General features: G+C 38.7%; 7 protein-coding genes across 17 annotated transcripts in view; 3 read left to right on the top strand and 4 right to left on the bottom strand.

Moving 5' to 3' along the window:
• The window catches only part of LOC121906404, a 20,678-nt gene extending 12,821 nt beyond the window's left edge, over window positions 1-7,857 (top strand). For 2 of the 3 annotated variants that reach the window (XM_042425266.1, XM_042425265.1), the window contains 3 exons: window positions 6,012-6,017; window positions 6,345-6,704; window positions 6,838-7,857. In XM_042425266.1, coding sequence (XP_042281200.1) covers window positions 6,012-6,017; window positions 6,345-6,704; window positions 6,838-7,049 — 578 coding nt within the window. In that variant the 3' untranslated portion in view covers window positions 7,050-7,857. Of the gene's footprint in view, window positions 1-5,961; window positions 6,018-6,344; window positions 6,705-6,837 lie in introns of all 3 variants that reach the window. The other variant, XM_042425264.1, reaches the window with a different exon arrangement.
• Window positions 7,858-18,163: 10,306 nt separating this feature from the next.
• Window positions 18,164-24,725, bottom strand: LOC121906399. The gene is made up of 6 exons (XM_042425260.1): window positions 24,089-24,725; window positions 22,378-22,510; window positions 20,935-21,152; window positions 19,747-20,826; window positions 19,475-19,643; window positions 18,164-18,804 (listed from the first exon to the last, which is right to left on the bottom strand). The coding sequence occupies exons 3-6, from the start codon at window positions 21,143-21,145 to the stop codon at window positions 18,678-18,680; spliced, it is 1,587 nt and encodes a 528-aa protein (XP_042281194.1). The 5' UTR covers window positions 21,146-21,152; window positions 22,378-22,510; window positions 24,089-24,725; the 3' UTR covers window positions 18,164-18,677.
• A 4,684-nt stretch (window positions 24,726-29,409) lies between these two features.
• Window positions 29,410-30,689, bottom strand: LOC121906405 (butyrophilin-like protein 8). Its single transcript, XM_042425268.1, has 3 exons — window positions 30,655-30,689; window positions 29,968-30,327; window positions 29,410-29,834 (listed from the first exon to the last, which is right to left on the bottom strand). Exons 2-3 carry the CDS (start codon window positions 30,254-30,256, stop codon window positions 29,722-29,724), a joined length of 402 nt encoding a protein of 133 aa, XP_042281202.1. The 5' UTR covers window positions 30,257-30,327; window positions 30,655-30,689; the 3' UTR covers window positions 29,410-29,721.
• Window positions 30,690-41,547: 10,858 nt separating this feature from the next.
• On the top strand, window positions 41,548-45,300 carry LOC121906402. Its single transcript, XM_042425263.1, has 4 exons — window positions 41,548-41,629; window positions 43,587-43,642; window positions 43,970-44,329; window positions 44,463-45,300. Exons 1-4 carry the CDS (start codon window positions 41,601-41,603, stop codon window positions 44,672-44,674), a joined length of 657 nt encoding a protein of 218 aa, XP_042281197.1. The 5' UTR covers window positions 41,548-41,600; the 3' UTR covers window positions 44,675-45,300.
• A 28,284-nt stretch (window positions 45,301-73,584) lies between these two features.
• mcl1b (MCL1 apoptosis regulator, BCL2 family member b) lies at window positions 73,585-111,515 on the bottom strand. Of its 6 annotated transcripts, XR_006098383.1 has the most exons (7): window positions 110,887-111,515; window positions 110,198-110,445; window positions 109,897-110,009; window positions 100,536-100,716; window positions 79,704-79,811; window positions 79,069-79,171; window positions 73,585-75,755 (listed from the first exon to the last, which is right to left on the bottom strand). XR_006098383.1 is itself a non-coding variant. In XM_042423378.1 (4 exons), exons 1-4 carry the CDS (start codon window positions 111,353-111,355, stop codon window positions 75,737-75,739), a joined length of 849 nt encoding a protein of 282 aa, XP_042279312.1. In that variant the 5' UTR covers window positions 111,356-111,515; the 3' UTR covers window positions 73,585-75,736. The 6 variants fall into 6 exon arrangements, 1 of the variants encoding a protein (XP_042279312.1); XR_006098385.1 differs by lacking the exons at window positions 79,069-79,171; window positions 79,704-79,811 and adding an exon at window positions 99,303-99,381; XR_006098382.1 differs by lacking the exon at window positions 79,069-79,171.
• A 1,565-nt stretch (window positions 111,516-113,080) lies between these two features.
• Window positions 113,081-123,809, bottom strand: ensab (endosulfine alpha b). The gene is made up of 3 exons (XM_042423873.1): window positions 123,549-123,809; window positions 119,578-119,700; window positions 113,081-116,810 (listed from the first exon to the last, which is right to left on the bottom strand). The coding sequence occupies exons 1-3, from the start codon at window positions 123,603-123,605 to the stop codon at window positions 116,640-116,642; spliced, it is 351 nt and encodes a 116-aa protein (XP_042279807.1). The 5' UTR covers window positions 123,606-123,809; the 3' UTR covers window positions 113,081-116,639.
• A 314-nt stretch (window positions 123,810-124,123) lies between these two features.
• Window positions 124,124-134,379, top strand: hormad1 (HORMA domain containing 1). 4 transcript variants are annotated; one of them, XM_042423869.1, is made up of 16 exons: window positions 124,124-124,238; window positions 124,487-124,549; window positions 125,744-125,888; window positions 126,108-126,171; window positions 127,975-128,011; window positions 128,133-128,153; window positions 128,274-128,300; window positions 128,420-128,487; window positions 129,106-129,254; window positions 129,949-130,106; window positions 130,936-131,028; window positions 131,655-131,724; window positions 132,047-132,099; window positions 132,695-132,778; window positions 133,426-133,479; window positions 133,995-134,379. In XM_042423869.1, the coding sequence occupies exons 2-16, from the start codon at window positions 124,517-124,519 to the stop codon at window positions 134,088-134,090; spliced, it is 1,152 nt and encodes a 383-aa protein (XP_042279803.1). In that variant the 5' UTR covers window positions 124,124-124,238; window positions 124,487-124,516; the 3' UTR covers window positions 134,091-134,379. The 4 variants fall into 4 exon arrangements, with proteins under 4 accessions (XP_042279803.1, XP_042279805.1, XP_042279804.1 ...); XM_042423871.1 differs by having other exon boundaries at window positions 124,126-124,238; window positions 130,936-131,004; XM_042423870.1 differs by having other exon boundaries at window positions 124,126-124,238; window positions 131,655-131,715.
• The last annotated feature ends 9,800 nt before the right edge of the window (window positions 134,380-144,179 follow it).

Here is a 144,179-nt window from a genome sequence, read left to right as displayed (position 1 = left end):
CAGTAACTCACCCAACATATACAGTAATGTTCAAAAATTAAAATCAAATGTGACTACTACACCTTGTTTATTAACTACATTATAAACAATGAATGAGCCTATATCAGAAAAATAAACTCTGTCAGGCTCACTTTGATCAACAATAAGCACATAACACCTATATGTTAGCAGCATGGCTGTTATTTATGTGACTCATTTCAGTTGATGTGACTACAGTGAAGGCGGTGAAATCATTTATCCAGGAGCAGCTGCAGTGCGCAGCGACAACCAGCAGGTGGCACATCGAGCGGTCCAGATGCAGTGTTTGTCTCTGGGGAATTGTATTTTTATTTTTTATAAACATGACTGTTTTTCCTACAATTGGAAGTTGTAAATAGTTAATTGAGAGTAAACTGAGGAGTTTAAGGGGACAGTAAACACATGTATGTAATCAGATTTTAAATATCTAATTGATAAATATGTGAAAATTAATTTTAACCATATTTTACCACCTCCCCAGTTGTTGACTCTACTCACATGGTAGCTGAGGTCCAGAGCTCTCGATAACGGTCGGTCTCATGTCTGAAGCCCCTTATGTTGCTGAATTATAAGCCTTCAAACATGCACCAAGGTCAAGGTTCAAAGGTCAATATTTCTTAGCAGGAGCCCTGTAGAACCTTCATACTGACATATGTTACTCTCCAGGTCGAGACCTTTCCAACGATGTGTTTGGTTTAACTCTACGTCAAAGTTTTAATTTTCTCATTTCACAGATACAAACCATCCCAGACCTGGTCTCAGAGACAACTTTGAAGGACTGAGATACAGTGCTGCTTGAGAGTTTGTGAACCCTTTAGAATTTTCTGTATTTCTGCATAAATATGACCTAAAATGTGATCAGACATTTACACAAGTCCTAAAACTAGATAAAGTGAACCCAGTTAAACAAATGAGATAAAAAACAACAACATTTTTTTCATCTTTTTCATTAATTAATTGAGGAAAATGATCCAACGTTACATATGTGTGTGTGGCAAAAGTATGTGAACCTCTAGGATTATCATTTCATTTGAAAGGGAAAATAGAGTCGAGTGTTTAAATCAACAAGACGACAACCAAGTGTGAGTCTGGGAGGCCCTGCCTTATTTAAAGAAGGTTTGTGGAAGTGTGTCATGGCTCAAACAAAGGAGATTTCTGAGAACATTAGAAGAAGAGTTGCTGATGATCACCAGGCTGGAAAGGGTTACAAAACCATTTCTAAAGAGTTTGGACTCCACTAGTCAACTGTCAGACAGACTGTATATAAAGTGAATACATTCAACACCACTGTTACCCTCCCCCGGAGTGGTAAACCAACAAAGATCACACCAAGAGCAGGTGTGTAATAGTCCAGGAGGCCACAACAGACCCCAGGGTAACGTCTAAGAAACTAAAGGCTTCTCTTGCAGTGGCTACAGTCAATGTTCACATACTTTTGCTTCACACAAATATCTTAGATTGGATCATTTTCCTCAATAAATAAACGAAAAAGATTTAAAAAATGATTTTTTTTGTCTCATTTGTTTAATTGGATTCACTTTATCTAGTTTTAGGACTTGTATAAATATCTGATCATGTTTGAGGTCATATTTATACAGAAATACAGAAAATTTTAAAGAGTTCACAAACTTTCAAGCAGCTATGTATAAAATGAAGCTTTTTTTTCTTTTTCTTTTTTTTTTTTTTAGGGGAAATAGTGACCAGAATGAGTCACCTTCAGAGATTATTATACTGCTGACAGTCTAGTACATTACTGTAGGCTTGGGTTAGGGTGAGGGTAGGCTACTACAGGGCCAGCCTGACTATGTTGGTGCTCTAGGTGAGATTTAAATTGGAGCCCCAAAAAGTGCAACAATAGTTCCACACTCGCACTAAAATGAAGTGTAACAATTATATCTCCAGCCCAGACAAATCCTCCCTGTTCTCTGGACAAAAGGCAAGTGGAGGTCAAGGTGCCATTCAATGAGTGTTTGGTGGCTGAACGACAAGTAAGGCTTTGAAAATCAACAGATGAAAACCCATCGACTGCTCAATTTCCAAAGCTGAACAGGAACAAGCAAACCTGTCAGTAACTCACTCAGTGCCCCTTCCCTTATTTGGTGCCCTAGGGGACCGTCTATGTGGCCTAAACCATGGCCGGCCCTGGGCTACTATTCACACAACCCTGATTATGATTCTTGGTTTTGGGATTTTATGTCAGTATGACATACAGCAGCTCATTCAATCAGAATCTGTTTTATTAGCCAATGCAAACATACAGAGAATGAATTGGTGTTTGCTCACAAAAATCTGCAACACACAAGAATGAAAATAGACAAAAGTAAGGTAATACTACTACTACTACTACTACTACTACTAATAATAATAATAATAATAATGATGATGATGATAATAATAATAATAATAATAATAATAATAATAATAATAATAATAATTAAGTCAATAAAGCAATATTAGATTTAAGTTGAAATTTTAAAGTCTATTTATAGAGTGGAAACCTGAAATGAAATATTGACTGTACAGAGCAAATATGGACAAAGAATTGAAGTGAATGAAATATATGAAAGTGACAAGAGAATAAATTATATAAATTAATAACAAATTATTATTAATTTAAATTAAGGGAAATTATTAACATAATTAATAAATAATTAGATTATGTAACAGTAAGAGGTTGAATGCTATACAGAATCTAAAGTCCAGTTTGATGATGGAAGTGAAATATAAAGTCCAGTTTTATAACCTCGTCTTCATCCCGTTTATAAACACACAACGTTGGAGGGTTTTATTGTTTTAAGAAAGATGATTTCATATTAAATATACTCAGCCACATATACTTGGAAATATATCATTAAACGAGCAACTTCACATTTTACAACCACAGGCTATAAAACAGCTTTTTCTAAACAGACATGGTGGTGTTTGGATTCGGGTTGCGGCGGACGGCAGCAGTTTGAAACGGAATGAAGCCAACTGACGGCAGACAGCAAAACCAGGAGTCGAACGCGCCCACAACACAATGCTCTTCCCTAGCCTTCCGCTACCACAACCTGACAGAAACTACTCTATTACTCAGAATCAGAGGAGAAATAATGATGACTGATGGCCTTAACACTAACCTATCTTACTGTTGAGTTACTGAGGACACGTTGGTGTTGTTGTGTTGAGAAATCTTAAAGATATCATTAAGACAAAACTTTAACACGATCACAGTGAGGAAAACACTTCCGGTCGGCGGGAATTCCGGTCAGCCAATCACAGAGCTTCAAATTCTGTTTACTGCGCAGTTTAAGGCTGATCGAGTTTATTATACATACACACATTATTTTCTTTACACTTCAATATACACTACAGTACGTTACCACCAATCTGCAGTATGATATAATGTCATACTGACTATATGTTACGGCTTTAGCTGGCGTCATCATCATAGTAACGGTATGTTGAGAAATGTTAAAGATAGCCTACTAAAATCGACAGTGAGGAAAATACTCATACGCGTCCTCTCCGGCCCCACTGGGCTGGTAATATTAAAATAAATAAAATCAAGGATAATATCTTGTGATTAAATGTTGAGTGACGTAGTTAAAAATTAATAACAAATGAGGAAAAAAAGCCGCTGCAGGTACAAACCTACTTCTAACTGAAATACATCAGTTTGAAAGTCGTGCAGAGTGTCACGGAAAATAACTAGATAGATTAAATTTCATGATTGTTTCATGAATGTCATGAGACAGACTGGCTCACAAACAAGACGCTGCAGGTTTACTGTGAATGATTCACGTCCAGCGCGTTTTGGAGTCAGTTTAACTCTGAATACTGAGGAGAACAATCAGCTTTCTTTCGGCTTCTGATGATCAGTCGGTTACAATTATTGGAGGGGACAAATTTACATGTTTCATATATTGAGGTCTAAACTGTGTTGACGGATGGTTGGTTTAAATATCATAATATAAATGTCCTTTATGAAATTAAGACTGTAATGTGTTAGTTTACTGTACGGGTCCAGCAGACAATATAACTTATAACTAATTCTCAGACAGCTTCACGGGGTTTCTCCGTTCTCTCTGCTTGTCGAGCATGATGAGAGCATAGACTATATTATAAATATTATTAATATATATCTTTATAAACAGTCTATGGATGAGAGACGGACAGAAGCTGCATCTCGACGGCTCGCATCTGCCACCTGCTGGTTGTTGTTCCGCACTGCAGCTAATCCTGGATCAATTATTTCAGCCTCTTCACTGCGGCCGCGGCATTGAAATCTTGAAAGTCTGTGTCGTTATTCCCAAACAGCTTATCTGAAGGGGCAAGCAGAAGTTCCCCCGTGTTACCAAGCAGACGCGGTGGAGGAACAGAGAAAAGACTTTTTAAAATTAATTCTCTGTAGTTGCAAATTTTCTACACATAAAAATATTAATGTTACATTTACTTTGGTTTTCATGTCGTTGTATGTTTAATCTACCAAAATGCATTCAATTGCCATTTCATGTTAATATAAAATAAACTAAATTAACAGGCTTCCTGAAATGAGTGCTGCTAAAACTCAAGTTACTATACAGAGCGGGCACTTTAAGAGGTCCAACACACAGTTTCTACACTGACCAATCAAAATCTTTGTCCCGCCTGCTTCATTTGCATGCAGTCCACTAGTACTACTAGTTGCCCAGTTTCCGTGTTACTAGTACTACTAGTGAAGCTCAAAATGTTCAGTAGTAGTACTAGTGGACATTTTGGCTTCTACTAGTAGTACTAGTAAGCATTTTGAGCTTTAGTAGTCAACTAGTAAGGCGTATTTGCGCTCAAGTAGTCAACATGTTGGCGTTTTTTCGGCGCCATAGTTAACTAGTAGGACTTTGAGCTTTACTAGTTGGGTCCAGTCGTCGACTAGTGCGCAAAAAAGTCAACTAGTTGGGATTTTGGCTCAACTAGTTCGGCCTTGGGCTCAACTAGTACGGCTTTTGTCCGAACTAGTTGGCCAAAAGTGTCACTAGTTGCTGAAAAAGCGTAACTAGTAGGAGTTTTTGTTCAACTAGTACGACAAAGTTGCGAACTAGTTGGACAAAATGTCCAACTAGTACTGCCAAAGTCTGAACTAGTAGATGACACTTAAGTTTGATATCAAGGATATCTAATAGATGCTAAAAGGGCTTTCCATACTGAGGAGAGCTTAGAGGTGTTGCTGTATACTCACCATGCAGTCACAGCATCTTGACCATTTGTGATTTCATCAGGTGGGGAACAATGATGTAGTTTGATTTGGTTTGTTGTAAGATTTCATGTTACATTGTGTTTGAATATGTGTTGCTATAATTCAGCAGATCATGCTGTAAATTATGTTGGTGGTTTGGTGTTTGAGCACCTGCCCCTCTAAAGGTCTCTGTACAGCCCTGTTCATACACAATATAATCAATAGTTGTCCAGGCCCTACTTACCACTGTGGTATGCAAAGGTAAGACTCAGGGAGCACTAGCAAGGAAGCTAAAACAATAATCAACAATCAACAATAATCAGAACCTGAACCTGATTGATAGGAAGGGATGGGCAAGTGAACAGACAAGGGCTGCGTTCAACATCAGTTTGGGGGAAGTGTTTCCTAGTGCTTCCTACCACACGAAGAACCCTGAAATATTAACTGCACCTTCAGATATTGTAATCAACTTAACCTGCAGCATCTTGTAGCACAGTTACATTACTGCACACAGACACCTGAGAAAGGCTTTTAAAAACATGTTACTTGAACTGAATTCATAGAAGAACAAACTGTAGACTGACTGAGATCTGACTAAAAGTCCTTTGCTCAGTCATGTAGAATAAGGAAGATGAACATGAGCACATGTTGTGATGCATGAATGAAACCTGACTTATCTTTTCACAAGTGTGATGACTGAACTTTGACCTCATGTGTTGATGACTCCTCTCCTCTGTCTCCTCTCACAGGGAGAAGATGATCTGCAGGATCCTTCTGCTCATCAGCCTGACCTCCTGTGTCTGTGGTTAGTTTAAACCTTCAGTTTGACATAAAGATGAACAACAGAATAAACCTTCAGCCTCACAAACATATTTTATGACTTCCATTTTAAAATATGTCAGTGAAAACATTAGAACTATTAAAGTTGGTAGATGACAGTTGGGAAGATCCTCTATTTTCAGTTATTGATTAGATTGTATTAATTATTGGCATCATGCATTACCTTTTTATACTCTTGTATCTTTAAACACTTAGCTGTATTTCTAAATATATATAGGTGGAGTTTAAGGGCTCAAATGTTAAAGTTCTTAGTTTGTCTGGTCCTCACTTTCCCTCTCTGTCTCCTCAACAGGAACATTTGTATTGAACGTGACAGAGACCTCCTACCAGGCAGAGGAGAACCACAACATCACACTGGAATTGATGTTTACAACCAAAACTGACAGTTCCTCCACTGTATCTATAATTATTTGTGAACTGTTAACTGATGTTAAACCCTTGGTCCTGTATCATCTATATGAGGGTGTTGAGGTCTCAGAGTCTCAGGATGGACAGTTTGCAGGACGAGTTCAGTGTGACAAAGACGCCCTCAGAGAAGGACGAATCAGACTTCATGTGTCCAGAATCAGGATTGATGACTCGGGTCTGTACCAGTGTGGAGTGAGAACAAATTATGGTTGGAACAGAGGAAAATGCCGGCTCAATGTCACTGGTAAGATGATTCAGTAAAACTCAGCAGAACTATGAAATATGTTCCAACTTAATGTGTTGTGGTTATTTAGTTTTCTTTGGTGAAATGTTGTTTCTTCACATGAATGACACAGATGTGTTTGGTGTCTTTACAGCAGCGAGGGATTGGCCTGAACCTGAGATACCAAACACAGCGAGTCGGGAAAGGATCGGCCTCTACTGTGTACTGGGACTGACAGCAGCAGCTATATCTGTACTGGCTGTTTATTCATTCACTCTCTGCCTGTTAAACAAGATTTATACTCGGTCCAGTGGTGGATTTCAGAAAACTGACAGTTTAGCAGATGGATCAGAGGAAACAGTTTGATTCAATTTTATACCAAAGAAACAGAACATACTAGTTTCCCATTGGCTGGCAGGTAACCATAGCAACAACATTGATGCTTCATGCACTTAAATCACAAACTGTAAAAACTAATAATGGTTAAAACACATCCTGCCTTGATTTTATGATTTCTGTGAGTGTTGGGACATGCTGGACACTTACACATTGATTATGTATGTATAAAGAGGATGAACATAAAGGTAATTATTTAAGTTGTGTATGATGGACACCAGGGTGTTTAGTTGGACTATTCATGTTAAACATTAAGTCATGTTAAGAGATGTAATGTTGATGGTATGTCAATATGACTGTCAACAGATCATTTTCACTGTCTATTTTTGATGAGAAAAGCCTCACACAGGAAAGAATAGGCAACACACCAAATCTCTAGATGATGCACAGCTGCAGTTACGCCTGAGCTGTGCGGCTCAGGTGCTACCAGGTGTGCTCCTGTCAGTTCCCCTGACCACTGGTGCTGGCAAAACAACTGGAGTTGGTTCCTGAGCGCGGCACTGCGGCTGCCCACTGCTCCTAGTGTAGAGGATGGGTCAAATGCAAAGGTCAAATTTCGTTTCAGTGTATGTGAGTGCTGAGACAAAAAAGAAATCTTGATCTTAACACAACCATCTGACAGTCATCCTTAATGAGGACTTATTGTGCTAATTAGGAGTTCCAAGCTCTTGTCAAATAATATTTCTCATCTATTTAGGGTGTAAGGTTTCCAAAATCTAATTTAACAATGCATTGCCTTTCCTCATGTACAGTTTATAATGTGTACATATTGTCAATAAATCCCTATTTTTATGAGAGAAAGTTTGACTCTTTTGCGTGTCCATCCTGATAGGTAATCCAACACAGTGAACAATGAGTTGTGATGTACAAACCTCAAACAAGTCTGAAATGAACCAAACACTCTACAAACTTGTGTTCTCTACTAGCACCTCTGTATGTTTTAACTAAGTTACAACTAATCACATATAATTTTTTGCATGTTGTTACTCTAAGTATGCTTACTGTTATGTATTTGTACATGTTCTATTGTATATATTTCATATATTTAATTACAACACAGAATCTGTAGTAAGAGTTCATGTGAGGCACTGCTCTGAACCAGACTGTCTGAATCTTTATTGGCAAGAAAGGGCCACAACATTTTGTTTTATGATCTTCACACAAAACAGAAACACACAAATAGATGTTACAAGAAAAGATGATACATTGTAAAATATATATATATATATATATATATATGTTACTGTCTGTTATTGATTATCAGTCTTTCACATGTATGTTTGAGAGAAAACCTTTGAACTGGAAACACTGGTATTAAGGATAAAGACCAGCAGAGGGAGCTCTTCACTGGAAGTCAGCTCATCTTGTTTAGAGATCCTCACCTGGCTGCAGGTTACAGCCAGTAAATAAGATATATTTACAGACAGTAAATAAGAGCTCACTGTAACATATATATATATATATATATATATATATATATATATATATAATTAGAGAGAGAGAGAGAGAGAGAGAGAGAGAGAGAGAGAGAGAGAGAGACTGAGAAAGAATATAAGGTGAGCAAAAATAAATTATTTCAAAAAAATCTCAGTCAGCAAATAAAAAAATCCTCAAAAAAAGTTCTAAGCAAATATCACAGATAAAACACATAACAGTAGCAGATCTCTGTGATACATCTGTTATGTTTCAATGAGCCTAAAGGTGTAAATGAGCACACAGCTGTAACCTGCAGCCAGGTGAGGATCTCTAAACAAGATGAGCTGACTTCCAGTGAAGAGCTCCCTCTGCTGGTCTTTATCCTTAATACCAGTGTTTCCAGTTCAAAGGTTTTCTCTCAAACATACATGTGAAAGACTGATAATCAATAACAGACAGTAAATAAGAGCTCACTGTAACAGACAGGATTAAAAACAGCAACAGTAAATCTCAGTTTCAATTACACATTACAATAAAACAACAAAGCTCAATGTTGAGAAGTTAAAGATATAAATTCTGGAAAGAAGGTCAGAACTCAGTTTTACAGTTTTCATGATGTTAGACAATCAACAAACATGATAAAAAGATTGTTGTGATCATTATAAACAAACGCATCACTTCCTGTGTGGCACTAGCTTCACTAATTTCACACTAATTTCATAATATTTTAACAAAAGACAGCGCCAGTTTGCAACTGCTGCAAGCCCCTGATGCAAATATTCAAAAGAAGCAATGAGTGGAAATGTTTTTTAAGACACAGAGACATATTTGTCACATTGTCACGAGGCCACCCACCTTATTTATGTACCACAAAAAGGCAATTTGATCAATTCAGATAAATAAATGTCAGGCACTAATGGGTCTTAGCTGGAGGGGATGTACAGGTAGAGGGCAAACTTAACCCTCCCGGTCTCTAAACTCTACAGCCCACTGAGACAACATCTCCAAATCCTCTGTGACGAATTAACTGCACAACGATGGACAGCTATTTGAAAGCTTAACCCCTCCACATACCATACTGATAGCTTCATTTGAGTGACAGTATTTCGTTCTTTTGGCTGGCCCTTTGCAGAAGCTGCAGCTGGGAAAAAAGAGCCTTCCATAAAGTGACATAAATTGATCATTTCAGCCTGAAAAGTTCACTATCAAGTCACCAAACTTCTGCACAGAAAGACTTGAGTTTTGGACAGCAATTAACTCATATGTCCCACATTCATGCTGCAACTTTGTCCTATTCCACAAACCCAGAATCTCACAAGAAGCTCTGGCTTGAAGAAATGAAGCCCCCCAAACAGGCAAGCCAGAGGGAAAGATTAAAGTGTTGGTCAACCCCGGCGTGCTGGCGAGATCCCCCCAAAACACACACACAGCGATAGAGAAAGAAGGAAGCAGCCTCACACCTACCTTCACAGAAGCGCAGTGCTGAAGCCCCTCGGCAAGGCAGAGCCTACAGTTAGAGACCGGAGAGAGTTGTACCCCCACCCCCCACTCCACCTCCCAACACCCCCCCTCCTCTCTCTCTCTCTCTCTCTCTCTCTCTCTCTCTCTATCTCTCTCTCTCTCTGTCAGGCTTCAGCTCTCAGCTCTGCTGCGCTGAGACAGGCATACAGATGGCACTTTGAGATGTCAGCATTTTATTATTTTGGCTGAGAGAGACTGGAGGGGGGTGGTAGAGAGTCACATAGGGAGAGAGAGAGGGAACGAGAAGTGGAGCATGTGCTCGTCAGTCATTCAATTAAAACTTAGTGAAGACATAAAGAGAAGGGCTGACATCTAGTGGTTTTTAGTTGAGTTGCATCATGAGAATGAGACACTTTTTAACTCCTCTGCACAAGTGTGATTCCCTTCTTTTCAAAGTTTTTAGGCTTCTTTTACTCTAATCTCATGCTAACAGAAGCCTTTTAAGGAACAACATTTTGGGAACACTTTTTTAGAGTTAAATGAGAACAATGCTACCATATTTATGTATTAACTTTTTACATTTTGCTTTATTGGACAGATGAAGCATCAAGATATAATAATGTTAGTCAGCTTTATAGGTGCTGTTAGGCGGATTTACCTTCCATCAGCGCCAGGCTAGCTGTTTCCCCCTGCTTTCAGTTGTTATACTAAGCTAAGCTAAAAGGCTGCTGGCTGTAGCTTCATATTTACAGTACAGACAATCTTGTCATCTCACTCTCAGCAATAAAGTGAATAAGTGTATTTTCCGAAATGTCAAACTATTTCCTTTAAGTAAATGTTGATTTATGTTGCATGTTTCTAGAGTAGATATCACAACATGCTTTACAATAAAAGTAAATAAATTGCAGTAGTTGTAGTATTTTGCACCAGTAAGTTCAAACTTAGCCTAAGTTATAATTTGATTACTAAATGGGGATTTACACATGACTAAATTAAAATAGGTTACAAGACACAGAGGTGCTGAATACTTACATCCAATAACTGCCAGATGTAACTGTCATGTAGATAACTAACAAAAACTAACGTTAGCTTACAATGAAGCATAAAAGAAGTTTACGGTTGACATAGCTGACACTTGATTGAAATGCTGTTTAATAGTGTAATTAGGTTATATTAACTGGGAAGTTTTTAAATTACTTTTTAAACTACTTTGTACAAAAACAACACAGTATACCTCCAATTACAAATGTCAAGTAACATCTGTTGTTAGGTTAGCACATCGTTAGCATATGTCCCTCTCATTCTGGGGATTTGTAATTAATATACTGTTTTGCTCCCCTAAAACTGTTATTTTTGGAAGTGATGTTACAGCCCATGATACGATTTTATATTTATAGTTTATAGTTCATTGCTTTTAATTGGATGGCTACTGATGTTTCCTAGCATTCAATTCACATATTAGCCTACTAAACTCTTTACTAGCTAAGACATTATAGCTACGTTTTAATAGTGCAGTCTGACATCACTAGTTTAAAACTAGTAGTTGAAGGAAGGATTTTACACACAAACTTAGTAAGTAATAAATTTAGGAATAGTTGTCACAACCTAATCCTGTGTCATATTTAAGTTTTATCTTTTCATCCTTTCATTTTTTAACATTCATAATATTTTTGCTCAGTGGTCAACTTTGTAATCTTCCTTTTGTTGATGCTTTCCGAGTTTCTTCTCTTGGAGTTCTTTCACTGTTTCCTCGTTCTTGACACCTTTCTTGTATTTAATGTTTAACAGTCTCAGTCAAAGCTTCCCCACCTAATATCTCCTCTCTTGTCATTTTACTTTTGAATACAATGCTGTGGTTAAGTTGTTGGTTTGACACGTGTATGTCTACTTTCCTCTCTCATAACATCTACAAGTCTTTCATTCACCACTTTACAATTTTATTGAGCCTACTCGTTTTTTGAGCTCAGATATACAACTGTCAAATCTCTTTTATAATTTTACTGAAGCAAAAGTACTTACAGTAATTTACAGGCTTGTCATTTGAGAACTAGCACAAGATGATGAATTCATCTGTGAGAGTAATATGAGAGACTATTTCACTTTACCAAAACTTTGTAACATTGTAATTCCACTGTTTTCCCTGAATAACCCTTTGATAAGAGCATTGTAAGTTGCAGTATCAAAGCTTTGTTTAAGTATATCCTAATTTAAATTTCTGGGTTAGGACATTTGTTTACAATACATCATCTTACATTTCCAAATCACAAATGTTTGAGTCATTTTATATACTTGTAAATGTATGTTGTTTACATCTACACAAACCACTCTCCCCTGCCGCCACTATATGGCAGCATGTAGACACGAACAATGTTAATGCAGAAGCTCTGAAGTTCTTCAAATCATTGCCCTCAAACAGGCAACTGTTAATCTAATGATAAGCTACAAGTGCAAGCTGGCACAAGTAAATGTTGCAGTTGAAGCGGTGGGAACAGTCCACCTCCACTCAAAAATATGTTTTTCTTCTTGGTCTTACAGTTAGATGTTTGAGCTTCACTGTGCAGATCGGTGTACATATATCCAGAGTTTGACACTTGAAGGCTGTTTTCACATTTGTCCACTGAAAGTTTTAGGGGTGGGCCTACGATTGTGATTTGTGACATCACAATTAGTTTGGTAGCCAATCTTGGTCCAATATTCAACTTACAAGTGTGATGTGGAAAGACAGGAATGGACTTTTCAGTAGGAAAAGTAGGAGACATCTTGTGTCCAACAGTTAAACTTCCAAAATGAAATATACATGCATATTCATGTATTCTGGATTTTTAATGAGGGAGAAGGAAGTAGATGGGGTTTTTTTTTTGAACATTTAAAGTGGTAATTATACTTTTTTGTGGAATAACCATATCAGACGCCCATTATTGTCCCAAGCAGAGTATCTGTACATATTGTCTGGAGGGGATCTTTAAGCAAAAGTAGTAAAACTACAATGTATAATTACTAAATTACAAGTAGAAGTTCTGTACGTAAACTTATACTTAAGTAAAAGTGCAAAGTTTTATCAGCAAAATGTACTTCAAGAAACATTTTGGGAGCAGTGACATCCTGAAGTCTTGTTGTCACCATGAGGTTGCCATGCAACCAGCAAAACCTCATTTATGTAAACCTTTGGCTAGCTGTTTCCCTCTGTTTCCAGTCTTTATGCTAAGCTAGGCTAATCTGCTACTGATTCTGGCCTCACATCTTTATGAGAGTGATATGGCTCTTCTTATCTGACTCTGGGCAAGAAAGCAAATAAGAATAGTTCCAAAAAAAAATGTCAAACTACTCCTTTAGGTATAGCTGGATACTCTTTGAACTGACAACTCTTTTGCTTCAGTTTCTCATGGTGCTCTGGCTGAGAATTACCACACCTCGTCCCAACATTGTGATCTGTATGATGACATTCCTTGGCTGTGAATAATTTCTGCACACTAATCTACAAAGTCTCTCTGGTATATCACAAATTTATTGTCCTGAACAAGGCTGGAAGTCCAACTTAACTGCTTTTGAAATATGGAAGCGGCCTTGTGATCAGTTTATCTGTTATGTTATGATTTTATTTGTCAATTTTATGTATTTATTTCAAAAAATGCTAATGTCTGACTTATAATAATAAAAAATTTTCATTGTGACGCTTTGGATAGAAAGTGGCACATTGGCAAATAATTACCCACAAAATATTCTCTGTGTCAAAATAAAATAATAATAATAACTTGACATACTGTTGGGTAGATTAATCTATCATATGTTATTGACTAATCATTTGTGTTTGTAAGTAAAATCCTAATCTGACTAAGTCAATATGCTGTCAAATAAATGTTGTGATGTAAAAACAAAAGCGAATTTCACTGTCAAATAAAATGGAAATACTCAATGAACTACCTCAAAACTGTACATAATACAGTATTGAACATACAAATAGTACATAGCATGGACGCCTGGCCAATCCTAGTGCTTGAATGCTATGCAGAGCGTGTCTTGCAATGTAAATATAACAGCCCTATAATAACATGGGAGGAAGTTTGCATCTGTATGAAAACAGGTGGTGGGTGGCTGCAGGACCGATCCTCAGGGGACTGTGTAGGCTGACTGTCTGCATCCAGTCCAGTAAAGGTGGGCTCTGGAGGTTGGAGGGATGGTGGTAGACATGCTTCTGCAGGTGGGGGCAGGGGTTGTTCAGGAGCATGAAGGAAGGGTGGTGCTGCTGTTGGTGAGAGGGCTGGTGCTGCTGGTGGGAGAGATTCTTCTGCTGTGCCGCTCTCAATCCCAAATGAAATCCCAATTACTGAGAGGGAGTCCTCTCAACAGTGTCCAAAACCAGTGAAGAGTATGGCCCCATATCTCGCTTTGGTCCACCTCCTGTTGGGACATGTCATAGAAATCCTCAACTGCCTGCATTTTAAGGTCGCTCCACTTCTTCCTCACTTCTTTCACATTCTTTGTTTTGTTCATATTTTGAGAGCAGGATGATTATTTCTTCATATGTGAAGTTTTTTTTTTTCTTGGTGTAGGGGGGACTATGATTTGCTCTGTGGTGTGTGTGTGTGTGTGTGTGTGTGTGTGTGTGTGTGTGTGTGTGCTGTTGTCACCTAATAAACATCACACAGCCAAAGGCAACATTCTCTGCAGGCTGGATGATATATATATATGTTCAGACGCAGCGCTAGAGCAGATCAATAGACGGGATATTTGTTCATCCTGTTATTGAACAAGTGGAACACAGCTTTGGACCCCCGGTCCTCTCGCCAGTTAAAAACAACAACGCATTTGGTCTTTGCAAACAGAAATTATGTTCGTGTTTATTTACATATAGAGCGCAGAAGTGAGATCTGATCACAAGCAGTCACTCAAGACGCATGTCAATGTCAGGTGTAAACTGTTTCTCTTTCTTTCAACACCACTACATCCTGCAATTCTTCCTCACTTCTGTCTTCTCTCTCTTGATTCCTTCACTCACTCTGGAAATGTAAAAAATCTTCCATGTAAAAATCGGAGTGAGGATGAAGCAGAACTTTAACACGTATGGTGATAATTACAGTAATTGTGGACAAACAACACACAGTGGGAATGCATAAGCAGTCAAGTTATCCAAACTATCAAACTGCATTAACATTACTGTCATGTAAAGGAACAGCACTAGATAAATGGGACGCTTAAAACAACACTAATGTCAATTTCAAAAACTTTAGCTTTACTGAAGAGTTTTCGCTGCTACTTCGTTGTGTTTTGTCAAACACATTATAATTTGATGCTGCATATTGTCTCTGCATGTGCCAGTGTATAAAGGTGGAGGACCATATTAATGTGTAAAATGTCTCTTGTTGGTCTCCTCTTGCTGCTGTTTTGTCTAATTTTAGGTTTGTTCTAAGTGTCAGTCATATTTAACACTGTTCCACATTTTAGAACCAACTGCTATCCTTACTTTGTTTGGTAAACTGTAGTTTCATTTCTTTACCAGTTTATTGTCTCTTCCCTGTTATAGTTGTAGTTAAACTTATTTTGCTCCGAGGAGCGAGGAGGGATCTCTGAGGAGCGAGGAAACATGAGAGCAGACTTCACGGAAGTCTTTTACCGGCCGACACGCCCCCTTATTGAATATCAGTTATTGATTGGACGCTGCAGCTGATCAGACTGATCAAATACATCACTGCAGTTTCATACCGAAGTGGAGACAGATTACAGATTCAATTTAAGTGTATCATTCCCAAGTTTTATGTTTATTTATATATTCATCATATAATTAAAAATCTGTTAATTGTCGGTCTGATCAACAAAAGCAACATAAACAACTTTCTTCATTTATTAGAAAGATTTTTTTTCATGATGTTATTTCCTCCATTAAACGGTTTCTTGCTGACAGACAGACTCTTCCTGACTTTAATTTCATCCATAATAACAGTTAAACACATTTATATTTTACATCATTATCGTCATTTCCATTCAGTCACGTGAGGCTGAAAATTCCTGAGTGTCGGGTTTGATATGAGTTACATCATTTCCATTTGCCCTGAAACATTTAGCCAAATACATATTTTCCAGTGTTCAGAAGAAATAATCATATTCTGGGTTATTGAATGATGAATTCACTATCAGGATTATCAAAAATACAGATGAAAATGATCAATAAATAGTATAAACGCATTCTGCGAGTAGAAATGGTTTCTACAGCTGTTAAAGCCGACTGACAGTGGATCCAGCTGTGATCAGCTGTCATCAGAAACGGACGTCGCTTCACATGACGTTTCAGAGGAAAGGACATTTCATGTCTCTTAAAACAAATGTCCTCGTTTCCTCTCTCCTCGTTTGGTTTCCTTGCGTCTCTCCTTGCATCCACGGTGGGAGGGACTAAGACGCAAAGAAAAGACGCAAGTGAAGGAAACGTGGATTCAATTTAAGAGACTTGGGATGCACCCATTGTATTTACGGACATAAGTTTAGGTAAATTGTGTTCTAAATCACCACAGATGTTATCTGGTACACAGTGATTAGTGTTACTGTTCTCCACACTAACTCTACGATGTTTCTAGTAGTTAACAGTTTGCTGTTATGGAATAAAGCATCTTACACCATGAGTGAAGTTGTGTGCACGGTCTCTTACTACCCTCCGGACCTGTATAGTCAGTATCGGCTACTGTTCTCTTATTACCATAACTTTTATTAGTGTGTAAACATATCACATTATTTGAACATGTTCGTTTATTACTATACTAAACTGTTGCTTTGGCAGAACAATAAAAGACGCAAGTACCTGTCCAACTACTAATTAACATATGGGGTGTGCTTAAGCTCAATGTCTCGTCCAATAGGGTATCACGTCGCGGAAATGCTTTGAAACCATTGGTTCTTTCACCGATGTGTATTTAAATATGAAAGGGGAGTATAGGAAAACAGCTATGTATTTGTGAGAAAAATTCTGTGCTTCTCACAGCTCACCAACCTTCCTCGTGAAGCTCTGCAGCTGTCTACATCATCACGTCTTCACGTTTTCTGCACTTTACTCTGCTGTTGTCACACTGTAAGTACTTTTTAATTTACTTTTTAAAACATGAAACATGTATTTTACTGGAATGATCGAAATTATATAGCTGACTGTATTTTTATATGATTTCTGTTATTATCATAATACCACAACTGTCTTTCAGGAGGTTCATACCGGTACTTTACCAAATATACAAGAGTAGAGTAGAGAATATCCCAACACGGTGATGTTTCACAAGTAATCCCGTCAATTCCTGGATTTTAATTAAATTTTGGATTATTTGCACAGAAACGTGAGGAAAAACTCGGCTAAGACACGTTTGATTTTACTTTTGCCAAGAGGTGATATTTTCATGTCTCAACCCAACGATGAGCGTTAAAATTGAGAAATTTGTTGTATAAAGTACACTCTGCAGTGAATCATTGCTGCTCTTTTCTCATGATAGCCGTGTTTGTTGACATTGTGCTTCTTTATAATGGTGTTAAATTTTAACACTGTTCATTAACGTTATGCAGAAGTAATTATGATTGTGAATGGAATAGGTTATAATAGTAGGCATATTGACATGTAAGGGCGATCTTTGCTACATGTAACCATTAATAGGCTAAGTTTTAAGTTTCAAATGTACTTACGGTTTTATTTTCTTGCCGTTCAAGAATGGGGTATTTTTGAGATGTTGGGATAGTTTGGTACTGGCCAAAGTGCACTGTAAAAAAAAAACTGTTGTTTTTACAGGAAAACGCTGGCAGCTGTGGTTACCAGAGAATTCCTGTAAAAAATACAGCAGCACAGTAGACAACTTTACAGACGAAATATGTAAATTGATTTACAGTGAATGAAATCACGGCTGAATCACATTAAAAAACTGTTAAGTCTACAATTTTTTTTTTGTTAATTTCACATAACGGTGTTGTATATAAATAGACCATTTCCTGTATTTTTTACATGTAATAACTGCTAATTGTGCATCAATAAATGATAAAATTAACAGGGAAATATCAAACAAAAACTAATTTAAACCGGTAGAACAACAGTAAAACTCTGCATTTTAAATGGAATGGTTCTGTATATTATATATAAAATCTCTTCAAAATATGCTGTGTTTTTATGTTTTAATAATCAAGTTATAATGTAAAATTTACGTATAAACCTGCAAAAATACATCTTGAGAAAAGACGAGAGAAAAATATCACTTTTGGGAAATTTATTTAACAGCAATAATAGTTGTAAACAACTGGATGCATTTTTTTCAACAGATACAACATGCAAAGAAGCTACATATAATGGTTCTTGAACTATGACTGAATCCAAGTTGAGATACTCCAGAAGATTAGCCTCTTTAAATCTGGACATTTTTAACAAACTTTAACAAACAAAGTTTAAGTGTCAGGCACACAACAACAACCCAATTCAATCAAAATTTTGTTTACATTCTGAATGTTCCACAGTATGGCATAAAACTTATCTATCTCCATGGAGACAATCACGTGATGCCAACAGGCCAAGTTACAGGTCAGATCTGTGGAGAGGCGTACCCCCTCAAAATAAGAATGCACGTTTGTTAAGGTATTTTTGCAAAATAACAAAAATTACGTTGTGCCTTAATTACCATAATACACATTGTGGATTGAACAAAGCGAAAAGTAACAGTACCTCTTCTCAAACAAACAGTCAGAGTGCACAGAAGGAGTCCATATTTAGGCTTAACGCCACTCGTGATCGGAGAGGTCCTGGATCAGGGTGAGGACTCGAGGGTTCAGATTGAGACGACGCTTCGAGTTTTTATTCTCCACCTTAGTTCCTTTTTCTGGGTTTATCGAGAAAAAACACCTGTAGAATAAAAGCATATTAAGCATTTTAATTGATCAGTTAAAAAAAAAAACTTCATGTGTTCTTAACTTATTTACTTCGTGGATGTTTTTAAAGCCAAAACGTGGCTTGTTCCCATGAACTGCTATAAAAATAGTATATTTTGATATTTTTTTCTACTTTAAACATGTCACTCTTTTAGAGTCTGAAATATACATATCAAATATTAATTATATTTTTAGCTTTTTAACCCTTTCAATGCCAGTATGTTTACATAACTCTACATAATGCTGTTTTTATACAAAAAAAACTAAATAATTTCCATTAAATGCATTTAGTGAGTACACATACACAACATTATCCGACATCAATAGCACACACACTTTTCTTCCAGAAAACAATAAAAAGTGTGAAACTTTGCGGCATGCTTTGAATGGGTAAAAGTGGTGCCACCTGATGGACAAATATAAAAACTACAAATTGAAAGCCTGTGGTCCAAACCGAAATCTTAACATAAAGGAATGCATTAGTTTTTGTCAAGATAAACGTGGGATCAAAAATAGTGGTTTTAATGGGTTTCAATGGGGCAGTTTTTGGCCCTAGGAACTATTAAGGCAGTTTTTGTGTAGCTTAGCCATTTTAGGCTTAATTAAAGTACAGGTCTGAGAAATGCCATGCCATGTTTACTCACCTTTGAAGAAACTCCAGAGTTGAAGCCAGCTCAGATGGATAATGGATGTTGAAACAGAAGTAGCTCCCGAACATGAGGCACAATGCAGAAATGAAGGAGGAGATGTTTGTGTTGATGAGGTTCCGATCCAGACTCAGCATGTACCTTGTTGAGGAATAGCAGGACTGTCCTATGAACAAATTATTTAACAGGTTATATTAATAAGCGCTGCACTCACATGACAGATTCTATAAACAGTGCAATTAAAAAAAAGAGATATGAAACAGACTTACCACAGACAATAACAGCAGGTGTCAGAGGCACTTGCTCCAGTTGGACCTCTTCTGCCAGACAGGTATCTTCTACATGGAAGAACATGGACTCCTCCTTCTCATCAAAGTAGCTGAGCAGAAGCAGGACCATCTCTTTCACATCATCTGAGCAGCCACTCTGCTGTCCCCGCATCCTCTGAAGCCTTGCATAAGTCTGAAGGAACTTATTACTCTTGGTGACATAAACTGTGGTCATGTAGTTGAGAAGCCTTTTTCCCTTCAAATCCAAATTTCGCGTGAATGTCTCTTTGAGGTCAATCCCAGTGAGTTCCTTGAAGTGGACCGACATGCCAAGTTCGTCAAACCAAAATGGCCACTCCTCTCGAAGGCTTTTGATACTTTTTCCCTGGTTGACATGTTGACGCTGTGTGTAAAAAGTGGACTTCATTAGACATTTTACCTCCTCTGGATTGGCATCAGATTGTTGGAACATCTCCTTGAGTTTTTCCTTCTTTTGGTGCTGGCTCTCTTGAGTTTCTTCACGGGGCAGAAATTTCACATTCCATTTAATGCATCCGTAAGTGTCCTGCATTGCTGCTCTCTCTTCTAATGGGATCTCATCTGTGTGGTCTGAGTCATCAGCCTGATGTTTTCTTTTTCTTATTTTGGGTGTTGAAGTGCGCCTCACATTTTCGATTCTGTTTTGCAGCTGTTTTACAAGGGAATGGTAGCCTGTTCCAACAATATCGCCCTCTATTACATCTTGCAGAGAATTGGGATATTTTGCCACCATTTGCTTTGCAACATCAGTTGAATGCTTTTTACCTACATGGGGGCATTTTTCCATCATCTCAGTCACAACAATCCGGACCATTTGCCTCCTCAGTTTTGGGCCTGGCCTTTTTCCCCTCTCCAAAGAATCCATCACTTCCTCAGGAAATTTACTCCATGGAATTTCAAAGTTGTCTTCCCACTGTGTGTCAAGTCCTAGGCTGCTGGAGGAGGTTGACGATGAACTTTGGGGTGAAACAGAGAGCGATGACAGCAGTTGGGTAGGTGAGGCTTCCACAGATGATAGTGAGCTGTTCTCGGGAGTTTGGTCTTTAAATGACAAAAAAATAAGATTATGATTCACATTGTACAATATTACACAATGTCCATGTCTGCTTTTGCTGTTGAATAGCTGTGTGTTGTGGTGTTTTTACTTACATTTCTGTTTCCAAACAGAAAGAAGCTTTCTGGCTTGTACAGGTCTTAATACTGTCATCAAATCAGCCTCCGTTACGAAGCGTAGATCATCATACGTCTCGACTCCAATGGACTGCAAGTGCTCTTCCAGGATGTTTTTGTTTACTACTTGAAGTTCTGGTAGGGCTTCCATGATGGCGACATCTAGGAAGGTTCGCCCTGAGTCACTCATATTTACACTGAAGAAGAAATGCAGAACAGAAAAAATATACAGTACATACACTTAACAGAACAGGGACATGCATCAGGTAACACTTATATTAATGTCAAACTAACAGTCCAATTAACAGCTTTAATTGGACTTTATTTTGCCACAATACTGTGTTTTAGTGGAATGACTTGGAATCCATTAAGAATATATGATACCAAAGGATAGAAATCAGGCAGGTCATTAATGTTGATACATTGTAACCCAAGACTGTCCTTTGTCACAGAATACAGATGGTATTCTGAGAGGAAGATGCCTTTGTGGATATCCATCAAAACATACACAGATGTGTCATTTTGAATCAAGATGAGTAGAAGTTCACCAAACTCCATATACTCATCATTTCTGTACACAAGAAACTGTCCTTTTTTATATGCAGTGCCCTTGTACTGAATATCTGTGGCAACTGTGGTATTGCTTTCTGAAAAGGCTAACTCCCTGACTGCATGTTTAATAGCGTCACTGTAGAGGTTGGGATAAAACGCACAGCTGTCCTTCACTTGCAGTAGTTTACTGCATTCTTGCCCAGCTAAAAGATATGCCTGATACATCTGATGACGCTCTGACAATGTTTGACAAATATTTTTGAAGTTTTTCAAGTGTCTGGCACATCTTTTAAAATAACTGTGTTTACTTTCAAACCTAAGCGTCCATAATCTCCTCAATGGACCAAATTTCAACGACAGTGCTGAATAATGGCGCAAATAGTGGTGCTTGGGTTTGAGTTGAATTTCAGGAAACATCATCTTTCTCAACTCCAAATATTCTTGGATCAAAATGTCAAGATATGCTATCTGGGACAAGGAAATGTTCTGAGCACAAATAAGATCCACAATGTCTTTTAGCTGGAGAGCTAACTGCCATACTTCATCCTCATGATTTTGCACTTTGTCACCAATCAAAACTGGTAGCAATCTCAGAAGGTTCCAGTTTTGAATGGCTTGCCCTGATAACTTGGCTCCGTCAGGTTTGACAGCACATGGCTTTGTGAGTGCTTCAGATCCTTTGTACTTAAACTGTTTGATGCGCCTGTTTAAGAGTGAGTATGTGAACCATTTTTTCATTTTTATAATGTTCTTCAAGTACAGTGCTAGATCATATGACAAGACTCCTTCAAAGAGGTCATGACCTAAACAAGGCGGGAGACCAGGTTGGGATACGTGAAAAGACTCAAGGGTATTAAAGATAGAGTTTACCTTTATTCCTCTGACGTCTTGGATGTTTTCAGCCTGGAGATCAGCAACAGCTGTGTCATACGTCTCTGGGGTGCGTGGAGGACCACAGGCATTTGGATCAGCCTCAAACTCACTTCTCGTGATGTCACAGTACCTGCAAAAATATTGAGAGCGGCTGAAGTTCTCTGTAAACCCACCTATGCAATGAGAACCAAGGTTATCCCCAGCAATGCAGTAGAGACCCCCTTTTACTGTTTTTCCATCTACATTTATTCCATCTGTCTCCAAGGATTTCAGATCTGCCAACAACTCTGAGAAAACTTTGGCTATTCCAAAACGCTTTAAGTCATTCTCAACACACAACAAGACTAAAAACATATTATCAGTATTTGAACGCAAATGAATGGGTAAATTTGCTAATGAAAGATAAACTGCAAGAACTTTGTGTGTCTTTTTAGCAGAACCCAGGGGATTCACAATTTCAAATGAATCTTGATACAAAATCAGTTTGAGGCTTTCAGGGTTTTCATTAAAGAACTGGTGACATTTGAAAATTTTTCCATCATATAAATCCGTAAAAACCTCTACATCAGGATCTCCAAACTGTTGTGGCTGTGCATTCCTCCATAACTGGGAGTGCAAAAAGCTCTTCAGAGTTTCTGCCACTGGTATGTAGTACGCAAATTTTTGTGTCATGTTTTCATCCATTCCCAATAGCACTTTTTGGGGTTCCGTGTACTTAAACATTTTTGTGAATGTCTGATTTCTGGTGTATGTTGTTCTTAATTGTCCCTGATGACAGGCAGAGAACAAATCTGACTCTTTAATGCAGTCACATATTTTAGTGACTGCTTCATCTGATAGGCTCATATCATTTTTTAATAAAGAACTTACTTTAGTTATTGTGTAGGCTTGACCTAACTCGTGCACATTTTGCATCTCCTCAACAATAGTCTGTATAGTAGAGGCAGGAATAAGCAGCTGTCCTTGCAGTTTAAGGTAAAAGAGACACATGTTTCTGAGATAAGACTGACTATCATTCTCTGGCATATCACTGGCTGCACTAGCTGTTGGCATGGCTTCATGTGTGCTTTCTGAATCATCTGTACTGGCAATGACATTTGGGGGCTGAAGGCGAGTTTCCTTGTACATGTCATCAATACCATCAGGGGAGCATGCTTTATGCTTCCTACACATGTGAGAAGTAAATGATGACTTTTTTGTAAACACATGCTTACAACCACTTACTGGACATGACACAGACCTGCCCTCTCCAAAATGATCATTTAAGTGAGACACTAGCTCTTTCACCGTGTGTAAATTGCGGGCACATAATGAAACTGCGCATTTTAAATCCGCAACAACAGCTTTAGGAGCAGCTTGCGGTGCAGGTGCATTGTGCACACGATAAAAATGGCCCTTGAAAGCTGAGTAAGTGGTAAATGTTTGACTACAGTTGGCGCCAGCACATTTGAAAAGACAATGAGGCTCATTCCTATGTACTCTGCAATGCAGTACATAGCCTCTTAATGTAACAAATTTGCTTTTACAAAAGACGCAGGTGATCATTTTTAGGATTTCAAATGTTTGCCTGTGCTTTTCAGCTGAATTAAGTTATCACACATTGAGCTAACGTTACTGGTCTTAAATATGGACTGGTGCTAGCTAGCTAGCTTTCAGCACACATTTTCGTCTGGTCTCGAAAAAAGAGTAGCCTAAATATGAAGCTTACCTTCCAATTGAACAGCCACAGACCCTCCAAAAAACTTGTAGATTTGTCCTAAAATCTTTTAAAATGAAGTGGTCCGAAGATTTCTGCTCCGTTCTCTGCTCTGCAGACTGCACACTGGCTCCTTAGTGACGCTAACGGCTAATGGTTCGCGCTTCTCCCGCCCTCACGTCATTATCCAATCAGAGACGAACTTCAGCTGCGCACTTTTAAATTTCAAAATTAGGAGGACTCAGTGCACAATGAGAGAGTAAAAGTACAAGTGGTTAGAGGTGGCACTGTTAGGTTGTTTAGCCTGTGAAAATGATAATGATAAAGACTAAAAGAAACATAAAGCATACAAGGATTAGGACTGAACAGTGTTACTTTGCATATATCAATAATTTGAATGTCTTATACACACACTCTACAATATGCTACAAATAGCCTAAATTATAAATGCAATGTTATTAAAATTGTATATTTTTTATATTTAAATAGATAGGTAACCTCTCAGGTTCACAATAAAACTTTTTTGTGAAAACATTTTAAATAGGCCTACGTCAATTTGCATCATTTTATCAATCATGTTAAAATTACAGCATAAACTTGTAAAGTGACTTACATATATTTGTATTTTTTAAAACAACTGACTAAAACTATAGTTTTTACAATATTTGCATGTGAAATTAACTAAATTGTTTTGTTATGAGTATTACAGTATTTCTCTGTTTTTGTTACCAATATTTGTAGTTTTAACAAATAAATTTGATTGTAATCACATATTGTTGTTGTAAATATAACAAAAACATTCTGTTTAATAGTTTCCAAAAATTCACTGTACTTTAAACAAAAAATATATGTTTTTGAGTTTACAATACTTTTCTGTAGGGATTTTACATAGTTTTTATGTAAATTTCACAGTCATTTTTTACAGTGTGGGGTACTTGTTTCAAGTCCGCAGTTTCTGACGTAAGAGATGTAGCCAGGGGAAGCGCCATAATATGTAACTTCGCCTCAATTAGGAGAGAAAAACGTCTTTTTCATGTGAAGGCGCAAGGCTGTGAGTTCGTACTTTGGAGGACGTAACTAACCGTAACATCACTCATGGTGTAAGATGCTTTATTCCATAACAACAAACTTTTAACTACTAGAAACATCGTAGAGTTAGTGTGGAGAACAGTAACACTAATCACTGTGTACCAGATAACATCTGTGGTGATTTAGAACACAATTTACCTAAACTTATGTCCGTAAACACAATGTCTCACATGCTGGGAACTCCGTCCACCTACCCCCAACAACTACAGTATTAAATCAAATAAAACAACTGGTAAATGTGACTGAAAAGAAAATTAGTGGTTAAAGAAACAAGAAAAAGTTTAAGGAGAAAGAGAAACAGTTTACACCTGGCATTGACATGCGTCTTGAGTGACTGCTTGTGATCAGATCTCACAGTTACACACAGACACCTGAGAAAGGCTTTTAAAAACATGTTACTTGAACTGAATTCATAGAAGAACAAACTGTAGACTGACTGAGATCTGACTAAAAGTCCTTTGGTCAGTCATGTATAATAAGGAAGATGAACATGAGCACATGTTGTGATGCATGAATGAAACCTGACTTATCTTTTCACAAGTGTGATGACTGAACTTTGACCTCATGTGTTGATGACTCCTCTCCTCTGTCTCCTCTCACAGGGAGAAGATGATCTGCAGGATCCTTCTGCTCATCAGCCTGACCTCCTGTGTCTGTGGTTAGTTTAAACCTTCAGTTTGACATAAAGATGAACAACAGAATAAACCTTCAGCCTCACAAACATATTTTATGACTTCCATTTTAAAATAAGTCAGTGAAAACATTAGAACTATTAAAGCTGGTAGATGACAGTTGGGAAGATCCTCTCTCTTCAGTTATTGATTAGATTGTATTAATTATTGGCATCATGCATTACCTTTTTATACTCTTGTATCTTTAAACACTTAGCTGTATTTCTAAATATATATAGGTGGAGTTTAAGGGCTCAAATGTTAAAGTTCTTAGTTTGTCTGGTCCTCACTTTCCCTCTCTGTCTCCTCAACAGGAACATTTGTATTGAACGTGACAGAGACCTTCTACCAGGCAGAGGAGAACCACAACATCACACTGGAATGGATGTTTACAACCAAAACTGTCAGTTCCTCCACCGTACTTATAATTAATTGTGAACTGTTAACTGATGTTAAATGCTTGGTCTTGTATCATCTATATGAGGGTGTTGAGGACTCAGAGTTTCAGGATGGACAGTTTGCAGGACGAGTTCAGTGTGACAAAGACGCCCTCAGAGAAGGGCGAATCAGAATTCACGTGTCCAGAATCAGGACTGATGACTCGGGTCTGTACGTGTGTGAAGTGAAAACAGATTATGGTTGGAACAGAGGAAAATGCCGGCTCAATGTCACTGGTAAGATGATTCAGCAAAACTTAGCAGAACTATGAAATATGTTCCAACTGAATGTGTTGTGGTTATTTAGTTTTCTTTAGTGAAATGTTGTTTCTTCACATGAATGACACAGATGTGTTTGGTGTCTTTACAGCAGCGAGGGATCGGCCTGAACCTGAGACACCAAACACAGCGAGTCAGGAAAGGATCGGCCTCTACTGTGTACTGGGACTGACAGCAGCAGCTATATCTGTACTGGCTGTTTATTCATTCACTCTCTGCCTGTTAAACAACATTTATACTCGGTCCAGTGGTGGATTTCAGAAAACTTACACTTTAGCAGATGGATCAGAGGAAACAGTTTGATTCAATTTTATACCAAAGACACAGAACACACAAGTTTCCCATTGGCTGGCAGGTAACCATAGTAACTTGATGCTTGATGCACTGAAATTACAAACTGTAAAAACTAATAATGATTAAAATACATCCTGCCTTAATTTTCTCCAGTTAGTGGCCATGGTATCAGAGCCATAATGAACCACTGATATCCAACAATAACAGACTTGATGGAGGAAACAACATTCTTGATCTTTACCTTGTTTATCATTTTGATATCAGGACTCCTCGTTAAACTTTGTTAGATCTGAAATGTGCACTTTGTTCACTTTATTGAAATTATGCTGAGAAGCATGTCTACCTCATAAACCACCTCATCTGTGTGATTTATTTTCAAATGAAATATAACATTAACATTTATATCCTGTCTATCATGTGCTTGAAGCTTGTATTGAAGTATTCAGGTTAAGACCCTTCAGAGCTGCTTGTTCTCATGTGTTATGAACACTGGTGTTAAACTAGTGCCACACAGGAAGTTATGCGTTTGTTTATAATGACCACAACAATCTTTTCATCATGTTTGTTGATCGTCTAACGTCATGAAAACTGTAAAACTGTGAGTTCTGACCTTCTTTCCAGAATTCATATCTTTAACTTCTCAACATTGATCTTTGTTGTTTTATTGTAATGTGTAATTGAAACTGAGATTTACTGTTGCTGTTTTTAATCCTGTCTGTTACAGTGAGCTCTTATTTACTGTCTGTTATTGATTATCAGTCTTTCACATGTATGTTTGAGAGAAAACCTTTGAACTGGAAACACTGGTATTAAGGATAAAGACCAGCAGAGGGAGCTCTTCACTGGAAGTCAGCTCATCTTGTTTAGAGATCCTCACCTGGCTGCAGGTTACAGCTGTGTGCTCATTTACACCTTTAGGCTCATTGAAACATAACAGATGTATCACAGAGATCTGCTGCTGTTATGTGTTTTATCTGTGATATTTGCTTACAATTTATGCTTCAGTGTGATCTGACTTACGATCTTGCAGATTATTTTTTTGAATATAAAATGTTACTTGTGTATTTATATGTATTGCAACATATTAAAATAATAAATTCAGATGTACAAATTGAGGAATCCACTGTTTTTTTAAGTTTTTTCCAACTTTAAGAAATTAAAGTAAATTCTCTTTATCAATACTGCAACACTTTTTTAAAAAAGATTTTTCTTTGCTGACTGAAATTTCTCAAAAATCCAATATTTAATAATTTTTCTTTTTGTTCACCTCTTTTTGTTCACTTATATTCTCTCTCTCTCTCTCTCTCTCTCTATATATATATATATATATATATATATATATATATATATATAGATAGATAGATAGATAGATAGATAGATAGATAGATAGATAGATTTTTTTTTTTTTTTTTTTTTTTTTTTTTTTTTTTTTTACAATGTATCTTCTTTTCTTATAACATCTATTTGTGTGTTTCTGTTTTGTGTCAAGATCATAAAACAAAATGTTGTGGCCCTTTCTTGCCAATAAAGATTCAGACAGTCTGGTTCAGAGCAGTGCCTCACATGAACTCTTACTACAGATTCTGTGTTGTAATTAAGTATATGAAATATATACAATAGAACATGTACAAATACATAACAGTAAAGCATACTTAGAGTAACAACGTGCAAAAAATGATATGTGATTAGTTGTAACTTGGTTAAAACATACAGAGGTGCTAGTAGAGAACACAAGTTTGTAGAGTGTTTGGTTCATTTCAGACTTGTTTGAGGTTTGAACATCACAACTCATTGTTCACTGGGTTGGATTACCTATCAGGATGGACACACACAAGAGTCAAACTTTCTCTCATAAAAATAGGGATTTATTTACAATATGTACACATTATAAACTGTACATGAGGAAAGGCAATGTACTGTTAAATTAGATTTTGGAAACCTTACACCCTAAATAGATGAGAAATATTATTTGACAAGAGCTTGGAACTCCTAATTAGCACAATAAGTCCTCATTAAGGATGACTGTCAGATGGTTGTGTGATGTGACCTTTGCATTTGACCCATCCTCTACACTAGGAGCAGTGGGCAGCCTCAGTGCCGCGCTCAGGAACCAACTCCAGTTGTTTTGCCAGCACCAGTGGTCAGGGGAACTGACAGGAGCACACCTGGTAACACCTGAGCCACGCAGCTCAGGCGTAACTGCAGCCGTGCATCATCTAGAGATTTGGTGTGTTGCCTATTTTTTCCTGTGTGAGGCTTTTCTCATCAAAAATAGACAGTGAAAATGATCTGTTGACAGTCATATTGACATCATACCATCAACATTACATCTTTTAATATAGTTTCAATGTATGTCTATATCTGTAGAATGGGGCAATGTCAAAGACATGAAAATAATATATATGGGTAAGCCCTTTTTTGTTGTTTGTTTTTCCATTGAGCACAAACTTCTGAACCTTTTTCTGTCTAAACTACATATAAATGAAATTTACAATAACATGAAATGAAACATTCTATTATTGATGGCCATTATCCTCATTATAGATACATATAATTACCTTTATGTTCATCCTCTTTATACATACATAATCAATGTGTAAGTGTCCAGCATGTCCCAACACTCACAGAAAGCATAAAATAAAGGCAGGATGTGTTTTTTCCATTATTAGTTTTTACAGTTTGTAATTTAAGTGCATGAAGCATCGATGTTGTTGCTATGGTTACCTGACAGCCAATGGGAAACTAGTATGTTCTGTGTCTTTGGTATAAAATTGAATCAAACTGTTTCCTGTGATCCATCTGCTAAACTGTCAGTTTTCTGAAATCCACCACTGGACCGAGTATAAATCTTGTTTAACAGGCAGAGAGTGAATGACTAAACAGCCAGTACAGATATAGCTGCTGCTGTCAGTCCCAGTACACAGTAGAGGCCGATCCTTTCCCGACTCGCTGTGTTTGGTCTCTCAGGTTCAGGCCAATCCCTCGCTGCTGTAAAGACACCAAACACATCTGTGTCATTCATGTGAAGAAACAACATTTCACCAAAGAAAACTAAATAACCACAACACATTAAGTTGGAACATATTTCATAGTTCTGCTGAGTTTTACTGAATCATCTTACCAGTGACATTGAGCCGGCCTTTTCCTCTGTTCCAACCAGAATCTGTTTTCACTTTACAAACGTACAGACCCGAGTCATCAATCCTGAGTCTGGACACATGAAGTCTGATTCGTCCTTCTCTGAGGGCGTCTTTGTCACACTGAACTCGTCCTGCAAACTGTCCATCCTGAAACTCTGAGTCCTCAACACCCTCATATAGATGATACAGGACCAAGGGTTTAACATCAGTTAACAGTTGACAAATAATTATAAGTACGGTGGAGGAACTGTCAGTTTTGGTTGTAAACATCCATTCCAGTGTGATGTTGTGGTTCTCCTCTGCCTGGTAGGAGGTCTCTGTCACGTTCAATACAAATGTTCCTGTTGAGGAGACAGAGAGGGAAAGTGAGGACCACACAAACTAAGAACTTTAACATTTGAGCCCTTAAACTCCACCTATATATATTTAGAAATACAGCTAAGTGTTTAAAGATACAAGAGTATAAAAAGGTAATGCATGATGCCAATAATTAATACAATCTAATCAATAACTGAAGATAGAGGATCTTCCCAACTGTCATCTACCAACTTTAATAGTTCTAATGTTTTCACTGACATATTTTAAAATGGAAGTCATAAAATATGTTTGTGAGGCTGAAGGTTTATTCTGTTGTTCATCTTTATGTAAAACTGAAGGTTTAAACTAACCACAGACACAGGAGGTCAGGCTGATGAGCAGAAGGATCCTGCAGATCATCTTCTCCCTGTGAGAGGAGACAGAGGAGAGGAGTCATCAACACATGAGGTCAAAGTTCAGTCATCACACTTGTGAAAAGATAAGTCAGGTTTCATTCATGCATCACAACATGTGCTCATGTTCATCTTCCTTATTCTACATGACTGAGCAAAGGACTTTTAGTCAGATCTCAGTCAGTCTACAGTTTGTTCTTCTATGAATTCAGTTCAAGTAACATGTTTTTAAAAGCCTTTCTCAGGTGTCTGTGTGCAGTAATGTAACTGTGCTACAAGATGCTGCAGGTTAAGTTGATTACAATATCTGAAGGTGCAGTTAATATTTCAGGGTTCTTCGTGTGGTAGGGAGCACTAGGAAACACTTCCCCCAAACTGATGTTGAACGCAGCCCTTGTCTGTTCACTTGCCCATCCCTTCCTATCAATCAGGTTCTGATTATTGTTGATTGTTGATTATTGTTTTAGCTTCCTTGCTAGTGCTCCCTGAGTCTTACCTTTGCATACCACAGTGGTAAGTAGGGCCTGGACAACTATTGATTATATTGTGTATGAACAGGACTGTACAGAGACCTTTAGAGGGGCAGGTGCTCAAACACCAAACCACCAACATAATTTACAGCATAATCTGCTGAATTATAGCAACACATATTCAAATAGAATGTAACATGAAATCTTACAACAAACCAAATCAAACTACATAATTGTTCCCCACGTGATGAAATCACAAGTGGTCAAGACGCATGTCAATATCAGGTGTAAACTGTTTCTCTTTCTTTCAACACCACTACATCCTGCAATTCTTCCTCACTTCTGTCTCCTCTCTCCTGATTCCTTCACTCACTCTGGAAATGTAAAAAGTCTTCCATGTAAAAATCTGAGTGAGGATGAAGCTGACTGTATTTTTCTATGATAAATGCAGTCAGCTTTTGTTTGTTTTCACAAATATCAATATCGCATTTTTCACATTTAAAAAAGTAAATTACGAACTACTTACAGTGTGACAACAGCAGAATAAAATGCAGAAAATCTGGAGACATGATGATGTAATCAGCTGCAGAGGTTCGCGAAGAAGGTTGATAAACTGTGAGAGAAACAGACAAACCTCCGACAGATTTGCAATTTCTCTTGTACACCCTACCCTTACATAGCCTACTAACACTCACTCACACGACAATTAGTTTAGTTCTTGTGCAAACTGATCCACTACCCCGCCCCTCGTTTCAGCAAAAGGCACATTACACTTCCACTTCCTCAAAATCTCGATCTCGTGAAACACAATATTTCCGATGCTATTTTCGGGCTCCAAACAACAATGACTCAGTCAGCAGTCAGCATTACAACATGACTCTTATCCTGTTGGCCAGAGGGATTAACTTTTAAGTAATTTTTACTAAGCGAAAAGTTGCGGCTGGAGGGAAGTAACCAACCGTACACCCACCTTCACTCATGGTGTAAGATGCTTTATTCCATAACAGCAAACTGTTAACTACTAGAAACATCGTAGAGTTAGTGTGGAGAACAGTAACATTAATCACTGTGTACCAGATAACATCTGGTGTGATTTAGAACACAATTTACCTAAACTTATGTCCGTAAACACAATGTCTCACATGCTGGGAACTCCGTCCGGCTACCCCCAACAACTACAGTATTAAATCAAATAAAACAACTGGTAAATGTGTCTGAAAAGAAAATTAGTGGTTGAAGAAACAGACAATATGGTGACGGTATTAATAAGTATTAATGAAAATCTTTTACTATTAGATTTTGTTAAACTAAAATTGACTGCAGTATCCAGAGAAGTGAGATCTGATCACAAGCAGTCACTCAAGACGCATGTCAATGTCAGGTGTAAACTGTTTCTCTTTCTTTCAACACCACTACATCCTGCAATTCTTCCTCACTTCTGTCTCCTCTCTCCTGATTCCTTCACTCACTCTGGAAATGTAAAAAGTCTTCCATGTAAAAATCGGAGTGAGGATGAAGCAGAACTTTAACACGTATGGTGATAATTACAGTAATTGTGGACAAACAACACACAGTGGGAATGCATAAGCAGTCAAGCTATCCAAACTATCAAACTGCATTAACATTACTGTCATGTAAAGGAACAGCACTAGATAAATGGGACGCTTAAAACAACACTAATGTCAATTTAAAAAACTTTAGCTTTACTGAAGAGTTTTCGCTGTTACTTTGTTGTGTTTTGTCAAACACATTATAATTTGATGCTGCATATTGTCTCTGCATGTGCCAGTGTATAAAGGTGGAGGACCATATTAATGTGTAAAATGTCTCTTGTTGGTCTCCTCTTGCTGCTGTTTTGTCTAATTTTAGGTTTGTTCTAGGTGTCAGCCATATTTAACACTGTTCCACATTTTAGAACCAACTGCTATCCTTACTTTGTTTGGTAAACTGTAGTTTTATTTCTTTGCCAGTTTATTGTCTCTTCCCTGTTATAGTTGTAGTTAAACACACTAAGACACATGAGTGGTTCATGTGTTTACTGTGTGAGTGTGTTTAGGTTGTTGTGACTGCATGGTGAGTATACAGCAACACCTCTAAGCTCTCCTCAGTGTAGCCTGACATCCCATTTACCAGCATCAGCCCATCAGGGTGGACATTTATTGAACACCTGAACAGTATTTCTCACTAAATATAATGTAAATCCTACTTAAGTCTTAACGTGTCTCATATTTTTATCTGTCTCTTACACTTAAATGAGTATTTACGCATAACATAAACGAACTTTGTTGCAGTTTAATACCGTTGTAGAAATGCACAAAGTCAACAAACACGGCTCACATGAGAGAAAGAGCAGCGATGATGCACTGCAGAGTGTACTTTATACACCAAATCTCTCAATATTAACGCTCATCGTTGGGTTGAGACATGGAAATATCATCCATTGGAAAAAGTTAAATTAAATGTGCCTTAGCCTACCCGAGAGTTTTTCCTGACGTTTCTGTGCAAATATTGCAACATTTCATTAAAATCCAGGAATTGACGGGATTACTCCATGAAACATCACCGTGTTGGGATATTCTCTACTCTACTCTTGTATATTCGGTAAAGTACCGGTATGAACCTCCTGAAAGACAGTTGTGGTATTATGATAATAACAGAAATCATATAAAAATGCAGTTAGCTTTTGTTTATTTCACAAATATCAGATAGCCCCTACAACAACTATATCATTTCAATAATTTCAGTAAAGAGCATGTTTCATGTTTAAAAAAGTAAATTAAAAAGTACTTACAGTGTGACAACAGCAGAGCTAAATTCAGAAAATCTGGAGACATGAAGGGGCTAGTTGTAGCTAATGCTCACGGAACAGATTGATAAGCTGTGAAAAACTCAATGATTACTCAACCCTCAGTCGTAGAATATAACTTCCCTAACGTGACAAGTTATGTTATTTAAATACATCAACGAACAATTCATTGTGCTGTAGATCGCTGCTGTAATAGCCTATCTCTGTCAGCAAAATAGTTTTCACCGCCGACTGTCAGCAAGATTGCGCAATACTAAACCCGCTCAACAATAAATTTTCTGGAGGAAGTTACTAACCGTACAGCGACCTTCACTCATGGTGTAAGATGCTTTATTCTATAACAGCAAATTGTTAACTACTAGAAACATCGTAGAGTTAGTGTGGAGAACAGTAACACTAATCACTGTGTACCAGATAACATCTGTGGTGATTTAGAACACAATTTACCTAAACTTATGTCCGTAAACACAATGTCTCACATGCTGGGAACTCCGTCCACCTACCCCCAACAACTACAGTATTAAATCAAATAAAACAACTGGTAAATGTGTCTGAAAAGAAAATTAGTGGTTAAAGAAACAGACAATATAGAGTTAAGAGGTGACTGTAAAGTAAGTAAATAAACCCAGAGTTTCTCTCTGTCTCCTCCCTCTTACAGAGCCAGACACACTGTTTCATTTCCTCATTCATTCAGTCCGTATTTTAGCGCATATCGAAGCACATTCATTAGCGGAGGTTTACTATCTGGTTGGATATTAGTTGAGTTACTCAAGGACTTTCTAAAGTTGCCGCTTTTATGCGGATCAGTCAGTTTGAACAGCGGTTTTTTCCTTCACATTCAAATATTACACAGCGTGAATTCACCCTCAGCTCAGAATAAAACCTCTGCTTGTCCTTCTGTTTTAACTCTGTGACTCTGTGCACAAGACTGCTGTCAGTTTGTTAGAGCAGCTCCTGCACTGAAATCTTTATTGCACATAATGTATAATCTCAGTTTCAATTTAAACAATCGGTATGAAGCTTACACATGTGGGATCAATGAATAATTATCTCTATCACTCATGATGTGATTGGTCGCACTGATGGAATATAATTCCTATAATATTGGAGATTATATGTTAATATGCTGAGTGAGCAGGATTGTGATGCGGATGAAGAATGTAGTTTGAAAGTGAGATTTTTAAATAGGGAGCATAATCTTAACGTGTTTTAACAGCATTTTAGTGACAATGTTTAAATTTATTACAGTTGTTGAAGTAGCTGAAATAAAGTCACTGAATGCTGTTGAGCTGAGATACAAATAGATGTCTAAACATTTAAAATATTCTGTATTTTAACCTCGACACCTTTTCAAGTGCAAATCACCAAACACGTTATTACTGGATCAGACTGAGAGCTACAGTCATGTCTCTATGTCTTTGATCTATATATGTTTTAAATCTTTAACTATATTTTTCATCTTCAGTTGCTGCCTCCTGTGTTTTGTCCGTCAGATTAAAGCTGAACAAATATATTTAAAATGTGATGTAGCTGCAGCCTGATACACAGTCAGATTCCACTTTATCATCATCAAGGAAATGTAAGTCTGGTAAATGATGAATTGATGGACAACACTGAATAAAACTTTATTGTGTGAACTTATTGACACTTTTCCTGCTCTGACACAGGCTCTTTTTTATAGATAAATGTGCAGCGTCCGCACACACATGCATTCATATCTTTATGTCCACTGGATTAAAATAGAGGTCCTGCCTTTTATTTACCTGTTGCCATAGTGACTCGTAGTATCGGAGCTCCATTGATGATGACTTTTTTTATTCATCACGCATGTGCTTCACTCAGAGTGAACATAGTCAGAGTTGATTGAACTGACTCTGATCATCTTTTCTGAAACCGAAGACTCAGAGTTTCCCATCTCAGCGTTCATCAGCTCAGAGATCAGAGTTTGACTGAACCTGCTTTCTGAAACAGGCCCCTGCTCTAGTGCTGCGTCTGAACATATATATATCATCCAACCTGCACACACACACACACACACACACACACACACACACACACACACAAACACCACAGAGCAAATCATAGTCTCCTACATGAGAGAAGAACAAGATTTCATGTTACATTGTGTTTGAATATGTGTTGCTATAATTCAGCAGATCATGCTGTAAATTATGTTGGTGGTTTGGTGTTTGAGCACCTGCCCCTCTAAAGGTCTCTGTACAGCCCTGTTCATACACAATATAATCAATAGTTGTCCAGGCCCTACTTAACACTGTGGTATGCAAAGGTAAGACTCAGGGAGCACTAGCAAGGAAGCTAAAACAATAATCAACAATCAAGAATAATCAGAACCTGATTGATAGGAAGGGATGGGCAAGTGAACAGACAAGGGCTGCGTTCAAGATCAGTTTGGGGGAAGTGTTTCCTAGTGCTCCCTACCACACGAAGAACCCTGAAATATTAACTGCACCTTCAGATATTGTAATCAACTTAACCTGCAGCATCTTGTAGCACAGTTACATTACTGCACACAGACACCTGAGAAAGGCTTTTAAAAACATGTTACTTGAACTGAATTCATAGAAGAACAAACTGTAGACTGACTGAGATCTGACTAAAAGTCCTTTGCTCAGTCATGTAGAATAAGGAAGATGAACATGAGCACATGTTGTGATGCATGAATGAAACCTGACTTATCTTTTCACAAGTGTGATGACTGAACTTTGACCTCATGTGTTGATGACTCCTCTCCTCTGTCTCCTCTCACAGGGAGAAGATGATCTGCAGGATCCTTCTGCTCATCAGCCTGACCTCCTGTGTCTGTGGTTAGTTTAAACCTTCAGTTTGACATAAAGATGAACAACAGAATAAACCTTCAGCCTCACAAACATATTTTATGACTTCCATTTTAAAATATGTCAGTGAAAACATTAGAACTATTAAAGCTGGTAGATGACAGTTGGGAAGATCCTCTATCTTCAGTTATTGATTAGATTGTATTAATTATTGACATCATGCATTACCTTTTTATACTCTTGTATCTTTAAACACTTAGCTGTATTTCTAAATATATATAGGTGGAGTTTAAGGGCTCAAATGTTAAAGTTCTTAGTTTGTCTGGTCCTCACTTTCCCTCTCTATCTCCTCAACAGGAACATTTGCATTGAACGTGACAGAGACCTCCTACCAGGCAGAGGAGAACCACAACATCACACTGGAATGGATGTTTACAACCAAAGCTGACAGTTCCTCCATCATACGTAGAATTAATTGTGAACTGTTAACTGATGTTAAACCCTTGGTCCTGTATCATCTATATGAGGGTGTTGAGGTCTCAGAGTCTCAGGATGGACAGTTTGCAGGACGAGTTCAGTGTGACAAAGACGCCCTCAGAGAAGGACGAATCAGACTTCATGTGTCCAGAATCAGGACTGATGACTCGGGTCTGTACGTGTGTAAAGTGAAAACAAATTATGGTTGGAACAGAGGAAAAGGCCGACTCAATGTCACTGGTAAGATGATTCAGTAAAACTCAGCAGAACTATGAAATATGTTCCAACTTAATGTGTTGTGGTTATTTAGTTTTCTTTAGTGAAATGTTGTTTCTTCACATGAATGACACAGATGTGTTTGGTGTCTTTACAGCAGCGAGGGATTGGCCTGAACCTGAGAGACCAAACACAGCGAGTCGGGAAAGGATCGGCCTCTACTGTGTACTGGGACTGACAGCAGCAGCTATATCTGTACTGGCTGTTTATTCATTCACTCTCTGCCTGTTAAACAAGATTTATACTCGGTCCAGTGGTGGATTTCAGAAAACTGACAGTTTAGCAGATGGATCAGAGGAAACAGTTTGATTCAATTTTATACCAAAGACACAGAACATACAAGTTTCCCATTCGCTGGCAGGTAACCATAGCATCAACCTTGATGCTTTTTTACAGATTGTAAAAACTAATAATGGTTTGAACACATCCTGCCTTTATTTTCTCCAGTAAGTGGCCATGGTATCAGAGCCATAATGAACCACTGATATACAACAATAACAGACTTGATGGAGGAAACAACATTCTTGATCTTTACCTTGTTTATCATTTTGATATCAGGACTCCTCGTTAAACTTTGTTAGATCTGAAATGTGCACTTTGTTCACTTTATTGAAATTATGCTGAGAAGCACGTCTACCTCATAAACCACCTCATCTGTGTGATTTATTTTCAAATGAAATATAACATTAACATTTATATCCTGTCTATCGTGTGCTTGAAGCTTGTAATGAAGTATTCAGGTTAAGACCCTTCAGAGCTGCTTGTTCTCATGTGTTATGAACACTGGTGTTAAACTAGTGCCACACAGGAAGTGATGCGTTTGTTTATAATGACCACAACAATCTTTTCATCATGTTTGTTGATCGTCTAACGTCATGAAAACTGTAAAACTGTGAGTTCTGACCTTCTTTCCAGAATTTATATCTTTAACTTCTCAACGTTGATCTTTGTTGTTTTATTGTAATGTGTAATTGAAACTGAGATTCACTGTTGCTGTTTTTAATCCTGTCTGTTACAGTGAGCTCTTATTTACTGTCTGTTATTGATTATCAGTCTTTCACATGTATGTTTGAGAGAAAACCTTTGAACTGGAAACACTGGTATTAAGGATAAAGACCAGCAGAGGGAGCTCTTCACTGGAAGTCAGCTCATCTTGTTTAGAGATCCTCACCTGGCTGCAGGTTACAGCTGTGTGCTCATTTACACCTTTAGACTCATTGAAATATGAACAGATGTATCACAGAGATCTGCTACTGTTATGTGTTTTATCTGTGATATTTGCTTAGTATAACAGAAACCAGCAATTTCTCTGTTTAATATCTCAAACTACAACACTGATGAAAGTGCTTTGTGGATGGACTGAAAATGACTTCAAATGTGTTCCAAGCTGTAAATGAATAGTGTCAGGCAAAGCAGTTTACTCCTTGTACCACAGATTAAATACCTTTGAATCACAGTGTAGAAGTTAATAGTCCAAATTCACCCATTCATGAATCTCACAATATCTTCTGTTTTTTTATTTGTAAACAAATTATATCAGACTTTGTGCACACTAAGTGTCATCCATAAAACATCACTGGTGTTGAATTGTGAAATGTAACCATTATAGATTATTTTAGTGTTTACAGTGGAAAAGTAAGTTTCTTGTTCATGAATCTGCTTGGATACTGACCTGCACAGACACATTGAAAAAAAGAGGATCCAAAACATAAAAAAAACAAACAAGAAATGAATTATGTTAGATTACTATATAAAGAAATTGTAGACACACATCCTTTTATCAGAAATGCAAGTTTTATATGTATACAATCATTGACAGTATATAATAAAGTCATTGCAGACAGGAGGTGTTAATTTTGTTTTTAAGACAATACTGCCACCTACTGGACTTTTTCTGAAAGTTTTTTTTTTTTTTTAAATAGATGAATTAGAAATACTGTATGTTGTCAACTATCTGTTTCATTTCAGACATTTAAGGTAAAATCCCTGTTTCATGTCATTTCAAAAGCTTTTTTGAATAAAATGACATTGTGTGATTCAACAAAAGAGTGAAATAAATGCAAGAAATCAGTGCTGTAATTCCCTGTAATGCAAGGGTGGAATATAAAAAATATCTCTAACTTTACTGTCTATGTTAATACTTTGACAGGGGAGTGTGTGCAGGCAGGCAGCCGACTGTGGGAGGGTGAAGAGGGAGCTGAGAGACAGATGATGGAGGGGAGTTTTTGGTAGGAGCAGCCATGGGGGACAGTCCTCTGTGGCTGGGGAGGGAGAGAGCCTCCATGTGAGGTTCAGGAGGTGACTGGGGACCTTGCTGTTTGGGTCCTGGCTGTTGCTGCAGGATCTTGCTGTTTTCAGCCAGCAACTGCTCTCTGTCCACCCTGACCAGAGCTCTACAACACACAGTCAGAGCAATAGAAAGGACTGTGTACATGCAAGTAGAGACTAGAGACATAATTAATGTGTTATATCAGTTTGGGAAAAGTATTTGTGGTGGACCTGTTTGATATTGTTCCATGTTGACCAGTCTACATTTTAGTGTGAAGAAATCATGTGTGTTTAGGGGGAAAATCATAGGATTTTGTTTTGCCTCTTTACTGTCACCTGCTGTCAAAAGTGTCAATAGTGCTGTCAAAAAGTGCAGTAATTATAAAGAGGAAACAGCTCCTATTAAACAATAATTTGCTGCATTATAAAGTGACTTTATCAATAAATGTGATACATGTCCTGATCACATTTATGGATTATGCTAGTCAAGGCAGCAATATTTCTCTGAGCAGTTATGAATATATTTAGAAAACAGGATCCAATGACTCCCTGAACGTAAGGAAAACAGGGAAGAGAATAAATAGTAGAAGCTGGTGAGTGTTGGAAACGCATTAGATGGTTTTGGACTTTTTACAGGCAATGTTGGACGTAAGAAAAAATGAAAATTAGATGAGAGTTAAGGGAATGAATAGAGAGAACCACTTCCTGAAGGAGTCTGAGTCTATGTAACCCTCTGGTAACTTGGGAACACTCTCTTTATTATATGGTTCCCCCGGATTGCCCCTATCATCCTGTAGATGATAAAAAGGTAAACACATACTTTACCTTTATATTTCAACATGACCACATCCGCAGCTTCTGTCTCCGTCTCATTCTCTCACTTACACTCTCCTCCATTCACCAGCAGGAAGCAGGATTTGGGGTCAGGGAGGCAACTTCAGGTTTGACTTTGGGTTTTCAGTCCTTAAACGCTGTTTCACTTTTTACCGGGCCCATCACCATGGTAACTGACGCTGAACAGCTCAAATGTTCCGGAGCAGGTTAACTTCAGAGGATCGGATCACAACCGTTCAACACTCTGACCACTGACCAATCAGATGACTGGAAAAAAGAGTCATCATTCCTGCAAGATCTCGACATGGACAAAAGTCCTGAGTTTACAATAAAGTGACGAGTAAAAAAGAGCAAATATATATATCTCTCTATAGGTCAGTGGAAACATTTTATTGCTCCAGACTTTCTATTTCCACTCTGGTTTTAAAACAGAGCTTCTAACAAACAGAGAGATCGTTTGCGACACTATTCACATAATGATGATTTTAGCTGCATTTTAATAGTATAAAGTTTCTTTTATCCCCGAGTGACAGCTGACAGTGTGGATGATTTTACACTCTGATTCATCCCTGCAGCTCAGAATAACATGAGACAACTGTGTGATGATAACTGGAAATAAAAACGAAATATTGTCTTTTATCAGAACAACAACCTGATCTAGTGTTAACTGGCTCCCATTATCATAAATGCAACATTTCATTCAGATAGACTCATCAGTTATTAACTACTTTTCCACTCTTTACTCTCTCTTTACTGACTCTGATGACGTCGCTCGTGATTAACAACCCCGCCTCTTTCACATGAACGCGCTCTCAGCTGGAGAACCCAGAGTTGACTGAGCAGCTTGATAACCGGCTTCGTAGTTCTGGTTTTCTGGACGGTCAATATTAAGTTCAGTGGAGCCAGGTAACGAAAAGATACCCTGGGTATGTTGAACTTGCTTCGTAGTACAGGCCTCCGGTCAATTCCTGGATTTTAATGAAGGGTTGGATTATTTGCACAGAAACGTGAGTGAGCGTGAGCGTTTTATTTTACTTTTTTCAATGGTTGATGTATTCATGTCTCGAGCTAACGATGGGCTTTGATATAGAGAGGTTTAGTGTATAAAGTACACTCTGCAGTGTGTCATTGCTGTTTTTTTCTCTCATGTGAGCCTTGTGTTGTGTCTCCACTATGGTTTGATATTTTCATGGCTCTCATCTGGATTCTTTAGATATTATCAAGGTTATCGAGTTCTGATATTTTACATACTAGTAAGTGCAAGGTGAGGAACATAGTAGGTATTATATTCGGACCAACTGACGCGCATCCGTTAAAGGGGGGTACAGTTGGTTGTTTGCCAGAAAAACAGTAATTGTAATGGTATTTACCCTGTTATCTCTCCCCGCTGCGTAATTTTAAGGCAGGATGTGTCGGGCAAGGGGATAGTCTGGAGGAAGTCACTAACCGCCCACACAACTTCACTCATGGTGTAAGATGCTTTATTCCATAACAGCAAAATGTTAACTACTAGAAACATCGCAGAGTTAGTGTGGAGAACAGTAACACTAATCACTATGTACCAGATAACATCTGTGGTGATTTAGAACACAATTTACCTAAACTTATGTCCGTAAACACAATGTCTCACATGCTGGGAACTCCGCCCACCTACCCCCAACAACTACAGTATTAAATCAAATAAAACAACTGGTAAATGTGTCTGAAAAGAAAATTAGTGGTTAAAGAAACAAGAAAAAGAAAAAGTTTAAGGAGAAAGAGAAACAGTTTACACCTGGCATTGACATGCGTCTTGAGTGACTGCTTGTGATCAGATCTCACTTCTCCGCTCTATATGCAAATAAACACGTACATAATTTCTGTTTGCAAAGACCAAATGAGTTGTTGTTTTTTGCGTCTGAACATATATATATATCGTCCAGCCTGCAGAGAATGTTGCCTTTGGCTGTTTCATGTTTATTAGGTGACAACAGCACACACACACACACACACACACACACACACACACACACACACACACACACACACACACACTCTCTCTCTCTCTTTAAGTGTAAGAGACATAAAAATATGAGACAAGTTTAGACTTAAGTAGGATTTACTTTATATTTAGTGAGAAATACTGTTCAGGTGTTTAATAAATGTCCACCCTGATGTGCTGAGGCTGGTAAATGGGATGTCAGGCTACACTGAGGAGAGCTTAGAGGTGTTGTTGTATACTCACCATGCAGTCACAACATCTTGACCATTTGTGATTTCATCAGGTGGTGAACAATGATGTAGTTTGATTTGGTTTGTTGTAAGATTTCATGTTACATTGTGTTTGAATATGTGTTGCTATAATTCAGCAGATCATGCTGTAAATTATGTTGGTGGTTTGGTGTTTGAGCACCTGCCCCTCTAAAGGTCTCTGTACAGCCCTGTTCATACACAATATAATCAATAGTTGTCCAGGCCCTACTTACCACTGTGGTATGCAAAGGTAAGACTCAGGGAGCACTAGCAAGGACGCTAAAACAATAATCAACAATCAACAATAATCAGAACCTGATTGATAGGAAGGGATGGGCAAGTGAACAGACAAGGGCTGCGTTCAAGATCAGTTTGGGGGAAGTGTTTCCTAGTGCTCCCTACCACACGAAGAACCCTGAAATATTAACTGCACCTTCAGATATTGTAATCAACTTAACCTGCAGCATCTTGTAGCACAGTTACATTACTGCACACAGACACCTGAGAAAGGCTTTTAAAAACATGTTACTTGAACTGAATTCATAGAAGAACAAACTGTAGACTGACTGAGATCTGACTAAAAGTCCTTTGCTCAGTCATGTAGAATAAGGAAGATGAACATGAGCACATGTTGTGATGCATGAATGAAACCTGACTTATCTTTTCACAAGTGTGATGACTGAACTTTGACCTCATGTGTTGATGACTCCTCTCCTCTGTCTCCTCTCACAGGGAGAAGATGATCTGCAGGATCCTTCTGCTCATCAGCCTGACCTCCTGTGTCTGTGGTTAGTTTAAACCTTCAGTTTGACATAAAGATGAACAACAGAATAAACCTTCAGCCTCACAAACATATTTTATGACTTCCATTTTAAAATATGTCAGTGAAAACATTAGAACTATTAAAGCTGGTAGATGACAGTTGGGAAGATCCTCTGTCTTCAGTTATTGATTAGATTGTATTAATTATTGACATCATGCATTACCTTTTTATACTCTTGTATCTTTAAACACTTAGCTGTATTTCTAAATATATATAGGTGGAGTTTAAGGGCTCAAATGTTAAAGTTCTTAGTTTGTCTGGTCCTCACTTTCCCTCTCTGTCTCCTCAACAGGAACATTTGTATTGAACGTGACAGAGACCTCCTACCAGGCAGAGGAGAACCACAACATCACACTGGAATGGATGTTTACAACCAAAACTGACAGTTCCTCCACCGTACTTATAATTAATTGTGAACTGTTAACTGATGTTAAACCCTTGGTCCTGTATCATCTATATGAGGGTGTTGAGGTCTCAGAGTTTCAGGATGGACAGTTTGCAGGACGAGTTCAGTGTGACAAAGACGCCCTCAGAGAAGGACGAATCAGACTTCATGTGTCCAGAATCAGGACTGATGACTCGGGTCTGTACCTGTGTGGAGTGAGAACAGATTATGGTTGGAACAGAGAAAAATGCCGGCTCAATGTCACTGGTAAGATGATTCAGTAAAACTCAGCAGAACTATGAAATATGTTCCAACTTAATGTGTTGTGGTTATTTAGTTTTCTTTGGTGAAATGTTGTTTCTTCACATGAATGACACAGATGTGTTTGGTGTCTTTACAGCAGCGAGGGATTGGCCTGAACCTGAGACACCAAACACAGCGAGTCGGGAAAGGATCGGCCTCTACTGTGTACTGGGACTGACAGCAGCAGCTATATCTGTACTGGCTGTTTATTCATTCACTCTCTGCCTGTTAAACAAGATTTATACTCGGTCCAGTGGTGGATTTCAGAAAACTTGCAGCTCAGGTGATGGATCAGAGGAAACAGTTTGATTCACTTTTATACCAAAGACACAGAACACACAAGTTTCCCATTGGCTGTCAGGTAACCATAGCAACAACCTTGATGCTTCACGCACATAAATTACAAACTGTAAAAACTAATAATGGGAAAAACACATCCTGCCTTGATTTTATGATTTCTGTGAGTGTTGGGACATGCTGGACACTTACACATTGATTATGTATGTATAAAGAGGATGAACACATGGTAATTATTTAAGTTGTGTATGATGGACACCAGGGTGTCTAGTTGGACTATTCATGATAAACATTAAGTTCATGTTAAGAGGTGTAATGTTGATGGTATGATGTCAATATGACTGTCAACAGATCATTTTCACTGTCTATTTTTGATGAGAAAAGCCTCACACAGGAAAAAATAGGCAACACACCAAATCTCTAGATGATGCACAGCTGCAGCTACGCCTGAGCTGCGTGGCTCAGGTGCTACCAGGTGTGCTCCTGTCAGTTCCCCTGACCACTGGTGCTGGCAAAACAACTGGAGTTGGTTCCTGAGCGCGGCACTGCGGCTGCCCACTGCTCCTAGTGTAGAGGATGGGTCAAATGCAAAGGTCACATCACACAACCATCTGACAGTCATCCTTAATGAGGACTTATTGTGCAAATTAGGAGTTCCAAGCTCTTGTCAAATAATATTTCTCATCTATTTAGGGTGTAAGGTTTCCAAAATCTAATTTAACAATGCATTGCCTTTCCTCATGTTCAGTTTATAATATGTGTACATATTGTAAATAAATCCCTATTTTTATGAGAGAAAGTTTGACTCTTGTGTGTGTCCATCCTGATAGGTAATCCAACCCAGTGAACAATGAGTTGTGATGTTCAAACCTCAAACAAGTCTGAAATGAACCAAACACTCTACAAACTTGTGTTCTCTACTAGCACCTCTGTATGTTTTAACTAAGTTACAACTAATCACATATAATTTTTTGCATGTTGTTACTCTAAGTATGCTTTACTGTTCTGTATTTGTACATGTTCTATTGTATATATTTCATATACTTAATTACAACACAGAATCTGTAGTAAGAGTTCATGTGAGGCACTGCTCTGAACCAGACTGTCTGAATCTTTATTGGCAAGAAAGGGCCACAACATTTTGTTTTATGATCTTCACACAAAACAGAAACACACAAATAGATGTTATAAGAAAAGAAGATACATTGTAATATATATATATATATATATATGTATATATATATATATATATATATATATAGAGAGAGAGAGAGAGAGAGAGAGAGAGAGAGAGAGAGAGAGAGAGAGAGAGAGAGAATATAAGGTGAGCAAAAATAAATTATTTCAAAAAAATCTCAGTCAGCAAATAAAAAAATCCTCAAAAAAAGTTCTAAGCAAATATCACAGATAAAACACATAACAGTAGCAGATCTCTGTGATACATCTGTTATGATACATGTCCTGATCACATTTATGGATTATGCTAGTCAAGGCAGCAATATTTCTCTGAGCAGTTATGAATATATTTAGAAAACAGGATCCAATGACTCCCTGAACGTAAGGAAAACAGGGAAGAGAATAAATAGTAGAAGCTGGTGAGTGTTGGAAACGCATTAGATGGTTTGGACTTTTCACAGGCAATGTTGGACGTAAGAAAGAATGAAAATTAGATGAGTGTTAAGGGAATGAATAGAGAGAACCACTTCCTGAAGGAGTCTGAGTCTATGTAACCCTCTGGTAACTTGGGAACACTCTCTTTATTATATGGTTCCCCCGGATTGTCCCTATCATCCTGTAGATGATAAAAAGGTAAACACACACTTTACCTTTATATTTCAACATGACCACATCCGCAGCTTCTGTCTCTGTCTCATTCTCTCACTTACACTCTCCTCCATTCACCAGCAGGAAGCAGGATTATGGGTCAGGGAGGCAACTTCAGGTTTAACTTTGGGTTTTCAGTCCTTAAACGCTGTTTCACTTTTTACCGGGTCCATCACCATGGTAACTGACGCTGAACAGCTAAAATGTTCCGGAGCAGGTTAACTGCAGAGGATCGGATCACAACCGGTCAACACTCTGACCACTGACCAATCAGATGACTGGAAAAAAGAGGCATCATTCCTACAAGATCTCGACATGGACAAAAGTCCTGAGTTTACAATAAAGTGACGAGTAAAAAAGAGCAAATATATATATATCTCTATAGGTCAGTGGAAACATTTTATTGCTCTAGACTTTCTATTTCCACTCTGGTTTTAAAACAGAGCTTCTAACAAACAGAGAGATCGTTTACGACACTATTCACATAATGATGATTTTAGCTGCATTTTAATAGTATAAAGTTTCTTTTATCCCCGGAGTGACAGCTGACAGTGTGGATGATTTTACACTCTGATTCATCCCTGCAGCTCAGAATAACATGAGACAACTGTGTGATGATAACTGGAAATAAAAACGAAATATTGTCTTTTATCAGAACAACAACCTGATCTAGTGTTAACTGGCTCCCATTATCATAAATGCAACATTTCATTCAGATAGACTCATCAGTTATTAACTACTTTTCCACTCTTTACTCTCTCTTTACTGACTCTGATGACGTCGCTCGTGATTAACAACCCCGCCTCTTTCACATGAACGCGCTCTCAGCTGGAGAACCCAGAGTTGACTGAGCAGCCTGATAACCGGCTTCGTAGTTGTGGTTTTCTGGACGGTCAATGTTAAGTTCAGTGGAGCCAGGTAACGAAAAGATATCCTGGGTATGTTGAACTTGCTTCGTAATACAGGCCTCCGGTCAATTCCTGGATTTTAATGAAGGGTTGGATTGTTTGCACAGAAACGTGAGTGAGCGTGAGCGTTTTATTTTACTTTTTTCAATGGTTGATGTATTCATGTCTCGAGCTAACGATGGGCTTTGATATAGAGAGGTTTAGTGTATAAAGTACACTCTGCAGTGTGTCATTGCTGTTTTTTTCTCTCATGTGAGCCTTGTGTTGTGTCTCCACTATGGTTTGATATTTTCATGGCTCTCATCTGGATTCTTTAGATATTATCAAGGTTATTCGAGTTCTGATATTTTACATACTAGTAAGTGCAAGGTGAGGAACATAGTAGGTATTATATTCGGGCAATCTGACGCGCATGCGTTAGAGGGGAGTGCAGTTGGTTGTTTGCCAGAAGAGTAGTACTTGTAATGGTATTTACCCTGTTATCTCTCCCCGCTGCGTAATTTTTGGGCAGGATGTGTTGGGCAAGGGGCTAGTCTGGAGGAAGTCACTAACCGCCCACACAACTTCACTCATGGTGTAAGATGCTTTATTCCATAACAGCAAAATGTTAACTACTAGAAACATCGTAGAGTTAGTGTGGAGAACAGTAACACTAATCACTGTGTACCAGATAACATCTGTGGTGATTTAGAACACAATTTACCTAAACTTATGTCCGTAAACACAATGTCTCACATGCTGGGAACTCCGCCCATCTACCCCCAACAACTACAGTATTAAATCAAATAAAACAACTGGTAAATGTGTCTGAAAAGAAAATTAGTGGTTAAAGAAACAAGAAAAAGAAAAAGTTTAAGGAGAAAGAGAAACAGTTTACACCTGGCATTGACATGCGTCTTGAGTGACTGCTTGTGATCAGATCTCACTTCTCCGCTCTATATGCAAATAAACACGTACATAATTTCTGTTTGCAAAGACCAAATGAGTTGTTGTTTTTTGCGTCTGAACATATATATATATCGTCCAGCCTGCAGAGAATGTTGCCTTTGGCTGTTTCATGTTTATTAGGTGACAACAGCACACGCGCACACACACACATACACACACACACACACACACACACACAAACACACATTCTCTCTCTCTCTTTAAGTGTAAGAGACATAAAAATATGAGACAAGTTTAGACTTAAGTAGGATTTACATTATATTTAGTGAGAAATACTGTTCAGGTGTTTAATAAATGTCCACCCTGATGTGCTGAGGCTGGTAAATGGGATGTCAGGCTACACTGAGGAGAGCTTAGAGGTGTTGTTGTATACTCACCATGCAGTCACAGCATCTTGACCATTTGTGATTTCATCAGGTGGGGAACAATGATGTAGTTTGATTTGATTTGTTGTAAGATTTCATGTTACATTGTGTTTGAATATGTGTTGCTATAATTCAGCAGATCATGCTGTAAATTATGTTGGTGGTTTGGTGTTTGAGCACCTGCCCCTCTAAAGGTCTCTGTACAGCCCTGTTCATACACAATATAATCAATAGTTGTCCAGGCCCTACTTACCACTGTGGTATGCAAAGGTAAGACTCAGGGAGCCCTAGCAAGGAAGCTAAAACAATAATCAACAATCAACAATAATCAGAACCTGATTGATAGGAAGGGATGGGCAAGTGAACAGACAAGGGCTGCGTTCAAGATCAGTTTGGGGGAAGTGTTTCCTAGTGCTCCCTACCACACGAAGAACCCTGAAATATTAACTGCACCTTCAGATATTGTAATCAACTTAACCTGCAGCATCTTGTAGCACAGTTACATTACTGCACACAGACACCTGAGAAAGGCTTTTAAAAACATGTTACTTGAACTGAATTCATAGAAGAACAAACTGTAGACTGACTGAGATCTGACTAAAAGTCCTTTGCTCAGTCATGTACAATAAGGAAGATGAACATGAGCACATGTTGTGATGCATGAATGAAACCTGACTTATCTTTTCACAAGTGCGATGACTGAACTTTGACCTCATGTGTTGATGACTCCTCTCCTCTGTCTCCTCTCACAGGGAGAAGATGATCTGCAGGATCCTTCTGCTCATCAGCCTGACCTCCTGTGTCTGTGGTTAGTTTAAACCTTCAGTTTGACATAAAGATGAACAACAGAATAAACCTTCAGCCTCACAAACATATTTTATGACTTCCATTTTAAAATATGTCAGTGAAAACATTAGAACTATTAAAGCTGGTAGATGACAGTTGGGAAGATCCTCTATCTTCAGTTATTGATTAGATTGTATTAATTATTGGCATCATGCATTACCTTTTTATACTCTTGTATCTTTAAACACTTAGCTGTATTTCTAAATATATATAGGTGGAGTTTAAGGGCTCAAATGTTAAAGTTCTTAGTTTGTCTGGTCCTCACTTTCCCTCTCTGTCTCCTCAACAGGAACATTTGTATTGAACGTGACAGAGACCTCCTACCAGGCAGAGGAGAACCACAACATCACACTGGAATGGATGTTTACAACCAAAACTGACAGTTCCTCCACCGTATTTATAATTATTTGTGAACTGTTAACTGATGTTAAACCCTTGGGCCTGTATCGTCTATATGAGGGTGTTGAGGTCTCAGAGTTTCAGGATGGACAGTTTGCAGGACGAGTTCAGTGTGACAAAGACGCCCTCAGAGAAGGACGAATCAGACTTCATGTGTCCAGAATCAGGACTGATGACTCGGGTCTGTACATGTGTGAAGTGAGAACAGATTATGGTTGGAACAGAGGAAAAGGCCGACTCAATGTCACTGGTAAGATGATTCAGTAAAACTCAGCAGAACTATAAAATATGTCTCAACTTAATGTGTTGTGGTTATTTAGTTTTCTTTAGTGAAATGTTGTTTCTTCACATGAATGACACAGATGTGTTTGGTGTCTTTACAGCAGCGAGGGATTGGCCTGAACCTGAGACACCAAACACAGCGAGTCGGGAAAGGATCGGCCTCTACTGTGTACTGGGACTGACAGCAGCAGCTATATCTGTACCGACTGTTTATTCATTCACTCTCTGCCTGTTAAACAAGATTTATACTGGGTCCAGTGGTGGATTTCAGAAAACTTGCAGCTCAGCAGATGGATCAGAGGAAACAGTTTGATTCACTTTTATACCAAAGACACAGAACATACAAGTTTCCCGTTGGCTAGCAGGTAACCATAGCAACAACCTTGATGCTTCACGCACATAAATTACAAACTGTAAAAACTAATAATGATTGAAACACATCCTGCCTTTATTTTCTCCAGTAAGTGGCCATGGTATCAGAGCCATAATGAACCACTGATATACAACAATAACAGACTTGATGGAGGAAACAACGTTCTTGATCTTTACCTTGTTTATCATCTTGATATCAGGACTCCTCGTTAAACTTTGTTAGATCTGAAATGTGCACTTTGTTCACTTTATTGAAATTATGCTGAGAAGCACATCTACCTCATAAACCACCTCATCTGTGTGATTTATTTTCAAATGAAATATAGCATTAACATTTATATCCTGTCTATCGTGTGCTTGAAGGTTGTAATGAAGTATTCAGGTTAAGACCCTTCAGAGCTGCTTGTTCTCATGTGTTATGAACACTGGTGTTAAACTAGTGCCACACAGGAAGTGATGCGTTTGTTTATAATGACCACAACAATCTTTTCATCATGTTTGTTGATCGTCTAACGTCATGAAAACTGTAAAACTGTGAGTTCTGACCTTCTTTCCAGAATTTATATCTTTAACTTCTCAACATTGATCTTTGTTGTTTTATTGTAATGTGTAATTGAAACTGAGATTTACTGTTGCTGTTTTTAATCCTGTCTGTTACAGTGAGCTCTTATTTACTGTCTGTTATTGATTATCAGTCTTTCACATGTATGTTTGAGAGAAAACCTTTGAACTGGAAACACTGGTATTAAGGATAAAGACCAGCAGAGGGAGCTCTTCACTGGAAGTCAGCTCATCTTGTTTAGAGATCCTCACCTGGCTGCAGGTTACAGCTGTGTGCTCATTTACACCTTTAGGCTCATTGAAACATAACAGATGTATCACAGAGATCTGCTACTGTTATGTGTTTTATCTGTGATATTTGCTTAGAATAACAGAAACCAGCAATTTCTCTGTTTAATATCTCAAACTACAACACTGGTGAAAGTGCTTTGTGGATGGACTGAAAATGACTTCAAATGTGTTCCAAGCTGTAAATGAATAGTGTCAGGCAAAGCAGTTTACTCCTTGTACCACAGATTAAATACCTTTGAATCACAGTGTAGAAGTTAATAGTCCAAATTCACCCATTCATGATTCTCACAATATCTTCCGTTTTTATTTGTAAACAAATTATATCAGACTTTGTGCACACTAAGTGTCATCCATAAAACATCACTGGTGTTGAATTGTAAAATATAACCATTATAATTTTTTTTTTTAGTGTTTACAGTGGAAAAGTAAGTTTCTTGTTCACAAATCTGCTTGGATACTGACCTGCACAGACACATTGAAAAAAGAGGATCCAAAACATAAAAAACAAACAAGAAATGAATGTATTTATGTTAGATTACTATATAAAGAAATTGTAGACACACATCCTTTTATCAGAAATGCAAGTTTTATATGTGTACAATCATTGACAGTATATAATAAAGTCATTGCAGACAGGAGGTGTTAATTTTGTTTTTAACACAATACTGCCACCTACTGGACCTTTTTGAAAGGTATTTTTTAAAAAATAGATGAATTAGAAATACTGTATGTTGTCAACTATCTGTTTCATTTCAGACATTTCAGGTAAAATCCCTGTTTCATGTCATTTCAAAAGCTTTTTTGAATAAAATGACATTGTGTGATTCAACAAAAGAGTGAAATAAATGCAAGAAATCAGTGCTGTAATACCCTGTAATGCAAGGGTGGAATATAAAAAACATCTATAACTTTACTGTCTATGTTAATACTTTGACAGGGGAGTGTGTGCAGGCAGGCAGCCGACTGTGGGAGGGTGAAGAGGGAGCTGAGAGACAGATGATGGAGGGGAGTTGGTGGTAGGAGCAGCCATGGGGGACAGTCCTCTGTGGCTGGGGTGGGAGAGAGCCTCCATGTGAGGTTCAGGAGGTGACTGGGGACCTTGCTGTTTGGGTCCTGGCTGTTGCTGCAGGATCTTGCTGTTTTCAGCCAGCAACTGCTCTCTGTCCACCCTGACCAGAGCTCTACAACACACAGTCAGAGCAATAGAAAGGACTGTGTACATGCAAGTAGAGAGTAGAGACATAATTAATGTCTTATATCAGTTTGGGAAGAGTATTTGTGGTGGACATGTTTGATATTGTTCCATGTTGACCAGTCTACATTTTAGTGTGAAGAAATCATGCGTGTTTAGGGGAAAATCATAGGATTTTGTTTTGCCTCTTTACTGCCACCTGCAGTCAAAAGTGTCAATAGTGCTGTCAAAAAGTGCAGTAATTATAAAGAGGAAACAGCTCCTATTAAACAATAATTTGCTGCATTATAAAGTGACTTTATTAATAAATGTGATACATGTCCTGATCACATTTATGGATTATGCTAGTCAAGGCAGCAATATTTCTCTGAGCAGTTATGAATATATTTAGAAAACAGGATCCAATGACTCCCTGAACGTAAGGAAAACAGGGAAGAGAATAAATAGTAGAAGCTGGTGAGTGTTGGAAATGCATTAGATGGTTTGGACTTTTTACAGGCAATGATGGACATAAGAAAGAATGAAAATTAGATGAGTGTTAAGGGAATGAATAGAGAGAACCACTTCCTGAAGGAGTCTGAGTCTATGTAACCCTCTGGTAACTTAGGAACACTCTCTTTATTATATGGTTCCCCCGGATTGCCCCTATCATCCTGTAGATGATAAAAAGGTAAACACACACTTTACCTTTATATTTCAACATGACCACATCCACAGCTTCTGTCTCTGTCTCATTCTCTCACTTACACTCTCCTCCATTCACCAGCTTAGAAAGACACAAAAAAAACATACAAACACACAAAATTAATAAAAGTCACTGTCTATTTAGAGTCTAAACTCAGAGAGAACAATTTAATTGCATAATACCAGGTAAGGCTTAATTTGAGAGTAATGACTGACTATCTTGCAATATAATATAATATGGAGTGATCCATTTTTGTGTGTAAATATACAATTTGTTAAATAAAAAATATGATGTACAGAGCTCGCAGCATGACTTAACAGGTATAGTCTAGACCAGGGGTTTTCAAAGTCTGAGACTCTGGGCCTCCCCTCAGACAAATCTTGGAAAAAGGGCTCCCCTGAAACTATCTGGAGCCCTCCTGAGGAGGCCCACCTCCCACTGTGAAAACGTCTGGACGGAGTTCTTTCTTGCAACACCATTATTTTGACATTGTAACTCTTAATCTCTCCATTTTAATTTCAGATTACACTGCCTTTTTCCTTTTCAGTATCTGTAATCTGATTACCATTGCACTGCATTTCCATTTTATCATCCCTGGCACAAAAAAACACCCCATAGTTGGAAGCGCTCACAGCCCAGTAACACGAATCTCCACTTCTGCCACTAGATGGCAGCATGTAGACACGAACAATCTAAATACGTCTGCTCTCATGTTCTTATGAAATCATTGCCTTCAAACAGGCAACTCTGTGTTTTGACTGTACAATGCCCTCCAGTGTTTGGCACTTGGGCTAAAAATGAGCCAAAGGGTTGCATGAGCAAAACAACACATGCAATGAGCAATAATGAGCTCATTATTGGAGGAATAAATCTATAATTTTGTTAAAAATATTGATAATTTACAAAGTGGTACTGGTTAACTCCTTCTGGTTCTTTTCAATAAAATTGTGTCAACTTGTCATGAGAATAATAAAGACAGATGTCTGTTTATGTAATTATCAATTAAGAGAATTGTGCAAACTTGACAGAAGTACAGTATGTGTTCTCCGACTTTGGTTGCAGATTAGTTTGCTTACGCCCATGACCAAACCCTAAAACATACAAAACGAAAAAATGCCATTCATCTCTTTCATGTTTGACAAATGCTGTGGCATTACAGAAACGCTACCTGACTGCATTCTGCTCCTACGTATCCTTCTCTCTGCACAGCAGGGATACACGTAACAAAAACCGACACAGGTGTGTTCATCCAACACAAAAGTCATTCCTTTTCGTTTCGTAACAATAGCTTTAATCCACATAATCTGATATGAGTGTGAACTGAAAAACATCTGAGTTCTCACACTGCTGGTGTTGCACATAGTGTAATATAAACACTTAATGGCTCAGTTTTTGCAAGTCTGCACATTCCTTTTCTATCTCCTGATGTGATCTATTGCACCTGCAGCCTTTATATGTGAATGATAGGTATATATAAAGGGTTATATAATGAGTTATATATATATATAAAGGGTTAGTTTACTCAAGTCACAAAAAGACATAGCAATGGGTTTCAAATTACAGCAACAGGAAAACCTGAAATAAGTGGGGAAACATAACAAATACAAATGCCAAGTGGTCGAAAATGATATGAATCATACGCTGTGGGCTTCACATATACTGTCACCGCATAGAAAGTTTCAGTTTTACCCACTAAGGTTATGACTCATCTGTGTCTAAGATTTCCATCTCAATACCAACGTAATTTATAAGAAAATCTCAAAAGCAATGGCGCCTGCCGCAGAGGCTGCCCCAGTTACCCTGGATGATCCTCAGACCTCACGCTGGACAGTTTTTGTTGGAACTACTTCTGCTGGAAAAGATATCCCACATGAGAACTGTTTACAGTCAGGTTTGGGGATTATCAACATTGCAAGATTTCCCTGCTGGTATCAATAAAGTTCTTATTATTACCACAAACATGTGTCTTTAAAGACATTTTCAGAACATGCAAATACCTGAAAATCTCAGCATGTAAAACTAAAAATATCTGAATTTCCTGACACCAGTGTGCAGAAGGGAAAAAAATGTGTTTTTGGTGTGTCTGATTTGCGTAAACTGACCTTTTAAACTCTTGATTTCCTCTTAAATTTCCTCTTAAATTTTGTGAAACTGTGTGACAACATAAGCCACTGCTTGATGTGACACTTCATGTGCATCATTTTACATTGTTTTTTCTCCGATGCAGCTTTACTTCTTCTTATTCTTAAATCTATGCAAACTTTGAAACCTTGACTACGATTTAAAACAAAGTCCTGTAGGTTTGAACAACGCTTGGTCATGCAACACGTGTTTGGAAAAAATGCACTGACCCACCTGTGAGTCACCGTCTCTGAGTTTAAGAGGTTGAATTGTGTCAGAAAGTAATATATTGTGAGGTAAAGAAATAAATGTTTTGAGCATTATTGTAAGTAAAGTCCATAAAATCGACATTGTTTTATAGAAGTGGTGTAATCAAAGTGATATTGTGATGAAATATGTTGTTCCCCTTCAAGCTCAGCTTTCTCTTGCTTTTGTTTTTGGTTTGACTCAAAAATAAAAAATAAAAATACTGAATTTAATCCATTTTCTCTTGTTAACATTCAGTCTAGAACAAGTTGATCAGTACTTAAAACTTCCCATAGGTTAGTGATCAATGGAAGTTTGCAATAGAAAATGTGTGCGTGTGTGTGTGTGTGTGTGTGCATGTGTGTGTGTGTGGGTGTTTCCAGTTAATGACTCAGTAACCAAATATGGAGGAGGAAGTGCAAGAGCTGGACAGAGAAGCATATTAACTATGGCTGCTGACACTAAAACGAAAGTTAATTTCTATGCTGCTCAGTCCTGTAAAGGCAAGAGTGAGTGACCGGAGACATGAACTAAATACAGACAGTAAATACAAACACAGAATAACTTGGCAGCACAGAAAAAAAACAGATAGAAACAGATCTGCCAGCAACAAGAGTTACAGTAGAGACAGAGCATCACTTCCTGCTTTACTGCAGCTTGTAGAGAGACGTGAGAGCCACATTTTAATTTACTGAAATAAGTAAAATACGAGAATCCGACACACTCTCACACCAAAACAAATTACTTGGGGAAGGAAACCTGTCAGACCATGTCACAGCTTGAGGGGAAACCAGTGACACCACACATGAAACTGAGTTCTTTCAAAGTCTGATTCATCTTTCATCTTTGCATTTATCTCTTCTCATCTTATCACATCTATTGTTTTGTATGTTTTTATAGATCCTTTTCACAGCTGACGGTTTGACTTATCATAGTAGAGAAAGTACAGCTGTTACTAATAACATTAATGATGATATTAATCTGCGAGCAGCAGCTAAATGCAATTCAGACATCATTCATTTTATTATTTACACCTGTGCTCTTCCTACTGGTCAAAATATTCTCCATGAAAGAGGCTATTTTTAGCCACACTAGCAGCTCTACAGGTGATAATGTTGGTCTGTCTGTTGATTAACCAGTCGATCTGCTGCTTTGACCCACACTTAAACTTAAACTCAAACCTTTGGATGGATCGCCATGAAAGTTTGTACAGATATGTCCCCCAGACAATGACTCCTAATGAATTTGGTGATCTCCTGACTTTTTCTGCACCATAATGTTGCGGTTTAAAGTGAAATATATTGACAGTTGTGAGTTTTGCTGCAGATATTCAAGGTCCCAAAGACCTTATGGTTTATGACCATATACCTGCAAAAGGACTGACATTCACGTCAGTCTCAGCTGGGTTTTGTGTCCAGTTCTAATTAGCGTAGGAATGTTAACATGCTAAACTAAGATGCTGAACCTGCCAGACATTAGTGTGCATTGTCACTATGAGCCTGTTAGTCTTGTGTGCAACAATTAGTATTTTTTCCTTTTTTAGAAACTATGTTGGAATACTTTGACATTCAAAACCTTGTACATGTACAACCGTCTTTGGTGCTACTGTGCTCGTGTTTCATGGTCATGCCAATAAAACAAATTTAAATTTGAATTTAAAGCGGAGGCAGCGAGTCGGTGTTATGTTATCCCAGTTTAACAGGAAGTCTGTGGGGCTCTCCCTTCGTATTCAAAGACGAGTCTCTGGGGACAAAACCAAATCATCAACAAAGGCTCTGTTTCTCCTCTGTTCTCCTTTTTTTTTAAAAAAAAAAACTTTTGATAAATGATCACAAATTTCCACAGCCCTGTCATTTCCACATCCCTATTCTTTAATCATGGTCACGGATGTGGGCATTGTTTCCTCTCACAAGCCTTGTCACACTGGAAACCGGACGTCTAACTTAGATATAGGCCACCGTCTTCCTCATTCACTAAAATGAGGAAATACATAGATGGAATTCTTTTAAAATTTGTCAGTGTGGATCCCAGGATGGTTTTAACCACTAGAGGGGGTTAATGAGACATTTGACGTGAGACCAGTGACAATTGCTTAACCAGGAAACAAAGGGTCTTTGTCTCCTAAAGAATGCAGTCTATTCTCTTGCTTCTCCTTTGTGTGTGTGTGTTACGTGCACAGCGTGATCACAGGGGGAGTACATTAGTGTGTGTGTTGACAGCAAACACAAGCCCTGTCCTTTGCTGACTTCACTTGTGAAGTGTTTGTCATGTTCCCAGCGGAGAAGTTTTCACCAAACACGGGGTAGATATCAAACAAACCACATAAGAAACATTCCACTGTGTCAGACTGTACGTAGTCTAATTCAACCTCAAACCTGGCCTGAACCTGTCTGTCTGAAGATTTATATGCTGCTGTGGTATGTCTCAAAAGGTCTTGGTCTCATCCTGTCTGTCGATCAGTACAATCAGTAAAACATTTCAATTAAATGCCATGACATTATGGAGGTTTAGTGGTGCTGGTGTGGCATTCACTCAATTCGGATCCGGTTATAAACTAATTAGGTGAGATTAAATCGGTTTATCTGATAAGATACTGTACAATAACAAGGTGCGGTGGCAGCATATACAGCACATGTTGGAAAGGTCACATGTGTATCGTATGAAAGGATCAGTGGCTCTTGTACTGGTGTGATCACAATGCAAGACGGTCTTAAGGTCAGAGACACAAGTAAATATTGTAGTTGAAGCGGTGGGAACAGTCCGCCTCCGCTCAAAAATATGTTTTTCTTCTTGGTCCTACAGTTGGATGTTTGAGCTTCACTGTGCAGATTGGTGTACATATATCCAGAGTTTGACACTTGAAGGCTGTTTTCATGTTTGTCTGCTGAAAGTAGAAATTTTCTCTTGGCTCATGAAAATCCGATTTTTATGGGGTGGGCCTATGATTGTTATTACTGACATCACAGTTAATTTGGGAGCCAATTCTTGTCCAATATTCAACTTGCAAGTGTGATGTGGAAAGAGAGGAATGGACTTTTGACATCTTGACAAATCTTGTGTCCAGTAGTTAAACTTTCAAAATGAAATATACTTGCATATTCATATATTCTGGGTTTTTAACAAGGAAGAAGGAGTAGATGTTTTACTTTTATACTGTTATACTTTTTTTGTGGACACACATTATTGTCCCAAGCAGAATATTTATACATATCATCTGCAGTGGCACTTTAAGTAAAAGTAGTAATACTACAATGTATAAGTACTCAATTACAAGTAGATGTTCTGTATGCAAACTTATACTTACGTAAAAGGGTGAAGTTTTACCAGCAAAATGTGCTTCAAGAAACATTTTGGGAGCAGTGACATCCTGGAGTCTTGTTGTCACTATGAGGTTGCCATGCAACCAGCAAAAACTCATGTATGTAAACCTTTGGCTAGCTGTTTCCCTCTGCCTCCAGTCTTTATGCTAAACTAGGCTAATCTGCTGCTGATTGTAGCCTCACATATTTACCAGAGTGGTATGACCCTTCTTATCTGAGCAAATAAGCATATTTCCCAAAAATGTCAAACTACTCCTTTATCAGAGTACTGATTGAGAAAGTCATTATCATTAGAAAATGGATTATGACATTTACAAGGACATGAAAGCACCTTTTTCAAGTTGTAGCTTGTCAAGGTGGAGCTGGATACTCTTTGCACTCAACAGTCTGTTGCTTCTTTTTCTCATGGTGCTCTGAGGTTTATCACCACACCTCATTCCGATCATTGTGATCTCTATGATAACATTGCCTGGCCCTCACTGTCTTACTCATTGCTAAACACTAATCTTCAAAGCCTCTCCGGGTATCTGACGAATTTATTATCCTGAATAATGCCGGAACTTCTTCCATACTGAATTAGGTAAAAGGGCATGATTCCTAAGACTGGAAAACACTTTTCATCAGACATAAAACTCCAACTTAACTGCTTTTAAAATATGGGAGCAATCTTGCTGTCTGTTTTATGATTTTATTTGTCAATATGATGTATTTATTTCCTAAAATGCTAATGTATTCATTGCATGTCTGTTTTTATATCGTATATTAAGTGTTGTTATTTTATCAATATCACATTTTTCACATGTTATCCTTCTGATCACAACTGTTTTGTTCACCTTTGATTACATTATGGCTTGTTAAATTCTCACTTTGTTCTCCAATAACTGTTATAATAATAAATGTTTTTCCTTGTGACACTTTGGATAAAACACCCAATAAGTGGCACATTGACAAATAATAACCCACAAAGTATTCTGCATGTCAAAGTAAAATAATAATAATAACTTTATATACTGTTGGGTAGATTAATCTATCAAATGTTACTGACAGATCATTTGTGTTAGTAAGCAAAATCCTAATCTGCACTAAGCAAATATGCTGTCAAATAAATGTTGTGATGTAAAAAAGCACAATGTGTCCCTGTAAAATAGAATAGAAATACTCAGTTAAGTACCTCAAAGCTGTACATAAATACAGTACTTGAGTGAATGTACTCAGTTACTTTTCAGCACTGTTCTTAGAAAATAATTCTCGAAGGCAGAGCTGTCCCGGGGCCAGAAATGGAAATTATGATCACTGTCAGGTGTGGTCATGTGTATGGTCCGTTGCCCCTGAAACAGCACTGTCACACCTAAGATAGATGACAATTAGGGATGTGGCAATCCTGACTTGTAGGTTTCAAATGATGCAATCAGGATGTTCTTGATCACCGCCTCTAATGTAAACTTGAGATGAATGATAAATTAAAAAAAACTTCAGAACAGCTTCAGTGATCCTTGCTATAGATTCTTCAAGCCTCTACACCATTCCTTCCAAAAGATTTTCTCTCATTTAGTGTTTTGATGATGGTGGTAGAAAACGCTGACACATGCTGACGCAAAAAAAATCTCCAATTGGATTGAGATCTGATGACTTTTGAAGGTCTTAGGATATGATTCACAGCATGTGGTAAATGTAGAGTTCCAGGGTGTGGCGTAACCTTTGGTCAGTCATCTTTTTTCAGTAAAAGGCAATAAAAAAACTATCCGACATCTTACCACCTGGAATAAAAGCACAATCAGAGTTTAAAGTTTTCAATTCTTTAGTGAAACAACGGCTTAAACAACTACAAAGATGTGAACATCGCATGAGTCTTAAATGGATCCACTCGTGACATACATTTACATGTTGCATACATATATGTGCTTCTAGACACAAACTCTAGCACTTATACTGTATGTCAGTGCGAACACAGATAGACACATGTATATACCTTACTGTATGTGTTTTCTTGTTTTTTCATTGCTTAATTGTTTTATGATGCATTTTAAAGCATAACCAAGGATGGGGGCTACATATTAGTTTATTGCATCTGTTGTATTGCTTCTCCCCAACAATTCTTCTGTATTGTCCCTGTTACATAAACTGACAAATAAAAACATAATTCAGAAACCAATCAGAGACCCTTCATGTTTTGTATGGACGCATCTGCATTTGTGGTGTTTCTCCACTCCTTTATTTAGGTTTTTTTTGATGAATTTTCCACCAGTCTCCATCAAAATCCCTCTAGTATCAAACATTTAACTCCCGCAGCCTTAAAACATGGCAGTTAAAGGTTTCAACAGCAGCTGTGTTTAGCTTCTCTTCTTGTCTGTTACAATATATTCCAATAGTGACAACTTTTCACAGCTGAAAATCCCTTCTCCACTGTCTGCCCATATGCTTAGTATGGACCAAACATATTTTACACCAACATGTAGCTAAATACAGTTTCCCTTTGCTACTCAGCTGTTTGTGGGACCAGTGTGTTCGGCCATATCGTGAGTGTTTGGTACATACTGTTCATACAGACGGTAGAGAAGTCGATTAAGCTGCCAGGACGGTTTGAGAAGTTTTGTTTGAGTACTTTCTTTTTCATTGAGAAACCATTGACACCATTGGAATGACATGAATTCAAACAGCCGCTGTTCTGTGTGATGGACGAAACTACAAACTTTATCCCTTTTAAATTGAAGTGGGCGAAGCCAACAAGAGGTCGTAAAACATTATATGAAAGAATTATTGCATTATGATTGCAAACTTAGCATTTTGTCTCTAAGCTATTTTGGGTGGAGCGTTTATAACTTACAGTAGAACAGACAGCAGGAGCTTTCAGACGATTATTATTACTCAAGCACCTGTAAACACATCAGTGGTTCACCTGGTGAGGGTGTGTGGGTCTAAAATGTAAAGGTGATGTAAGTATCATGGACATGTTGAGGCATATGTTGCTTCTTGGTAGTGTCTTTGTCACCTTCTCCATTACCTGTATTTTATCGCATTACTAAGGAGCCTGTTGGATGTGTCAGTCTCTCTGTGGTGAATGATGTCACCATGGTGAAACAACAAGAAGGAAAGTTTATGTTATGATCAAACCAGGTGTTTCACCACACTGCCTGTCTGATAAAATGCTTCTTTTTTTTTAATTCAAGCAATCTCTCTTGTCCAGGTGTTTTATGTTTTATGTTTTTCTTCATTACATTAAGAAAAAGTAACCCATTGTGAGCCCAAATTGGCTTTTTACCAAAACCAAAGGTATCAATCTGACTCAGATGTATGAAACTGTGTCATGTTCTCAAGTTCGCAGATTGATGGTGCAAGATGGGACTGTTTTACAATTACAATAAGGACTTCATTCCCCAGAAATCATGTGATACACATGATGACGTGAGACATGACACACTTTCACCAACCTGGCTGGTTTTCGATGTATTATGCCAAGCAAAGGTTCATTTCAGCTTTTACAGAGACGTCTATAAGGAAGTGCCTACTGTGAGCCACCACAGCTGTAATCTTCGCCAACAAGATTCGCCTGTTTTCCTAACAGGTGCTGTTATGTGTGTAATACACTGGCTACTACCCTTTGGGACCTAACTGAACAGCCTTGAACAATACAAGAGGAAGAGATGTGTAATTCTCATTTACAAAGCGGCAGTGTAGCATTTGTAGCTCCGTCAATAATGTTAAAGGTTTAATTGTGATGAAGAGGTAGTGGTGCGCTCGAGGAATGTCTTTATCATATAAAACCCAAGAAAAACACAGGTGCTCTGAAAGAAAAGGGTCATCACATGGAAGGAAAAACAAACATGCGTAGAGCAGGAACAAAAAACACTGGGATTAAGTTAAAAGGCCTTTATTCAATCATGGCTACTTGCAATAAAAAACCAATTGGTTTCAACCATAAAGGTCTTCATCAGGATACAAAAGGGTGAACAAACTTCAAGCATTTTTTTACATCTTCTAAACTTGGCAGGTGGTGTCACCCAATCCTGACTGATGAGTGAACACAGGTGGGTCACAATGAGAAGCCATGTTTAAGATGGTACGCCTCCCCAAGTACTCAAAAAGCATCCTGCACCAAAATGGGAGATAAATGACCAAACCAACATCAAAATTACATAAATCATACCAAAAACACCCAGTTACTTAAAATATGTGACCATATATATGAATTCAAATGCATACGTACAAATATAAGGCCTGTATGTTTAGACCTTCTCTATCATATGGTGTTTGGGAATTACTAATGTTTTTTTTAGGCTGTAGAAGTTTTAATGCCTGAGAAATGAAAAATCAGGTGACTTTGTTTGTAATAATATTATACATTTTCTAGAAAAGGCATGTAATCAATTTCCTCATTTAAAACAGGATGTACTATTGCATCAAGTTTAAAAATTCAAAAAGTTTCCCTTTGGAGAAGTCTACGTAACAATCACTACCTCTGATGGACGCCTTTACTGATTCTCAACAAAGAATCAGTACTGTTATGTACCTCTTTGAAGTGTTTGTCCATGGGGAAGTCCACATTCTGCTTTCTGATTGCATATTTGTGTTCTGAGAGTCTGTCCTTAAGTCTGTCTTTTGGTACGTCCTACATAAAAACAGTTACATGAACATAAATACAACAAAACTAGTGTGCCAGTTAAAAAAATCCCTCTGATTGTACTTTCTTCCTGTTTTCGAATCAGTACATGTCTTTGTTTGAATCACATTTGAACAGTGCTTGCATGTGTTAATAAGACACTTCTGGTGTCCCTGATGCCAAACTGTGTACACAATTTTTCTTTTATAGTAGGAGCTCATCTGTAGGCTAGGTAGATCCTACAAATGAGCTCCTACTATAAAAGAAAATAAGTTATTTACAGTTGGAAATATAGTTATCTATCAGCACATAAAGAGGAAATGCGGCTGAAGAAACCCTCAGTTGGTTTTTTATTGCAAGTAGCCATGATTTTGAACTTAATCCCAGTATTTTTTGGTGCCTGAAGTTTGTTTTTCTTCCAATGTTAAAGGTTTATTTAAAAAAACGTGGATATAAATATGGTGTTGTACATCGTATAGCAGTTCAAGCCGTCCAATCACACAAGAACATGGACGTTTCTTATTTCCTTGTTGGACTCTAAATCCAGAGAAATATCTTTTTGTACATTTTGGTATAATTGGTGCTTTCTGAGTTATATCAGCTCTCACACAGACAATAATTACACATGCATCATGAAAATAAACATATATATTATTTATTTTGCCAATGTGAACATGTTTCTACAACACAAGTAGAATATCTGTGCAGTTTGCAGCTGTGACCTTTTGTTGTATTCTTCTTTTTTACAGATTTCTTAAGATAAATTTTTGGATCTTTTTTTCACTCTCTGGTTGTTGTTTGTGTTCATCAGTGTTGAAGATCCACAAACGAACACTGAGCAAGAACATGAAATGCATTCATACAGAAAAGATTGGGGGGGGGGGGGGGGGAGACACAACAAAAAGGCAGGTGGGTGAGTAAGGAAGTAGGAGTGGGCGAGTAGATATGTCTGGTTTCATGCAAATAACAAACAACTACATGACTAATATCTAAAAATGAAAAATAAAACAAAACAATAACAATAACAAAAAACCCCCGACAGACTTTCCCACTGAGGTAAAATCCCTCTAAAACACAATGAAACCACATAAACAGATCTAAATTAAAAAAAAAACCTAACACACTTTAAAGCAAACGCTCAATCCACAAAATATTTAAATTTCAAAGGACAGTTTTGGTGCTTGTCTTGGTACTGGGGTCTGATAAAGTTGAATGAGTGAAAAGCTGAATGGAGCCAGACAGGGGAGGCATGCGTGGCGTTCACGGCCACATGGCGGATCGCCTCTCCTTTGTCTCTGAACCCCTTTGTCGAGCGATCCGGTTTCCCCTCGTCTTTGATGTCTCCTCCTCCCACGTTTCCATGCCTCCTCCACTCTGCTCTCATTCACCCTCCACCCCCATAACAACCCACTCGCCCTCCCACACAGTCTCACACACACACACACACACACACACACACACTTGGCCTTCTGCTTACGGGAAACCCGACACAAGGCTGCATCAGGAGGTGAAGTCTGGCCGTGAGCCTGAATGCCTCATTGAATGACTGCATGTGGAAAAAAGTCAGATAGAATATACACACAGGCCAGAAGCCAAGACTGAAGACGCCATCGGCTTAATGTCCAGACACAACTTACATTTTTAGAGAGCAAAAACAGTACTGAAAACATCCTACTCAAATAGAAACACCATGAATTGACTTTCACTGAAGTAGAAGTTAAAACAACAGAGGAACTGAAGTTCTGTTGACAGTCACCATGAAAAGGTCAATGTAGCATTTTGACCAACATTTATAATAATCATTGTATTTCCTGCACTTCGGTACCAGACTAAATGCCATTTCGTTCTCCTTGTTTCGCCAAGTTGTTTCACCAAAAGAACGTCAATAAACAATCTTGAATTCCCACCACCCACCTCGCCAATCCTTCTCCCAATTTTGGCAATGCTGAACTGAAGGTCATCTTTTCAGAGTCTGAAAACATTCACACAGATTGCCCTATAAGGGAAAAGAAGTTCAAAGTGAAAGAAAAAGCCATGTTAGATAAGTAAGAGGAGAATTCTTTATTTTACAAAGTACTCAAAGTACACATAAAACATCCTTCATTACAAGCTGAAGGATTTCTCTATAACCTTAAATATTTATGACAAAAAAAGCTGTTAAAGTTCAGGAAAACACATCTTTAGGTATTATTCATACAGTAAAGAGTTTAATACTCAAAAACTGTGCTAATCTGCGTCATCATCAGGACAGATTTGATGGACAGCGGTCTGGTAACATAAGCAAACAACCCTACAGCTGTCAAATATTGCTAAATCCGGATTGGTGCCCAGAAATGTGATGTGACGTCACGCTTTTCCGATTGAATGTCAGCAAGCTGAAACCAAAAGCACCGAAAAAAATATATAATTACAGAAATCTGTGATGTGAAAAACCAAAACAGAAACAGTTTGTCTGTGCAGGAACTCATCGCTCATAGCAAGAGGCTGAGTGATAAAAGACGTTTTCAGATGACTTTGAGGTCGAGACTCATCATTGTTGTCAGGTGACAGGTTGTTAGGTTCCTTGAGTCATCAACGTGATGTCTGTTATTGATACATTCAGTAATATAGCTGATATAGATATTGATTTTCAAGTTTAAAGCATTTTCTTATGTTCAATTTGTTATTATCTATCTTGATTTTTCACATCTTAACGTGTTGTTGTATATTATCTCTTGGGTTCTTTTGATTTATACAGTAAATCCATACATTTAATTAATTAATTAATCAATTTCATTAATATATATCTATTATTTGTGAGTCATTTCAAGCCCTTAACAGCTTGAATCCTGTGTATTTGAGACAAGTGTCAAACTCATGGTAGAAACATTTTTCCAGAAAGGATTTACATCATTTTGGAAATAAAAACTTGAAACTTGCATCTTAATGTATATGGAAATATACAAACACACAAATTATGCAAAGCTGTCATCATGCATTCATAAGCTACAAAATAACTTCATACGAAGTCTTCCAGGACAAAAATGCTACAGGCCAGAAACCAAAACTAAACAAACCATCAGTCTTCAGTTGCCTTCACGCTGCAATTTTGCAAAGCATAATATTTACATTCAGCATGTGACCTAAATTTCCATATGGCTCGTCTATGTGGGGGATAATCCATCTTAACGATCGTTGGGCATCGCCATCTAATTTATACCGCAAAACAACATGTGGTATGTAAAGCATCCCTTTGATTGCATTGTTGCGGGTTCTTCTGCTGTCAGAGATGGCGGGGGGCCCCCACCCTACCGGGGTCCGCCAGCCAGACTGCCGGGGTCAGGAGGGGTGGGGGGAGGCCTCTTCCCGCACACAGCCGTTCGGGCTATTGAGGCAGCGTCCTTCCTGCAGCCGGGCTGATGTCAGGGCCGAGGAATGTGGAAAACAGAGCACACTGGGGGGCCTTGTTCTATAGTCCATGGGCAGGAATCCAAACCACATGCCACACACACAGCCTGAGACAGAGCGAGGGGGGAGCTGGGAGGGGAGGGGGGTTGGGGGGGTGGGACACTGGAGAGCAGGAGGAGAGCAGGCAGAGAAAAGTTAACTCATAGCAATCTGCAAGCAGTTTAAGGTAATAAGGACATAGTTTTACAGATAGTTTGAGGTGATAAAGTCTGAAATATGCAAGAGATGACCTGGAGATAAGTTTTGACGTGATGCTTGTAAAAGTATCTTATTAAACTGGTTGCAACATTTAAATGCACTTGTAAAAAAAAAAAAAAGTGTTTCTTGGAGGCAAAACAAACACTGTCACAGAAATAGGTCACATAGGAGGTGACGCAATGCAAAGACTTAAGATACTGTTTTTTTTTATTGATTTGTACTTATTTTATTTCATTTCTTGGATTCTTTGTCTTCTTCTTCTTCTTTTGGCACCTGATGTTGAATTGTTTCCCCCTTGATCCCACCTGTTAAAAAGTCGATTATGTAGCGAGGAATGCATAAACTGCATTGTAAATGAATAAATACACATGAAATCAACGTTCAGATATTTTAAAACTCTGCATTTTGAGTCTTAACCTTATGCCCTGACATCACTGTTGTGGTTACAGGTGTAACAGAGCACACCCAACCAGAGGTTTAGAGGTGGAATCAAACCGAAACTTTTGACCAAAGAGGCACGTAAGAGATACAATATTATTCTGAATGTTTTCTATCTGATAACATTTTTCAAAGACGGTGTTGCGTAAAAAGACAGTGGTGAATTGTGGGATAAACTTGGCTCTGAATATCACTTTGAAGCGGTATTAGGAGGAGTGTGCATCGAGTGTGGGTTAAGTGTAGTGTTCAGACTACCTGGCAGTGCGTGAATGCACATTTAAGTGCAGGATGAACTCAGTTATTAGTTGCACCTGTGGCTTTTCAAGTCAAAATATGTGCTCTGAAAAAGATCTATGACACAACAAGGTTCAGCCTGGTGTTAAATTACTCTTCAGTGAGGAAAATAGAAACAGAAATTACAACATTGACTCATGGTTGCCGGCAGTATTTTGGAAAGTTCAGCTTTCTCTTATTTGATTTCTATTTTCTTTATTTCAGCAGCTCTAACTGGCAAACAGAAAGTGAAATTCTCACCACTACAGGACACTAAATGGACCAATATATTGTCCCTGATGCCAAAAGGCCCTTAAGTGATGATCAAATTACAACAATTATCAGTCTGCAAGATGAGTAATAAGGATGCAGTAAATTAAGGAAAAGGGACTTTTTACTGCACGTAAAACGTAGCACATGCCAGATTTGATAACACCGACTGATTCAGAAAGAAAGAGAAAGCAAGGATGAAAGCGAAAGGAGGGCACTGTTAAGCACAACAAAGAGCGAGGCTCATTTCAAAGCCTTTGGCAAAACCCAGTTATAACAGGCTTGGCGGGAAAATCTTCCTCACATTCAAAACATGCAAATATCAGAAAAGACAAACCCTGGAGGCTGCACCGAAGCAGACATGTTTTGTTATGATTCTTGCAATCAAAGGGAGAGACATAAAGAAACATGGAAGTAAGGAAGGATAAAGACATGGAGATGAACAATGTAGATAGATGAAGTCAGTCAAAACAGACGTCAAAGAACTCAGAAATTCAGATGATATCACATCTTAAAGAAAAATATCAAGTGAAAGGGTAAAATAAACATAATATGCAGTAATTGGTATGACTAAAGCCAAGGGAGAGTCTTTTTTCAATGACACCTAGCAACCAGAAACAATCAAAATAAAAGTGTGATGTTTCCGTCTTAAAATATAATCTTGAACGTCTGGGAGTTGTCTTTTCCATCCTCTAATCAGACGGAGTCAGTTCATCCTGTCTGGAACACAATGTACAATTTAAAAGCACATGAATTACACACTGATGAGACACGATGTCCCCACCCGGTTTGACATGCCCGATGACCACTGCATTCCTGAACATGAATGTGTTACCAAACATCTGTGTGCGTCTTTAGGACACAGTTTCTCAGGCTCCGGGTCAGGAATGACCTCAAATGGGAGTGACTGATACTGATACTGACTGATACACCAACAGAGAACTCAGAGAATTTCTAATACTAATATACTGATGTGTGTTTGATATATATTATTGATTAAAGGGGACGTATCACATTTCTGGGGTCATATTTAACTGTATCATATTTATATTCTGGGGCTCTTCTGGAGTATCTTTGCATGATTTACAGTTAAAAAAAACTCCTTATTTTAGTCATAACAGCCATTTATGCAGCCCCTCAGTTCAGCCTCTGTCTGAAACAGGCCGTTTTAGCTCCTCTCTTTAAGGCCCGCCTCCTGATGAACCCACTCTGTTCTGATTGGTCGGCTTCAGGAAGCTTCCTCCGGCTCCTGAAGCTACGTAAACAAACTATAGTAGCAGGATTTCACGTCTTTTTCTTGTTCTCTACTCAAAATGGAAACTTCTCTGCACATGTTCGAGGCTGAATCCGATCCGAAATATGTGTATGGACAACGTAAACAATGTGAGAACAATCTGATGTCATCACGAGGAGGAAGTAGAGGTAACATTGCAAACAGAGCGTTCAGCAGCAGGTTAAAGCCCTGGATTTTAACTTGAAGGCAAGTATATAAATAACACAAAAAGCAGGATGTGTCCCCCTTTGAAGGAAACAGTAGCTTTCTGTTCATTTCTGGCTCCTGAAAACAGAATAGAACTTAAACTTGAATGTTAATGTTGAACAGATTAGTATTAGTCAGAGAGTTAATGAACAATTTTGGTAATTAATTCACATTTTAAGCCACTAATCACCAGTATCACATATTAAAAAAACAAGACATTCTCTTGTTGCAGCATCAGAAAGCTGCTTTTCTCTGTTGCATATCAACAACAACAGGATAACATATTTTTCTTTTAGACTTTTAGACAGACAAGTGATTTGAAGGCAACACACTGAGTTTCTGTAAAATGGCTGAGCGTTACAAAATGAATGAAGAAATAATGAAAATTTTTCTGTGGTTGCAGCACTCTCGAATTCACGTCACCTTGAAACCTAAAAATACACAAGAAAAGGGAAGGATGTTCATTCAGAACTCTCTTGAGGTTTTCAGAGAGCACACATCAGTGATAGAAAATAAAGAACGTCCTCAATGTTAGTATTCACCAGTTATCTGTTAATTGGTTGTATTCTGACTATTTTTGGCATGTGTTAGGCTGACATCTGTTCAACTCTTCCTACAGATATTACACATTAAATTGCAACCGACCCCTCATCCCCTCATCGTACCCTTCCAAGTGTGTAGGAGAACCTACGGTGGCCGCAAAACATGTGACAACTGTGAAAGACCCTTTCTCTCTAGAGCCAGTGTTTGGTTTGTCTGTTCTGAGATACTGTAGAAATATGGTGGTGCAACATGGAAGAGGATCAGCTCCCTCTGTAGATATAAAAGGCTCATCCTAAGGTAACAAAAACACAACAATTCTTATTTTCAGGTGATTATACACTAATTAAAACATACTCATTAATATTATAATCCATTTCTGCCAAGTCCGTTCTGCTAGATGCCACTAAATCCTACACACTGGACCTTTGATATAGTATAATATAGTATAGTGTAAAGTATAATATAATGACAAAGAACTGATAAATTTATGGCGGTGGTGGTAGACGGACTCAATTATTGTATTCAGTTCAGTGTTGAAATACCACAATGTGAAATACACGCCATGCAAGTAAAAGTCTGGCATTCAGAATTTTAGCTAAGTAACAAAAATATGAATTTATTATCAGATAAATGTAATAAATGTACTTAAAGGATAAAATGTAAAAGTACTCATAATGCTGTGTATTATATGTGATGTGTACTATATTATTGTTTTATTATTACTGGTGCCTTATTGCATTAGCAGAATTTTAAAGTTAGTGTAATGTTGATTATTTGATATATGCTTGGTAACTTAATCTATAAAAATACATCTTTTCTTTAAAGATGATTATATATCTTGTATGTAAAATCTAAAAAAGTACAGCTGGCTAACAAATGTAGTGGAGTAAAAAGTACAATATTTCTCTCTAAAATGTTTAAAGGAGCATAAAAGGAGCATAAAATCTACTCAACTACATTAATTTGAATACTTTCTACCACTGAGTGAAAACTATTTACATATATATATATATACTCACAGCAGCACAGAAATGAGTATGACAGGACTGGTGCCGTAGAAATGTACATTATCCTGAATTTATCAAGACACCAGACTAAACATAGATGAATTATTGAGTTTGCATTAAGAGCAAACAGCAGCAACAGCAGGTTAAAACATGAGCAGATCAGAATACAAGGAGACGTCTTACTATGATATAACAAAATATATTTAAGAAACCTGTTTGTTCTCTGCTGCTTAGATAATAACTGGTATATAAATAGGGGCCCATGTGATATCAGGTTAGGGTTAAATACTGTATATAGTCATTACAGACAACACAGCCTGACTGAATGTGACTGAGCTGAGTTGTGTTAAACATACAGTACAGTAGGTCTATATACAGTGTGTATGTTTAATGACGCTGTTTAAGTGAAGCAGAGCGCGCTATATGTGAAGATGCCCAGCAGCACGCCTTCAGATCTTCTTTTTCTTCTTTCTGTGGTGTGTCATCGGTTGGAGCTTGGAGTCGGGCCAGCGTCTGACCTCCCTTCTCATCTCGTGAACCTCCCATGTTTTTGTAAGGCCCAGTCACGTCTGAAGGGATTACATCCACCTCTTATGTAAGGCTCAGCAAGTCCAGACATGCACTTTTAACCAGTTATTTCAGTCCTTTGCAGGAATCTGCCTCGCTGCCGCGGTTCAGAACAAGATGTTCCCAACCACTGATGCAGCATTTATGTGAAATGTCAGGCAGCATCAAAACAACCTTCTGCATGTCTTCTTCCGCTGCTTATACATAGAATATTACAGAGCTGAATTAATACTTATAGCATTTTTTACCTTCCAAATTACTCCTGAATGAGTTTTTCCTGGATTATAGGTTGTGTTGCTTCTTTTAACTCTCCAAAACCTCTGCTCCTTTTCTTTTTGAACTGTGCCTTTAACAAATGTCATTTAGCTCTTCATAAAGTCACAATAAGTACATCTTAAATTTAATTTTAGCATGTCGTCATCCGGTGGTGGCACCTATCTGTCTCCTACTTTTATAAGCGACCTCATCACAAACAATAGCAGCACAGACAGGTTGTGTAACACTGTGTTCATGTAGATAAAAAAAGTAGGCCAACGCTGTTTTAAATGGCTTAAACCCTCGCAGACATTCTGGTTCCACTTAAATGATGCAATGCTCTATTATACACAGCTTAGGGTCTGAGATGTCGACTGTTAAAAACGCATGTAAACAGCAATCAAGGGTACGTCAGGTCTGCGGGATTTGTGATTGGTTGATGCAACAGGAGAGCAGTAGAGAGTCTTTATTTCACTGAAATCCAACAGAAATCCCCTCCATAATCCAGCAGACTCCCCAGAGACATTCAACAACTGTAGAGAGGAGAAAATAAATTAAAAAAAACACACCCGCCCACAAGCTTTTGGTTCTATTGAAAGCATTGGAGGCAATTGAAAAAAAGGCTTTTGGGCAACATGTCTGGTTCCAAAATCGTAGCTTAAGGATGTAGGGAGGGATTTAAAAAAAAAAAAAGAGGTGAACGTTTGTATGAAGAGTACAACACGGTGGATGGTGTTAAAGTCAGAATAAAACCTTATTTGCATTTGTATGAGAACAAAGAGCAAAGAGTTTTATTCCAAAATGAGACATCCACCTACACAGATGTGAAATTAAAGACCCGATCCCTGAACCAAATGTTCTGATCGGAAACCCGGTATCACTCCCAAGACAAACGCAACAAAATGAAATATAAGTAATTAATGTTTCTTAAAGTTAAGTTTATGAACCCAAGTCTATATTTACATGTAAGTATGATCAGTAGAGGAACATTTTTGAGTCATTGGTCAGGTGGGTTCCCAAGATGATCCGATGAGTCATAAGATGATGAAAAGGTTTAAAAAAAGTAAAGATTTCTGTTCCACAAAAAGGTTTATGTGAATGTTTTTTTCCCCCCTTTTCCTGTTTTTCTGCTTTTTGTCTTGTGAAATACTGGCTATTTTCAAATAAAAAAACATTCTCATGTCGACATTAAGGCCATAAACCTGTGATGGACAGTCACAAGTACACGTTGCCTCATTTTAAGGGGTCACGAGCCAAAAAAAGTTCAGAAAACCACCTCTTTAAATGACTGGTATTACAAAATGATTTGATTTTTATAGAGTTTTATTTGATTTTTCCATTCTTCGAAAAATATACAGTACCCGTCAAAAGTTTGGACACAGTTTCTCATTGAAGTGAATGGGAAGATGTGTCCAAACTTTTGACTGGTGCTGTATATTTTAGAGGAAATACTGCATCTATCTTCTGTAAATATCAGAAAATAGCACTCTGGAATAGAATACTTTTATTTCATATTCAAATTAGCTGCAGGATAAAAAAAAATACAGTCATAGAAAACTTTATAAAGTGCAAACAGCAAAGCATTTTCATACAACAAATTCAGTTCCATGACAACTATCTTGTAATCTGAAGAAAAGAAGTAAACAGAAGTGTCATCTGGAGTCATATTAACTAAGTTTGGTCCAAATGTAAAGTGCATTTTAACTGAATTTGAAGAAAATTGGTAAAAGAAAATGTGAAATAATGCACGTTTCCATCCACAACTGTTGCGCAAATATTAGGAGTTGGTCTCATTGCATTGCATATAATTAAAAGAGACACAGTTGAACCTTAAATGTTGGACGCCATGTGATGGAAATATGGCCTTTGTTTGTTTTATGTTTGACTTTCTCCTCTTCGCCTGCAGCTTTCTTTGTCTTTTCACTGGAAGCTTTAGAGGTTGGTCACATGCTTCATGTACGTCATGATTTATTATCTAAGTCTGTTGTGGATACATTTTTTTTTATTGATACATCAAATTTTCCACATTTCCACAGTTTTTTTTTATGCGCAAATTGAAAACAGGTGAATGGAAACGTGCTGAGAGTCAGTATATATTATATAAAGAACAGATGGTCCATTAGAAAACTCATGGAGGGTTTGATCACGTGCTTATTTAGGAAATAATGTGAGGTTTGTTTTCAACTGTTGAAACAGTGTAATAAAATAACATTCTTTAACACAAAGGGAAAACCATATGGAAGATCATAAGGGCCAAATAAAAAAGTATATATTCTAGTTCTCATACTAATCTCAGAATACTGAGACTTATGTCAGAAATCTAAAAATAAATGATAAAATACTGAATTCAGACAAAGTAATAGTTGATTCTGAGAAACAATAAGTTAAAGAATTCTGAGAAAATGTCCAGTAAGAAGAATTTTAATTCTGAGAATAAAGTCTAAGTAATTAGTAAAGTCTTTCTAAGCATTCAGATTATTATTATTTTTTCTTTTGGTTGAGATTATCAAGATTAGAATTTAAAAATGTTCTTTTTTTTTTTCACATGGCCCTTATCCTCATCCGTACACAACAGATCAAAAAGATAGAAAATAAAGATTATTGGATCAATTTTGCATTATTGAGTCTTCATATCAATAAAAAAGTGTTGTTTTAAAACAAAAGCAGGACAACCTCAAGATTAAAGAGCCAAGTAATGAAAATAAAGTCACAGATTTGAATCCTTAAATTCAGCTGGGAAGATTAATTTAGACCACAAGCCACAAAAAAACATATTTTCTCTGACTTACCACTACCAGTGGTATTGAGCCGTGCAGACAGTTTCAGTTTTATGTGTTAAGGTTCTGAGATAACTCTGATGACATGAAACTGTCTCTGAAACTTCTGCTGCCACACAAACACAAGAGAAGTGAATTGGATTTCATGGATGAATGAGGTGTCCAGAAATGACACCTGATTAACTCGAAAGCAACAGATATTTCCAGAAACAAGAACTAAAGCAAGTATTTTTATTGTCTTGTGCAGCACTTTGCTATATAAATAAAGCTTATTATCATCATTATTTTTTCTCTTCTTTACACGTTCTGCTAACTGAATGTGCTGCACTAAAGGAGTGTTTTTGTCCATTTAAGGGTAAAATAATACAATATTAAATCAAAAGCACAAATTAGTCATTTGTGTGTCAGTTTTTTTTATTTTCTCCACAACACCTACTGGTTCTGTTACAGTAGCTACCAGTGGAGGTGAGTGAGAAAATGTCTTTTTGTGATTTGGGTGAACTGACCCTTTAATCACAAATTATAAGTGCTCTGTGCACAAATAGGAAAGAGTGAAGGTCATGAAATGGTAAAAAAAAAATAAAAATGTTAAAGTGCATGGTTATTCAAAACCCTGGATAAGAGTAATAAGTGCAATTGAAGGAAGTAATTGTGCCATAAGTTGCAGGTTGTTGTTGTTTCAAAATAAAGGTGTCACGCTGTAATTCTGATAATACACAGGAAAGTGTTCAGTCCGATAGCGACGGAAGATGCAGTAGATGATGGTGCTGTAGAGCCACACTGAGACAGTCGTGTCTTTGCAGTTTTTTTTTAGGGCTGATGAACTTTATTCCAGGTTTCATTTGAAAGCGAGAGTTGGTCCTCACATTATATCACAACCCCTGTAAGAAGAGAAGAAAACAGAGATTATTACATCAATTCTCAGCAAATACTCTAAACTCAACAGTCATCATTAACAACCAGAACAACTGCAGAACTCTGGTTTCACTGCCTGTATATAAAGATGGACGTCATGACAGCTACCACAAAAGTGAAGCCAAAACATCTGGATCGTCCCCCTGGTGGCTGCTGGCTGCATTACAGGTCATAAGTCCCGCCCCCTCCATGTTAGCGGATGGGACATGAGCCAAACTACAAACTCAAAGTACATGTCAAATAAATTTTAGTTCTTATCATGCTGATGTTTGTCCATGTGCTAATTTTTCTAATTAGTTTATTTTTAATTAGTTATTTGATGATATAAAAAGGGGGTGACAGCTGCCCGACTCTACTGCACAGACTCTGGCTCCAAATGACATCATACGAGCAAGATGGCTGCTCCCAGACCAGAGATACTTTGGCTCCACTTTAACATGGCAGCAGGAAGTGGCGATGCATCATCCATATTTATATACAGTCGAAGGCTCACATGCAGATTAAAAACAGTTGCTGCCAAACAGTTAAACACGCTGTTTGTTTGCAAATGCTGGGAAATGTTGCCTGTGTCTTATCATTTCAGCTCTTTATCGGTTTTATATGTGTTTTCATGCCTCACGCCACCTCTAATATCTTGTTGTTGTTTTTAAAACAATAAAAAATTAATGATTCACCAGCCTCTGTGGGCAGATTGATGAGATCCTACACGTGTGTTTACTTTTCAAATAATGGGATCTACTTGCCAAACCAACTCCCACACTGCTGCTGGCTGCCAATCAGTTATGGGGCCGTAAACATCCGTGTTTCGAGCACTAACCTTGACCATGGTCGCTGCTAACAGCATGTGAGAAACGTACTTCTGTCTCGTCAGCTTCTTGACATGTTATGGGTGTGCTGCACACATGACTGTAAATCAACACTGCTTCGATGTTTAATCTGCTCTTGTCTTTACAGCGTTTGTGGACAGATTGTACTACAGCGTAGTTGTATTTGGCGTGGTCTTGTTTAACATGTGCTTCCACCAAGGCGTGTACCCAGTAATCCGGCTGGTATGAAGAATTAATCCAAACAGTAATTAGAAAGCAGGAATAAGAGGAACAAAAACAAACACAGACATTTAGCATAAAGCCCTATCATGTGGTGCAACATGCTGCATTTTACCCCATAAATTGCGCTTATGGATTGAAATGAATTATATGTCTGCGAGTGAATTTTGTGTCAAGAACAGAAGACAAAGAGTTAAGAGTCATTAATATGATTAGAAACTATTTTAACATTCTATTAAGTGCAGTTTTGACTATTTGTAGATGCAAAAATGTCTAAACTGAGCTATAATTTGTTAGAAATTAAAGTTTCTTGGATGTCTAGATTACATATAACTGCATTTCAACTGACTTTATTTCAATCATGACTAAATTTCAAGTCTTTGGAAGGAAATACTGTACATGAAAATAAAGTCAGTGAAATGCTGCTGAACTAACAACTACTGTACTGTGTATGTACCAAGACATAAAAACTTTTAGTTTCTAATCAAATTAAGATGGATATCTTTTCATCTGCAAACAAGTGCTTGTGCTTGTGAAACTTTGAAACTGCACTAAACCAAAGGTGAATTTGGCTCCAAGTATTACAAATGAATATGATAATGATCAACAGTATATAAGAATTTACACTTTACTCCTGCTGTGGACTGTGAGCAAGTAATCCATTGCATTACTTGCATTGCATTAAATGCATGTGGTGTGAAAAGCAGTTCTTTATATTACTTTGAAATGTGCTGCATGCAGTTCCTTAAATTGTACGCCCAGTGTGGTGACCTCAGGTAAGCACCACACTGGGCGTATCATGCACGATCAAACAGATAAGACACCGAGTTGAAAGAACACGTGACTCTCTTCTTCCTTTAGTAACAAAACACAGAATCAACAAGTCCAACAAACAAAACAAAAACAAGACAGTAAAATAAGTTGTTTGTCGTTGCTTTTTCTGACCTGGCGCCCCTATTCTGAGGAGCATGTTGTTGTTTGTCAGAGGATCATGGTCACAGTTTAAAGAAAACAACGTTGACTGCCAAACATTTGTACATCCAACCATCCACCTACATCTTTGTCCAAAGCGGTTTCATTACATAATACTATACTTCTGCTTTTTCCTCAACAGCCATAATTCTCATAGCTGCATGTGATCCATGTCATATGATGCCTGGTTTTGACTACATAATATCAGCCTGATAATTCCCCTTCCCATCAGAAGTGGGGCGTCAGGAATGAAAATGAACGTGGAGCAGGTTTTATCCCGTGTAAATAACACAGCATCCGGGACGCCTCACGACACGCGGACAGCATTTATTTGTTTTCTCTCTCAAAGCTAATTTGACTAACGTTTTTTTCCATGCACAACTGTAAACATCATAAAAGAGGAATCAGTTTGAAAGCAGAATTACATAAGTGACTTTACCGATCACCTGTCTCGAGACAACCAGCTATTATTGGTCAGGGCCCAACACATAGTCCACCACGTCTCTTGGCTAAGTCATGGCAGCAATTTATAAGTCTGAGGTCACTTAATCTGACAGAGTGATGATGCTGGAAGGCAAATATACTGTATAATGTAGTCTGATCCTGGTGTTTTGGCTGGGATTCAGACCAAAAACAACAGGACTTTACAACTCATGCGGTAAACAGTAGAAATACAGCGTTTACAAAAGTAATTACAAAGTGCATGTAAGTGGTCAATGCAGCACTTGCCAGATGAAATCTCTTGCATCAAAAGTTGGGCCAAGTTCAACTTTTTTTTTTTTTTTTTTGCTGGACAAGTCTCTGCATTTGCTTCCCCATTCTGCCAACAGACTGGCTCCATTCAAATGAATGACAGCGCTGTGTTTTTTTCATGCAGGGCTCAACTCGGTCTGAACGCAACTTTAGGCAGTTGAACAAACAACAAGCGCTCTTTGGTTTTTCTCGGTGTTTCCCCAAAATAAACGGTTATACTTCATCTTTCCCCAGTGTGGTTTACATCAACCATATCAGATTGAGCAGCCTCTAACTAGGTGCCCTTGAAAAACAAGCTTAATGCCTCATCACTCATTGGAGCTGCTTTGTGAACAACAGTAGACTGTATTTGCTATGTGGGCTTGACTGTGAATAAAAAAAAAATGCCCCGAAAGAAGCAGACATACTCAGCAAAACTCTTCACTGTCTAAATATAGGTTAAAAGGACATGAGATGACAGCCAATAATTCACACAGTGGTCTTTAACTTGTTGTGCAATCCTAATTACTCCTGATGTGATGCCTTGTATTTAGAGAGCATGTTGTCATCCAGCTATTCGGAGCCTTGATCCTGATCCTCTCTCAGCTGTCGGGCTCCTGCTGCACAGACAGCTGCAGTGACACAACGGGGGAGATTAAAAAAAAAAAAGAAAAAAAAGGAGCGCTTCTTGAAAACCTGGATAATAATCAGAGTGACTAAGAAGTGGTGTAATCATGATTATTTTCTTTGGATAGACTTGTGTCAACAGGTCCTTACAAGGACTTTGAATGATTAGATACACGAATTAGGATGTTTTGGGAAGACATTGAAGAGTTCTCATTTCCTTTGAGTGGTTAGTTTTGAATATCATTAAACGTCATTACAGTACTTTAATTGAACAGTAATTTGTTATAATATTTTTTTGAATACAGCTAAATATTGCATGTTCATTAAAGCCTTAAATGCATTTTGTCTAGCGTGCTACAGCTCTTTTCCTGAGCACAAAGGGGTCTGTTTTGCAGATGCATACTTTGTATTTTTGCATCTTTCACTCTTTAAGCTAATGGTTTGAAAAACAGGCCTGAATTAACATTTAAAATCAGAGGCTGGGTATCTTGGACTGTAGGATTATAATATTGCAAAAATAACGATGATGGCACTTACATGGGGAATTCCTCTGATAAACAGGAAGTGATGGGTTGTAGTAGCACTCAGACGTAATCATTAGAGAAATCAGGGAAGTGGGCAACACGTTGGAAACATCAAAAGCCACTGTGGAAACATCACAGCAATGAGTGCTTAGCAACAGAAATGGAGACAAATGCAAAAACACAATAACAAGCTAATTATAAAGATGTGTTTTATAGCCTTTCATAATTATTAACATCTATTTAACCTTCTCTTCCTCTCTCTCTCTTTTTCTTTTATTCAGTTTATATTGACTTACAGGAAGAGACACACCTACGATAATAACAAGTGTTGACACAGCCGAGCCTTTTCAGGCCACAGCTGCAGCATTCTCAGTTGCATTCAGTCAAATTTATCTTGTACCAAGGTCAGAATAGGTCATCAATTTAGTCTTGGTAGCAGTTTTCACAGGCTTTTTAAAACTGACAGCGATATTTAGGTACTTTCCTCTCCACCGAAAAAAAACCACTACAGCTGACATGGGCCAATAACCAAGACAGTCGCTCCGCCTCGACGCTTCAGACTCAAATATATATATATATATATATATATATATATATATATATATATATGTATATATATAGCTGACCTGTTTCATCTCGAGCTAGATTTCTGGGGGGGATTATGCATATTTCAAGATTTATAAAAAAAAAATATGGCATGTTTTTCAGTTATGATTTTGTTATTTTAATTTAACTGCACTAATTTTGCATGCTTCATATCATTATTATTATTATGACAGTGGACCAGAGGTTGAGCTCCTGGGATGAGCATGTACATGAACTTTTGGGACTTGATAATTGGGATCTTGAATGAACACACAATTTTTAATTTCCTACTAAATGTTGTACAGTTTTGATTATTTCACATGAGAGATTTCAATCTTTGTGTTTCTGTTGTTTCTTTTTCTGACTGTTTTGAAGTAAGTAGGGCCCAGCTGGAAAAAGGTGATGTTACGTACATGTGTGAGTGCTAAACACATTCAAATAATTTTGTTTTAAACTTTATATTATTATAAAGATGTAAATATTTAACATTACAGAGCAACATTTATGATTTGATACCAAGTTGTCATGGGCTTTGAGGTAAGATTAAAAAAAGGGAAATCTTCAGTTTCCTAAATTAAGTTATACAAAGTTTAATATTTCAGAAATGCTGTATATATTCATGTTGGCCAAGCCAACACTGAATTGATCTACTTATAAGTATTGTGCTTGTATCCAAAGCCTGATAAATCTTATTCTTCTGTGCCATAGACCTCCATTGTTGACCAAAAATGATTAAAAACCATAGACTATAAAAAAAAAATGGACATAGTCACTGTGATGTCACCCATTGGTTTGTGGACTGCCATTTTGAAGCCTTGAGCCTTGATTGTGGTTTTAACTGTCACCATCTTTGATTTTTGGAGCCAGGAGTGACCATATTTTGACGAGAGGGTGGAGCTAACCCTAGCGCTAGCTGCTAGCTTGGTTAGCACAGTGCATTTACAGTCTACGGTGAACTGTGATAATGCTAATGCTAATTTTCGCTAGCAAAAAAACTGGCCTAAAACCATTAAAACAAAATGTATTTAGCAGAAAAACTGAACATCCGACCCCTTAGAGGGTCTTTTATCACAACCAAACACTGAACAAGACTATTTTAGGCAACCAAAATGTTACAATGAACTTTCATGAACTGAAAACACACTGTGAAATAGCAGCAGCAGCTACGCCTATACTCTGTGAATCTTGGGGTTACGCCATGGTTATGTTACATAATCAACATTGTCACTGTGGTAGCAAGCGACAATGTAGCCACTCCCTAAGGCATACACTGCTTTATCATCTATTTCATTTAAATGGGACCATAATTTACAAAATGAACATGATGCTGTATTGAAGAAGACTTGAAACTAGCGATTGAGACCATAAACTCATCAGACTTCCATAAAATCTGACATCTTTTTGCAACCAGTGGTCACCCACTGCTTCCCATTAGAAAGAATGCAGGTCTCAGACACTTCTGCATTGGCTACCCGCTTGTTAAAAGCATGTCAGTGAGTCACAATGTTGAACTGGGTGAAATGTTCCTTGGCCACAAAGGTCATGGTTGCAGTAATTTATTTAGAAATGACAGTGGCTCCAAAGACAAATAACAGCATCATGTTTTTAATCAGCAGTTTTCTTGTATGGCAGAATCTTTGTACTGAAGTTCTCTGGTAGATTTACTATGTAGTACAAAGTCAAGGGGTTATGATATGTAGCAGAACAGGCTAGCAAAGTGCTGTAAACAGAACCATGTTCCTGCACACGCTCAGTGGAATCTGCCTTACACAGAACTACTCTCTGGAGACTGAAAATGTGATTTCAGTTTTTAGTCTTTGGAGCAGTTTCTAAACAAATTAACGTGACCATAATCTTTAGGAAGAAGAAACATGTCACCCAGTGCAGCGGTGTGGCTAGCTGACGTGTTTTTAACTGTTTTTGGACAACAATGGAGGTCTACGGCACAGAGGATTAAGACATATCAGGCTTTGGATGCATGCTTGTAAATAGATGAGCTCATTGTTGGTTTGGCTCTGCACATGAGAACACTTTTTGTTATGTATTCATTTAGTACAAAATTATTTTACTACCTCAGCTATGTAATGTTTTTAAAATGTCTGATTGGGTTTCTTTCAAGCCACCTGTGCACATAGTGTTTTAATTACAAGGGTCATAAAAAATAAAACAAAACAAACAAATAAAAAAACCCAACAATTAATTGTTTCCTGATGGCAAACTGAATTTGTTGAAAGATGAGTCACTTCCTTAAAGTGATAAGATACCAGTATACTTGTGAAGGAAAAGACATGGGTGAGTGAGCATTCCTTCATTGTTTCAACCAATCACACACACACACACAAATGTGAATGCCTGCATACATACTTTGGTTTCAGGTGAAGTTAAGTCCTCCATGTAAACAATGCTTGAACTGTGTGTTACATGCACTCTGGGCTGATGTGTTCTCCTCTCGAGCTGCTGTTTGCCTTCACTGTCAGCTGATGTTGTTTATCTCGGCGCTGCTGACTTGCTCATGAGGCTCTTCCTCCAGAGAAATGCGTGGGAATATTATTGTTACTTGGGATCTGCTTGACTGCCAGTAACCTCACTGTCCTGTCGCCTCACGTTGCACTCGCTTCACTACTACACACACACACACACACACACACACACACACACACACACACACACACACACACACACACACACACACACACACACACACACCTTCCTGTGTATCCAAAACAAAAGGAAAAAACTGGAAAAACCAATCTCTGGGTGTCTCTAATAAAGAGAGCAGGTTGGATCTTGACTTGTCAGACGCTAACAGCATTTGCATTGCCAGCTGTTGGCTGGTTGGCTTTCTATTGTCTTTGTCAGGGCAGTGCTTCAAAGCCTACCTTCCTATTCAAAACAGGGACAAAGGCCAAGGCTGAAGAGTTCTAATGATTCGCAGCTGAAACAAATGCTCTCGCTATTCCTGTTTAACCATCTGTGCCTCAAATAGCCTCCAACAAACACACAATCCCCTTTACATCATAACCAGGAAATCAAATCGCAGCAGTACACAGCCTTATTCATGAATGTGGGTTAAAGTAGAACGCAATGTTCCCAGGACTTTTTTTTTTTTTTTTTTTCTTATCCTGGCTGTCTGGACTGATGCCCGCCCTATCCTCATTCTTCCCATTCCTCCCAAGCACAGCCACAAAACTGCTCCTCTCCCTGTGCTTTGTGTTAAAGTTCTGCAACAAAAAATGCTGATTGCAGTAGGATAAGGGCGAAAAAAGTAGAGACAGAGATGATGAGAGAGAGAATGAAAGGTGGAGCTGCAGGCTGACAGGCGTTTACAGGTATATGACTTTGCCAAAGACAAGCCTGCTCTTGTGAGTTTGCTTTGAAATACATCATTGGGTAAATTTGCTTTAGGAGGAAGCAAACACAGTCAGCTGATGGATGAGCTGGGGAAAAATAGACAGACAGAGAGAGTAAACAGCCTAGTCGACATGTTTTAAATGACGTCTAGCTTTAGCAGTTTATGGAAAAAATGAGAGAGAAACTGGGAAACACACATGTGGAGGTAAAAGGGAACAGAAACATGTCGTCAGCGGTAATATGGTTCAAAGTTTGTGCTTTTCGTGGCTCGGAAAAGCAGATGATCGTGACAATAGGGAGTAAAGGTCACAAAACAGGAAGTGGACCTCTGTGCTTAGACAATGATGGGAAGTTTTGTTAATTAATTTTTGTTCTGAGATGATACCGCAGGGCCAGCAGGAACAAGTATGAGAGTGAGTCAGAATTCAATCTGGTTAGATTTTGCTTAGCCAAATGGAACGTAAAGACCTAAAACAGCAGAAAAGACAGACCACACAGCTGTGAAGGCATACAGATCGAAACAGATATCACTTAGTCATGATGTCATCCATTTCCTGTTTAGACTGTGTCCGACTGTGTGATTTGGCGGATTTTCCACAGATGGCTGACCCGATATACTGATGACTTGGATTTTAATTAGAATCAGGTTGGAGTTCACATGGACGCCACATGACTCATCCTAAAACAGCCAATGACAAATCACCTTTAAAGAGATACTTCACTCAAAACTCCCTCCAAGCCCTGTGCTGTACTTCAGAGACTGTGGTACGATTGAAATTCACGACAATGTATTTAAAAAGTTTTCACGGTGGAATAAAAGTCGAAATGGCAAAACAAACTTTTCAAATGACTCTTGCAGAAAAAACTACTTCTCCACTGTCTGACTAATAATGATCTTTTTGGTCAAACCTTGTCAAGTTCACGTACAGGTGAGGTGAGCTGGCACAATTAGAGAGCCTGCCTCCTGCTCTTCTATTGGTCAGATCTGCTCTGTCCAAGCTCACTCATTGGCTGGTCTGACGCTGCATAGTTTAAGGTTTAAGCAGGGGTTTTCACTCCTTTTTACCACAATGAACTATTGTTTTTCCTTTTTTTTAAACTTTTTTTTATTGTGGAATATAGTTATTTTTATCTATTATTTCATTTTAGTGGTATTTATTTCCTATGAAACACTGAAATTAACTTTGGTTGGATGGAACACTGTAATTTCCATGACTTTATGGATGAATAAATTGATCCATGAACCTTAAAGAGAACTGAAAGGAGACTGAATCAGGTGGAATTAAATAGCAGCCTTGAGTCTGATGTTTATAGAGATTTAGACCAATCAGTGAGCCAGAGGTGGCGTCCCTTGGCTAGCCTAATTGTGAGATATAGGATAGAGCAGCTCTGACCAATAAAAGAGCCGGATGTGACTGCTAGCAGGTTTGACAGTGGTGCGTGTGAACACTGAGATGAAAGCAGTGTATTTAGTCATATATAGTAAAGAGGATATGACTGTTCTATGAGGCAATCGGAGAGGAATTTTACAATGGACGCTGTAACTGTCTTTTACACTTCCTGTCCTTCTTGTTAGGAGAGAAGCATAATGGTTGATGATCAGTATGATGACATTTGAGCTGGCTGCTCCTTAGCTACATCAGCTGATGGAGGCACTCATTCACTCTCTCTGGCTTCCACACTTTTATTTTGGTTGTATTTGGGTTTTTCTTTTAGTTGCCTTTCATTTATGTTAAATAAACCTATTTAAAGTTACAACTCATAGCCCACATGGTCTTCCCCTCCTTCGTCCAACCTCGAGCAGGGTGTGAGGAATCATGATTCAGTTTCAGAATGACACCCGCCTGGTATAATTTACACATGTGGTTTGGCAAAGGAGGAGGGGTACAGGAAATACCGCGGTTAGAGTTGTAAACATAAACTGCAGGAGCTATCATGGCAAGAGTGCAAACAACAAGTTGTGAAATAAGACAGCGTTTAATCAAATATTTCACAGTCATTAACATCTGTCACTGTCCTTACAGTCCACTCTGCTACAGCCAAGCAGCATCTCCTCTTGTCTGTTGCTAGATTCTTCGCTCTACAGTTATAAAACAAGAATATAAATAAACAATATTCCCTGAACGAGAGGTCAATCCCACCGTCCTCGATTTCATAAGTTTCGGTCTGACTGCACCATTAGTAACTAAATTTCAATAATGTACACACAGCAGAGGTCATCACAGGTCAAACATTTGAATCCAATCCAAGACAGAATGATGGAAAACAGGCCCGCCATGCATTAACACGTTTTTTTTAAAAATAAAGGAAAAAAGACTTGATATGAAAGGGGAAACACGGATAATTAGACCAAATCCAAAATTTGGTCGACCTGAATAGACTCAAATAGACACTGGCAGCAACATGACGCCTCAAAAATTACCGAGCAACTACGGTTGAAAACACTTCCAATGTACTGTATGTCAAGTTTCCTGCACTTCACAGCTCACACACTCCATATGCCTCAAAAAAATTCTCTTTTGATGTTTAAAATGAATCATATGATCAAAGCTCATACCAAGTATGAAAGTGAATATGATTTGGACCCGGGCCAGGTCTTTGTCACTGGGAACCAAGTGCACAGGTGAAGGAGTATTAGTATAGTACAGTATGTAGTATAGGAGTATTTTGATATATAAATTGTGTGGTTTTTGTGCAGGAGTTTTTATTCTGAAGAATTGTGCAGTAGTCTTGTTACTGTTGCTGCTGCTGTAGGAAAACAAGCTAAATATTTCTGATCATGTCCTCTGTTCTCCATGAAGAAACCAACCTGTAACAGCCACCGTTAAAGTCTAGAAGAGCTGAGTGTTTCAAATTATAAAGATTGGTTTTTGGGTGGGATATCACTCTAACACAGCTGCTCTTATCACCAAGGACTGAAACTTGTGTAGGTGTGTCGCTCTTTAAAACTGCAATATGAAACTGAGCTCTGTCTCTTTAAGGAGCGTGGGCGAGCAGTGAAAGAATGCAGAGAGAGAGCCAAACACTGCCTTTTAAAAGAGATGTGTATTTCCCCCGTCCACAGACTCCTGCGTCGGGACCTTTAATGAAGTTTGATATTTGCGTGGGAGGCAATGGCAAAAGTTCGCCAGTATTTCACTCAAAACACCGAAGGTGTGAGATTTTTTTCAGGTGTGGGGGTGGAAAAAGCACAGACTTACAGGAAAGCTGTCAGATAAACATGCTTTTCTGGATATGACTTGAGGTTATGACAAGGAAATTACTGGAACTTAAGAAAACAAGAGACCATAGAGAGGCAAAATATGTTTAAACAGGTAAACAAAGCATCTTAAATTGGTTTTATTTACATGTTAGCAGCCTGAGGTGCACTCCTTATTCTTGAGACATGGTTTGGAAGGAACCCCTGATATTTGATGGGTGTTATCCACCCAGCCACAAAAATGATCTTTAAAAAAAACAGCCAGAGGGAGAAACTGTTCTTCCAAAAACCAAGAGGACTCATTTGCATTCCTACACAAGGTCATGTGCAAGAAAATGATTTATTTTCCATAATTTTGGTACCAGATGCCCTGGTGTATTGGCAGACTCGGATCCTGTACTTATGGTTCTCAGGGTTTGGATCTGTTTCATGACATTAGTTGAAAGCTTGTCTACCTTCCTCTTCCTCTCTCTCCTCTAAAGACTATCTAGTAACTTCTATAATTCCTCTGTAATTAAGATGCAGTAACATTAAACCAGAGAGCATGATCAAGAGAAAACATACTTTCAGCGTGGAGGAGTGCATACAGAAACTCCTCCAGGGAAACACAACATTGTTCCTGCTCTCTTGCGGAGCCCCTTCAGGGTCCAGTGAAAGGGCTCTCTGCATTCCTTTGCACTAAGCGCTTGTTTATCTGAACTCACAGGAGGCATGGCTGGATGTTAGTGAAGCCTGACAACACTTCGGATCACTGAGCTAATGCAACGCAGTTCATGTGCACTCCAGGCCCCCTGCATGTGACCACCTGAGCTTGTCGGGTGAAGTCCAGGGTAAAGACACCTGAGATTTGTCATCACACCTGCAGGGTCAGCAGTCTGCTTGTGTTATCTTTACAGATCAGATTTTAGGTTTTCAGTAAGGGAAGAAAATATCTGCGCACGAGTTTTGATTCCTGCATTAGTCACATTACAATAAACCCAAATTGAAGAGTGCAAAAGTGAAAAAGCAGTTGGAGCAAATTGTAAGCTGTAAGTACAAGTTGAAGTTTGATGATCTCGAAATCGTTTAAGTAATTATTGAGCAACATGAACACTAGCTTATAGCTGAATTCTATAATCAGCTTGCTATCATCCCCATAATGATGTTCATGAGATATTGATGTTTGGCAGGTATACTGTAATGTTCTCCATCTTAGTTTAGGGTATTAGCATGTTACCATTTGCTAATTAGCTAAAACCCAAAGTACAGCTCAGGTTGATGGCTCAGGTCATTCATTTGAAAAGTTAAGGGATCACCAAGTTATTTCAATTCATCCTCTTGAGAACATGAATATCAATACTAGTTTCAATGGCAAACCATCATACAGATGTTGATATTTCACTGGAAATGTGGATCTGTGGATGGGAACCATGAATGTCTGTAAAAGAATCCATTTATAGTTGTTAAGATATTTCAGACTGGTCCAAAGTGGTGAACCAACCAACTGACCCACATTGTCATCCCTAGAGCCACACTGTTAGCATGGTTAAAGATGCCAAATGCCTTCTCAAACACAACAATTTGCTGCTTTTTTTCTGTTTTACATCATAGTAAATTTAATCTCCTCGGATTTGAGACTGTTAGTCAGACATAACAAGCAAGTTGTGATGGGCATTTTCACTATTGTTTGGCATTTTATAGTCAAATCTAATAATTAGACTAAAACTAGACTGATATATCAGGCCAACATCTACATTACATTAAATGTCCAAATTCGGCCAACCATACTCCATCTCTACGATGATAAAAAAGTACAGTCAGCCTGCAATTAAAAGTTGCTGCACATTTTTGAATTAATTAGATTGTTCAGATACATTTTTGTAAATTAATCCTCATCTTTCCCAGATTTTCTCCCAGTCACAGAAATACAGGTGTGAAGGGTTTCCCTGCCTGAAGCGTTAACGTGCTTCTACCCTTGAAACAATCTGAATACAGTTTAGAGATTGTTTAATGATGGTTTAAATGGGATTTCAGGTTTGCCTTACACATTTCTAGTATGCAAAATAGGGATTATGAGCTATGAAATATTAGCTCTCTGCAATTCAACAAATACAGTATCTGTTTACACAAACTCAGCCAGTCATTGTTGCTGTTCTGTATATAATAGACAAACAAGAGAAAGAAATAAGAAACAAGAAAAACAGGTCATTCTTTGTCACAAGACGCATGTGTGTAAATAAAGATATATAGGTTTGTGGAAATAAGGGAATCAACAATGAGGAATGCTTCTCCTCAACCTTGAGCGGATGTCCTTGCTCATGTGCTTTCATTGGTCTGAGAGGCCGGCTATCTCTATAATTAATCAGTGCACGTTACACCATATTCGCACATGGGACTGTTTTCTCAGGAGAGCTCCTTACCATCTGTCTCACGCCTATCATGTTTCATTGCCAGAACCTGATACAGTTTCAGTTGTCGTCTATTTCCCCAAGACATACTGTCCAACCTGGATGTTTTTGTTTGCATAGAGGTTTGTTGACTTGCTGGATTCAAACCTCCAACACAGAATCTAAAAGTCACCCAGGATGTGGTATATCCAGTAGAGCTAAGGCAATGTAATGCAACTGGACTTGCATTAGATTCTTGAAGATGTGACGTCTGACAAAAGCCCCTTTTTGACCAAAAGGTTTCAGGAACTATGGAACCTAAGTGGTAAACAAGTTGAAGCAGCCACAGTGTGTGTTTGACCAATCAGTGTTGGTTGGCCCTGCAAACCAGGGATCAGGGACTTTTTTTTAAGCATCTGGGACTATCCTACAGGGACTAAATTTAGTTGAAATGCATGTTTACTCCCTGAATTCCCCAAAAGGTTCTTGGTCCCCTTGGAAAGTTCTCTTGGCAGAAATGCCATAAACAAAACAGGCACTTTCTGACAATGTGTCAGTATTTTCCGTAATCCATATTTTAACACTATCACAGGCCAAAGAGTTGTGAAAAAGTTGAAAAGAGTTGTGCAAAGAAGATTTTGGCAAAACGCTCATCCGAGTAGACAAGTGAAAAAGTACATGACAGGCAGGACTTTGCTTTACGTCAAAAAGGAGATTATCTGCTTTACAGCACAGAACAAAAGGGTCCTGACACCCTTTTGTAAGCTATACACCCATTCAAACCTTGACCCGTGTGACTCTAATGACTCTCACAAGACAGCCAGGTGGACTAGTGACCCACGTGATGTGACCTCAATGACTCTTCAGGTGTAAACAACCCTACAGAGGTTAAACAACTTGGACTCCCTACCAGTCAGACTATGAAGATGCCTTTTGGTTGAGAAGTGAAACATCTTCAAGAATCTAAAGCAAGTCCTGTTGCCCTTGACTTGCCTCGACCTTCTGGATATAAAACACACCAGAGAATAAGTGGATTTAGGGGAAATGGTCTTCATTTCTATTTTATAAAATCAAATAAGAACTGATTGCAATAAAAATGCTGCTGGGAGAAAAGATAAAGCCACTGGAAACCCAAATCCACAATAGACTTCTAAGTATGTAATGTAGGGTCTTATACATAATGGTTAGTATCTAAATGTATTAGACATTAGTTTCAATCCAAATTCGAAATATTCTCATTTAAGTTTTTGCAAACTTTCCTAACATTGGGTTTCAATTAGGCGTGGTTATGCTCGGACATTTATTACGAAAATTACGCAAAAAATTTCACCAATCAATCATAAACGATGTGCTGTGGTATACTTATTGTCTCATTTCTGTTTGCCGGAGTTTTTGTGTTATTCGTAGCGTTTCTGCATCTCGACCTAGTTCCTTTAGCTTAGCAGTTAGCAATGACTTCCCTCTCTCCCTCTAACTCTCCTGCTCTCTCTTGCTCAGTGTGTCTTATGTTTAGCTATTCACCTGCCTCCTTTAGTGCTAATGGTACATATAATAAATGCAGTATATTTACCATGTTGGAGGTGAGGCTCAGTGAATTACAAGCATGGCTCCGCACCATGGAAACCCAGTCGTTAGCTACTGTAGTTAGCCAGCCCTCAGTAGCCGGTGCGGGTGTCAGTCAAAACGTGATCTGCCTCGCCTACATGGTCTTGGGAAATGGTCTAAACAGCAAATTTGCTGTTTTTTTTTATACCACGTTTTCTAATAGTTATCCATTATCTATTCTATCTATTCAGTTATCTATTCCAGAGGCTTTAAGTATGAGGGTCATTGTCTGTGGTCTGTCACTGACCTTTGACAGTTCGGTCAGTTTGCTTTGGACCTCTGGTCCTGGTATGAAGATACGGTTCAAATGATACACTACATCAGCCCATGATACCCTGATGTCAACAAAACTGTGATGACAATGGAAAATTTTAAAAACGTCCAATGTCTGACAAAAGCCCCTTTTTGATCAAATGTTTCAGGAACTATGGAACCTGAGTGGTAAACAAGTTGAAGCAGCCACAGTGTGTGTTTGACCAATCAGTGATGGTCGGCCCTGCCAACCCCACCCTTAAAATTCCCCTTACCTTTGGAAAGTACCACCCCTGGATCAGGGACTTTTTTTAAGCGTCTGGGACTATTCTGCAGGGACTAAATTCAGTCGAAACGCACGTTTACTCCCCGAGTTCCCCAAAAGGTTCTTGGTCCCCTTGGAAAGTTCTTTCTGCAGAAACGCCATAAACAAAACAGGCACTTTCTGACAACGTGTCAGTATTTGCTGTATTTTAAAACTATCGCAGGCCAAAGAGTTGTGAAAAAGTTGAAAAGAGTTGTGCAAAGAAGATTTTGGCAAAACCGAGTAGACAAGTGAAAAAGTAGATGACAGGCAGGACTTTGCATTACGTCACAAAGGAGATTATCTGCTTTACAGCACAGAACTAGAAGCTTGCACACAACTTTTCTCATTCTTTATGTAGATTTGACCATCATCTCCAGTGGTAATATAATCATTATACTCACTAAGTTAACAACTAAGATCTGGGAATGCTGTAACATTGCTAAAAACAAGTCCAACAAGGAGAGGAACATGAACAGTCGTGTTTTAAACAAATCCCCCAGGCTAGCCAAACTAATTTGGAAGAGAAAATAAGTTTAAAGTTGTTGCCCAAACATTCATCACAGTTTACCAAAGATATATTAAGACAACTTTATACTGTGTTCCAGGATGGCACCCCATTCATTCCAATGAGGATTACTAATTAGGCGCATATTTGCCAAAAAGGTTTTTCAGACTTCCTTGAGCTTCCATGTAATTGTGCCCATAAATCATGTGCACTTAAGTCCAGATGGCTTCCTGTTGGCTGCCCACACACATAATAGCATGAAAATAATTAACTAACTTGGCTCAAATTCTCATAATAAAAAGGTAATTTCAGGGTGTGTTCAGGTGTATATGATGCTAAAAAATGCATTAATTATTTTACAGTATTTGTTTTTCTGACTGTGGACATTACGCCAAAATTGTGCCAAAAATTGTGCTGACTCTAAGGGGTACTAGTTTACAGCCTTCCTGGTTCAAGCTTTGATCCAATGTAATTACCGTAGTTGTAGGCACAAAGTGTGCAATGAAGGATTTTTACTAAAATTTCATGTGCACTCACTTTGGGTTTTAACTCCAAATAAGGTAGTTAGATAATCTGGCATAACTGTTGGCATGTTTATATTGTGGCTGGTCCTCTGCTCATTCATTTCTTGTCCAGTCTTATCAGACTTCTTTTTTGGTGATTTCACAGAATTCCCAGAATTCCCTGATAATAGCAATTGCTTTGGTAAGTACAGTATCACCAAAACTGATGGAAATTATGTCCAAAACCAACAAACTAATACCCAAGGCATAATAAACAAGAATTTGATTCAGTTTCAGGTTAGCTCACATTTATCGTCATTGTCCTTATCCTGATTGCTCATCAAATTGAAAGCAGGCAGAAAAGCGTAGACAAGAATCATTCCTTTTGCAAGGGGATGCAGATAGGCTCAAGTGAAATGTGGTCATAATTCAGAGAAACACAAAATGTAGCGTCACTTCAAGATCAAATGCACTCAGAACAGTTTGTCCTCGTAGAGGTCAGATAACCTATCAGACTTATCTGAGGAATCTGCTTTCAGTCAGCAGCGACTAAGGTCACAGGACAAACTGCAGTATAACATGATTGCTTTCGATTTATTATAGCGTAAAACATACATGTAGGATCAGAATAACAGTTCAACATTGGCAGCAGGTTTTTGTACCTCCATTTTTACTGAATACTGCATAAATTGAACAAATGTGGACTGTTATAAACAAGCTTTGTGTATTCTGAAATCCCAGAAATGTTATCCACAATACCATAGTTGGGTATCAAGTTTGCAAACAGTTCCAGTGGTCAGATATGAACACTTGTCTCTGATCATAAACTATTTAAATAGCCGAGCTGAATGGAGAATGATATCACTCCCTAGTGGGGTTATATTTGCTTCCTGTTTCCTTGAACCTGAAAGTATTTATCTTTTGTTTGTGTGGGTGTGAGAGTGTTGAGGGGGGTGGAGGGATATAGGATGAAGTGAAAAGGAGTGCTTACTCTACTCACGTGAAGTCACGTGGAGGAGGCTGTTGTTTACAGCCCATTTCCAACATGCACTTCAACTAGTAAATACTCTGTTGCAATCATGTGGGAGTTTATTTTCAATGTAAGACCCTCCAGCGATTTGTCAGACCAAGTAAGATTTTCAAAAATCTTCTGCCATGGTTCCAGCAGGAACATTAACAACATGTCATTTGTATTTATAGTCTGATATATCTTAGTCCTGCAGCCGCCACGGTGACTCCAGCAGCTGTTTTACTGTTTGTTTGTGCCATCGAGCATCAATAAAACAACAAAAGCAGGAACCACATGTAAAGCACTTAATCTTCCTTTTGAAAGTACTTCTTTGATGGTTAATATGGTGTGCCTCTCTTGTTTCAAATTGAGCTTTTTGCATTGATGATCAAACTCGAGCTACGGGTATTAAGCCACTGTTTTCCGAAAAAATTAAAAAAAACAAACTTCGAAACTTCAGCAGATTGAGTGACATCACTTACTGCTGATTCAAAGACATTTATGAAATCCTCAAAGACTTCTCTAGTGTGATTGTCTGGTATACCAGCCCAGAATCCCCAGTAGGGCCACAAAAAACTACTATTTTCATTATCAATTAATCTATTGACTATTTTGTCAATTAACTGATAAGTTGTTTGGTCTATAAAATGTCATAAAATGGTGAAAAGTGTTGATCACTGTTTCTGAAACCCAAAGGTGACGTCCTCAAATGTCTTCTTTTGTCCAAAGCCAACCAATATTCACATATGAGAAGCTGAAACAAGAGTATTATGGTATTTTTTCTTCAAAATGATTAATTTTCTATCAGCTGATCGACTAACTGCTGCAGCTATAATACCTAGAAATTACATCCATATTGGAGGGTTTCGCACCTCACAATTTACTTCGTAGCACCAACATTCAGGGCCCATGCAAGAAGTAGTGCGTCCTGTATGTAGCAAGGCAGAAAGTGTGTGTAGAGTTCATTTGACTCTAATGAAGGGGGCCAGAGTTGCTGTCTTACTGTTTACTTTTTTTGTAAACACAATGTTTTCCTTACCTAACATTGATCATACCATAACCATAGTATATCTGCAATACAGTAATACGGCACCTGAAGACATTGTAAAAAGCGTGACTTTTCTTATACATTACCATTGGATGTAAAAAAAATAAATAAATAAAAAATGTAATCCAGGGTTTTGCAGAATCCTACAAAATTGATGTCCTTGTCTGGTTATAGGGTCGGATTATAGACTGATTTGAGGATTATAGACATCAAAAGTGTTTAAACATCATCTGTCCTGTATTCATCTTTACACAAGTTACTTAAAATACATGGGTGGCACAAACAGCAAACAAATATCTATCATTTTTGTAGTCTGAGGCTGAATTTTGAACAATTTCTTGTGAGTGCTATAAGAAAAACTGGCCATCTGTTTGTAATGGTGGAGTCATGTGGGAACACATTCCATTCATTACCATTTTCTGCACACGAGTACAGAAATGTGAGTGTCTTGCTTCCTCACTCAGATGACTGGGTTTTATTTTACTGACTTCCTAGTTCCTTGGCCAGGGAGGCCAGTGATCTCTGGGAACATTAATTAAGTGCATTATGCCAAATCAAGTCCTGGACAGAACATGCTGGTAAATAGCATTCTTCCGATCAGCAGGTTAAGAAACACGTGTGTTATGCGCAGAAATCTGTCATACTGACTGAATTCATGTAAATGGATCTAAGCTCACTGTTGACGGAAGCAAATACAGAAATGCAAACAGCTCCTGTGCAAATAGACTCAGACTCAGATCAGGTAGCGTATGGCCCGTGGTAAACATGCTGCATGCATTATGCACATTTCATGCAGCTGTACACCGGATAGCACCTGGCAGCTTGGTGCTCTTTCATTATTGTTCATTCAGTACACAAGTTAAACGCAACTGCTCAGGTGCTTCAGGTGCTTTTTTGAAAACATAGAAAAACAAACCCTAACACACAGGTGCTTTGTGTTCTGTCCACTGCAAAATCTGAGTGAACTTTTCTCTTGCTTAATATAAACAGCCATGCAAAAGGGACTTCAGACCTGTGTTGCACTGTTAAGGTGTGTTCTGCAGACAGGTAACTCATAGTGAAGCATTTTTCAATTAAATTTATCTTATCTTTGGAAAGCCGAGACGAAAAACAAACATGTATAACCAGCAAAAATAATAATCTTTGAAGCATGCCATTGATCTTATTAGTTAACTGACTCTGATCCATCATAATTGCCATCATAATAAGCCCACCACCAACGCAGTCATTTTTCAGACAGTTTCAGCCCGTGCTTTCCCTATTGATCTGATTTTACAGCCCTATTAAGCCTACGCTTCATTAAGAAAAAAAAATTCCCATATCAGATTTAAGCCAACGGTTTCCTGTTATCACAACATGTTTGGCCTTGGGGCAGGGCGCAACAGTCATTCAGGGCCAAATGTGTAATAATGCAAATGTAAAGGCACCTTGGGCCAACTTGTATGATTACATAAAAGTTAAAAATAAATTATAATACATGATGAAACTGGTATCATGGTGAGTATCTCTTAATGCTCTCAAATCTATGAATCTGTCCCACTGACAATTACAACCCCCAGATGTATGTAGATATCAACAGAGTTATGAATCATTAACAGCTGAAACTTCCTACAATAAACTAATTAATGATTTATGCTATTATTGTTATTATTGTAAAGCAGTTATCAAAACAGAAGTGCTTCGATGTTTACTTGATCAACTGAAATGATAAAAATTAACTCCAAACACACTGGAGATCATTTGAGTTCATTGTATTTACTTTTTTAGATTTTAGACATGATGAAACATAAGTGATCATTTAGGGGTTTTTAAGAATAACACTAGATTTTTTCTATATTTTCTTGTTGTCAACAAATCCCATAAAAAGACAAAAGCATCTCTGTACTTACTGACATCCCTACCTTGTTTGTGACTCTCAGACAAGGTTTTTTTTTTTAAGAAAAAGTTACCCAAACAGTGGAAAAAATTAATTTGTTTGGGACTATTTTCAGCTGTGGGTGAATACTTTTTTTGGTGCTCCAGTGAGTATTTACAGCAGCAGGTTGGTGTATGTGGTATTGACACAGAATAAACTCCAGTGTGTGTCTTCATGGTTGTTTTTGGACAACATGGAGCTGTACGGAACAGAGGAATAAGATTAATTGTTGGTTTGAACTGTACATGAGATTTGTTTAATAAGAAAGTGCTAAACCTCTTTGGTTTTAAGGAATTTTAATTCTAATACAGAAGGATTTAGATACTAAAACACTGGATTAAACCATCAGCAGATATAAAAAGTCACAAATATCAATAAAATACAGTTGAGCAGCATTCATGGCAGAATTTGAGTGGATTATATTTTCAAATAGTATTTTCTGTAGCAACCTTTTCTTTGTTTCTGTGAAGTGGCGAGCCAACGACGTAGGGATCAACACTTTACCAAACAGTCTTTTTTTCTGGTAATATGAAGGCGACAGGCTGGAGCTGGCAGGTCTCTTTGTGTCTTTGGTTATCAGCTGAGCGCTTATTTTGTCTGTGCTGTAATCCCCCCCCATCGTCATCTATGGGGGAGGATGAAAGACTTCAGCTCTGACCCAAATTCACAGAAAGGCCTTGAGAGACAAAACAAAAGCTGATAGAAAAGTCCCTAATTATCATTTTGTATAGATTTGTAGGTACGCTCTGTGGCCTGCGACAGGGGAACCACGCACTGAAAACAGTAATTTAATGTGCTTACTAAAACATTTATCAGCTGTAAGTCAGAGCCAGGACAACACAACAATATGTGCTGAGCTCAATTTAGTGATCTGGAGCAACAGGATAAAATCTGGTGCTGGAAGGTGAACTAGAAGCATTTGCCCCTCTACTTCCCAAGTGCCTCCGAGCAAGGCAACTCAGAACAGCAGGCTACTAAATGACCAACAATCAGTGTTTAACTGGCGACCTCCCAGGTGTGACTGTGTCTAACTGCATGAGTGTGGAGCAGAAGGTTTTAAATGTTCAGAGCATTTGAAGTCATGTTTACTTGTTTCCTTTTGTTTCTTCTGATCCAAGATTCCAGAAAATGTCTCATTGTAGAAAATGTCTCGTTGTAATTTGAACTTTAGTTTGCAAGTGTAATCAACCAACTGTGAAAAAACTACACTGTTATAAGGACAAGGGTTTCAGTGTTTTACAGGTAAGATAGAAGTCATAAAATAACACTATTAAAATGAACTAAGGGAAAACCACAACCTGGACTGATACTTAAATTACAGACTTGAATTTAGCTTCATGGCGTTTACTCACGTCGCTCTCTCCTGACTAGATCCTTGCTTGTCTTGTATTAACTCCTGTGTGTGTGTCACTTTGGATAAAAGCATCTGCTAAATTAAATTGTGACAGGAATTTATGGAATTATGTGATTCTACCTTTGCTGCCTAAACATTTTGCTACCAAACCTCCATCCAATAATCAAGCTACCAAAGTTACATTTGTCTTGTCAATGAAACTTCAGTCGAGCCAGTGAAACTTGCAGTTGGGTTTAGCAAATTTTGACCACTTGTGGGTAACATAGTAGACTTCAAAACAAATTCCTAGTAATAAACTTTGTTAAATCAAGTCTTATAGCTATCATATTAGCAATCCTATACATAATGTTGTAAATCAAACAGAGACAGAGCAACATGAACATCCCATTGGACTCCTCTTTCTCAACACGTTTCATTCTCTGTTTGGTTCTCCAACTTCTGAGAAAAAGTATCTGACTCTTTTTAGTGTGCCAAATATTTGCTCTTCACCAATCTTTGCTACTCTATTATTTCACACATAGCAGCTGAAACTGACGGTTTATTATAGGCGTGCTGGTGACAGCCAGAGGGACTCAACTAGATGGGCTATGAAACCAATAAATTAGCTCAATAAATGAGCAAAAATCTGCAAGGCTGCACAACATGATGTTGATTCTCAGTGGGATAATAAAAAAAAAAAAAAAAAAATCACACTGCAGTGAGTCATTTGATCCCATGTCAAATAAAAATATTGCTTAGTGGAGCTGTAATGTTAGCCATAAATTTTCGTTTTTGTTTGCATTGCTATCTGATTTTCAAAAGCGGATTCTGAATGCTGTGTGATATGAAGAAAAACCAGTCACAAACATACGCATAACACAAGCGATGCGGAGAGATGGAGAGCAGGAAAACAATGTAGCCACAGGAAACAAGTGGAACAAACTAAACTTTTCAACCCTGATTTGAACCAAAGAAAACAAACCGTAGGTGTGATCACACCACGTATTAAAAGAATGTCATTTTCCATGTTCGATGTCTTTCATGTGGCTTGACAGTTGGTTTAATAAAATTAAGTATAAGACTGGAAACAACTACATTTTGCTGATAGGAGCGTTTTTAGCACAGTATGTGTAAAAAACAAGTGTAGCCTGAGGTGAGAATCCTTTCATCATCTACATGTGAGTGTGATTGGGTCAAGTTAACAAGATCAAGTTAATCTTTTAACACAATTGGTCCCACTTAACTGTGATGAACGGATGCAGTTGAACAAACACTTTAATGATCAGACATCAGCAAGGACATAGAAACAGGTTTATGAGTTGATTGAAAAAAATAATTCTTGTTTGAGACTTGACCTACATGTATATGACCCGAACAATGTCCTTAATTTATATGTAGACGGTTGATGTGCATTTTGTGATTAGTTGGGTTTTTCCCTTTCTGCTGATGTCTAGAAACTGCTTTGCTTTTGATACCATCTGTTATATGTCATTCTGTGTCTTGTTATTGTTTTTCTTGTGTGGGTGTACAATGTCCCAATACATAGTATGTCAAATGCAGTATGCCAAAAGTACCAGAATGTCCTACTACATCTGGGTGCAAGCCAGCATGCTTTTCTGGCTATTTGGACTCACAATACTCTCCACAGCAGAAGATACGTCACATGGACTGAGCCACCGAGAGAACAGATCAATGATAATGCAGTGATGGGAGCTGCAATGACAGATGAAGTAATATGTCTCAATTGTATGCATACTGTATGCATACAGTACGTACTTTTGTATGGCAGCTGCGGTACATAAAAAGTAAAAAGTTGAAGTGTGTAATTCTGAATGCAGCATATGTCTTTGTGTTCTAGGTGCAGCTCAGCTAACTGATGACTGACAGAGGGCACCTGTGTGGAGATGCAGGCTGGGTCTATATAGGTGGCTCCTTCCTCTGCCCACAATCTCTCTCAACCCCCCTAACACAAGACCCAACTCTTCGTTTGTTCCCTTATTTTATCCTTTTTGTCTTTTTGTAAATGAATGTATTCTTTTTTGCATCTAACCCAGTGTCGTGTCCTTCCTTATGTTGTGGCTTTCGAGGAGGTCGTAACACCATCCCACACACTGCTGACAAACGTTCACTTCTGTGAGAAACACTAACCCACAATTTACTGGTCAAACGGATCTACACTATATTGCCACGTAGGTAATGAATTCCATGCTTTCGTTTTCTTCTGAGACTCTGGGGAAAACACTTTTCTAGGCCTGTGAAAAACCCTTAATTTTTGGATGACTTAATAGATTTCACAAAACTATTTTCTTTTTTAATGCTTTCCTTTGTTTGTTTCATTTTGTTTTAGTTTCGATTTTCAGCATCCATGGTGCTAGGAAACCCCCTGAACTTTCTCCGGGCACCCTGATTCTTGTGCACTGTGCAAAATTATTACGGTAAACCATTTGCCTTGTTATGTGTGAAAATGGTAAAGAAATGGTGAAAAAAAAGATACAGATATTTGTCAAGTAATGGATGGAGAAACATGTGTCACCTCAGATTTTATGCACTTGCTGGACCAACTTTCCACCATTTCATTTTCACTTACATTAATTCCAATGACAGTAACTGGCTATGACTAGACAACTAGATCAAGGAGAGGGGAATGAACATCATGAAACATCACAAACTCATCAGCCATCTCTTGAACAAAGAGTGCTAGTAACTGAGAAGCCCAGGGAAGTACCCTCAAGACCTAAAGGTACATTCCTGCTTGTGTTTCCACTTCATCCGAAAAACGATGAGTAACATCTGCTGTGTAGAGGTGGACAAGAAATGTTCATGGCTTGTTCTAATACTTATAAAACTGAAAACCAAAGCAGGCTTACTTTGTGAAGGCCATCCACAGGTTGTAGCAGCCTTGAGGCTTGTGTCTGACCAATCAGCAACACTCAGTACAGCAAACTCCGCCATGACAGTTCTTCGGCCGTCGGAAAGTACTACTGTACCACCAAAGCAGGGACTTTTTGAGGGGCAGGAACCAAACTTGGACCCTTGGTTCTCTCGTAACTGTAGACACACGGGTAAAGCTGAGTTTTTTGGCTTCTGGGAAGTGAAAATGGTTAAATGATATTGTCTTCCGATAATTAACAGTAACAGTAATTGCTACATATTAGGAAAGACCCCATCTCTCCGTCTGATCAGTCACGTGGATGCCAAATCATAACCATTATTGAGTCAACACATTTGTTACTCATACTGCAGATATTTGCATGACCACCTAAATAAGTGTGGTTTTGCTTGGGTAGTAACTTTTGACTCCAAACACTGGGAGACACAGTCATTATTCATTTCCCAAGGGTCTGTGTTCAATTTTTGCTGACCAAGTGCTGATCGCAGCTTCAGATCAGGGAAGAAGAAGAGGTGGTTGGGGGTGGAGGGGGATAGGGGGGAAGGGGGGGGGTATATAATTATCCTGCCGGAGATGAGGTCATCTCTTGAACTTCTCCTTGAGTCATCCCCCAGCTAAAAACACTGATTTCAACACACTCATCCATTCAGTCCGTGCAGTGCCACAGTGCCAACAAACTTGTGACCCAAAGATGCATGACTCCTCGACTGCCGTAGCGAAATGATAATCAGTCATATGAATTACGCACAGCCACATGCTGAGATTCTCCAAATGACCACATAAATGGATGACTATCAGCAGCACTGTTGTTGTTTTTTTTTTTAAAACACAATGCCCTCCATTCAGCTGGGTTCAATGGCTTTTGAACTAGTAAGCTCCAGATTGTTGTGTGGAATGTTTCAGGCTGCAGACGTCAACAAACCACCGTCAATGCTCGCCAAACATTTGGTTTCCAAACAAAAGGTGAAGACGGGGAGGGGTGAAGGGCAGACATGCTGTAACTGACACTGACCATTTGACCCTCCACCCACCTGATGCTTTTACCAGACATAACAACATCACACCTCAGAGCACTGGGTTCAAACAAGCCTGGGCCTGTCTCAGTTTGAAAATGTAATACCACAAGTCAATAGGAAGAGACGCTTTGCTCAAGTTACGATGCTTCTGCAAACACAACGCAGGAGGTGTTAGAACCAATGTATATGCTGTCACAGGTCATACAGGTTCAGTGACTCAAAAAGGAAATGCATGACCTACTTCTCAGATGTTTGTCACCCAGTTTCATAGTTCTCTAACAACAGTGTCATCAACAAAAGGACATCAGAGATGGAATTAGCGTCCCTATTTTGGTTGTTGGCCACTCTAGTGTTTTCAGATTAGTTTTCAATCTCAAATAAGTCATTGGGTTTATATGTGCAGAAAAAAAAAAACACGGTTATTGTCAGAGATCAGATTAAGGCAGGAAACTGGAACGGTGCAAAAGCCTGGTTACTGTAAAATGTGGTTATTTGCACCTGGTTAGTGATCAGATCTCTATTGAACCGCATTTTTGACACATTACAGGTCTGGCTTGTTTTCAATTTATTAGCAATATATGATACCTCAGCCTGAAAACATTAGGTACTTCTTATTTTGGGGTTGGAGCATTTAGGTTGAGGCCACAGTAAGAAAACAGCAGAGTAAAACTTCTTTATAGTGCAAATATGTCTGAATATTATAAAGTCTGCTGTTCAACTTATTTAGACTTATTTTAAGTTTTGGTTTCAGTGTGATTCTGACTTTGGACTTGATCATTTTTGATGGATGCACAGCTGCGAGTGATGATGTTACCTTTCATCCCACAACACTGCTGTTACATTGATACTTTCCCTATCTGCAGTCTTTATTATGCACATGTGCCATAATCTTGTTGGAAAACATAAATATGGTCAAGAAATCAGGATTCTTCAAAATTAAACTGGAGTAAACAGGATTCTCTTATTCTCTTACCCAGATTACCTAGTAGCCAGGTCTGTTTTTTACATCACATTGAAGATATCATGCTATTACAGGAAAACAACATTAAGTACATACATATATCTCAGCACAGTCACCAAACTGTATCATAGACTGGGAGAAAAACTCAACTGAAAGGTCCATTGACTAGCTTTTTCCAGAGCTTTCAATCTCCCCTCATATTTGATAATCTTGACTTGACTTGATCCACTTCATTAACCCAAAGGGACATTGGTGTGGGCACAAAATTTAACATGTTAACAATAAGAAAGACAAAAAAAATATGATCAACCTGAAGATTTCTCCGGACAAAGCTCCGGAAAAAGCCTCTAGCTTTGGTGAACGGACCTTAAGTTTAGATTTAGATTGAGTTTTTTGTCATACTACTATTTCCAAGGTCAAGAGTGAACTTTCATGCTCTCACAAACACTTCGATTCCATCACAGACACCTTTCAGTTGATTCTGAACTGGATCAAACCTTGAAACCTCCTGGTAGATTCCTGTTCCAGAATAGATTAGATCCAAAGAATTAAAAACACATAAAGCAGAAAGCACAATTTCTGTAGAGGAATAAAGAACCGTTTGTACTGTTTTCATTATGCTCTTCTCTTCTGAGTCTATGTGAAAGAGAAAAGGAAAGTCTTATTTGCTTCGTCACTTTGATCCTCATCCAACAAACTGGAATACACAGAACAAGGAAGAATGAAAAGGCAGAATGAAGAAGAACGTTGGCATGTTAGATCTTGATTGGGTAGAAAAATAACTGAGTATGTGCCAGTTTAGGCGTGCCAATGTATACACTGTGAGGGCTCGGTATTTATTCTCGGAACAAATGTCCTGCGCTACTTCCTTCCCATGTGTAATAACCTGGGAATTTTACTGGGAACATCACGGCCCTTTCCAACAGAATGCTCGCCTTGTTACTAAACTGCTATTTCCTGAGTGAATAAAACAAAACATGGAAAGCCTCCAGTGACCTAATGCGAGGTCAGCGACCTGCTACAAAGTACACTGTGTACTGAGAAAGAGCAGACGGTTACAACAACTTCTGCTTGAGCAAAGAAGGAGCACGTAGCTGCTGTTTCGCATCAGCCAGTGATTCGACAAGACGGAATACAGTAACATATTCATGCATATTCATAAAAACAGTTGCATCACAACAGAGGAAGAAGAAGAAAACCATAAGATGAACCCGTACAGTTAAAGCCGTCCAGGTAAAGTGAATTAAAGATGTATCTCAAGTTGTTCAAATTATTCCAAATTTAAACATTTACAGCATTTTATCACCTGGACTCTCACAGATATCACAAGAATATTTGAATGAACGTATCTTATATGTTTCAGTGATAACATTGAGTTCTATTACACAGTGGACAAACGACTGTGCATGACGGATCCGCAGAGTTCGACTTTTGCATGAAGTTCTGGAAGCTGCTACCACTGCTAAAATGTGCACCATAACACAGCTATCAGGCACATCAACATTGTTTTTATAAATAAAATCTATAAATAATGATAAAATAATCCTTGCATTCATGTCTACTAAGAGTCAAAGAACATTTCTAGCTCTGGATTGAATCCTAAACTTGCACAGTTGTGCAGGAATGTTGGACAATTACAGTCTTTTCCTGTAATTTGAGTTTCTTGGCATGCTGGACTATGAAATCTATTCATGACATCACTGATGGCGCTCATGTGTCCGCATCAAATCAGATTTTAGTAAAGCTTTCGGCTTATGTTGGAAAATAAATGGTGTGCACGTGAAATGTTACGTAAAAGAACACGTCCGAGAACAGTAACCATAAAAATATAGACTAGGTACTATATTCATATATCATTTATGATCACAATTTAAACACACACACTGAACAAAGCGAAGACTTTATGGGATCAGGAACTGCAGGATGCAGTAAGAGATGATAAAGGACGGCCTGCACGTCACAGCTGCCAACACGGAGCTATCTATTAATACTACAATGTGGTCATCAGTCAAAGAATAAAGTTTCAAAAGACGGGATGACTCCACTCAGGAAGGAACGTGACCCGTCACCTAGTGGATTACAGCTGATCAGTGATAAGTGTCCGACGACAAAGATGAGTTAATGTTCAGAGTTCAGACTGCGGTGGTGATGAATGGGAGCCCTCTGACCTATGATCTATGTAGCTATGAACACACAGATTCTGGTATTTAGAGTTATTAATAATAATGTCAAAGAATTCAGGAGTATATTTCTTTGCAGTTAATGTTGTAACTGATGGTCGCTAATCTATGATTTGTTTGTGATTAATTGATTAGTCATTAGCTTATAAAATGCCAAAAAGCCTAAAAATGCACAGCGCAGTATTCCCAAAACTCAATGACACGTCTATAAAGCTATAACTAGCTAGTGTTTTTGTTTTCCATCACTTCTTTAATAAGTAATTTCTTTAAGTAGATGAATATTATGCTGAACAGCTGATCTGTTTTAGTGGGGTTTTTTTTGCAGCCTTCATCTTTTTGATGACATCACAGGTCTCAGCAGAGTCTCAGATGTGCAAACTAACATTTTACACAAAAACATTAATTGTGGACAAGCATTTTATTTCAGAGCAAGGAAATAAGTTTACATGTTTTCATCTCAAATGTACAGTAGCCTAATGCACCTCTAATGCACAATTTCACCAGTCAACAGGCTGTTATGGCTCACAGCACATAATCAGCTTATTAATTCCAGCTGATTCCAGAGAAAAAAAGCTTCTTAAACACCAGAAGTGGCTGTTTTAATCTCTAATATCAGAATCTAAAATTTTAAAATGAAAATAACTGAGGAGTTGCTGTTAGAAACGATAAGAATAAGAACTTGGATGAGCAGAAAATTGCAAGTGCACCACCCAATCAGACCTGAAGATTAAAAAAAAAAAAAAAAGGGGAACATGACACTGAGCAACAAGTGGTGTTCGGGAAGTGTAGTGCAGAAACGTTGCAGCAACGAGTGCTTGGAATCAAACACTGAGGCAACATGATAAGAAAAAACAAGAGGGTGTTAATACTTATTTGCAGCAATGCCTTGAGACACACTTAGGCATGTGGTTTGCTCAGCGGCACTTCTGCTGATAGAGTTGAAGCATTGAGAAAGAGTTGAACACTCTCTGAGCACTCTGCACATTATTATAAGCAAAGTTCTGTGTATTCAAAAAAGCAGAGTATGGTTGACGTATAATTAAAGACTTTCTAAAGCTCAAAATAAGAATGCAAGTCTCTAATTCTTTGCCAGTGAAGCAGCTCTGGACACTCTTGTGATGTTTATGTGCCTGGTTATGCCTGCTTAAAAAAAAAATAAAAAATGTGCAAGCGCTTCCTCAGCTTTTTCAAAATTATCAAGTTCTGTTTTCCCTTTTACACAGTTACTGCAAAGTGCGAGAAAGAGGCCTATCTTCACATCTCAGAGTCAGAATTCTGAGTATTTGCAGCTTCTAAGAAGTAACTCGGCAGTGAAGTAGTCCTGTTAAAGATAAACTTGTGCGTCAGCTGACTTCCCAGAAACTGTTGCTTTTTTTAAATGAAGGGGGAGGGCTGTTGCTACGGGGAAGTGCAGAGGCTCACAACCAATGTTCTGCCTCAGGAGGCCGTTCCTCAAAGCTCAAGTTACTAAATGGTAAATAAAACTGCAGCAGACCGGTTTATATGGGAAGCTTCTGTATGGAGAAACATTTAAAGTACAGAAACATGGCGAAATGGGGTTTTATCTCATTCTGAAACTGATCTGAACTCTTCGGTTTTCTTTAGAATTTCTCAAATGTGTGTCAAGTTGTACTTCCTTTTTGGTCACATCACCCCCGCACCACTCAACAAGTCTGCAGAGAAGCACTTGTTTCATTTGAAGTGAAAAAGTTTATGAATGCTGAATGCACAGAAGCTCTCAATGTGTTCTCTGAAATAGTTCCTGCATAATACTTGGTTTCTTTTGGGTTGGGCCGCTCCAGGAAAGTAATCCAAGCTGACTATAATCAATACTCCCTATTGTATTGAATGTTAAGTATGTGTGCAGACAATAGTTTCAAAACCACTCCTTAAAAACTATCCCATGATTGGAATGTGTTCACCTGCTGAAGCTTCAAGTTTACAGCTGCTTCTAGGGAATAGAAACTAGTGAGCTCTACAGTTTTCTTAAAACATTTCTGACAGATTGGTTATGAAGTAGTTTCTGTTTTTACTGTGAAAGACAAGACGACCACAATGACAGCGCCTAAAAATCTGCTGTGTTAACATTGTTGACATTACCCCGACCGCACTTCATTTTCAGTTTGACACATTTTGTAGACCTAAACATGAACAAGTTTGTGGCAATAAAAAGTTGTTATCTCAATTAAAATCAAGTCTAGATATAGTCTTGTTATGATTATCCTTCCAGTATTGTGCAGTGTTCTCATTTTGTGTCCATGTTTGGTAACCTGACTTTCATCAGTTTACTTTGACACACAGGAGTTTCTGTGTACGTGCAGTTAAGTTTCACATCATTCTACTGTTATTTGCATATCCTGACATACTGGACCATGATAGGACCGACCTGCCATTGATGAACAAGGTAACACCGACGATTTACAGCTTTAATTCTCTAGGTAGAGAAAATAATGTATGCACACACACTTAATGTATTGCCCTAATGAGCTGGTTACCAGCGTCAAGGTTGTTCAAAGACTTGGTGTGCTTTGCATATCAGCCCCGAGACACTGCAGCACTGTCTGTTTTCTGCACCCCCAATCCACTTGTGTATGGTGCAAACCGCTCTATGAAATTGCCTCAGCCTCAATTCCCTATTGTGTAGAAGCCTGTTCTTCACAATGAACTGTGCGGGGGTAACCAGGGAGGTGGCTAACATCACTAGACGCAGGAGAGGACTAACGGAGGTCTGCTGTGGATCATCACCATGGAGAAACTCTACTCCATTTCCTCCTAAGACCTCGATGAGCGTAGTGTTTGTCCTGTAACCCGAGACAACGGGAGGATCTGAACAAACAAGGGCGCAGCAGCCACACATCATGACCAGGGATTCCCCTGTTTGAGGATTGAGAGTCATTTCAGGTTTAAATGGAATATTGACTACAGCACTGTCTTACCCACAGTGAACTACCATAAATGCAAATTCCTAGACCAATTTTATAAGCAATTAGGATGTCAGTGATTAACCAATTATCGATTAAATGCTGTTAATAATTTAACCGACTAAAGATATATTAACCCATAACGCAGAAGTCGAGGGATGTGCAGTGTAACGGTCGGAAAATGTTCTGTTGACTTGCTGTAGTACGCAATTGTGCCACCAGGTAGAGTCTCTCACTCTTTAATAAGGTTGGGTTACAGGTGTGTTTGCTGACCCTCCCTAAAGACTGCACTTATTGTAAAACAAATGTACCACCCTGCCATCCAAGGAAGAGAAAAGTAACAACGAGTTATTTACTATTGACGTTAATTATTAAATATGTCCAACGCATCTATTATGATCTAATTACATCCTTCAATGAAACTGGAAGTTGTGCAGCAGTTTGCTTGTTTAATATTTTGCATTTTGTTTGACCAGTTGTTGAATATATGGTGACAGAACGGAGTGGGAGCTCCTAATTTTTAAACTAAGTCAACATTTACTGTTATTTAAGTTAAAATTCAAGTAACTTGGGTGTTTATTTTATCTGTTCTTTGAACTAATTACTAATGTAGCCTACTCGCATTTTGTGTCGAACATAGGTCATGTTGGTAGTTTTCTACTGGAAAAATGTCCAGCGTATTTCATAAATTGTTAATGATTAACCGCTAATCGATTGTTAAGATGGCCGCCTATTGATTAGAGAAACTGCATAAAATTTGCATCCTTACAAGCAACAGTATATCAGAACAGGGTGGAGCTTTGGTCTAGTAGACTACAACCATATCAAAGATGTCAGTTAAAGAGAAAACAGCCAAAATTCTTTAAAAAAAAAAGCGACAACAGATTATTAAAACAGTTAAATATCCAATCAAATATATCATACATGATTAAGTCACCAGTTTCTAAGGTAGCTACAAGACTTCCAACCCAGGAAGTAGACAGTGTTATGTAATTTTAGAGGATGTTGTGACCTGTTTACCCCAGTTTCACAATCTAGCTTCTGCAATGAGCGACGATGTTGTGCACCGACTCTTTGCAGATATCAACACGCCGCTACTGCAACTCGCAAAAACTGCGGCTACAGCTGAGCGCTCAATGCGATGGAGGCGCTGCCACAGCCGCGTCGAAAATTTCTAGGAAATGGCTCTGTCTCGGGTTGTGGTGTGAATAAACATCAAAAGGTTGTCATGTGCAGAAGAGGTAAAATTAGTGTAGAGCAGAGTGATTCATTTCAGAACAGTGGAACCAGCAGAGGTGTGCATGTAACCTATGCCTTCTGCTTTTTTCAATGTTCCCCCAATAGAAAGACGGCATCAAAAGGTCAATATATGTTAATTATATATCTGTTTTATTAACTAGCAAACTGAATTGAAATCTATACAAATTTCTGTTAGCTTTGAACTGGATCCAAACTATAAATCATTCACTGCTTTCTTGCTCTGTAGGCCAGCATCATTTTTCGTCTATTGTCAGCTTTAGTGCAGTTCTTCGATCAACACCATCTGCATCAGATTTCCAATTCACAGTCCTCTGACATTTCTTCCAACAGACTCAAACTTTCCAGGCTGCTGTTCAACCAAACGTCCTGTATGTTGTTGCTCTCGTTTCCCAGTGTAGCTCCAACATTTCCATAATGAGGAAGTAGAGCTACACTTATGCAAATCCACCCCTCCTCTCTTCTCTCGATTTGAGTGTCCATACCAAAAGCATCCAAGGGTTGTGAATGGGCTCTATGAAAATGGGCTTCATTTCTGCATGACATGGAAAAAAAAATGCAGCTTTGCCCTTCAGCCACTGAATTGTAATGTATAGTTAGATCAACACGTAAACATAATCAGCCAAAACATAAGACAAGCAAAAAATCAGGTCAACTGATGCCCATAACCATTTATATCGTCATAGAAACATATTTTACATTTATTAGAAAAATAAACTCCTTTGTAAATTAAATAAAACCTAATTGAAGGAAGGTGGCTGAGAGTAGAGTCTGTCCCCCAACATCAACATCAAAGGTACTTGTTTTTGCAGTTGGAGGTGGAGGGGAGCCCGAGAAAAAGAAAGGAACTACTGGGGTATTGTCTTATCAGCAGTAACGCTTTCATTTCCATCTTCTTTTGTCCAAACCCAATGCGAAGTGGAAGGTTTTTTAAAAGAGGAAGCATCCAGCACGAATTTTGCTCATGTGTAAAAATAAGTCTTTGAAAGTCCAACTTATTCACCTGATCAACAGGGCCAGTGTTGCCCCGATACCAGCAAATCCAGCAAAGGCCATGAGTGTGTTCCTCACTGTGGACTCCGGGTCTGCTACTCGAAAGAACTCCACAAAGCCATCCTGGAAAACCAATGGATTGGAAAAAGAAACTAATTAGATTAAAATCTAAAGGAGTGACGCACAAGGGCAAAGTCGCTTGTTCACTGTACACGCAGACTTCTCTTGCAACATGAGAACAGTTATGCAATCAGTACATTTCTCTCTCTTTTTTACAACATCCTGTCATTCAGCCATTAACCAGGACTCACCCAGGAGTTGTTCTTGACCAGCCAGTCCCTCTGGTGAGTCAGCAGGTATGTCGAGATCTCCTCTCCCACCAGCTCCACGCAGTTCTCTCTGCCCTTCTCCTTCAAGTACTGACATACCACAGCCCCGAAGGCGACCAGGCTGGCGACTCGGCCCCAGTTGGTGGTCCCGTCTCCAAAGAGGCTATTGGCTACTGCACTGACGAACCTCATATCATCCCTGTCATCCAATGACAGTTTGTTGACCATACCTTAAAAAAAAAAAAAAAAAGTCAGGGTCAGACACCTGTTTTGTTTTTGCATTTATCAGTGAGATATTTATATTTAACCCTTTTTATTCAGGAAGGCTTTTCATCTTAACTTGTTTTCTCTATGTTGTGTGTTCAATGTTTTTAACGCTGTAGCACTTTGAGATTCACTGCAAATGAAAAGTGCAGTGCAAGTTCAGTTATTCTTATTTATTTAAATGGATTACTTATTGCCTACTTAGTTAAATCTAGCTTAGGTATTATTTCCTTGTTACTCCCTGTGAGTGTAAAATGGCTCCTACAGGCCAAAACAGCAGTTTCAAACGTGGTGTCTGTGGTGAGGAATGTATGCAGTCAAACACAGCTTGTAGTTGAAGCAGATAAAATGCTTTGAGTAGATAACCGCCTTTATCATGAAACCCACACATAAGAATCGATACCTACCATTGTATGCGTATCTGTGTTTCTCCAATACGTCGTCCACAACTCTCTTCATTGTTGCTAGATCTTTTCTTTCTTTCCACCGAGGATTCAAAAGTCCCGTAAATTCTCCCAGGAAACGTTTCATGAGTTGCCTGGTGTCTTCCTCTAACGCCTCGTACATAGCTTGGGATCCGGAGACCTCGAGTTCACTGTCGGAGTGCTGCTCCGGGGTGCTGGGCAAAGATCCGTTGTCGCTGTCCTCCTCCCGAATAATTTTTTGTGCATACCCATTTTTTGTAGGCACCGCGAGTGCACTCGGCCGCTGTTTTGAAGTATTATTTGAGCCCAAATTTCCGTTGTGAGTGTCAATGGTTGGGGCCCTGTCCGTCTGCGGGGAGGAACCTCCTGGGCCGAAGTCCACGACTCCATTTTGAGGAAGAATGAGAAAGCTTGTAACTCCGACGGGTTTCACGTTCCTTAGGATATTCATTTTGAAATTTAGCTTGAAAAAATTGCGCCTAATTGTTCACCAAATATGAATGAGATTAGACGTTTGCTGCTAGCCTGTGTAATCAAAAAGCTAGCCTTGCCCTTCACGTTCACTCGTTCCCCATGACGGTTAGAAGTGGAACGGAAGCGAGGACACGTACGGTCTTAATATCAACTCCAAGTGGGACGTCGTTACGTCTGCGCACGTCACGAAAGCACGTACTTCCCCAAACAACTTTTTCAAATTGTGCTGTTCGTTGTGTTGATAAGGCTAGTTTAAAATTTTTTAAACATAAACAAATGGGTGGGACTACAATGATAATGATTATGAAAACTCAAATCATTAAGCAGGAGGGTCTAAATATTGTGATCGATTTATGGAATATTTTTGGTATTTTTCCATGACATCTAAAGCGACTATATGAAGACTTGTGGGTGGAGTTTATTATCGTCGGAAATACCATAGATACATCTGCAGTGTTTATAGAAAGTAATGACATAATCAGAAACATTAATCACCAATAATAAAGGTAATAATGATAATAGCAAATGCTATAATAATATTAACAGGCTATTGCCGTTTCTTAAATTGTTAATAGTTTAGTACAGTTTGAACATATCGCCTTTTAAACCATGACATTGTAGATTTAGCAAAAGTGCAGTTGTGTTATGCAGCAGTTATGGTGGTCTAATGAAAGTCTTTGGTCTCACTCTGACACTGATCCTGGGCTAATAAAGAGGCTGCAGACAGCACGGAAATGTAATTTACTGCAGTAAATGGGGGAAAAGATGATGTATAACCTTGGGATTAACATGTCAGGCCATACTTAAAAATTTCCTCAAGTTGAGGAGCAGCAGGGTTTTTGTCATCCCAGTCTGTGAGACTTTTTGACATGTGATTTTACTCTACATAAGTAAAATTTTCCATTTATTTTTTGGTTAGAATGTTGGAAGTTGTCATAACTCTCTTTTCTCTGGTCACGAGTCTGAAATAAAGGACAGTGCTTCCCCCTGGTGGTCAAACGGAGGCTATACGCCTTTTCAGCATCTCCATGTTCTTACCCACAAATTTAAAAGGATACATTCACAATTTTTTTTTTTTTAAGTGTGTCTTAAAACAACAGTCAGGTGTCGATATGAACAGTGGAAGAGCTTTTCCTTGCTGTAACCATTCCTCCTCTTCAAATGTGCTTTCAATGTAAGTGATGGGGACCAAAATCCAGTGTGTCCACACAGTCATTTTGGGCAAAAATGCATTTAAAAAATATGAGGCTTCAGCAGTCTGAGTTAGTCATATCAAGTGGATATCTGACACATTTACAGTCTTTTTAGCATCAAATTCCCTCTTTGTGTTTCCCTGTTGAGCAGTGGTGGAAGTATAATAACAAAAAGAGGAACTTTGGCTCTAAAAAGACTGTAACATTGAAAGATATCTACTTGATTTGACTCATTTGGATGCTGAAGCTTCATTTCAGCTTCAGATCAACTTTTAAATACATTTTAGACTTGACAAATCGAGAACCCTTTCTTAAAGCCTTTTACGCTTCAACTTGGGACCTTTTCTCCTTACAACTAGACCAGACACCTGACATCAATGAAAAACAACAGAGAAATCTTATTAATGTAAAAGTTTATTTCAAATACTGACAAAAATCCTCTCACCTACTCCCACAGAACTGAAACATTCTCCTGTACTTTCTGAAATCTTAAAATCATTCCTGTGTTCTCCAGTCATCCTTTTTTTTTTTTTTTTTTTTTTTTTAATCATGTAAACCCTTATTTTTTTTTCTTGGAAGCAAGGGTGCCTCTGATTTCCCTGCAGTTACCTTGGGCCAAGGATGAAATATACTAATAATGAAATAAGAGAACACAAGAAAAAAAAAAAAAAAGAAACATTTACTTGCAAAACAACAAGAAAACAGATAAGGTAAAAGCAGCACAAAAAAAAAAGTACTTCAGAGCACACAGCCTGTCATTTCTTTATACATTCTGGCACGTGTTTATCATAGCTGAACGAGAGACACCCTGTGTACTGGGTTTGAAACATACCCTGCTATTTCCTCTCGTTGAACTGCTCCGTGCAAAGCCAGACGTCAAGTAGCGTTCAAGAACTCCTGTCCACTGTTGTTTCATAAAACATGTTGTAGCTTATACACCCCATATCTTTTTTTTTTTTTTTTTTTAGCAATCTTTACATCTTAAAGCTGGAGACTGTAGGCTTTTAAACTCAACATGAGGCTAAATGGTCTGTTCTTGGCATTCAAAAGTAATATAAAGGCTTCCAGACTTTTCTATTAAACTCTGTCCAGACCCAAAAAGTTGGATTAACAATGCACCTTTACAATTTAAATGGTAGAATTTTAGCATTTGCATTGAAGTTTTACCAGTCTGAAACTGCCACAGGAGCTTAAGGACTCTGAAACGGAGATACTCGGGAAGAAGAAAGTCAGACTGGTAGAATCAGAGGACAGGTGTTCTTTACAGGGTATCATCTCTTAGATTTGTCTTTTGACTGAATCAGCAGCATTTACACATATTTTCATATGATACAGATTTCACATAGCCTCTGCAATACACTAAGATACAGCAGAAGTAGTGTTAAACTCAAAAAGGAGAGAGGAACCATTGAATCAGAAATAGCTCAGGCTATGAAAGAGTGAAAGCAGGTGGGAAACGACACATAAATCCCTTCCTGTTTTAAGTATATTTACAATGGCTGGAACAGCGAAAAAGCAGTGCATTCATACATCACCGTAACAAGCACATACGTACAGGTCAGTTCTCTTTCACCCACTGCAAATTTGACACATTTGAAAGTCTCGATGATGAAAAAAAGAAACAAGTGAGGTTGAGAATGTGATGGTGCATGCACCCTATCACCTAGCCTACGTGGTGGTGGTGGTGGTGGTGGAGTGTGCATTCGTGAAGGTTCCCTGAAGCAGTATTATACAAGGAGGCTGATTCTCAGTGAGTGCTGGCGTCCGGTTTAGACTCATGAACGTGTGGACTGCATGCATTCAAAGTCTGCAGATTTATTGATCACTCATTAACCTCTTTGGGAGGTTGAACCACTTTAACAGGTGGAACTTGACACACGCTCACACTTTGCCCTATTACCATATGTTATAAAATCTCTCCCTGCTTTGCCAAGTGTTGGGAGTGAGCGTATCCTGCAGGCATGCAGTGTCCCACTTTGAGCCCGTGATGACGATCTTGGGAGCTGGATTGACACCTGTGGTTATCAGGTTGCCTGCTGTTTACCCTCTGACACCCCTGAGATCAAAGATCAGTCTGTATAGTGTGTCAGTTTGGGAAGAAAAAAAAAAACAACATTGTTCTACAGGGCACTGGGAGTAGATGTAGGCCTTTACTCCAGTTATGGTTTTAAGGGATGTAAAGCAGTATCATTTTCTTATTTAAATTAGTGTTTCACAATGTGAGTTACCAAAGTGGGCAAAAGTTCAAGGAACCTGCTATGTCTCACTGCGATAAACATTTTGAAAGTGTTAAAACATGGAGAAAACAGTCTCCCAAAAAAAAAAAAGAAAAAAAAAGACAAAATTAACGTCCTTTTTTTAGCTGTAACAAGCAGCTAGAATAAGTCATTCTTTTGGTCGGTCCCAAATGTCTCAAAACAATTTTTACTGCACACGTGCTATTGGGGGGACAAAACTATAAAGGCTATGACGACGGTTACTTTTGTCTCTTCAATATGACTTATGTGATCAGATATAGCAGCCGTGTAATGGCGGTCGTATTACTGTTCGTATCTCCATGACATCCAAACACAGCGTGAGCCAAACTGGATTGGCTGCCTCATCTGATCACAATGTGAGCCAGATGATTACATGGTAATGTCACATTGGAAAGACATATGCATCCGTCTGTCTGAGCCCCGATAGCTGCAGTGTGAATTTAGCTCGATTGGTAAAGCGCTGAATTTCCACGCCAGAAATCCCACGTCGTAAATCCTGGGTGAGCACTACCGTTTCTCTCAGGCATGCTAGCTGGTCTGGTCTTCAAAGCGCTGAGCTTATCAGGAATTACGTGCTTGTTTGAGTATTATTTACAGAAGCGTACACTCTATGCAGGGTGCTTCAATCCCCCCCCCCCCCTACAAATCTTTTAGCTTCATAGTAAACACACGTCTTGATGCAACTCAACAGCAACCGAACTAAGACTGAACACAGATTGGCAGGCTTCCCAGCCTTTAAAAAAAGATAATACGAGGATATACTCAGCTGGCTCTTGCCCTGGGCTGCAAACAGGAGCGTGTGTTCATGGATTGTCAGGACAGCAAAAAGGAAAAGGAAGGAAAATAAATGTGACTGTGGACATTTCAGAGCTTCGTGTGTTTTGTTTTGATACTTCCCTATCACTAAGCAGATGTCCCACTCCCGTTAAAAACAAGTTAATTTTTTTCTTTTGTTACAATCATGCAGCATATTAAGAGAGAACAGGAGCAAAGGGAGTCAAGAATTAAAGCAACATGAGCAGAGAGAGAGAGAAAAAAAAAGTGGCGTTTCAAATTCCTGTTTGGCTGAGCTGCAGCAGACGACGTCAGATTTTTGTCAAAAGGTGACCGAAGGATGAGATGAAAGGAAGCCTCCGATCATTCCCCCTCCCCCCCGATCCCCGATAACGGTGTCAGTGAACACCAGAGAACTCTTAAGTTAGGCGGCAGCCCATCACAGATTTGGTATGCAAGCAAATATTCACATACATCTTCCCGCCGAAAGCCTGCAACCAGCATAGATAGGGAACATAAAGATCAGAAAGAAACTCACTGCGATCATGGTTCCTAACTCCCTTACACACATTATTTTGGTGTCATTCAGGATGCAAAAAAAAAAAAAAACCCAAACATACTATACAGAATACAAAGTGCATTAACTCACCCCATCCAACCCCCTGCCCGATAACACACACCTACTGTGATGCATCTTGGAACACCGAAAAACCAAGACATAAGGGAGGCGGTAGAGCAGAGTGCGCAGAGGGGGCAGAGCTGTGCGTGGTGAGAAGGCAGAAAAGGCAGCGACCGCGTGGGACGCTTCAACCTCCTTCCCTCCCACCCCGCCCCACCCACATACAAGCAAATGTAGTTTTAACTTATACAACTCTGCCCGATATGTTAAAGCCAGTGGTGCCTGGGGGATGAAAAGGGAAGGGAAGGGAAGGGGAGGACATATTGGGGACATGGGTGAGGAGGAGGAGAAGAAGGAAAAGGAGGGACATTTTGCCGGGAGCCCCAGGGAGTGAGGGTGCTTCTGGGATGATGATGGCTAGCCGGCTAGCTTGCTGGTCACCAAGGAGGACTTCCTCTGGGGCAGGTCTTGCGGCGTGGGAATGTGGTCGCCGGTCACCAGGTTCTTGTCAGGCCCCGCCACAGGAAGCTGCTTGTTTTTCATCTTGGCCTTGGCCATGTTGTAGTCGCCCGAGTCGAAGTACTTTTGCTGTGCGAGAAAAGAGAGATAAGAGGCGCTAAAAGCTTTAGAGACGCAACACTTAATGATTTTTATTGAGCAAGAAAACAAGCTGTTCTCATCAAAGACAGCATGGATTTGATATATGAACTCCTAAAACAATACTTAGATGCCTAAATCTACAATGAAAGAGTCATCGATTCCTTCAGTTGTTCAACCTGTCCATACTGGCCCTGCGTGGGACCCTTCCTAATGCAATCCTAATGTAAGAAATGGAGGACAAACAAAATCCTCCTTCTGCCAACGCTAATATGAGGCTGTTGCATGTGTTTTTTTTGCACCGGGTACCACAAACAAATGCACATCTGCAAAATTTCAGCTGACACACAGATCTAGCATGCGCCTCTCAAAACTGACGTAGCTTGTGGTTGCGCAGACTATGTGTGGTTCTTTGTTGATGACTGGTTTTGTTGGTATGTTGTACTAACGTATATATAAAGATGACAAGAGGAGGAATGTACAGAACACCACACATGCAGTAGGATTGCTATTGGGGTTGATTTGGGAATGTTTTAATGGATTAGTAACTGATAAAAAGCTACTGTATTCTAGGTTGGACTTTTATCTAGAGTGCCTACAGCCTGCGGTGTATTTCGCTCTTATATGCGAGTGAAAATTTGTGTGTGAATGTGAAAAATTGTTTGGCTGCACCGGTGGGAGTGACTCTGAATTCTGACATCCTGGAGCCAGATGTATAAATGATCATGCATATGCAATTTCCCCACACATAACCCGGTATTAATAAAAAAAACAGAATGTACGGTAAGAACATGCACACCTCACGCCTTCAGACCAGATGTACACACCTTTTTCCAGAGCCAGCAGCGAGATATATAAATCAGATCTAAATATACTGAAACATTGTTTAGGGTGATAACCGAGTGCAGTGACTGAGTGATTTTTATGTAGTCAACACAGTGATCTACAGACATTATTTCAATGTGTCAGATACACACAAACCCGGAGAGGAGATAGTGTACAGGTATCCACAGGGAACATGCTGCACTCTTTATTCAAATCAAGTCGCTATATATCAAAGTTATACTCTTTTTAGTTTGAAATTCCCTAGAATGTATTTTTCCACAGAACTTTTGGCCCTCTTCTCTAAATTGTAATAGCATTAGGAACACAGCCAGTATAGACAGGAGAATTAAGATAGGTTCACATTTTTTCCAGTCTATCTTTTAACACCAAAAGATGAAAAGGGTTCAATTATTTTACTTGCTTTTTATTGGAATAATAAAAAAAGGCGGAAAAGAAAGCTGCACATTTTTAGGTTTTCTAACTCTGCTTGATATCATCAGTCTGTGATGATGTTCATTCAGGGACTTATCTTATGATGAAGTACAGCAATTTACTGTTTTGGCTTTCCCTCAGCCTGCCTCGGCTACTCCTACTCCTAGTCAGTGATTTCCCAGAATGACTTTCAATAATCTCTAGTGGTGTAAGTTCTCTGTAACATACGCAGTTGTTGTAGGTGGAGAGAGCAATGGTTTTTACAGTTGAGGAAAAGTGAGAGAGGAGAGAGAGAGAGAGAGAACGACGCCTTTGTGTGCTCTGCCCTGTTGTTCAAATTACAAATAAAAAATTTCTCATGGAAGAAGCTGTTGTATTTCACATGCTAAGGAAGCGGATGTATTGTTTTTCTGGTCTACCGAGGTTGAGTCGATATAGAAATTATTTCTCTCTCTGCTTCGATGGATTGTTGAACAGACGACAAAATGGCAGCTTTAGATAGAAGCTCTTGCTGTTTGGTTGTGAGCAACACAAAATGTTAATCAGGAATGTTTAAGACGATTGAAACATTTTATACAGTAAAACACGATTGTAGCCAAACTAGAAACATCTCAATATGACGTCAGTTATCTTCAAGCTTAAGAAAATACAAAATGTTTTACAGAAAATGGGAAAATAAATGTAGGATATGCTACAGGTGGTTGCTTCTCTAGCAGTGCTTTAAGTTCGTCAATCAGATTTTTCAGTGACAACAATGCAATGACCTCAGCACAACAATCAGCTGGTCAAGATACTTGCAAATACTTTTTCAATCTTTTAAAAAAAAAATTTGCACCAAATGCAGAAAGTTATATATGAGCAGCAGGCAGTTCAGAGGTTTGCTAACAAAACATCTCTGACTAGATTTCAATGAGACACAATTATGTCTCCAATAGAGCTGCAATGGTTAGTTGATTAATTGTCAATTGACAGAGGATTCATCTGCAACTATTTTGATAATTGAATAATTGTTTTAGCTATTTTACAAGTAAAAATGACAAAAACTTGCTGGTTCAGGCATCTTAAATATGAGGAATTTTATGCTTTTCTTTGTCATATATGATAGTAAACTGAATATATTTAGTTTTTTGGACAGTTGGATGAATAAATTGAGCAATCTGAACAAGCAAAATGCCCAAAATTTGCTCCACAATATCTGTGTGACTTTTATAAATCTCCATTAAATCCTCCTGTTTCTAGAGCTGCAACAATCAGTCGACTGACAAAATTAGTCGGTAACAATAATCAATCGTGTTGAATAATCACTTTAGTACATTTGTTTTGGGGAAAAATGCCCCAAATTTGCTGGTTTCAGCCTCTGAAATGTGAATATTTGATGCTTTTCTGTGTCATACATGATAATAAACAGAATATCTCTTGATTTTGGACTGTTGATGAGATAAAACAACACGTTTGCAGTCCTAGTCTCCCACCATGTCATGTATGAATCATGGTCACCTACCCCTTTCTGTAGTCTCTTCATTAGGAAGTCTGAGCCTCCAGGCTTCTGGCCCAGGCCGGGGTACTTTGCCTTCAGCTTGGCCTCCTCTGCCTTCACCGGGTTCGCATTCTTCTCCTGGGAGTCCTGTGGAGACAAGAACAGACACACATAAATACTCTTCCTTTGCAGAAAACACTGACTACTCAAAGTCTCAGCTGAAACATCCTCAGGAAAGGAATCTCTTTTAAAGACCTTTAGACCTTTAAGCACAACTGGAACAGCTGGTTATGTGACAGGCGCTCATTTACGGTCACCCTACGATTCCAAAAATGCTGCTGCTTCTACAAAAACATCAAAATTCCTACGGTAAAGTCTATGTAGAGCATGGGGCCGCTTCACTCTTTAAAAACACTCAAACTCTTGAAAACCTTTGCTGTGTAGTGACTAATGGGAACTGAACATGATACTTCATGACAGTATGAGTCACAGCATGAGTTACAGTCTCTAAAAGACTAATTTGTGCAGGACAAAGCTCGGTAAAAGCAGAGGCCTGAAAAGAGAATACAGGAGCTTATATTGATAACTAATAACTGAGATTATTATTATCATATTATGCAAAACAGCTTGTGAGTATTTTTGATTCTAATTAAGTGGCACAACTTCATGTTTGAATCTGTTAAAGCTAAAAGTAGTCGCTAGGGAATAAACTCCGACCTTCAGAAGTCTACAAGTTCTTTTCAATAAATCTATTCTTTCATTATTAAACTATCACTGTAAAGAGATAAAGAACTCCACATTTAAAAACTTAAAGCACAATTTGTGTTTACGAAACCCTGAAAATTCACTTTAAGCGTGACATGAAATGAGAGCATTGTTGATTGTTTCATTACAAGTTCCTACAAGCTGCCTTTTTTCCGTTAATGTGGACATAACAAACCTTGTTTTCTGCTTCCTGTCAGGGTCATGCTTTGGTTGCCATAAATAACAACGTTTACAGTAAATCTCATGATCCCCTGTTGTGAATTCATTCGTTATTATGTGTGTGTGTGTTTTTTTTAAAGAAAAAAATCTGCGAATCATAGTTAAGAAACAATAAATTCACATCACTTTATGGTTCTTACGACATCAGGAGCCAGAGGTGGCAATTTGTGCAGACAAAGCAAGTATTTTATATGTTATTGCCACTGACTAACACTGGCCAAACTGGTCAGACACCAGTCATTCAAGTCCCTGTCAGGTGGATATTAAGGTCAGTAATCTGGGCCACTGGGACACACCTTGTTTGTGTACAAAGTGTGAATCATGCCTGCACATTAACACTGTGTCAGGTAATGGAAAGTGTACAGTTCACACAGGACAATAGATGAACTCCACAGGCCATTTATGCACTCCTCGCACGTATACCTGAAGCAAGCAGAACACACACACTGTAGACCTACTTCCACTATGCAGACAAGATAGGGCACTCAGCCTGCAAAGCTTGCTGGGGCAGGGATAAAATGTGACTCAGGACACAGAAGCCGATGAACAGATTCCCTCAGGAGGAGGAGGGGGCGGGGGGGGACGTGTGGAACCGAGTGTGCTGATTCACTTGGGTCCATGACGAGAAATTTATGAGCTACTATATTCGGCCCCAATGCAGGGAAACTGCAGAATCAAACATCATGTACTTTGTGTGCCCTCTAGAACAGTTTAAGCTGTTATGTGCAGAACTGTAAAATTCCCTTTGGGCATCTTCAAAGTTTGACTTGTTTCTTCTACACGATTAAACAATATAGATACTGTATCTGCTTGTTCTAGTGCCTCGTTGAATCTGTGTCTCACTTAAAGCAGATGGAAGACTCAACTATTTTTCTGCTACTCTAGGGTTAGAACACTAACTTTAACCCTAACTCTAACCCAACCCTAACCCTGCCCCTAACCCACCCTAACCCTAACCCACCCTAGCCCTAATCCACCCTAGCCCTACCCTAACCCTAACCCACCCTAACCCTAATCCACCTTAGCCCTACCCTAATCCACCCTAACCCTGACCCACCCTAACCCTAAACCCAACCATAACCCTAACCCACCCTAACCAACCATAACCCTAACCCACCCTAACCCTAATCCACCTTAGCCCTACCCTAATCCACCCTCACCCTGACCCACCCTAACCCTAAACCCAACCATAACCCTAACCCAACCATAACCCACCCTAACCCTAACTATTCAATAGGACTGTTAAGTCAAATAGAAACTAATATTTAATGCAGCAATTTATAGACAAATCAAAGGTAAAGGAAAAGGGACTTAATTTGTCACACATACAGTTGTACAGTGAAATTTGATCTCTGTATTTAACCCATCCTAAGTATCAGGAGCAGTCATGACACATACAAACTTTACGATGTTGAAAAAAAAAAGGTTACGTGGGTTTGAGTGGTGCTATGATATGGATCAGTGGGTGTGAGATGGCCTGAATGTGTCCCTTATTCTACGCAGCATTTTAGGATGATTTAAGTCATAAAATGCAGTAAGGCTGCAGCTAACGATTAATTTCATTATCGATTAATATGTCGATTATTTTCTCAATTAATCACTTAGTTGTTTGGTCCATAAACATGACAAAATGGTGAAAAATGTTGTTTCCAAGATGACGTCCTCAAATGTTTTGTTTTGTCTACAATCCAAAGATATTTAGTTGACTGCCATATAAGACTAAAGAAACCAGGAAATATTCACATTTGTGAAGCTGGAATCAGAGAAATTGGACTTTTTTTTCCTTAAAAAATGACTCAAAACGATTAATCTATTGTCAAAATAGTTGAAGATTAATTTAATAGTTGGCAACTAATCGATTAATAGTTGCAGCTCTAAAATGCAAAGGACTTTATACAATTAGCATCAACTGCAGCTTTTTTAAAAGTATGTGCACACATCCCAACTTGAGTATAGAAACCAACAGGTTTGTCAACAGATGCCTGAACTTTGTAAATCTCAACCTGTTGTGCAGCCAGTCAGCAACCTGCTTGTAATGGTTGGATAATATAACATTTATTATTCATCGACTATCATTATATTTCGTCTTCAGACACTTGGATATCTAGATTAACTAAACAAAGCTAAAGCAGAGTCAAAATTTCTCCCCAAATTCTCTCTGAAATACTTGAGAATACCTGCAGAAAACAATAGTTTGCCTTTAAGTCACTGCATTCCAGTGTGATGAACGTCAGCTGCACTTTTGTTCATATTTAAAAAGATATTATTTATATTAATATCTAATGACAGTCTTGTGGCTGTTGAGATATATCTTTATATTTCTTATGCTCCTAGCTTTGCTGCTTGTAATGCCATTTAAGCAGTAGAAACAATTCTACAGGCCCTCAAAGTTGACAAAAATAAAGTATGAAGGATGCAGCATTTGATCCCTCCTCATGTCTCTGGCTTTTGTATAATGCATTGTTGAGTGCTGAAGTATGTGCACATCATTGCCGTTGTTATGGCAGTGTGTGAAAATGCGGAAGCACTGTCACACTGCAGTTGTTGTCACTGACAGGACAAGACCAGGAATCTCAGGCTAGATGCCTTTCAGGGCAAAGACAGTGTTTTGTTTTTGCATTGCTGGTGTTTCCAATGATTCAAAGTATATTCAGTGAAGTTATGTCTTTATTTGGAGGCTTTCGGCCCTCGGTAGCACATTTTGAGACCCCTCCGGACAGACCAATGAGGCCTGAGGTGCTGTGGACTCGTCAGCCAATGACACAAGGCAGGGGACAAAACAAAGTGGCAAGGTTCTTTGCAAGGTGGGACAGCTACAATCTAACATTTATCTAACAAATCCAATAGCTTCTTATGGTGTTAAAAGTCTTCAAGTGCTCCTCTCCTGCCTTGCCACACCGCTGAGCATATTGCAAACACTTCACTTGTGCTAACTGATGGTAGCCACCTCCAGCTAGCATGCTCGGTGGTTAAGTTAGCCAACAACATCAAGCCAGCAGTGACAAACCCACCTGCTTTTCGTCCTCGTAGTCCACCTGAGTGTCCGAGTCCAGGTTTTCTGACGACATTGTGTGAGTGTGATGCACGAGCGGGTGCCCCGTTAGCCCGAAAGCTCAGAGAGATGAATGTACGAGGCACCGTCTGATGTACCTGTACTGAATCTAATCCTCCTTTTCTGAACACGACTGCTCCCCAACAAAAATGGCGTAACGAGATGTGACATCACCACTAGAGGGGGAGGTTTCCTACTTGTGATCGACATGTACAGTAACCAATAGCGGAGCAGTAAAGGCCAAAAAAGAGCCAATGGGATGCCAGTAAGGGCGCAGCTCTCCGTGATTGACAGCTCGTTGGCCAATGATTTGACAAAATGGAGACTGGGGGCGATGCGGCGGCCGCACTGCATCAACACAAATCATTTGAATAACATAAACAGGTATATAATCGATGCAACATGCTGGTTTTTAATTTAATACTCATTGTGTTGCGCTGGTGAGTGAACACATCACGTGTACCCAGCCAATCGGGTCGTTAGAGCCATAAAGCATTAAAACAAACTCCCTTCTCTGTGATTGGCTACTTGTTGGTGACGCTGTTGCTGCCTGTCAATCAAACAATTAGCGGGAATAGTCGTTTTACGAGCTTGATTTTTAACTGCTTGTACTGTATATTTTGCTAAAATACAAGTTTATCTCTGCCTTGTAAGTACATTATCATTGTCAACAGGCTAAATTTTCTTAATACGAAGATACAGCTTAATCTCAGTATGGAAGAGACTTTTGGCCGGTGTAACGTATATGTATAAGGATAATTAGCTAATTTAGTAAGCTAGCTAGTTAGTTATAGCTTACGATAATTTGCAATAATGTTAAGGGTATCAAACTAACCTAGTTAAACAAAATCTTACATCTTTAATCCTCTTCATTTCATTTCTCTGTGTCCTTTGCAGCTTTTTACATTGTGTTTTCTCACCAAAGCAATGGCGTGCGTACAACAAGTGAGAACTTCACAGGTAAAATTAATCCAGACACACTTGCTAATGTACATTCACTGTTTTGTGATGCTGAAAACACAGTTGCTATTTTTTTGTTAAATGCAAGTTTCCTCCCTCTTCATAACAGTACAGTACATTTAATCATGTATTGTACTTAAGTTCAATTTTGAGATAACGTTACTTAACTTGGTTATATAACTTGCAGTATTTCAATTTATTTTTTTAGATGCAAATCATATGATCATATTCTTAAACATGATGCATTTTTAAATATGATGCTACAAAGTAGTAAAAACATCACTCCACACTGATGAACTACAACATTAAATCACCACTTAGACATTAATTAATCAGTTATTATAATCTAATAATAAAACTCTCTGAAAAAGGGCTATTATGAGTACTTTTACTTTTGATATTTTAGGTATATTTCACCTCATTACTTCTAATTGAAATCAGTTTTGAATGCAGGACTTTCACTTGTAACATGGGGCTTTTACATTGTGGTAGGACCTGAGTACTTCTTCCATCTCTGGTTCATAAAAAGTTAATATGTTAAGCTATTTACAAGGGCTGCAACTAACGATTATTTTCATTATTGATTAATCTGCAGATTATTTTCTCAATCAATTGTTTTGTCTATAAACTGTCTGAAAATAATTAAAAATACCCATTGTAATTTCTTAGAGCCCAATCTGATGTCTTTAAATGTTTTTGTCAGATCAACCCAAAGATATTCAATTTTTTATCATGTATGACACTTAAAAGGTTCAAATTCTCACATTTGAGAAGCCACAACAAGCAAATTTTGATCATTTTTCCTAAAAACATGACTAAAACCATTATTGGATTATCAAAATAGTTGCCAATTAATTTTCTGCTGATTGATTAATCAATTACTTGTTGCAGCTCTACTCTTTACCAAGGTATGACAAGGTAGTAATTTTATCGCTGTACACTTTCAAATCAGTGGTGGTGTACTACTCCTACATTTCCATGCCCTTATGTCATTATTAATGGTTATATGTTTTTATGTTTATGTGTTTTATTTATGACTTCAAAGATTACAAGTTGTAAAAAATTAGCACTCAGATACAAAATGTTGTAGCCTCACTTGTTTAAATGCAGCTGTTGACTATCTGGTGTTTGTGTTAACTGTAGTGAGTGAGTGTTCAGCACTCTGTCTGTGATTAATTTGTCTCACACATGCAGGATACTCAGCTGTTGCCGAATCAGGTTCTCACAGAGCAGCAGTCCTTGGTTGTTATAAAGAAGCTTCTGGCCATCGCGGTCTCTGGCATCACGTACCTCAGGGGTCTTTTTCCTGAGAAAGCTTACGGGAACAAATATGTTGAAGGTCAGATCACATATTGGCTGCTAGATCCTAAATTTGAAAAGTCACTTCCACTATTTTACCAGCCAGAAATTGGTATTGACAACCAAAAGTCTGGCACAGTAGTGAGCCAACAGTTTACCTACATTTGTTAAACTCAGCTTTCCATGAGCTATCAAGATCAATTTGCCATTTGGACATATATACTAAGGACATTCTTACCCTCCTTTTGTCTTGCCACAGATCAGAAAGTGATGATCCTTAGAGAGGAGCACAGTTGTCCTGGTGCCAGTCAGATTGTTCAGTGGTAAAAAGCTACAACTTTGCACTTGCAGACTAGAGCCAATGATCAGGTTTATAGGAAAACAGCAAGTTGAATGATCTTTTTTTTGACATATTTGTACAATACTTCTGTTCAAACAAGATTTTAATGTGAAGCGTAACATAGGTTGGGCTGGAAGACAATGACAGAATCAAATATTACAATGTTTTTGACCAAATAACTTAATGTCAATAGACTGTTTTCCAGTGTAATATGTGGCTGGGTGATTGCTGCTTCCAGAAGATATTTACACACAAGGGGCCTCATTCACAAATATGTGTGTAGAAATGTTCTTACTTTGTACACAAAATAAGCGCGCATGCGAAATTACTGTTGGATTTGTAACACGTGCGCACTGACCAATTATGTTCTTAGGACTGTGCGTATGTAAGTGATTCAGAATCACTCTAAATTGACAGGTGTGTGCCCGCTATCGGTAATTAGCATACTACCACGCCCCCCATTTCTCCATATAAGGAAAGCTCTGTTGGAGCGGTGCAGCAGTGGAGAGAGCTGTCACATATTGCAAAGAGGGCCATGATAGAAAAAATGTAGAAGAACTTTACTGCAAACAATAGTAGAAAAGGCAGATTTGGCTGGTAAACATGTCATTAGCACAACCGTTTGGAGCCTGATTGTGAATCCTGTGTACAGCCTGCATACCTGTTGCACCATTACTAAGCAGTACATCCGTAACAAAACAAAAAGATGGTAAATGTGTAGATGTCCGGCTGTGAGGACACTGAACAGGCTGCTGGTTAACCAGCTGCATATATCACAGCCTGGTCTGATGGGGGAAATGAATCGCTGTCACATTCCAACATGGAAATTTCCATATATAAGCTATTTTCATCCAAGTGTGAACAGGACAATCTTAATATATTAATAATTTCATTACATGTATGATGATGATTTATGGATTACAACGTCTTAGCTATTAATTTTATAATTGGTAAATAAATTGTGTATTATTAGCAATTTCACACTTTTTAATGTTGTATATTTAGGCCCAATCATTTTAAATATCAATTATTTAATATCAGTTAAATAATTGTGGTTCTACTATACTGTTTATTGACTATATCGTTTCTTAAGACCGTTGTTTGCACAGTAAGAACAGATTCAGGTACGAACATGTTGATGAATCTCAGATTTGTGCTTAAAACCTTCGTACGCACAGTTTAAGCACAGATTTGTGTGTAAGTACTGTTTGTGAATGAGGCCCAATGGAACCATGACCAAACATTTACAATACAAAGAAGAAGAAAAAACTAAACTCATAACTGTAAAAATGGAGCAGTTCAGACCTTGAAAAGTCAAATGTAAGCTGTATAATGATATTACACTCAGCAGTGTCTAGTTTTAAATGATGAGAGGAACAGAGGGGAGATCTCTGATGATCAAAAGTAAAATTCAAGTAAATTCAAATGTTTTTTTTTACAGTTAAATTCGTTTATATTATCATCTTGACAATTTTTATGATTGTGACTTCAATCCAAAAGAGTTTCCTCAAAACTATTTCTGTTTATTCCATTTTTACTTCATTCTTTTATATCTCAGAAGTGTATTATCTTGAGTTTTATGTCTCCAGCCACAGTCTTCAGTACATCATATTGTATCACACTTGCACACAAACAGAAGCAGACTTAAATGCCAGAACACTTGGCTTCACTTGGTTTTGATGATGAGTCACTGCTCACTCACCCTGTTAATCCTTATATGTGGAAGAATTGGAAAGTATGTTCACTTGTAATTAGATGTGTGTGTGTTTTTTTTGAACTCTTAAAGGATGCAGGGATGCTTTGAGGCCATCCAGAAGAAATATGTAAGTCATATTCAACCCTTTCCATCTGTCAGAAGACTTGTTGTATGTTTGATTCAGTCCTGTTTCATGTTTTTCTTATGACTCATAGTAACTAATGTGGGTTTTTTTTTCCTCCCATCAGCTGCGGACAGTTATCATGTCTGTGAGTATTTGTTACCATTCGACTTCTTATGTTTGGTCTTTTTGAATGTTGATTTTGATAAAAAACATAAACATAATAAGCCTAAAGAAATTCAGAAATGTTCATTTTGCCCTTCTCTAGATCTACACCGACCCAGAGAATCCTCAGGTAACATGCAGCTCTATCTCTTCTGTTTTTAATGATGTTCCTATCGTACAGATAACAAGCAGTTCATATCATTTTTATGTGTGTATCATATAGAGCACCTGTCTTGTCTTATCTCTCAGACAGTGACTGAGTTCTACCAGTTTAGGATCCTGTACACTTCATCTGGAGCACAGATGGACTTTGAAAGGTGACTTTAAAAGTTAGAATAAGTTAACTGACAAAGCGGGTCATGACACTGAATATCAGTGCAGGAAACAAAGAGATAAGGAAACTTACACAAGCATGAATCACCTCTAGGTCGGTTTTACACTTAAACCTACCAGGGAGCAACTTGACTTTCCATCTTAATGTGACTCAGTCAGTGCAGTTAACCCCTTGAAGCCTTTGAATTCTGACGTGTAGCTTGAATTTACTTTTTATTCCTTAGTATAAGAGATTATATGGAACAATTTTTATAAACTCACCTTGTTTTTGAACTAAAACGTAATTGAAGCTACATCAGAGAAGATAGGAGGGAAACACTGAAAGATAAGATGCTATTTTTAATTTTAATAAAGTTATATTTGGAATCATACTTTGCCATGAAACATATGTTTGAATGATGGAAACTGCTACAACAGGATTTAACAGGTGGAGTCAGAGTAGTTTCAGTCTGAGCAGCTGTAATGTGCGACTTCACCACAGAACTCAACAATAACTTCAGTTGTATTTCACCAGTCAGTGTAATGGTTTTCCTGGCAAAGAGAATGAAACTGAAGGAACATTTCTGCAGCGCCGGGTTGACTGGGTTTCATTTCTTCGTCAGCAACAACGACGAGGTGTCAACAATGTCGTGTGGCAACACTAAGAAGGCCAGCATCCTGTTGGTGAGGAAGCTCTACACGCTGATGCAGAACCTGGGTCCTCTGCCTGACAGTGTCTGCCTCAACATGAAACTGGCTTACTATGACGACGGTAACACACACACCAACACACACACAAGCACACACAAGCACACCATAGTTATCATCTGGGCAAATCAGTTTCACAATGAGAATTTGTAACTGCGTCCCTCTATTTGATGCAAACATGCTTACAAGTTTAGAATATTTGGAAATAAGTGTTCTTATATTTTTAATATTTGCACAATGTGCATAGGTAAAACAGCAAATAAACCTTTTTTTTCATTTTATATCATATTGTAGTGCTTTGTTTAGGTGTTTACTCTCTTAAAATATTTTCCCTGTACATTTCTTAAAAATGGCCACAGTCTATAAGCTTATTTGTAATCTTTTCACATATTTAGATTTACACAGATTATTTATATGCATCATTATAAGACGGCTCTCGATGCCTGTTTATCACAAAGATCCAGAAATGCCACCAGGCTGAATTCCAGGTAGCTGTGAAGTTATCTGTTAACGGTATTTGAAATGTTTTGCCTTAGAGGCAAATAACTCTGCATACACAGCATATGCACAGCGTGTTTTTAACCCGTGGCAACAATATTAGGAGTTATATAAAATTTGCTTTTATTGATGTAAAAATATTAAACTTGTGCCTCCTTTTAACCCTTTCTTTGTCAAAAAAAAGGCACCACATTGAACATACTGTCTTATTTTATGAGTCGCCGTCTCATTGTTTGTTTCTCCGTCCGTCTGCCCTCCAGTCACTCCTCAGGACTACCAGCCGCCAGGCTTCAAGGAGACTGACGGCGACAGTTTGAAGTTTGAGAAGGAGCCTGTCAAACTCACCATGGGCGAGGTGGTCACCCCCTTCCACACCGTGAAGCTGGACATGGCCACAGAGAGATCGAGACTGGAGCAGGTGAAGGAAGGAAAGAGTGAGAGAGACGGAGAGGACGTGTTAAACCTGACTTGAAGTAGGCTGTTAGGCTGCATTCACACCAGTCGTCCCGTTCATTTGAATGGGGGTAGCGCGGCGCCACACCGGACTGCGGCCGGAAAGTTGAGCCAGAGTCAACTTTTGGAGAAACCCGACGTCACTGCGGCTGAAGGCTGCGGTGGCCAATCACAGCGGGAGATCAGACTGAGAGTTGTAAACTCTGTCGTGAGGGAGGACAAAGACGTTACCAGGACGAGGGGGGAGGACATTTCTCTTCGCTTGATAACGTTAGTAAAGTTAGACTTTGCTGTCGGCTTCCCGACTCATTTTTAAAAAAAGACGAGAGAAAAAGAGAGAGAGAGAGAGAGAGAGCGGCTGTGGTCGAGCGAGCCACAGAGTGAATGAAGAGAGGGAGCGCTGGTAGCGAGAAAGCCGGCGAATCAGATCAATAAAACATTATTTTCTGATTGTTTCACAGCGGTTAGATTCTAGAGCACAAATAAACACGCCCACAAACCCCACACACCTCCGCTCGACCCTGCGGCTGAACATCACACCGCCTGATTTGGTGTGAATGCAGCTTTAGGCATCATAAAATCCTTTATATGCACCCGAATACCTACATAGTATAGCTTAACTTCTACCTCTTAATATTCCCCTTCTTGGAGGTGTTGCTGTATTGTAATTGTATCAACTGTCTTTAAGGGACAGTCTTTTGGCCTTCGTCTCCTGATCCACAAGGTTCACCGCAGTCAGCACTTTCGGGAGCTGATTTTGATCGACAGTTATGGATGTCGCTTAATGTGTGCAGGTGGAGGAGAGCGTTCATGAGACGGAGAAGTGGGTTCTGAAAATGGTGGAGGAGGACGTTCTGTCTCAGGTCGGCACACAAACAACTCACAAAGTAATCGTTCATTTCACTCCATCAACACTTCTCTGAGTTAAAAGTAAAGCATGTCATCAATTTAGGTGAAGTAATCATGAATGAGACTAAAAAATATCAATAAAAGGTTAGAGAATTGAAGATATTATGCTTCCTAATTGACAAGTACGAGGATATTGTTTTGTACATTTATCCAATTTTATTTTTTTTGCTTTTAGGAAATAACGTGGTGTAAAAATGTCATAAAAGTAGTATTTTTAAACACAACAAAACTTTGAATACAGTCAGGTTTATATAGTCCAGTTACAGGCGTATCTGTGTTTATTATTACAAAGTGATAAATGAATAACAGTGAAGACATTGTTTATCTTTATCCAGACACAGATGAGCTTTAACACACAGTGTCTGTTTGTACATTTTGACATGACCTCCACAACTATTACACGTTTCACAAGTTTGAACGTGTTCAAAGCCTCCGTGATCGACACATGAATTGGGAAACGTTAAAATGTCGCAAACGCAAATAAGGCTCCAGGTCACAGGATGTGTGAGTCACCGTCTGTGATCGACAGCAGTCTGTTGTCATGGTCAGCGTGTTGACACTGTGCGATCACTGTGTTCAGATAACATTTTTTTAAACCTTTTAGAGTCACGTGATTGAAGATGTGGAGAAACCCGACAAGGAGAACACAGACTTGGGCAACACTGGTAATTCAGGTTAAAAAAGGGTTCAGTTCAGTGGTGTAGTTTGTTTACTATAATGTTGACATAATGTATAAAATAATTGCATGTGTTAAGGTGATGACATCACTACAAGCTTGTAGCTGTGTTATCTTATAGTCAACTGTATATAAGGTATCATCATGTTAAATTAAATTTTGAAGTTGATTTTGTTAAAACATGGCTCTGAACTGCACTGTTATACTTATAAATCAGATTATCAGACTAAATGATATCAAAACAGTCCAGACTTGAGGAAGAATTAGCACTTTGTGAACTTAATGGAGAATTTTTCTTTCTTTTTTTTTATGAATTGAAGAGATCCAGATGAGCTGTCATGAGAGGATCGAGAGTTGTGAGGAAGTCACAGAGGTAAGTGTGACGTTAACTACAATGACCTCAACACGTCGTGAGCATGTGACGTGAAATAATCTGAAGCTGCAGAAGGTAAGATTTATACATTAAAATACACTCATAGATTCATTCTTGTGAAGTGGAAGTTGGTGGTGAGGAATCAAAACATAAAGGCTTAATAAAAGCTTTTCATAATCAACAGCAAGCAGTAAATGCACCTTGTGGAAAAAAAAGCTGTGGAAGACAGAAAAACAGAATAATTGTTTTTGTTAAGAAGTTGAAGCTGAAGGCTAGTTTTTGTCCACCATTTTTCATCCAGGCATTCTCGGGATCGCTTCTTTTCAAGCGAATCTTTTAGAAGAAAGTTTTTAAAGTGAAATTGATTGTAGTCTGTGTTTCTCACAACTGGTTGAATTTATCAAATACCAAAAAAAAAAAAAAAATCAGATTTAAACAAACATCTTTTAACACAAAGAATTCAGAAAATGTCAACAGATTCTCAGCAGTACAAGAAGGCGGGATGACGAGTAGTCTCTGTGTAAACATGAAACAAAAGGGCCACTTAGGCTGCACTTATGGTCGGCGGCGTTACGGACCATCTGTCCCCTCTCAGATGGACACTCTGGTGAAGAGGACCTCTGACATGGAGGTCGGTTTGAAGAGGACCAGGAGTGGACGGATCATCAAATCCACTACGGTTAGTCCAGCCACTTTAAAACTCAACAGCAAACCCGTCGTCTCCTTTACACCGTTACAGCTAGACGACCTGAACGACCCTTCAGTCTGAGAAAAAAAAACCACACGCTTCAGTGTGGCGCTGATCTCAGGTTACAGTTTATGTGAAAGTTTAGAAATTATACCCATAATGCTCCTTTGAGTTTGCAGTTTTAAGACCTAAACGTAAGAAGAGTTGCACGTTTCATCGCGCCAGTATTTATTTTATTAATGGGGTAAATGGTCATAATTTAATGTGAGCTCACTCAGGTTATTTTAACGTATTTATCATGTTTGTATGCATTGACTTACAACTGGGATATTTGAGTATTGTGTACGTAAAGAAAGCCACTGTGTTGTGCTTTTTGTTGTAGAAAACGGTGACACAGTTAAGTAGATTTTTAGAAATAAATGATTCATTAAATATCTAAATTATAATCATGATAATGTTAAGAAACTCATTAGCAAAGAAATAAATAAAGTGAAGCTCAGTGATAACTCTTTTGAGAATGTCTTATGTATGTTTTTGTGTGTGTGTGTGTGTGTGTGTGTGTGTGTGTGTGTGTGTGTGTGTGTGTGTGTGTGTGTGTGTGTGTGTGTGTGTGTGTGTGTGTGTGTGTGGGCGGAAAGGAGACAAACCTGACTGTGAACAACAAGAAGGCGACAGCTATGAAGGACAAAATGGTGAGAAACTCGTATGGCAGCATTAGTGAACTCTGATCTCCTCGTCTCTGTTTTAGCAGAATGTCAAGCAGCTGGTGAACAATAAAGCACCCGTCACTCTACATATAATGTTAGAGCTACAGTATGTGCCTGCTACCTCAGATCGTTTCATTAAATATACGGTATTTATATGTATATATATATACCAAGACTGGAAAGTGCGTAAATAATTTTGAGGCTCTAAACAATTTCCAGTTCATGAATGATTTTCTTCAGGTGTAAAAATGTTTATAATGAACTCAATTTGGAAAAAATGAACATTTTTATCTGTTACGTCAGCGTTTTTGGCATGTCTACAGCAGATTTCAGATGAATTTTGAAGTGGAAAACGCAGAGGAACCTTTTGTTGTTTCACACATGAGTCAGCATTCATCATTTTGGTTTCAGAGTGGGATGTTACCTGTTAGTAGACGCGTAAAAAATACAGGGCTTGGCTTGACTCGACTTGACTGCGTGTGTCTTCTTGCTGTTTTAAGGTTTCTCAGTATGAAATCCCCAACAGCCAGGAAACGCCGTCCACCTCCGCGTCAAGGAAGAAACGCAAATTCAGCGAGCCCAAAGAGCGCTACTGACCTTACACCCCACCGCTAACAAGGCAGCATTTGCTGAACTGATGCTTTTTTTTTAAATTTTCAACTTTGCGTACAAGTTACATCGTTCTGAAGGGAATCCCCCAAAATGTTTTGTAAAATACATTTAAATAAATGTGTCACTACAGTTGAACGGTCTGCATCTCTGAAGTTGGAATGCTACTTAATAAAACAGTGTTTAAGTTGTCTTTACTGGTTATGTTTGTTTTGCTGTTGTCATTCTCAGTTACTTGAATAAAATGCATCTATCAACAGAAGGTGTCACAGTTTACATGACTCTTGGTTATTAAGTCAAGTCAGATGTATTTCTGATGTGCTCTATCAAAATCTTTTAAGGAGCAACAAACCATACAAGTCAGTTATTATATTTTCTTTATGCAGAGCTGCTCCCAACATGATGATGACTTTTATATCAGAAATAATGTGGAATAATAAAGTAATGAAATTATTATTTAATGCACAGATAAAAGAACATGTCCACAGTTCTGCTTGAGTGGAGAAGCTCTTAAATTATGCAGAGAGAAAAATATCTTGGCAATGATTTTACAGATGATCTACTGGATCCAAATTTCAAAAAGGTGGAGAAGGTATCTGTTTGGGTCTTGCTGTATGGTCTTATATAGTATTGTTGTAGGTATTAAAACAGCAGTATGTAGACTTACAGTCACTTACAATGATGCCATGAGGATGTAATAGTGTGTGCAGGGGTTTAATGTGAGTCATACTTTTATTAGCTGTAAGCAGGCAGTGATAAATAACCTTGTATAACTGTGCTGTATGAGCTGAAGAGAAGCTAGAGAACAACATAATTGAAGCTTTGGTTAATTCTACCAAAAACTGTTACAGTTACTCACACTTACTTATTTCTTAGTCTTTACATGCACTAATTTTATAGTGATATTTATCTACAGCATTTATACATTGGTGTGTTGTGTACAGTTTGTGTGTGATTTAGATTTTCTATTTTTTATATGGCCTTGTGGTCTGGAATAGAGTGTATTGATAAGTGCACAGCTCTGGAGGTTTTACAGTCATAACACTTGACACCTGCTTCCCTCAAGACGCCGTCAGACACCTGCGCTTGTTTTTTTGGGTTTTTTTGGTTTGAAAAAAGGAAATGCAAGTCGTCTGCTACAGTTTAAAGATTTAACAGTTTCAGCTTCCTGCCTGTCAAAAACCTCCTGCCTTGGAGAAAGAAAAAAAACAAAAAAAAAAACAACTTCACCTGCGTCTTGAAAAACAACTCTCCATCTTTGAATAGACCCCCAAATGCCACCATTTGCATGTGAGGTGCCTTAAATGAAGCTGTTAAGTGAAAGTGGATTATATCTGTACACAGTGACCTTTGGGCCCAGATAAGGGCCCATCAGCAGCCTCCCGCCCGGCAAGCTGTGTGTTTTTAATCTCCTATTGTTTTTCCCAGAGAGAGGGACATTTGCTGATAGACTGCCTTAACCCACTGCAGATCAATACTGCAGGAAGCCTTTGTGATGCATATCCAAGCAGCCCCTCCTCTCTGTGTCTGGAGCAGGCCAGAGCAGGGTTGGGTGGGTGGGTGAGGGGGGGGGGGGGGGGGATGTGGAAAGAGAGACTCCATCAAATCAGCCCTCACTTCCTAACACGGGCATTGTCTTCGCTACAACATTTATTTCATTGTCTCTGTGTATTTTATGGGTTTTTCAGATAACACAGAAGCATACAGTAAAGCAGTATGGACTAGGAAATCCATGGTGGACAATACCCACACATCTGTGCATTGACGCCCTTTATGAGCTGTGAAATGAATCAGGGTTACCTAACCTCATAGCCTGACTCCAGTGGCATTTGTCAACACTTTTTTATTATTTTGACAGCGGGGGGGGGGGGTTCTCTGGGTATTGATAAGTGATGAAATGCAATGAGGGTAAAGGCACCATTGCAGGTCTAGTCATGTATTGTAGATAACCAATATCTCTGCTATAGACATTACAGCAACACTATATCACAGAAATGAACCGATAAATAGCACCCAAAAGGCAAAATGTATCCAATGGAATGGAAAATAAAAAGAAACACACTGAAAAATACATGTATCGAGAAATTGCATCATGTGGCACACCGAGGAGTGTAGCCCCTAGAGATCAGACACATTGAGGCATGAATATGACTTTCAATGGCACATTTTAGGTGAAAATGAAAAAAACAACAACATAAGAACATCTTTTAATGGTATACCAGTGTTCCCATCAAACATGTTCCAACTATGTAACGATAACGGAGAAAGGGAATCTAAATTGCAATTTTATTTCACCTCCACCCTCGATCCTTCACTCGGATCCTGGGACTCTACATCATTTCTGTACACACACGTCTCCCAGAAATGAATTCTGAAATTAAATTCAGGGACACACGTCCAGCGGCCAGTGTTAACAGATCAATCAGCTGGTCAAACAGCAGGAGGGGCCCGCCGGACGCCTCTGCAGACCAATCAGAAATCTGGGTTCGGTCTGTCTGAGTCGATAACTCAGGTCCAGGGCCGCCTGTGTACGGTCAAGGCAAGACACACTGACAGACTGATGGACAGACAGCCGCAGTCCATCCCAGGGCTCCATATAGATTAAAGCCAGCTTCTGTGAGCCTATAGTCGCTGTGCGGTGATTGTGCCTGCAGGGCCTATAGGCCCCAAGGGGGGGCTGGGCTTTACAACAGGAGGGGGAGGAGCGAGGGATGGAGTGGACATCCAGCCCAGGGACCGTGGCCCCTTTGACCTTGCCAGAAGGGCAGCAAATGTTTCCGAGCTGATTAGCGCTTCCCCAGCAGAGTACCCCGCTCACTGTTGGCCCTTTGGAATCAGGCGGTGGGCAGAAGCATTGGAGCAAATCCAGAAAATATGTCATTCAAATGTTTTCTGAAAAAAAAAAAAAAAAACTGTGGTGAAAACGAGGAGTAAGATAATCTGATTTTTGAACATTCTTACGCTGTTTCATATACTTACATTAAATAACAATGCATGTATGTTACCAGGGGTCAAAACTCAGCACTTAAGGACTGTATAAGTTAAACTTTGAGGTACTTTTACTTTAGTTTTTTTCTTTTGTGTTACTTTATACTTCTACTTTACTACATTTCAAATGAATATTTAAATTCTTAGCTGATCAGAAAAATCGATATGATAGAATTACAACAACTAAATAAGATAAGACCAAAATCTTGCTAATACATTAGCAATATTTTTCCAATAATATATAATAATATAACACTCTGAAATGGTCCAGCCTGCATTAGTACTTTTGTTGATGAGGCAAAGCACCACCTTTAATCAAAAAAAGGGAAAAAAAAGAAAAGTGCTGTACATAAGACATAAAAGGCATTAAAACAAGATACAGAAGAAACACAAAATGCATAAGACAAAGTATAAACAGTATAAATAGGATTTTAAATGAGTAAAATAGAATAGAATATATAATAAAATACATTAAAGGATAATACAAATACAGTGCCATGAAAAATATGAATGAATGGTTCTAAAATTGTATTTAATAAAAGGCAGTGGTAAACAGAAAAGTTTTAAGCCTAAAAGAACTGAGAGGTGGCGCAGACCTCAGGGTTTAGACCTCATAATACTTATGTAGTTAATTAAAATTTTGAGTACAGGACTTTCACTTGAGTGTTTTTAAACTGCTTCTTCTAGCTAAGTAAAGAAACTGAATAATCCATCCACCACTGTATGTTTACATAGAGATCAAGAACCTCATTGTAGCAGCAGTGGATGATTTTACAAGAAGGGATGAAACGTCCTCAAACAACCACAAGGGGGCGATAAGTAGCCATGGAATGAGCTGCAAGAACGAGGCCCCTACAGATAACTCCTGCTGCCTTGTGTCATGACAGAAAAGCTTCTTCTTTCTCATGCATGCCTTAATCAGCTCGTACAGTTGGCCTCCTCACTGTACACTATTTAAAAAGCATGCGATCCTCCTAAACAGCCAACACAAGGCTATTCAACTTGTCTTTTGAGAGACACTGCGGCGGAGTCAACAGTATTGATCCGAATAAGGAATGATGAAAGGAGGGGATGCTGAGAGCAGGTGGTAGTGGGCCAGCAGATTCAGGGATTTAGTCGCTCACCGGGTATGTATGGTCAGCGCTGCCGAGCGGCGAGGGGACCAATACCTACTCGAAACAGATGCTCAAAGCAATGGGATGTGCCCCCATTGTGATCAGAGTGGACAGCTGAATTGTTTACCACCAAAGGGCCCTTTTCTTCAGCGGCAGGCCCACTCACAATGGGGCCCCCACCTTACTGACACACTGAGGATTTCTGCAGGGGGAAGCTGTGGAGGACTGAGGGTGGGGTGGGGTGGGGGTTAGTGCGTGTGCATCGAGGGACAGGGGGTTTATAGGGTGAGCCTCTGTCCGTACCCCCTTTTTTCTTTCTCTGTGCTCAGATGGACCTCTCTGCGCCCCCCCCTATCTCCTCCACAAAGCCCCCCTAAAGCTACCGGAGGGCAGGGGTTTAAATGTCACGCTTGGCCATCAGAGCGCCCAGCCCCCGGCTCGTGTCTCCTGGGGGAAGCACGCCGAGAGACAGGGAAAGGGAGAGAGGAAAGCTAAGGGGAGGGAGAAACTTGCCCTTGCCCCATTGTCCATTACGATAGGCATGAGCTGCTAACTGACTCCAAATCAAGTGTATCCTCTCGCCACGCGCCCTGGCCTTGTCCTGCTCTTGCTCAAACACAAAGGCCCTCTGTGTTTTTATTTTTTCAACCATTCATAGGTGAATAGCAGCTTTGGTCATGGTATGTTTGACAGAGCAGCTTAAAGGAGGCTGCGGAGTCTAAATTCAGCTGGCCACCGGGCTGAATGATAAACACAGTTTGTCATCCTGAGACGCCCAAGATTCGTCCACATTGCACTCCGGTGAGCTCTTACATGACGAAAATCAATGCTAACTTTTTGCATTCAGTCACATAAGAGGGACTTCAAAACGTTAAAGCGGGTAGATGGGGGGGAGAAAGAGGCGGATGAGGTGTGGGGTGACAAAGTGTCAAGCTGAAATACAAGTACAGCGCGAAATATACGAGCTGCAGGCCAACTTTATCCCAGCCCAAGGTCCTGGCCCATACTTTACCCACCCACAAGATTGAGTGTTTTATGTATCTATTTGTTCTAAATAGTGGCACACTTGACCTTGAGGCAAGATGTGTGTGCTTGCAGCCTGGCCCGGGAATCATCCCTCCTGTCAGGCACGGGAGGGAGTGACCTTGAACCGCCAAGGCGCAGGCGTAGCTGAGTGCACAAACTCATTTAACTCCTGGGTTTGTTATCGACATGCTGTAATCGTTAACATTATGGATGATGAATAACTACTGACTGCCGTATACCTGCGCAATACGTCGCCGTGCCACGCAGACTCGGCCCAGCTACGGACCCATGATGGCAGACACACCGAACTGATGGTCAGGTGAATGGAGGGCCACATCACTTAGACTTGTTTTTCCACCCAATCACAGCGACAACTCATCAAGAGTGCCAGCAAAGCACACTGAGGTGCTTAAGGACATATATCACTTCTGTGCTTTACGCCTTTTTTTTTTTTTTTTTTAGCACACATACCTCTATGTGTACTCTGGAACACTTAACCTCCAGCATCAGATGATGTTGAGGCATCTGCAGTGGATTTTTTTTCTGTGATCCATTATTGATCCTAGTAAATGGGTGAATTTACTGTAGCTTCTGAAAAAAAAAAAAAAAAAAACAGAAGATGGACAAAGAAATTATTACGGTCATCACTGCAAGAGCTTGAGGCATGAATTTAAAATGTTAGGTTTTTAACACTAAAGCAAGTGAATTAGTATTCATGGAGTCATTTGTGAGAAGGGCGCAGAACTAAAATGTAGGGACATTTCTCTTGTCCTCTACTTTCCTTTTTTATAGAAGGCTGAAAGCAAGTTATCAGTTTCATTTTATGTTATTTTTTTGAGCCAGGGTGATAATATTATAGCCCTTTTTTACCACATAGTCCCAGGAACTAAACTCAATTGCGAATTTAGGGAACTTTTATGCTTTCACGTTTGAATTTTCCACTGTATGTAAGTGATGTCTTAGATTAGGTAAATTACTCAGATACTGGATTACATTTGTGACACAGTTTTGGAAGTGGTTAACTTGTCAGTATGGCCGTGACGCCACCAGTGTCTTAAACAAAAGCAATACTCCCAACAGAAGTCCAATTTATGTCATCCTGATTGGTTCCACTGCTGGCACTACATTATCTATGTGTGATTAAATAAGCAACAAAGATTGACTAAGAAAATGAAGGAATAGTAGTTTAACACTGAAAAATCTCTGTGTGAGTGTGGTTTGAGTGGGGTCGCACTAGCAACACACGCAACATAATAAAATATCACATTCTGACTCTGATTCATATATTGTTAAATGTCGACTTCTGATTGGTGAGTGGAAATACCTGAATTTACCTACCGCCAGCAGAGTTCTGCCCGCTTTGAGCCCGTGAGAGAAGCACAGAAAAAACACAAATGTTAACATCTCTTACTCAAAACCAGTATGAAGTATGAAGAACACAGTAATAAGGAGCTGTAAAAGGAGAAAATACATTTAAGGCCATTTAAATGATGTGTATACGTTGCAGTGTGTCTTAAAAAGGCTCAAGTCACTGCCTTTTTGTACACATTTTTTAAAATCTCAGTTGTCTATAAAAACTGAAACTGAAAGCTTTTTATCAGGCAATAATAAATATGATATATGATCGATTCATACCTGTAAACTTTCTTCTTCAGTTGCACAGATATTGCAATATGTCACATATGACTGAATCACCTGTATGGTAAAACCGTTGTTATCACAGACTTGTTATCATAGTATCATATTGTGTGAGTGATTTGATTTCCAGCCCTAATAATTACTGCAAGTTTGTTTTGGTGCAAACAGGATACAACTGCAGAGACATAACAGATGTGTCACTCACAAAATATACAGAAACATTTCATAATCAACTTGGCAAAGAAAGATTTTTAAGTTCCATGTGATTCGGTACCTTAGGCTAACTATAAAAAAAACAATTCTGAAAATCTGAAGAGAGAGCATCTGTCAGACTCGTCAAAGAGTAAAATACTAAACACAAAAACAGGTCATTGCAGTCTGGCCGCCTCTCACAAGTTGCCCAGAAGTTTGCAATGGTGCTGAATGTACATTTCATATATAGCAACTCAGAGTTTCCACACCAGGTCCTCGGTTTGACCACATACACAATCTGCCGGAGGGGAGAAGAAAAGTTTGGTAGATTCTCCTTTCTCTCTCATTCTGTCTGACGGCCTTGGGAGTTTGACTTTTGCCCTGCCAGTCTTTTCCTCCTCTCCAGGCTTTGAGGGCTTTTCATCTAGCCAAGGTGCAAGGGCAGCCACTTCTCTCCTCTTCAAGCCCCTTCCTCCTATCCAGTGTGCACATAAAAATGCGGATTTCCATTTCAGCTGTAGCGCACGAGATTAGCAGCTCCACCACCCCAAGGCTGGCTTAAGACAGGAGGGCAGACATACACTAGTGTTGGTGGGATGCATGCGGGGGAGAAGATCCCCCAAGACTTGTTTGAGGCCGCTGCAGATTCTATGGATGAATCCTCAAAACACTCATGTGGTTCTTTAGCATAAGCTACATTGTGAAGTGTCAATTTGTTTTGAGCTTGATTTGAGCTGTGAGGCCATCAAGCTTGATGGCCTCACATGTAGACATCTCTGCACTGCATGGGAAAAAGACAAGTATCTATTGTGCTTACAGGCTTTAAAGTTTTAATCGTTGAGATGGTACATTTGTGTGAGGTGGCTCTGTTACATCTTGTCGATGGGATTTTCAATTAATGAAGTTTAACCCCTTGAACCTTGAAGACTTTAATTCTTTTTATTTCTAAGGCACAATCACTACACTATATGCTATTAATTGTGATTTTAAGGAAAGGTGAGGTGACTCAGAAATGGAGTCATTTGAAATGTAAATGGTACAAAAATTGTTCTTGGAAGAAGAAGTGGGGAAAAAAACATAACATTTGTGTCTAGAGGACACAAGGAGTTATGTTTCTGTAATTTCTCTTTTCTTTTTCCATTCATGAATGGAGGCTATCACTTCTTCCTCGAATCATTCTAACATGCATCACTTACTCTGAATCAGAAAACAAAAGCTGCATAAAACCACAAATGTAAAAAATATATAAACTACTTATTGTTTACAGCGTCACTTACCTTTATATTTAGTGATATCTGGTTTTGGTTTCATTTGCTCAGATTTTGTAGATAACCCATTTCTAAGATTTCTGCTTTCACTCCAATACAATAAAGGTGAATCCAATTATTTGTGGTGCTCAATGCAGTGAAAAATTACATTTTTAAAAATTCATCAGCAACATCTTTTTCCAGACTCTGAGTCCCTGTTCCTCTGGATAATCCACAGAACATGTTGTCGACATTTTTTCTCTGTTTCGCTTTCTTCGGTAGAAATGAGTTTAAATGAAAAGCAGGACATTGTTTTGGGAAAAAACACGTTGCAGTTTAATTTTTAAAATGTCAGTTTTCTTATGTTTTAAGCACCACAAACAAAATTCATTTTGCTCGTACTGGTGTGCTGCTGAAAAGCTCAGATATTGACATCTCAAAATGTCACCAAATAAAACCAAACTATCTGCATAGCTACCGCTTCGGATAAGTGAGAAAATATGTTTTCTCATTATCTGGGTGAACTGAATTTACAAGTCACTTTTGGGTCGTCACTACTGACAATAGTCAATAAACAAGCAAAATCTATTTCTCTTTCCCTGAAAGTGTTACACCATTCTGCTCAACCATATATAATAGACAATCTTTATATTATTTTGAAAAGCCGCAGAGGCCTACATTAGTCAAACCGCAATGGTTAGACATCAGGCCATTTGACCACAAACCTCCAACAAGCCCATCAAACAGATCAGGCATCCAGTGGCAACAGCGCCTGTTACAACTGACCCGTAACATGTGGCCCAACTACAACTAAATTGTGGCTGAATTATTGATACAGTGGCGTTGGCCGCTTTGCAAGTGGGGGCATGAAAGGGAGCCAACATGGGAATGGTCTGCTAATTTTATATGGGAGCCTCAGGGCACATTCCTCCCAGTGAAGACCAAACATATTGACATATGTGTGTAGGGGGAGAGACTGTATATAATATGAGCCTGGTGTTGAAGGGGAAAAATGGACAATGTGACTGTCCATATAGGCTCAACCTCAGTTTACACATGTTGTGTCTCCCATTTTTCTGTAAATATGGCTGTACAATCTGAGCTGGGATGATGCATGTATGGAGAACTTGGCAGGTCAGAGTAAAAATGTATGCAATATCCTTTTTCTCTTTTGCTCTCCTGCTTTTGAGATTGCTCCTCTGGAATCATTACAGCTAAACTGTCTGTTTCACATTCATTTGTCAGTGTAATATCAATACTGTATGGAGAAATGGCGAGATGAATTGTGATGTATGGGATCAAGTCGTTTAGACGGGTATACAGGGGGGAGGTGGGGTCTGTTTGTAGCTAAGCCAAGGTTGTTGACCATCAGTGAGCTGGCCAGCTAATTTCTCCAGAAGTGTCCAAAAGCCTTTGTGTCCTCAATGCACTTTTATTTCCACCTCTCTTGGAATTGTGATGACCGTGCCTCGGGGCGACAGAGACACCTTGAGGAGTGCCCACCTTTAAATCCGGTGCTCCATGACTTCAACCATGACCCCTCGCTGGAGGGATCCCTCAGGCGAGATTTAAACGAGCTCCCCCAGGTCCGAAGCAGCTCCTCTATTCACAGTCACGTTTTTAAAGACATGAATTGGCCCTCTCTGATGGGTGATTGTAAAATGTATTTGAATAAAAGAGAGTAGTTTTAGATAAATAGGTATAAAAACGTACGTATGAGAGTAAATGTGGCGTGACATGTATATGTAAACAGTGTGCCAGAAAAAAGAAAAAGGCTGACTTTGGAGTGACTGTGACAGAAAGACAGAAGGAATGCTGTAGGCCCCTGTAACCCCATTTTCCTTTTATTTCTCTCTGTCTGACTTTGTTT

This window comes from Thunnus maccoyii, chromosome 10 (genome assembly GCF_910596095.1).
Source record: "Thunnus maccoyii chromosome 10, fThuMac1.1, whole genome shotgun sequence".
Lineage (NCBI taxonomy): Eukaryota > Metazoa > Chordata > Actinopteri > Scombriformes > Scombridae > Thunnus > Thunnus maccoyii.
This window is presented reverse-complemented; position numbering and strand designations above follow the sequence as displayed.

Excerpts from the sequence above, each read along its gene's own strand:
- LOC121906405 (XM_042425268.1), bottom strand. The coding sequence starts at position 30,256 with ATGTTTACAACCAAAACTGACAGTTCCTCCACCGTACTTATAATTATT. Across the intron at positions 29,835-29,967 it reads AGGCCGGCTCAATGTCACTG|CAGCGAGGGATTGGCCTGAA; the intron begins GTAAGATGATTC and ends GTGTCTTTACAG.
- mcl1b (XM_042423378.1), bottom strand. The coding sequence starts at position 111,355 with ATGAATATCCTAAGGAACGTGAAACCCGTCGGAGTTACAAGCTTTCTC. Across the intron at positions 110,446-110,886 it reads ACACAGATACGCATACAATG|GTATGGTCAACAAACTGTCA; the intron begins GTAGGTATCGAT and ends TTTTTTTTTAAG. Across the intron at positions 110,010-110,197 it reads TGGTCAAGAACAACTCCTGG|GATGGCTTTGTGGAGTTCTT; the intron begins GTGAGTCCTGGT and ends TTGGTTTTCCAG.
- ensab (XM_042423873.1), bottom strand. The coding sequence starts at position 123,605 with ATGTCGTCAGAAAACCTGGACTCGGACACTCAGGTGGACTACGAGGAC. Across the intron at positions 119,701-123,548 it reads ACTACGAGGACGAAAAGCAG|GACTCCCAGGAGAAGAATGC; the intron begins GTGGGTTTGTCA and ends TTGTCTCCACAG. Across the intron at positions 116,811-119,577 it reads TGAAGAGACTACAGAAAGGG|CAAAAGTACTTCGACTCGGG; the intron begins GTAGGTGACCAT and ends TTTCTCGCACAG.
- LOC121906402 (XM_042425263.1), top strand. The coding sequence starts at position 41,601 with ATGAAGGGTTGGATTATTTGCACAGAAAC. Across the intron at positions 41,630-43,586 it reads TGGATTATTTGCACAGAAAC|GGAGAAGATGATCTGCAGGA; the intron begins GTGAGTGAGCGT and ends CTCCTCTCACAG. Across the intron at positions 44,330-44,462 it reads ATGCCGGCTCAATGTCACTG|CAGCGAGGGATTGGCCTGAA; the intron begins GTAAGATGATTC and ends GTGTCTTTACAG.
- hormad1 (XM_042423869.1), top strand. The coding sequence starts at position 124,517 with ATGGCGTGCGTACAACAAGTGAGAACTTCACAG. Across the intron at positions 124,550-125,743 it reads AACAAGTGAGAACTTCACAG|GATACTCAGCTGTTGCCGAA; the intron begins GTAAAATTAATC and ends TCACACATGCAG. Across the intron at positions 129,255-129,948 it reads ACTGGCTTACTATGACGACG|TCACTCCTCAGGACTACCAG; the intron begins GTAACACACACA and ends TCTGCCCTCCAG.
- LOC121906399 (XM_042425260.1), bottom strand. The coding sequence starts at position 21,145 with ATGAGTGACTCAGGGCGAACCTTCCTAGATGTCGCCATCATGGAAGCC. Across the intron at positions 20,827-20,934 it reads TTCTGTTTGGAAACAGAAAT|ACCAAACTCCCGAGAACAGC; the intron begins GTAAGTAAAAAC and ends TGTCATTTAAAG. Across the intron at positions 19,644-19,746 it reads ACCTGCTGTTATTGTCTGTG|GACAGTCCTGCTATTCCTCA; the intron begins GTAAGTCTGTTT and ends ATTTGTTCATAG.